The sequence below is a fragment of the Macaca fascicularis genome, chromosome X, assembly GCF_037993035.2.
Source record: "Macaca fascicularis isolate 582-1 chromosome X, T2T-MFA8v1.1".
Taxonomy (NCBI): Eukaryota; Metazoa; Chordata; class Mammalia; order Primates; family Cercopithecidae; genus Macaca; species Macaca fascicularis.
Genome location: NC_088395.1, coordinates 60362841 through 60507019, shown reverse-complemented (window position 1 = coordinate 60507019; position 144179 = coordinate 60362841).

Genomic DNA, 144179 nt, shown 5'->3' with positions numbered 1-144179 from the left:
TTTGCCAATTCCACAAGAACTATCTTAGCGAAAGGCTTCTTGAGGGGAAAGCTGTAACTCTGTGAGATGAATTCACAGAACACAAAGAAGTTTCTCAGTAAGCTTCTTTCTCTTTGTTATCGGAGGATATTTCCTTTGGCCCTATAGTCTTCAAAGGGATCCGAAATATCTGTTCTCAGATTCCCCAGATTTAAGGCTAGCAAAGAGATCCACGAAATACAGATGTAACTCTGTGAGATGAATTAACAGAACACTAAGCAGTTTCTCAGAAAGCTTCTTTCCAGATTTCATTTGAGGATATTTCCTTTTTCACCATATCCCTCTATGGGCTTCCAAATATCACTTTGCCAATACCACAGGAACTGTCTCATTGAAAGGCTTCTTGAGGGTAAATCTGTAACACTGTGAGATGATTTCACAGAACACAAAGGAGTTTCTCAGAAACCTTCTTTCTCTTTGTTATCGGAGGATATTTCCTTTGGCCTTGTAGTCTTCAATGGGATCCGAAATATCTGTTCTCAGATTCCAAAGAAATAAGGCTACCAAAGAGATCCACGAAATACAGATGTAACTCTGTGAGTGGAAGTCACACACCACAGAGCAGTTTCTCAGAAAGCTTCTTTCCAGATTTCATCTGAGGATATTTCCTTTTTCACCATAGCCCTCTATGGGGTTCCAAATATCACTTTGCCCATTCCACAAGAACTGTCTTAGCGAAAGGCTTCTTGAGGGGAAAGCTGTAACTCTGTGAGATGATTTCACAGAACACAAAGAAGTTTCTCAGTAAGCTTCTTTCTCTTTGTTAACGGTGGATATTTCCTTTGGCCCTATAATCTTCAAAGGGATCCGAAATATCTGTTCTCAGATTCCACAGAAATAAGGCTAGCAAAGAGATCCACGAAATACAGATGTAAGTCCGTGAGTGGAAGTCGCACATCACAGAGCAGGTTCTCAGAAAGCTTCTTTGCAGATTTCATCTGAGGATATTTCCTTTTTCATCATAGACCTCTATGGGATTCCAAATATCACTTTGCCAATTCCAAAAGAACTGTCTTAGCGAAAGGCTTCTTGAGGGGAAAGCTGTAACTCTGTGAGATGATTTCACAGAACACAAAGAATGTTCTCAGTAAGCTTCTTTCTCTTTTTTATCGGAGGATATTTCCTTTGGCCCTATAGTCTTCAAAGGGATCCGAAATATCTGTTCTCAGATTCTACAGAAATAAGGCTAGCAAAGAGATCCACGAAATACAGATGTAACTCTGTGAGATGAATTAACAGAACACTAAGCAGTTTCTCAGAAAGCTTCTTTCCAGATTTCATCGGAGGATATTTCCTTTTTCACCATAGCCCTCTATGGGCTTCCAAATATCACTTTGCCAATTCCACAAGAACTGTCTTAGCGAAAGGCTTCTTCAGGGGAAAGTTGTAACTCTGTGAGATGATTTCACAGAACACAAAGAAGTTTCTCAGAAAGCTTCTTTCTCTTTGTTATCGGAGGATATTTCCTTTGGCCCTATAATCTTCAAAGGGATCCGAAATATCTGTTCTCAGATTCCACAGAAATAAGGCTAGCAACGAGATCCACGAAATACAGATGTAACTCTGTGAGCGGAAGTCACACATCACAGAGCAGGTTCTCAGAAAGCTTCTTTCCAGATTTCATCTGAGGATATTTCCATTTTCACCATAGCCCTCTATGGGCTTCCAAATATCACTTTGCCAATTCCAGAAGAACTGTCTTAGCGAAAGGCTTCTTGAGGGGAAAGCTGTAACTCTGCGAGATGATTTCACAGAACACAAAGAAGTTTCTCAGTAACCTTCTTTCTCTTTGTTATCGGAGGATATTTCCTTTGGCCCTATATTCTTCAAAGGGATCCGAAATATCTGTTCTCAGATTCCACAGATATAAGGCTAGCAAAGAGATCCACGAAATACACATGTAACTCTGTGAGATGAATTAAAAGAACACTAAGCAGTTTCTCAGAAAGCTTCTTTCCAGATTTCATCTGTGGATATTTCCTTTTTCACCATATCCCTCTATGGGCTTCAAAATATCACTTTGCCAATACCACAAGCACTGTCTTATTGAAAGGCTTCTTGAGGGGAAAGCTGTAACTCTGTGAGATGATTTCACCGAACACAAAGAAGTTTCTCAGAAAGCTTCTTTCTCTTTGTTATCGGAGGATATTTCCTTTGGCCCTATAGTCTTCAAAGGGATCCGATATATCTGTTCTCAGATTCCACAGAAATAAGGCTAGCAAAGAGATCCACGAAATACAGATGTAACTCTGTGAGTGGAAGTTACACACCACAGAGCAGTTTCTCAGAGAGCTTCTTTCCAGATTTCATCTGAGGATATTTCCTTTTTCACCTTAGCCCTCTATGGGCTTCCAAATATCTCTTTGCCAATTCCACAAGAACTGTCTTAGCGAAAGGCTTCTTGAGGGGAAAGCTGTAACTCTGTGAGATGATTTCACAGAACACAAAGAAGTTTCTCAGAAAGCTTCTTTCTCTTTGTTATCGGAGGATATTTCCTTTGGCCCTATAGTCTTCAAAGGGATCCGAAATATCTGTTCTCATATTCCAAAGAAATAAGGCTAGGAAAGAGATCCACGAAATACAGAAGTGACTCTGTGAGATGAATTAACCGTACACTTAGAAGTTTCTCAGAAAGATTCTTTCCAGATTTCATCTGAGGATATTTCCTTTTTCACCATAGCCCTCTATGGGCCTCCAAATAACACTTTGCCAATTCCACAAGAACTGTCTTAGCGAAAGGCTTCTTGAGGGGAAAGCTGTAACTCTGTGAGATGATTTCGCAGAACACAAAGAAGTTTCTCAGAAAGCTTCTGTCTCTTTGTCATCGGAGGATATTTCCTTTGGCCCCATAGTCTTCAAAGGCATCCGAAATATCTGTTCTCAGATTCCACAGAAATAAGTCGAGCAAAGAGATCCACGAAATACAGATGTAACTCTGTGAGTGGAAGTCACACATCACAGAGCAGTTTCTCAGAAATCTTCTTTCCAGATTTCATCTGCGGATATTTCCTTTTTCACCATAGCCCTCTATGTGCTTCCGAATATCACTTTGCCAATTCCACAAGAACTGTCTTAGCGAAAGGCTTCTTGAGGGGAAAGCTGTAACGCTGTGAGATGATTTCACAGAAGACAAAGAAGTTTCTCAGTAAGCTTCTTTCTCTTTTTTATCGGAGGATATTTCCTTTGGCTCTATAGTCTTCAAAGGGATCCGAAATATCTGTTCTCAGATTCCACAGAAATAAGGCTAGCAAAGATATCCACGAAATACAGATGTAACTCTGTGAGGTGAATTAACAGAACACTAAGCAGTTTCTCAGAAAGCTTCTTTACAGATTTCATCTGAGGATATTTCCTTATTCACCATAGCCCTCTATGGGCCTCCAAATAACACTTTGCCAATTCCACAAGAACTGTCTTAGCGAAAGTCTTCTTGAGGGGAAAGCTGTAACTCTGTGAGATGATTTCGCAGAACACAAAGAAGTTTCTCAGAAAGCTTCTGTCTCTTTGTCATCGGAGGATATTTCCTTTGGCCCTATAGACTTCAAAGGGATCCGAAATATCTGTTCTCAGATTCCACAGAAATAAGGCTAGCAAAGAGATCCACGAAATACAGATGTAACTCTGTGAGTGGAAGTCACACATCACAGAGCAGTTTCTCAGAAATCTTCTTTCCAGATTTCATCTGAGGATATTTCCTTTTTCACCATAGCCCTCTATGGGCTTCCAAATATCAGTTTGCCAATTCCACAAGAACTGTCTTAGCGAAAGGCTTCTTGAGGGGAAAGCTGTAACTCTGTGAGATGATTTCACAGAACACAAAGAAATTTCTCAGTAAGCTTCTTTCTCTTTGTTATCAGAGGATATTTCTTTGGCCCTATAGTCTTCAAAGGGATCCGAAATATCTGTTCTCAGATTTCACAGAAATAAGGCTAGCAAAGAGATCCACGAAATACAGATGTAACTCTGTGAGATGAATTAACAGAACACTAAGCAGTTTCTCAGAAAGCTTCTTTCCAGATTTCATCTGAGGATATTTCCTTTTTCACCATATCCCCCTATGGGCTTCCAAATATCACTTTGCCAATTCCACAAGAACTGTCTTAGCGAAAGGCTTCTTGAGGGAAAAGCTGTAACTCTGTGAGATGATTTCGCAGAACACAAAGAAGTTTCTCAGTAAGCTTCTTTCTCTTTGATAGCGGAGGAGATTTCCTTTGGCCCTATAGTCTTCAAAGGGATCCAAAATATCTGTTCTCAGATTCCACAGAAATAAGGCTAGCAAAGAGATCCACGAAATAGAGATGTAACTCTGTGAGATGAATTAACAGAACACTAAGCAGTTTCTCAGAAAGCTTCTTTCCAGATTTCATCTGCGGATATTTCCTTTTTCACCATAGCCCTCTATGGGCTTCCAAATATCACTTTGCCAATTCCACAAGAACTGTCTTAGCGAAAGGCTTCTTGAGGGGAAAGCTGTAACTCTGTGAGATGATTTCACAGAACACAAAGAAGTTTCTCAGAAAGCTTCTTTCTCTTTGTTATCGGAGGATATTTCCTTTGACCCTATAGTCTTCAAAGGGATCCGAAATATCTATTCTCATATTCCACAGAAATAAGGCTAGCAAAGAGTTCCACGAAATACAGATGTAACGTTGTGATTGGAAGTCACACATCACAGAGAAGGTTCTCAGAAAGCTTCTTTCCAGATTTCATCTGCGAATATTTCCTTTTTCACCATAGCCCTCTATGTGCTTCCGAATATCACTTTACCAATTCCACAAGAACTGTCTTAGCGAAAGGCTTCTTGAGGGGAAAGCTGTAACTCTGTGAGATGATTTCACAGAAGACAAAGAAGTTTCTCAGTAAGCTTCTTTCTCTTTGTTATCGGAGGATATTTCCTTTCGCCGTATAGTCTTCAAAGGGATCCGAAATATCTGTTCTCAGATTCCACAGAAATAAGGCTAGCAAAGAGATACACGAAATACAGATGTAACTCTGTGAGATGAATTAACAGAACACTAAGCAGTTTCTCAGAAAGCTTCTTTCCAGATTTCATCTGAGGATATTTCCTTTTTCACCACAGCCCTCTATGCGCTTCCAAATAACACTTTGCCAATTCCAAAAGAACTGTCTTAGCGAAAGGCTTCCTGGGGGGAAAGCTGTAACTTTGTGAGATGATTTCACAGAACACAAAGAAGTTTCTCAGAAAGCTTCTTTCTCTTTGTTATCGGAGGATATTTCCTTTGGCCTTATAGTCTTCAAAGGGATCCGCAATATCTGTTCTCAGATTCCACAGAAATAAGGCTAGCAAAGAGATCCACGAAATACAGATGTAACTCTGTGAGTGGAAGTCACACATCACAGAGCAGTTTCTCAGAAAACTTCTTTGCAGATTTCATCTGAGGATATTTCCTTTTTCAAAATAGCCCTCTATGGGCTTCCAAATATCACTTTTCCAATTCCACAAGAACTGTCTTAGCGAAAGGCTTCCTGAGGGGAAAGCTGTAACTTTGTGTGATGATTTCACAGAACACAAAGAAGTTTCTCAGAAAGCTTCTGTCTCTTTGTCATCGGAGGATATTTCCTTTGGCCCCATAGTCTTCAAAGGCATCCGAAATATCTGTTCTCAGATTCCACAGAGATAAGTCTAGCAAAGAGATCCACGAAATACAGATGTAACTCTGTGAGCGGAAGTCACACATCACAGAGCAGTTTCTCAGAAATCTTCTTTCCAGATTTCATCTGAGGATATTTCCTTTTTCACCATAGCCCTCTATGGGCTTCCAAATATCACTTTGCCAATTCCACAAGAACTGTCTTAGCGAAAGGCTTCTTGAGGGGAAAGCTGTAACTCTGTGAGATGATTTCACAGAACACAAAGAAGTTTCTCAGAAAGCTTCTTTCTCTTTGTTATCGGAGGATATTTCCTTTAGCCCTATAGTCTTCAAAGGGATCCGAAATATCTGTTCTCAGATTCCACAGAAATAAGGCTAGCAAAGAGATCCACGAAATACAGATGTAACTCTGTGATTGGAAGTCACACATCACAGAGAAGGTTCTCAGAAAGCTTCTTTCCAGATTTCATCTGCGGATATTTCCTTTTTCACCATAGCCCTCTATGTGCTTCCGAATATCACTTTGCCAATTCCACAAGAACTGTCTTAGCGAAAGGCTTCTTGAGGGGAAAGCTGTAACTCTGTGAGATGATTTCACAGAAGACAAAGAAGTTTCTCAGTAAGCTTCTTTCTCTTTTTTATCGGAGGATATTTCCTTTGGCTCTATAGTCTTCAAAGGGATCCGAAATATCTGTTCTCAGATTCCACAGAAATAAGGCTAGCAAAGATATCCACGAAATACAGATGTAACTCTGTGAGATGAATTAACAGAACACTAAGCAGTTTCTCAGAAAGCTTCTTTCCAGATTTCATCTGCGGATATTTCCTTTTTCACCATAGCCCTCTATGGGCCTCCAAATAACACTTTGCCAATTCCACAAGAACTGTCTTAGCGAAAGTCTTCTTGAGGGGAAAGCTGTAACTCTGTGAGATGATTTCGCAGAACACAAAGAAGTTTCTCAGAAAGCTTCTGTCTCTTTGTCATCGGAGGATATTTCCTTTGGCCCTATAGACTTCAAAGGGATCCGAAATATCTGTTCTCAGATTCCACAGAAATAAGGCTAGCAAAGAGATCCACGAAATACAGATGTAACTCTGTGAGTGGAAGTCACACATCACAGAGCAGTTTCTCAGAAATCTTCTTTCCAGATTTCATCTGAGGATATTTCCTTTTTCACCATAGCCCTCTATGGGCTTCCAAATATCAGTTTGCCAATTCCACAAGAACTGTCTTAGCGAAAGGCTTCTTGAGGGGAAAGCTGTAACTCTGTGAGATGATTTCACAGAACACAAAGAAATTTCTCAGTAAGCTTCTTTCTCTTTGTTATCAGAGGATATTTCTTTGGCCCTATAGTCTTCAAAGGGATCCGAAATATCTGTTCTCAGATTCCACAGAAATAAGGCTAGCAAAGTGATCCACGAAATACAGATGTAACTCTGTGAGATGAATTAACAGAACACTAAGCAGTTTCTCAGAAAGCTTCTTTCCAGATTTCATCTGAGGATATTTCCTTTTTCACCATAGCCCTCTAAGGGCTTCCAAATATCACTTTGCCAATTCCACAAGAACTGTCTTAGCGAAAGGCTTCTTGAGGGAAAAGCTGTAACTCTGTGAGATGATTTCGCAGAACACAAAGAAGTTTCTCAATAAGCTTCTTTCTCTTTGATAGCGGAGGATATTTCCTTTGGCCCTATAGTCTTCAAAGGGATCCAAAATACCTGTTCTCAGATTCCACAGAAATAAGGCAAGCAAAGAGATCCACGAAATACAGATGTAACGTTGTGATTGGAAGTCACACATCACAGAGAAGGTTCTCAGAAAGCTTCTTTCCAGATTTCATCTGCGGATATTTCCTTTTTCACCGTAGCCCTCTATGTGCTTCCGAATATCACTTTACCAATTCCACAAGAACTGTCTTAGCGAAAGGCTTCTTGAGGGGAAAGCTGTAACTCTGTGAGATGATTTCACAGAAGACAAAGAAGTTTCTCAGTAAGCTTCTTTCTCTTTGTTATCGGAGGATATTTCCTTTCGCCCTATAGTCTTCAAGGGGATCCGAAATATCTGTTCTCAGATTCCACAGAAATAAGGCTAGCAAAGAGATACACGAAATACAGATGTAACTCTGTGAGATGAATTAACAGAACACTAAGCAGTTTCTCAGAAAGCTTCTTTACAGATTTCATCTGAGGATATTTCCTTTTTCACCACAACCCTCTATGCGCTTCCAAATAACACTTTGCCAATTCCAAAAGAACTGTCTTAGCGAAAGGCTTCCTGAGGGGAAAGCTGTAACTTTGTGAGATGATTTCACAGAACACAAAGAAGTTTATCAGAAAGCTTCTTTCTCTTTGTTATCGGAGGATATTTCCTTTGGCCTTATAGTCTTCAAAGGGATCCGCAATATCTGTTCCCAGATTCCACAGAAATAAGGCTAGCAAAGAGATCCACGAAATACAGATGTAACTCTGTGAGTGGAAGTCACACATCACAGAGCAGTTTCTCAGAAAACTTCTTTGCAGATTTCATCTGAGGATATTTCCTTTTTCAAAATAGCCCTCTATGGGCTTCCAAATACCACTTTTCCATTTCCACAAGAACTGTCACAGCGAAAGGCTTCTTGAGGGGAAAGATGTAACTCTGTGAGATGATTTCACAGAACACAAAGAAGTTTCTCAGAAAGCTTCTTTCTCTTTGTTATCGGAGGATATTTCCTTTGGCCCTATAGTCTTCAAAGGGATCTGAAATATCTGTTCTCAGATTCCACAGAAATAAGGCTAGCAAAGAGATCCACGAAATACAGATGTAACTCTGTGATTGGAAGTCACACATCACAGAGAAGGTTCTCAGAAAGCTTCTTTCCAGATTTCATCTGCGGATATTTCCTTTTTCACCATAGCCCTCTATGTGCTTCCGAATATCACTTTGCCAATTCCACAAGAACTGTCTTAACGAAAGGCTTCTTGAGGGGAAAGCTGTAACTCTGTGAGATGATTTCACAGAAGACAAAGAAGTTTCTCAGTAAGCTTCTTTCTCTTTGTTATCGGAGGATATTTCCTTTCGCCCTATAGTCTTCAAAGGGATCTGAAATATCTGTTCTCAGATTCCACAATAATAAGGCTAGCAAAGAGATCCACGAAATACAGATGTAACTCTGTGAGATGAATTAACAGAACAGTAAGCAGTTTCTCAGAAAGCTTCTTTACAGATTTCATCGGAGGATATTTCCTTTTTCACCATAGCCCTCTATGGGCTTCCAAATATCACTTTGCCAATTCCACAAGAACTGTCTTAGCGAAAGGCTTCTTGAGGGGAAAGCTGTAACTCTGTGAGATGATTTCACAGAACACAAAGAAGGTTCTCAGAAAGCTTCTGTCTCTTTGTCATCGGAGGATATTTCCTTTGGCCCTATAGTCTTCAAAGGGATGCGAAATATCTGTTCTCCGATTCCACAGAAATAAGGCTAGCAAAGAGATCCACGAAATACAGATGTAACTCTGTGAGTGGAAGTCACACATCACAGAGCAGTTTCTCAGAAATCTTCTTTCCAGATTTCATCTGAGGATATTTCCTTTTTCACCATAGCCCTCTATGGGCTTCCAAATATCACTTTGCCAATTCCACAAGAACTGTCTTAGCGAAAGGCTTCTTGAGGGGAAAGCTGTAACTCTGTGAGATGCGTTCACAGAACACAAAGAAGTTTCTCAGTAAGCTTCTTTCTCTTTGTTGTAGGAGGATATTTCCTTTGGCCCTATAGTCTTCAAAGGGATCCGAAATATCTGTTTTCAGATTCCACAGAAATAAGGCTAGCAAAGAGACCACGAAATACAGATGTAACTCTGTGCGATGAATTAACAGAACGCTAAGCAGTTTCTCAGAAAGCTTCTTTCCAGATTTCATCTGAGGATATTTCCTTTTTCACCATATCCCCTTATGGGCTTCCAAATATCACTTTGCCAATTCCACAAGAACTTTCTTAGCGAAAGCCTTCTTGAGGGGAAAGCTGTAACTCTGTGAGATGATTTCGCAGAACACAAAGAAGTTTCTCAGTAAGCTTCTTTCTCTTTGATAGCGGAGGATATTTCCTTTGGCCCTGAAGTCTTGAAAGGGATCCAAAATATCTGTTCTCAGATTCCACAGAAATAAGGCTAGCAAAGAGATCCACAAAATATAGATGTAACTCTGTGAGTGGAAGTCACACATCACAGAGCAGTTTCTCAGAAATCTTCTTTCCAGATTTCATCTGAGGATATTTCCTTTTTCACCATATCCCCCTATGGGCTTCCAAATATCACTTTGCCAATTCCACAAGAACTGTCTTAGCGAAAGGCTTCTTGAGGGGAAAGCTGTAACTCTGTGAGATGATTTCACAGAACACAAAGAAGTTTCTCAGAAAGCTTCTTTCTCTTTGTTATCGGAGGATATTTCCTTTGGCCCTATAGTCTTCAAAGGGATCCGAAATATCTGTTCTCAGATTCCACAGAAATAAGGCTAGCAAAGAGATCCACGAAATACAGATGTAACTCTGTGATTGGAAGTCACACATCACAGAGAAGGTGCTCAGAAAGCTTCTTTCCAGATTTCATCTGCGGATATTTCCTTTTTCACCATAGCCCTCTATGTGTTTCCGAATATCACTTTGCCAATTCCACAAGAACTGTCTTAGCGAAAGGCTTCTTGAGGGGAAAGCTGTAACTCTGTGAGATGATTTCACAGAAGACAAAGAAGATTCTCAGTAAGCTTCTTTCTCTTTGTTATCGGAGGATATTTCCTTTGGCCCTATAGTCTTCAAAGGGATCCGAAATATCTGTTCTCAGATTCCACAGAAATAAGGCTAGCAAAGATATCCAAGAAATACAGATGTAACTCTGTGAGATGAATTAACAGACACTAAGCAGTTTCTCAGAAAGCTTCTTTACAGATTTCATCTGAGGATATTTCCTTTTTCACCATAGCCCTCTATGGGCCTCCAAATAACACTTTGCCAATTCCACAAGAACTGTCTTAGCGAAAGGCTTCTTGAGGGGAAAGCTGTAACTCTGTGAGATGATTTCGCAGAACACAAAGAAGTTTCTCAGAAAGCTTCTGTCTCTTTGTCATCGGAGGATATTTCCTTTGGCCCTATAGTCTTCAAAGGGATCCGAAATATCTGTTCTCAGATTCCACAGAAATAAGGCTAGCAAAGAGATCCACGAAATACAGATGTAACTCTGTGAGTGGAAGTCACACATCACAGAGCAGTTTCTCAGAAATCTTCTTTCCAGATTTCATCTGAGGATATTTCCTTTTTCACCATAGCCCTCTATGTGCTTCCAAATATCACTTTGCCAATTCCACAAGAACTGTCTTAGCGAAAGGCTTCTTGAGGGGAAAGCTGTAACTCTGTGAGATGATTTCACAGAACACAAAGAAATTTCTCAGTAAGCTTCTTTCTCTTTGTTATCGGAGGATATTTCTTTGGCCCTATAGTCTTCAAAGGGATCCGAAATATCTGTTCTCAGATTCCACAGAAATAAGGCTAGCAAAGAGATCCACGAAATACAGATGTATCTCTGTGAGATGAATTAACAGAACACTAAGCAGTTTCTCACAAAGCTTCTTTCCAGATTTCATCTGAGGATATTTCCTTTTTCACCATAGCCCCCTATGGGCTTCCAAATATCACTTTGCCAATTCCACAAGAACTGTCTTAGCGAAAGGCTTCTTGAGGGAAAAGCTGTAACTCTGTGAGATGATTTCGCAGAACACAAAGAAGTTTCTCAGTAAGCTTCTTTCTCTTTGATAGCGGAGGATATTTCCTTTGGCCCTATAGTCTTCAAAGGGATCCAAAATATCTGTTCTCAGATTCCACAGAAATAAGACTAGCAAAGAGATCCACGAAATACAGATGTAACTCTGTGAGATGAATTAACAGAACACTAAGCAGTTTCTCAGAAAGCTTCTTTCCAGATTTCATCTGCGGATATTTCCTTTTTCACCATAGCCCTCTATGGGCTTCCAAATATCACTTTGCCAATTCCACAAGAACTGTCTTAGCGAAAGGCTTCTTGAGGGGAAAGCTGTAACTCTGTGAGATGATTTCACAGAACACAAAGAAGTTTCTCAGAAAGCTTCTTTCTCTTTGTTATCGGAGAATATTTCCTTTGACCCTATAGTCTTCAAAGAGATCCGAAATATCTATTCTCATATTCCACAGAAATAAGGCTAGAAAAGAGATCCACGAAATACAGATGTAACGCTGTGATTGGAAGTCACACATCACAGAGAAGGTTCTCAGAAAGCTTCTTTCCAGATTTCATCTGCGGATATTTCCTTTTTCACCATAGCCCTCTATGTGCTTCCGAATATCTCTTTACCAATTCCACAAGAACTGTCTTAGCGAAAGGCTTCTTGAGGGGAAAGCTGTAACTCTGTGAGATGATTTCACAGAAGACAAAGAAGTTTCTCAGTAAGCTTCTTTCTCTTTGTTATTGGAGGATGTTTCCTTTCGCCCTATAATCTTCAAAGGGATCCGAAATATCTGTTCTCAGATTCCACAGAAATAAGGCTAGCAAAGAGATACACGAAATACAGATGTAACTCTGTGAGATGAATTAACAGAACACTAAGCAGTTTCTCAGAAAGCATCTTTACAGATTTCATCTGAGGATATTTCCTTTTTCACCATAGCCCTCTATGGGCTTCCAAATATCACTTTGCCAATTCCACAAGAACTGTCTTAGCGAAAGGCTTCTTGAGGGGAAAGCTGTAACTCTGTGAGATGATTTCACAGAACACAAAGAAGGTTCTCAGAAAGCTTCTGTCTCTTTGTCATCGGAGGATATTTCCTTTGGCCCTATAGTCTTCAAAGGGATCCGAAATATCTGTTCTCCGATTCCACAGAAATAAGGCTAGCAAAGAGATCCACGAAATACAGATGTAACTCTGTGAGTGGAAGTCACACATCACAGAGCAGTTTCTCAGAAATCTTCTTTCCAGATTTCATCTGAGGATATTTCCTTTTTCACCATAGCCCTCTATGGGCTTCCAAATATCACTTTGCCAATTCCACAAGAACTGTCTTAGCGAAAGTCTTCTTGAGGGGAAAGCTGTAACTCTGTGAGATGCGTTCACAGAACACAAAGAAGTATCTCAGTAAGCTTCTTTCTCTTTGTTATAGGAGGATATTTCCTTTGGCCCTATAGTCTTCAAAGGGATCCGAAATATCTGTTCTCATATTCCACAGAAATAAGGCTAGCAAAGAGATCCACGAAATACAGATGTAACTTTGTGCGATGAATTAACAGAACACTAAGCAGTTTCGCAGAAAGCTTCTTTCCAGATTTCATCTGAGGATATTTCGTTTTTCACCATATCCCCCTATGGGCTTCCAAATATCACTTTGCCAATTCCACAAGAACTTTCTTAGCGAAAGGCTTCTTGAGGGGAAAGCTGTAACTCTGTGAGATGATTTCGCAGAACACAAAGAAGTTTCTCAGTAAGCTTCTTTCTCTTTGATGGCGGAGGATATTTCCTTTGGCCCTGAAGTCTTCAAAGGGATCCAAAATATCTGTTCTCAGATTCCACAGAAATAAGGCTAGCAAAGAGATCCACGAAATACAGATGTAACTCTGTGAGTGGAAGTCACACATCACAGAGCAGTTTCTCAGAAAGCTTCTTTCCAGATTTCATCTGAGGATATTTCCTTTTTCACCATAGCCCTCTATGGGCTTCCAAATATCACTTTGCCAATTCCACAAGAACTGTCTTAGCGAAAGGCTTCTTGAGGGGAAAGCTGTAACTCTGTGAGATGATTTCACAGAACACAAAGAAGTTTCTCAGAAAGCTTCTTTCTCTTTGTTATCGGAGGATATTTCCTTTGGCCCTATAGTCTTCAAAGGGATCCGAAATATCTGTTCTCATATTCCACAGAAATAAGGCTAGAAAAGAGATCCACGGAATACAGATGTAATTCTGTGAGATGAATTAACCGAACACTAAGCAGTTTCTCAGAAAGCTTCTTTCCAGATTTCATCGGAGGATATTTCCTTTTTCACCATAGCCCTCTACGGGCTTCCAAATAACACTTTGCCAATACGACAAGCACTGTCTTATTGAAAGGCTTCTTGAGGGGAAAGCTGTACCTCTGTGAGATGATTTCACAGAACACAAAGAAGTTTCTCAGAAAGCTTCTTTCTCTTTGTTATCGGAGGATATTTCCTTTGGCCCTATAGTCTTCAAAGGGATCCGAAATATCTGTTCTCAGATTCCACAGAAATAAGGCTAGCAAGGAGATCCACGAAATACAGATGTAACTCTGTGAGAGGAAGTCACACACCACAGAGTAGTTTCTCAGAAAGCTTCTTTCCAGATTTCATCTGAGGATATTTCCTTTTTCACCGTAGCCCTCTATGGGCTTCCAAATATCACTTTGCCCATTCCACAAGAACTGTCTTAGCGAAAGGTTTCTTGAGGGGAAAGCTGTAACTCTGTGAGATGATTTCACAGAACACAAAGAAGTTTCTCAGAAAGCTTCTTTCTCTTTGTTATCGGAGGATATTTCCTTTGGCCCTATAATCTTCAAAGGGATCCGAAATATCTGTTCTCAGATTCCACAGAAATAAGGCTAGCAAAGAGTTCCACGAAATACAGATGTAAGTCCGTGAGTGGAAGTCGCACATCACAGAGCAGGTACTCAGAAAGCTTCTTTCCAGATTTCATCTGCGGATATTTCCTTTTTCACCGTAGCCCTCTATGTGCTTCCGAATATCACTTTACCAATTCCACAAGAACTGTCTTAGCGAAAGGCTTCTTGAGGGGAAAGCTGTAACTCTGTGAGATGATTTCACAGAAGACAAAGAAGTTTCTCAGTAAGCTTCTTTCTCTTTGTTATCGGAGGATATTTCCTTTCGCCCTATAGTCTTCAAGGGGATCCGAAATATCTGTTCTCAGATTCCGCAGAAATAAGGCTAGCAAAGAGATACACGAAATACAGATGTAACTCTGTGAGATGAATTAACAGAACACTAAGCAGTTTCTCAGAAAGCTTCTTTACAGATTTCATCTGAGGATATTTCCTTTTTCACCACAACCCTCTATGCGCTTCCAAATAACACTTTGCCAATTCCAAAAGAACTGTCTTAGCGAAAGGCTTCCTGAGGGGAAAGCTGTAACTTTGTGAGATGATTTCACAGAACACAAAGAAGTTTCTCAGAAAGCTTCTTTCTCTTTGTTATCGGAGGATATTTCCTTTGGCCTTATAGTCTTCAAAGGGATCCGCAATATCTGTTCCCAGATTCCACAGAAATAAGGCTAGCAAAGAGATCCACGAAATACAGATGTAACTCTGTGAGTGGAAGTCACACATCACAGAGCAGTTTCTCAGAAAACTTCTTTGCAGATTTCATCTGAGGATATTTCCTTTTTCAAAATAGCCCTCTATGGGCTTCCAAATACCACTTTTCCATTTCCACAAGAACTGTCACAGCGAAAGGCTTCTTGAGGGGAAAGATGTAACTCTGTGAGATGATTTCACAGAACACAAAGAAGTTTCTCAGAAAGATTCTTTCTCTTTGTTATCGGAGGATATTTCCTTTGGCCCTATAGTCTTCAAAGGGATCTGAAATATCTGTTCTCAGATTCCACAGAAATAAGGCTAGCAAAGAGATCCACGAAATACAGATGTAACTCTGTGATTGGAAGTCACACATCACAGAGAAGGTTCTCAGAAAGCTTCTTTCCAGATTTCATCTGCGGATATTTCCTTTTTCACCATAGCCCTCTATGTGCTTCCGAATATCACTTTGCCAATTCCACAAGAACTGTCTTAACGAAAGGCTTCTTGAGGGGAAAGCTGTAACTCTGTGAGATGATTTCACAGAAGACAAAGAAGTTTCTCAGTAAGCTTCTTTCTCTTTGTTATCGGAGGATATTTCCTTTCGCCCTATAGTCTTCAAAGGGATCTGAAATATCTGTTCTCAGATTCCACAATAATAAGGCTAGCAAAGAGATCCACGAAATACAGATGTAACTCTGTGAGATGAATTAACAGAACAGTAAGCAGTTTCTCAGAAAGCTTCTTTACAGATTTCATCGGAGGATATTTCCTTTTTCACCATAGCCCTCTATGGGCTTCCAAATATCACTTTGCCAATTCCACAAGAACTGTCTTAGCGAAAGGCTTCTTGAGGGGAAAGCTGTAACTCTGTGAGATGATTTCACAGAACACAAAGAAGGTTCTCAGAAAGCTTCTGTCTCTTTGTCATCGGAGGATATTTCCTTTGGCCCTATAGTCTTCAAAGGGATGCGAAATATCTGTTCTCCGATTCCACAGAAATAAGGCTAGCAAAGAGATCCACGAAATACAGATGTAACTCTGTGAGTGGAAGTCACACATCACAGAGCAGTTTCTCAGAAATCTTCTTTCCAGATTTCATCTGAGGATATTTCCTTTTTCACCATAGCCCTCTATGGGCTTCCAAATATCACTTTGCCAATTCCACAAGAACTGTCTTAGCGAAAGGCTTCTTGAGGGGAAAGCTGTAACTCTGTGAGATGCGTTCACAGAACACAAAGAAGTTTCTCAGTAAGCTTCTTTCTCTTTGTTGTAGGAGGATATTTCCTTTGGCCCTATAGTCTTCAAAGGGATCCGAAATATCTGTTTTCAGATTCCACAGAAATAAGGCTAGCAAAGAGATCCACGAAATACAGATGTAACTCTGTGCGATGAATTAACAGAACGCTAAGCAGTTTCTCAGAAAGCTTCTTTCCAGATTTCATCTGAGGATATTTCCTTTTTCACCATATCCCCCTATGGGCTTCCAAATATCACTTTGCCAATTCCACAAGAACTTTCTTAGCGAAAGCCTTCTTGAGGGGAAAGCTGTAACTCTGTGAGATGATTTCGCAGAACACAAAGAAGTTTCTCAGTAAGCTTCTTTCTCTTTGATAGCGGAGGATATTTCCTTTGGCCCTGAAGTCTTCAAAGGGATCCAAAATATCTGTTCTCAGATTCCACAGAAATAAGGCGAGCAAAGAGATCCACAAAATATAGATGTAACTCTGTGAGTGGAAGTCACACATCACAGAGCAGTTTCTCAGAAATCTTCTTTCCAGATTTCATCTGAGGATATTTCCTTTTTCACCATATCCCCCTATGGGCTTCCAAATATCACTTTGCCAATTCCACAAGAACTGTCTTAGCGAAAGGCTTCTTGAGGGGAAAGCTGTAACTCTGTGAGATGATTTCACAGAACACAAAGAAGTTTCTCAGAAAGCTTCTTTCTCTTTGTTATCGGAGGATATTTCCTTTGGCCCTATAGTCTTCAAAGGGATCCGAAATATCTGTTCTCAGATTCCACAGAAATAAGGCTAGCAAAGAGATCCACGAAATACAGATGTAACTCTGTGATTGGAAGTCACACATCACAGAGAAGGTTCTCAGAAAGCTTCTTTCCAGATTTCATCTGCGGATATTTCCTTTTTCACCATAGCCCTCTATGAGTTTCCGAATATCACTTTGCCAATTCCACAAGAACTGTCTTAGCGAAAGGCTTCTTGAGGGGAAAGCTGTAACTCTGTGAGATGATTTCACAGAAGACAAAGAAGATTCTCAGTAAGCTTCTTTCTCTTTGTTATCGGAGGATATTTCCTTTGGCCCTATAGTCTTCAAAGGGATCCGAAATATCTGTTCTCAGATTCCACAGAAATAAGGCTAGCAAAGATATCCAAGAAATACAGATGTAACTCTGTGAGATGAATTAACAGACACTAAGCAGTTTCTCAGAAAGCTTCTTTACAGATTTCATCTGAGGATATTTCCTTTTTCACCATAGCCCTCTATGGGCCTCCAAATAACACTTTGCCAATTCCACAAGAACTGTCTTAGCGAAAGGCTTCTTGAGGGGAAAGCTGTAACTCTGTGAGATGATTTCGCAGAACACAAAGAAGTTTCTCAGAAAGCTTCTGTCTCTTTGTCATCGGAGGATATTTCCTTTGGCCCTATAGTCTTCAAAGGGATCCGAAATATCTGTTCTCAGATTCCACAGAAATAAGGCTAGCAAAGAGATCCACGAAATACAGATGTAACTCTGTGAGTGGAAGTCACACATCACAGAGCAGTTTCTCAGAAATCTTCTTTCCAGATTTCATCTGAGGATATTTCCTTTTTCACCATAGCCCTCTATGTGCTTCCAAATATCACTTTGCCAATTCCACAAGAACTGTCTTAGCGAAAGGCTTCTTGAGGGGAAAGCTGTAACTCTGTGAGATGATTTCACAGAACACAAAGAAATTTCTCAGTAAGCTTCTTTCTCTTTGTTATCGGAGGATATTTCTTTGGCCCTATAGTCTTCAAAGGGATCCGAAATATCTGTTCTCAGATTCCACAGAAATAAGGCTAGCAAAGAGATCCACGAAATACAGATGTATCTCTGTGAGATGAATTAACAGAACACTAAGCAGTTTCTCAGAAATCTTCTTTCCAGATTTCATCTGAGGATATTTCCTTTTTCACCATAGCCCCCTATGGGCTTCCAAATATCACTTTGCCAATTCCACAAGAACTGTCTTAGCGAAAGGCTTCTTGAGGGAAAAGCTGTAACTCTGTGAGATGATTTCGCAGAACACAAAGAAGTTTCTCAGTAAGCTTCTTTCTCTTTGATAGCGGAGGATATTTCCTTTGGCCCTATATTCTTCAAAGGGATCCAAAATATCTGTTCTCAGATTCCACAGAAATAAGACTAGCAAAGAGATCCACGAAATACAGATGTAACTCTGTGAGATGAATTAACAGAACACTAAGCAGTTTCTCAGAAAGCTTCTTTCCAGATTTCATCTGCGGATATTTCCTTTTTCACCATAGCCCTCTATGGGCTTCCAAATATCACTTTGCCAATTCCACAAGAACTGTCTTAGCGAAAGGCTTCTTGAGGGGAAAGCTGTAACTCTGTGAGATGATTTCACAGAACACAAAGAAGTTTCTCAGAAAGCTTCTTTCTCTTTGTTATCGGAGAATATTTCCTTTGACCCTATAGTCTTCAAAGAGATCCGAAATATCTATTCTCATATTCCACAGAAATAAGGCTAGCAAAGAGATCCACGAAATACAGATGTAACGCTGTGATTGGAAGTCACACATCACAGAGAAGGTTCTCAGAAAGCTTCTTTCCAGATTTCATCTGCGGATATTTCCTTTTTCACCATAGCCCTCTATGTGCTTCCGAATATCCCTTTACCAATTCCACAAGAACTGTCTTAGCGAAAGGCTTCTTGAGGGGAAAGCTGTAACTCTGTGAGATGATTTCACAGAAGACAAAGAAGTTTCTCAGTAAGCTTCTTTCTCTTTGTTATTGGAGGATGTTTCCTTTCGCCCTATAATCTTCAAAGGGATCCGAAATATCTGTTCTCAGATTCCACAGAAATAAGGCTAGCAAAGAGATACACGAAATACAGATGTAACTCTGTGAGATGAATTAACAGAACACTAAGCAGTTTCTCAGAAAGCTTCTTTGCAGATTTCATCTGAGGATATTTCCTTTTTCACCACAGCCCTCTATGGGCTTCCAAATAACACTTTGCCAATTCCAAAAGAACTGTCTTAGCGAAAGTCTTCCTGAGGGGAAATCTGTAACTTTGTGAGATGATTTCACAGAACACAAAGAAGTTTCTCAGAAAGCTTCTTTCTCTTTGTTATCGGAGGATATTTCCTTTGGCCTTATAGTCTTCAAAGGGATCCGCAATATCTGTTCTCAGATTCCACAGAAATAAGGCTAGCAAAGAGATCCACGAAATACAGATGTAACTCTGTGAGTGGAAGTCACACATCACAGAGCAGTTTCTCAGAAAACTTCTTTGCAGATTTCATCTGAGGATATTTCCTTTTTCAAAATAGCCCTCTATGGGCTTCCAAATATCACTTTGCCAATTCCACAAGAACTGTCTTAAAGAAAGGCTTCTTGAAGGGAAAGCTGTAACTCTGTGAGATGATTTCACAGAAGACAAAGAAGTTTCTCAGTAAGCTTCTTTCTCTTTGTTATCGGAGGATATTTCCTTTCGCCCTATAGTCTTCAAAGGGATCCGAAATATCTGTTCTCAGATTCCACAAAAATAAGGCTAGCAAAGAGATCCACGAAATACAGATGTAACTCTGTGAGATGAATTAACAGAACACTAAGCAGTTTCTCAGAAAGCATCTTTACAGATTTCATCTGAGGATATTTCCTTTTTCACCATAGCCCTCTATGGGCTTCCAAATATCACTTTGCCAATTCCACAAGAACTGTCTTAGCGAAAGGCTTCTTGAGGGGAAAGCTGTAACTCTGTGAGATGATTTCACAGAACACAAAGAAGGTTCTCAGAAAGCTTCTGTCTCTTTGTCATCGGAGGATATTTCCTTTGGCCCTATAGTCTTCAAAGGGATCCGAAATATCTGTTCTCCGATTCCACAGAAATAAGGCTAGCAAAGAGATCCACGAAATACAGATGTAACTCTGTGAGTGGAAGTCACACATCACAGAGCAGTTTCTCAGAAATCTTCTTTCCAGATTTCATCTGAGGATATTTCCTTTTTCACCATAGCCCTCTATGGGCTTCCAAATATCACTTTGCCAATTCCACAAGAACTGTCTTAGCGAAAGTCTTCTTGAGGGGAAAGCTGTAACTCTGTGAGATGCGTTCACAGAACACAAAGAAGTATCTCAGTAAGCTTCTTTCTCTTTGTTATAGGAGGATATTTCCTTTGGCCCTATAGTCTTCAAAGGGATCCGAAATATCTGTTCTCATATTCCACAGAAATAAGGCTAGCAAAGAGATCCACGAAATACAGATGTAACTTTGTGCGATGAATTAACAGAACACTAAGCAGTTTCGCAGAAAGCTTCTTTCCAGATTTCATCTGAGGATATTTCGTTTTTCACCATATCCCCCTATGGGCTTCCAAATATCACTTTGCCAATTCCACAAGAACTTTCTTAGCGAAAGGCTTCTTGAGGGGAAAGCTGTAACTCTGTGAGATGATTTCGCAGAACACAAAGAAGTTTCTCAGTAAGCTTCTTTCTCTTTGATGGCGGAGGATATTTCCTTTGGCCCTGAAGTCTTCAAAGGGATCCAAAATATCTGTTCTCAGATTCCACAGAAATAAGGCTAGCAAAGAGATCCACGAAATACAGATGTAACTCTGTGAGTGGAAGTCACACATCACAGAGCAGTTTCTCAGAAAGCTTCTTTCCAGATTTCATCTGAGGATATTTCCTTTTTCACCATAGCCCTCTATGGGCTTCCAAATATCACTTTGCCAATTCCACAAGAACTGTCTTAGCGAAAGGCTTCTTGAGGGGAAAGCTGTAACTCTGTGAGATGATTTCACAGAACACAAAGAAGTTTCTCAGAAAGCTTCTTTCTCTTTGTTATCGGAGGATATTTCCTTTGGCCCTATAGTCTTCAAAGGGATCCGAAATATCTGTTCTCATATTCCACAGAAATAAGGCTAGAAAAGAGATCCACGGAATACAGATGTAATTCTGTGAGATGAATTAACCGAACACTAAGCAGTTTCTCAGAAAGCTTCTTTCCAGATTTCATCGGAGGATATTTCCTTTTTCACCATAGCCCTCTACGGGCTTCCAAATAACACTTTGCCAATACGACAAGCACTGTCTTATTGAAAGGCTTCTTGAGGGGAAAGCTGTACCTCTGTGAGATGATTTCAGAGAACACAAAGAAGTTTCTCAGAAAGCTTCTTTCTCTTTGTTATCGGAGGATATTTCCTTTGGCCCTATAGTCTTCAAAGGGATCCGAAATATCTGTTCTCAGATTCCACAGAAATAAGGCTAGCAAGGAGATCCACGAAATACAGATGTAACTCTGTGAGTGGAAGTCACACACCACAGAGTAGTTTCTCAGAAAGCTTCTTTCCAGATTTCATCTGAGGATATTTCCTTTTTCACCGTAGCCCTCTATGGGCTTCCAAATATCACTTTGCCCATTCCACAAGAACTGTCTTAGCGAAAGGTTTCTTGAGGGGAAAGCTGTAACTCTGTGAGATGATTTCACAGAACACAAAGAAGTTTCTCAGAAAGCTTCTTTCTCTTTGTTATCGGAGGATATTTCCTTTGGCCCTATAATCTTCAAAGGGATCCGAAATATCTGTTCTCAGATTCCACAGAAATAAGGCTAGCAAAGAGTTCCACGAAATACAGATGTAAGTCCGTGAGTGGAAGTCGCACATCACAGAGCAGGTACTCAGAAAGCTTCTTTCCAGATTTCATCTGCGGATATTTCCTTTTTCACCATAGCCCTCTATGGGCTTCCAAATATCACTTTGGCAATTCCACAAGAACTGTCTTAGCGAAAGGCTTCTTGAGGGGAAAGCTGTAACTCTGTGAGATGATTTCACAGAACACAAAGAAGATTCTCAGTAAGCTTCTTTCTCTTTGTTATCGGAGGATATTTCCTTTGGCCCTATAGTCTTCAAAGGGATCCGAAATATCTGTTCTCAGATTCCACAGAAATAAGGCTAGCAAAGAGATCCACGAAATACAGATTTAACTCTGTGAGTGGAAGTCACACATCACAGAGCAGTTTCTCAGAAATCTTCTTTCCAGATTTCATCTGAGGATATTTCCTTTTTCACCATAGCCCTCTATGGGCTTCCAAATATCACTTTGCCAATTCCACAAGAACTGTCTTAGCGAAAGTCTTCTTGAGGGGAAAGCTGTAACTCTGTGAGATGCGTTCACAGAACACAAAGAAGTATCTCAGTAAGCTTCTTTCTCTTTGTTATAGGAGGATATTTCCTTTGGCCCTATAGTCTTCAAAGGGATCCGAAATATCTGTTCTCATATTCCACAGAAATAAGGCTAGCAAAGAGATCCACGAAATACAGATGTAACTTTGTGCGATGAATTAACAGAACACTAAGCAGTTTCGCAGAAAGCTTCTTTCCAGATTTCATCTGAGGATATTTCCTTTTTCACCATATCCCCCTATGGGCTTCCAAATATCACTTTGCCAATTCCACAAGAACTTTCTTAGCGAAAGGCTTCTTGAGGGGAAAGCTGTAACTCTGTGAGATGATTTCGCAGAACACAAAGAAGTTTCTCAGTAAGCTTCTTTCTCTTTGATGGCGGAGGATATTTCCTTTGGCCCTGAAGTCTTCAAAGGGATCCAAAATATCTGTTCTCAGATTCCACAGAAATAAGGCTAGCAAAGATATCCACGAAATACAGATGTAACTCTGTGAGTGGAAGTCACACATCACAGAGCAGTTTCTCAGAAAGCTTCTTTCCAGATTTCATCTGAGGATATTTCCTTTTTCACCATAGCCCTCTATGGGCTTCCAAATATCACTTTGCCAATTCCACAAGAACTGTCTTAGCGAAAGGCTTCTTGAGGGGAAAGCTGTAACTCTGTGAGATGATTTCACAGAACACAAAGAAGTTTCTCAGAAAGCTTCTTTCTCTTTGTTATCGGAGGATATTTCCTTTGGCCCTATAGTCTTCAAAGGGATCCGAAATATCTGTTCTCATATTCCACAGAAATAAGGCTAGAAAAGAGATCCACGGATTACAGATGTAATTCTGTGAGATGAATTAACCGAACACTAAGCAGTTTCTCAGAAAGCTTCTTTCCGGATTTCATCGGAGGATATTTCCTTTTTCACCATAGCCCTCTACGGGCTTCCAAATAACACTTTGCCAATACGACAAGCACTGTCTTATTGAAAGGCTTCTTGAGGGGAAAGCTGTACCTCTGTGAGATGATTTCACAGAACACAAAGAAGTTTCTCAGAAAGCTTCTTTCTCTTTGTTATCGGAGGATATTTCCTTTGGCCCTATAGTCTTCAAAGGGATCCGAAATATCTGTTCTCAGATTCCACAGAAATAAGGCTAGCAAGGAGATCCACGAAATACAGATGTAACTCTGTGAGTGGAAGTCACACACCACAGAGTAGTTTCTCAGAAAGCTTCTTTCCAGATTTCATCTGAGGATATTTCCTTTTTCACCGTAGCCCTCTATGGGCTTCCAAATATCACTTTGCCCATTCCACAAGAACTGTCTTAGCAAAAGGTTTCTTGAGGGGAAAGCTGTAACTCTGTGAGATGATTTCACAGAACACAAAGAAGTTTCTCAGAAAGCTTCTTTCTCTTTGTTATCGGAGGATATTTCCTTTGGCCCTATAATCTTCAAAGGGATCCGAAATATCTGTTCTCAGATTCCACAGAAATAAGGCTAGCAAAGAGTTCCACGAAATACAGATGTAAGTCCGTGAGTGGAAGTCGCACATCACAGAGCAGGTACTCAGAAAGCTTCTTTCCAGATTTCATCTGCGGATATTTCCTTTTTCACCATAGCCGTCTATGGGCTTCCAAATATCACTTTGCCAATTCCACAAGAACTGTCTTAGCGAAAGGCTTCTTGAGGGGAAAGCTGTAACTCTGTGAGATGATTTCACAGAACACAAAGAAGATTCTCAGTAAGCTTCTTTCTCTTTGTTATCGGAGGATATTTCCTTTGGCCCTATAGTCTTCAAAGGGATCCGAAATATCTGTTCTCAGATTCCACAGAAATAAGGCTAGCAAAGAGATCCACGAAATACAGATGTAACTCTGTGAGTGGAAGTCACACACCACAGAGCAGTTTCTCAGAGGATTCTTTCCAGATTTCATCTGAGGATATATCCTTTTTCACCATAGCCCTATATGGGGTTCCAAATATCACTTTGCCAATTCCACAAGAACTGTCTTAGCGAAAGGCTTATTGACGGGAAAGCTGTAACTCTGTGAGATGATTTCACAGAACACAAAGAAGTTTCCTAGAAAGCTTCTTTCTCTTTGTTATCGGAGAATATTTCCTTTCGCCCTATAGTCTTCAAAGGGATCCGAAATATCTGTTCTCATATTCCACAGAAATAAGGCTAGCAAAGAGATCCACGAAATAGAGATGTAACTCTGTGATTGGAAGTCACACATCACAGAGAAGGTTCTCAGAAAGCTTCTTTCCAGATTTCATCTGCGGATATTTCCTTTTTCACCATAGCCCTCTATGTGCTTCCGAATATCACTTTGGCAATTCCACAAGAACTGTCTTAGCGAAAGGCTTCTTGAGGGGAAAGCTGTAACTCTGTGAGATGATTTCACAGAACACAAAGAAGTTTCTCAGAAAGCTTCTTTCTCTTTGTTATCGGAGGATATTTCCTTTCGCCCTATAGTCTTCAAAGGGATCCGAAATATCTGTTCTCAGATTCCACAGAAATAAGGCTAGCAAAGAGATGCACGAAATACAGATGCAACTCTGTGAGATGAGTTAACAGAATACTAAGCAGATTCTCAGAAAGCTTCTTTCCGTATTTCATCGGAGGATATTTCCTTTTTCACCATAGCCCTCTATGGGCTTCCAAATATCACTTTGCCAATTCCACAAGAACTGTCTTAGCGAAAGGCTTCTTGAGGGGAAAGCTGTAACTGTGTGAGATGATTTCACGGAACACAAAGAAGTTTCTCAGAAAGCTTCTTTCTCTTTGTTATCGGAGGATATTTCCATTGACCCTATAGTCTTTAAAGGGGTCCGAAATATCTGTTCTCATATTCCACAGAAATAAGGCTAGCAAAGAGAACCACGAAATACAGATGTAACTCTGTGAGATGAATTAACAGAACACTAAGCAGTTTCTCAGAAAGCTTCTTTCCAGATTTCATCGGAGGATATTTCCTTTTTCACGTAGCCCTCTAAGGGATTACAAATATCACTTTGCCAATACCACAAGCACTGTCTTATTGAAAGGCTTCTTGAGGGGAAAGCTGTAACTCTGTGAGATGATTTCACAGAACACAAAGAAGTTTCTCAGAAAGCTTCTTTCTCTTTGTTATCGGAGGATATTTCCTTTGGCCCTATAGTCTTCAAAGGGATCCGAAATATCTGTTCTCAGATTCCACAGAAATAAGGCTAGCAAAGAGATCCACGAAATACAGATGTAACTCTGTGAGTGGAAGTCACACACCACGGAGCAGTTTCTCAGAGAGCTTCTTTCCAGATTTCATCTGAGGATATTTCCTTTTTCACCGTAGCCCTCTATGGGCTTCCAAATATCACTTTTCCAATTCCACAAGAACTGTCTTATCGAAAGGCTTCTTGAAGGGAAAGCTGTAACTCTGTGAGATGATTTCACAGAACACAAAGAAGTTTCTCAGTAAGCTTCTTTCTCTTTGTTATCGGAGGATATTTCCTTTGGCCCTATAGTCTTCAAAGGGATCCGAAATATCTGTTCTCAGACTCCACAGAAATAAGGCTAGCAAAGAGATCCACGAAATACAGATGTAACTCTGTGATTGGAAGTCACACATCACAGAGAAGGTTCTCAGAAAGCTTCTTTCCAGATTTCATCTGCGGATATTTCCTTTTTCACCATAGCCCTCTATGTGCTTCCGAATATCACTTTGCCAATTCCACAAAAACTGTCTTAGAGAAAGGCTTCTTGAGGGGAAAGCTGTAACTCTGTGAGATGATTTCACAGAACACAAAGAAGTTTCTCAGTAAGCTTCTTTCTCTTTGTTATCGGAGGATATTTCCTTTCGCCCTATACTCTTCAAAGGGATCCGAAATATCTGTTATCAGATTCCACAGAAATAAGGCTAGCAAAGATATCCACGAAATACAGATGTAACTCTGTGAGATGAATTAAGAGAACACTAAGCAGTTTCTCAGAAAGCTTCTTTCCAGATTTCATCTGAGGATATTTCCTTTTTCACCATATCCCCCTATGGGCTTCCAAATATCACTTTGCCAATTCCACAAGAACTGTCTTAGCGAAAGGCTTCTTGAGGGAAAAGCTGTAACTCTGTGAGATGATTTCACAGAACACAAAGAAGTTTCTCAGAAAGCTTCTTTCTCTTTGTTATCGGAGGATATTTCCTTTGGCCCTATAATCTTCAAAGGGATCCGAAATATCTGTTCTCAGATTCCACAGAAATAAGGCTAGCAAAGAGTTCCACGAAATACAGATGTAAGTCCGTGAGTGGAAGTCGCACATCACAGAGCAGGTACTCAGAAAGCTTCTTTCCAGATTTCATCTGCGGATATTTCCTTTTTCACCATAGCCCTCTATGGGCTTCCAAATATCACTTTGCCAATTCCACAAGAACTGTCTTAGCGAAAGGCTTCTTGAGGGGAAAGCTGTAACTCTGTGAGATGATTTCACAGAACACAAAGAAGATTCTCAGTAAGCTTCTTTCTCTTTGTTATCGGAGGATATTTCCTTTGGCCCTATAGTCTTCAAAGGGATCCGAAATATCTGTTCTCAGATTCCGCAGAAATAAGGCTAGCAAAGAGATCCACGAAATACAGATGTAACTCTGTGAGTGGAAGTCACACACCACAGAGCAGTTTCTCAGAGGATTCTTTCCAGATTTCATCTGAGGATATATCCTTTTTCACCATAGCCCTATATGGGGTTCCAAATATCACTTTGCCAATTCCACAAGAACTGTCTTAGCGAAAGGCTTATTGACGGGAAAGCTGTAACTCTGTGAGATGATTTCACAGAACACAAAGAAGTTTCCTAGAAAGCTTCTTTCTCTTTGTTATCGGAGAATATTTCCTTTCGCCCTATAGTCTTCAAAGGGATCCGAAATATCTGTTCTCATATTCCACAGAAATAAGGCTAGCAAAGAGATCCACGAAATAGAGATGTAACTCTGTGATTGGAAGTCACACATCACAGAGAAGGTTCTCAGAAAGCTTCTTTCCAGATTTCATCTGCGGATATTTCCTTTTTCACCATAGCCCTCTATGTGCTTCCGAATATCACTTTGGCAATTCCACAAGAACTGTCTTAGCGAAAGGCTTCTTGAGGGGAAAGCTGTAACTCTGTGAGATGATTTCACAGAACACAAAGAAGTTTCTCAGAAAGCTTCTTTCTCTTTGTTATCGGAGGATATTTCCTTTCGCCCTATAGTCTTCAAAGGGATCCGAAATATCTGTTCTCAGATTCCACAGAAATAAGGCTAGCAAAGAGATGCACGAAATACAGATGCAACTCTGTGAGATGAGTTAACAGAATACTAAGCAGATTCTCAGAAAGCTTCTTTCCGTATTTCATCGGAGGATATTTCCTTTTTCACCATAGCCCTCTATGGGCTTCCAAATATCACTTTGCCAATTCCACAAGAACTGTCTTAGCGAAAGGCTTCTTGAGGGGAAAGCTGTAACTGTGTGAGATGATTTCACGGAACACAAAGAAGTTTCTCAGAAAGCTTCTTTCTCTTTGTTATCGGAGGATATTTCCATTGACCCTATAGTCTTTAAAGGGATCCGAAATATCTGTTCTCATATTCCACAGAAATAAGGCTAGCAAAGAGAACCACGAAATACAGATGTAACTCTGTGAGATGAATTAACAGAACACTAAGCAGTTTCTCAGAAAGCTTCTTTCCAGATTTCATCGGAGGATATTTCCTTTTTCACCTAGCCCTCTAAGGGATTACAAATATCACTTTGCCAATACCACAAGCACTGTCTTATTGAAAGGCTTCTTGAGGGGAAAGCTGTAACTCTGTGAGATGATTTCACAGAACACAAAGAAGTTTCTCAGAAAGCTTCTTTCTCTTTGTTATCGGAGGATATTTCCTTTGGCCCTATAGTCTTCAAAGGGATCCGAAATATCTGTTCTCAGATTCCACAGAAATAAGGCTAGCAAAGAGATCCACGAAATACAGATGTAACTCTGTGAGTGGAAGTCACACACCACGGAGCAGTTTCTCAGAGAGCTTCTTTCCAGATTTCATCTGAGGATATTTCCTTTTTCACCGTAGCCCTCTATGGGCTTCCAAATATCACTTTTCCAATTCCACAAGAACTGTCTTATCGAAAGGCTTCTTGAAGGGAAAGCTGTAACTCTGTGAGATGATTTCACAGAACACAAAGAAGTTTCTCAGTAAGCTTTTTTCTCTTTGTTATCGGAGGATATTTCCTTTGGCCCTATAGTCTTCAAAGGGATCCGAAATATCTGTTCTCAGACTCCACAGAAATAAGGCTAGCAAAGAGATCCACGAAATACAGATGTAACTCTGTGATTGGAAGTCACACATCACAGAGAAGGTTCTCAGAAAGCTTCTTTCCAGATTTCATCTGCGGATATTTCCTTTTTCACCATAGCCCTCTATGTGCTTCCGAATATCACTTTGCCAATTCCACAAAAACTGTCTTAGAGAAAGGCTTCTTGAGGGGAAAGCTGTAACTCTGTGAGATGATTTCACAGAACACAAAGAAGTTTCTCAGTAAGCTTCTTTCTCTTTGTTATCGGAGGATATTTCCTTTCGCCCTATACTCTTCAAAGGGATCCGAAATATCTGTTATCAGATTCCACAGAAATAAGGCTAGCAAAGATATCCACGAAATACAGATGTAACTCTGTGAGATGAATTAAGAGAACACTAAGCAGTTTCTCAGAAAGCTTCTTTCCAGATTTCATCTGAGGATATTTCCTTTTTCACCATATCCCCCTATGGGCTTCCAAATATCACTTTGCCAATTCCACAAGAACTGTCTTAGCGAAAGGCTTCTTGAGGGAAAAGCTGTAACTCTGTGAGATGATTTCGCAGAACACAAAGAAGTTTCTCAGTAAGCTTCTTTCTCTTTGATAGCGGAGGATATTTCCTTTGGCCCTATAGTCTTCAAAGGGATCCAAAATATCTGTTCTCAGATTCCACAGAAATAAGGCTAGCAAAGAGATCCACGAAATACAGATGTAACTCTGTGAGATGAATTAACAGAACACTAAGCAGTTTCTCAGAAAGCTTCTTTCCAGATTTCATCTGAGGATATTTCCTTTTTCAGCATAGCCCTCTATGGGCTTCCAAATATCACTTTGCCAATTCCACAAGAACTGTCTTAGCGAAAGGCTTCTTGAGGGGAAAGCTGTAACTCTGTGAGATGATTTCACAGAACACCAAGAAGTTTCTCAGAAAGCTTCTTTCTCTTTGTTATCGGAGGATATTTCCTTTGGCCCTATACTCTTCAAAGGGATCGGAAGTATCTGTTCTCAGATTCCACAGAAATAAGGCTAGCAAAGAGATCCACGAAATACAGATGTAACTCTGTGAGTGGAAGTCACACACCACGGAGCAGTTTCTCAGAGAGCTTCTTTCCAGATTTCATCTGAGGATATTTCCTTTTTCACCATAGCCCTCTATGGGCTTCCAAATATCACTTTTCCAATTCCACAAGAACTGTCTTAGCGAAAGGCTTCTTGAGGGGAAAGCTGTAACTCTGTGAGATGATTTCACAGAACACAAAGAAGTTTCTCAGAAAGCTTCTTTCTCTTTGTTATCGTGGGATATTTCCTTTGGCCCTATAGTCTTCAAAGTGATCTGAAATATCTGGTCTCAGATTCCACAGAAATAAGGCTAGCAAAGAGATCCACGAAATACAGATGTAACTCTGTGATTAGAAATCACACATCACAGAGAAGGTTCTCAGAAAGCTTCTTTCCAGATTTCATCTGCGGATATTTCCTTTTTCACCATAGCCCTCTATTTGCTTCCGAATATCACTTTTCCAATTCCACAAGAACTGTCTTAGCGAAAGGCTTCTTGAGGGGAAAGCTGTAACTCTGTGAGATAATTTCACAGAAGACAAAGAAGTTTCTCAGTAAGCTTCTTTCTCTTTGTTATCGGAGGATATTTCCTTTGGCCCTATAGTCTTCAAAGGGATCCGAAATATCTGTTCTCAGATTCCACAGAAATAAGGCTAGCAAAGAGATCCACGAAATACAGATGTAACTCTGTGAGATGAATTAACAGAACACTAAGCAGTTTCTCAGAAAGCTTCTTTCCAGATTTCATCTGAGGATATTTCCTTTTTCACCGTAGCCCTCTATGGGCTTCCAAATATCACTTTGCCGATTCCACAAGAACTGTCTTAGCGAAAGGCTTCCTGAGGGGATAGCTGTAACCTGTGAGATGATTTCACAGAACACAAAGAAGTTTCTCAGAAAGCTTCTTTCTCTTTGTTATCGGAGAATATTTCCTTTGACCCTATAGTCTTCAAAGAGATCCGAAATATCTATTCTCATATTCCACAGAAATAAGGCTAGCAAAGAGATCCACGAAATACAGATGTAACGCTGTGATTGGAAGTCACACATCACAGAGAAGGTTCTCAGAAAGCTTCTTTCCAGATTTCATCTGCGGATATTTCCTTTTTCACCATAGCCCTCTATGTGCTTCCGAATATCCCTTTACCAATTCCACAAGAACTGTCTTAGCGAAAGGCTTCTTGAGGGGAAAGCTGTAACTCTGTGAGATGATTTCACAGAAGACAAAGAAGTTTCTCAGTAAGCTTCTTTCTCTTTGTTATTGGAGGATGTTTCCTTTCGCCCTATAATCTTCAAAGGGATCCGAAATATCTGTTCTCAGATTCCACAGAAATAAGGCTAGCAAAGAGATACACGAAATACAGATGTAACTCTGTGAGATGAATTAACAGAACACTAAGCAGTTTCTCAGAAAGCTTCTTTGCAGATTTCATCTGAGGATATTTCCTTTTTCACCACAGCCCTCTATGGGCTTCCAAATAACACTTTGCCAATTCCAAAAGAACTGTCTTAGCGAAAGTCTTCCTGAGGGGAAATCTGTAACTTTGTGAGATGATTTCACAGAACACAAAGAAGTTTCTCAGAAAGCTTCTTTCTCTTTGTTATCGGAGGATATTTCCTTTGGCCTTATAGTCTTCAAAGGGATCCGCAATATCTGTTCTCAGATTCCACAGAAATAAGGCTAGCAAAGAGATCCACGAAATACAGATGTAACTCTGTGAGTGGAAGTCACACATCACAGAGCAGTTTCTCAGAAAACTTCTTTGCAGATTTCATCTGAGGATATTTCCTTTTTCAAAATAGCCCTCTATGGGCTTCCAAATATCACTTTGCCAATTCCACAAGAACTGTCTTAAAGAAAGGCTTCTTGAAGGGAAAGCTGTAACTCTGTGAGATGATTTCACAGAAGACAAAGAAGTTTCTCAGTAAGCTTCTTTCTCTTTGTTATCGGAGGATATTTCCTTTCGCCCTATAGTCTTCAAAGGGATCCGAAATATCTGTTCTCAGATTCCACAAAAATAAGGCTAGCAAAGAGATCCACGAAATACAGATGTAACTCTGTGAGATGAATTAACAGAACACTAAGCAGTTTCTCAGAAAGCATGTTTACAGATTTCATCTGAGGATATTTCCTTTTTCACCATAGCCCTCTATGGGCTTCCAAATATCACTTTGCCAATTCCACAAGAACTGTCTTAGCGAAAGCCTTCTTGAGGGGAAAGCTGTAACTCTGTGAGATGATTTCACAGAACACAAAGAAGGTTCTCAGAAAGCTTCTGTCTCTTTGTCATCGGATGATATTTCCTTTGGCCCTATAGTCTTCAAAGGGATCCGAAATATCTGTTCTCCGATTCCACAGAAATAAGGCTAGCAAAGAGATCCACGAAATACAGATGTAACTCTGTGAGTGGAAGTCACACATCACAGAGCAGTTTCTCAGAAATCTTCTTTCCAGATTTCATCTGAGGATATTTCCTTTTTCACCATAGCCCTCTATGGGCTTCCAAATATCACTTTGCCAATTCCACAAGAACTGTCTTAGCGAAAGTCTTCTTGAGGGGAAAGCTGTAACTCTGTGAGATGATTTCACAGAACACAAAGAAGTATCTCAGTAAGCTTCTTTCTCTTTGTTATAGGAGGATATTTCCTTTGGCCCTATAGTCTTCAAAGGGATCCGAAATATCTGTTCTCATATTCCACAGAAATAAGGCTAGCAAAGAGATCCACGAAATACAGATGTAACTTTGTGCGATGAATTAACAGAACACTAAGCAGTTTCGCAGAAAGCTTCTTTCCAGATTTCATCTGAGGATATTTCCTTTTTCACCATATCCCCCTATGGGCTTCCAAATATCACTTTGCCAATTCCACAAGAACTTTCTTAGCGAAAGGCTTCTTGAGGGGAAAGCTGTAACTCTGGGAGATGATTTCGCAGAACACAAAGAAGTTTCTCAGTAAGCTTCTTTCTCTTTGATGGCGGAGGATATTTCCTTTGGCCCTGAAGTCTTCAAAGGGATCCAAAATATCTGTTCTCAGATTCCACAGAAATAAGGCTAGCAAAGAGATCCACGAAATACAGATGTAACTCTGTGAGTGGAAGTCACACATCACAGAGCAGTTTCTCAGAAAGCTTCTTTCCAGATTTCATCTGAGGATATTTCCTTTTTCACCATAGCCCTCTATGGGCTTCCAAATATCACTTTGCCAATTCCACAAGAACTGTCTTAGCGAAAGGCTTCTTGAGGGGAAAGCTGTAACTCTGTGAGATGATTTCACAGAACACAAAGAAGTTTCTCAGAAAGCTTCTTTCTCTTTGTTATCGGAGGATATTTCCTTTGGCCCTATAGTCTTCAAAGGGATTCGAAATATCTGTTCTCATTTTCCACAGAAATAAGGCTAGAAAAGAGATCCACGGAATACAGATGTAATTCTGTGAGATGAATTAACCGAACACTAAGCAGTTTCTCAGAAAGCTTCTTTCCAGATTTCATCGGAGGATATTTCCTTTTTCACCATAGCCCTCTACGGGCTTCCAAATAACACTTTGCCAATACGACAAGCACTGTCTTATTGAAAGGCTTCTTGAGGGGAAAGCTGTACCTCTGTGAGATGATTTCAGAGAACACAAAGAAGTTTCTCAGAAAGCTTCTTTCTCTTTGTTATCGGAGGATATTTCCTTTGGCCCTATAGTCTTCAAAGGGATCCGAAATATCAGTTCTCAGATTCCACAGAAATAAGGCTAGCAAGGAGATCCACGAAATACAGATGTAACTCTGTGAGTGGAAGTCACACACCACAGAGTAGTTTCTCAGAAAGCTTCTTTCCAGATTTCATCTGAGGATATTTCCTTTTTCACCGTAGCCCTCTATGGGCTTCCAAATATCACTTTGCCCATTCCACAAGAACTGTCTTAGCGAAAGGTTTCTTGAGGGGAAAGCTGTAACTCTGTGAGATGATTTCACAGAACACAAAGAAGTTTCTCAGAAAGCTTCTTTCTCTTTGTTATCGGAGGATATTTCCTTTGGCCCTATAATCTTCAAAGGGATCCGAAATATCTGTTCTCAGATTCCACAGAAATAAGGCTAGCAAAGAGTTCCACGAAATACAGATGTAAGTCCGTGAGTGGAAGTCGCACATCACAGAGCAGGTACTCAGAAAGCTTCTTTCCAGATTTCATCTGCGGATATTTCCTTTTTCACCATAGCCCTCTATGGGCTTCCAAATATCACTTTGGCAATTCCACAAGAACTGTCTTAGCGAAAGGCTTCTTGAGGGGAAAGCTGTAACTCTGTGAGATGATTTCACAGAACACAAAGAAGATTCTCAGTAAGCTTCTTTCTCTTTGTTATCGGAGGATATTTCCTTTGGCCCTATAGTCTTCAAAGGGATCCGAAATATCTGTTCTCAGATTCCACAGAAATAAGGCTAGCAAAGAGATCCACGAAATACAGATTTAACTCTGTGAGTGGAAGTCACACATCACAGAGCAGTTTCTCAGAAATCTTCTTTCCAGATTTCATCTGAGGATATTTCCTTTTTCACCATAGCCCTCTATGGGCTTCCAAATATCACTTTGCCAATTCCACAAGAACTGTCTTAGCGAAAGTCTTCTTGAGGGGAAAGCTGTAACTCTGTGAGATGCGTTCACAGAACACAAAGAAGTATCTCAGTAAGCTTCTTTCTCTTTGTTATAGGAGGATATTTCCTTTGGCCCTATAGTCTTCAAAGGGATCCGAAATATCTGTTCTCATATTCCACAGAAATAAGGCTAGCAAAGAGATCCACGAAATACAGATGTAACTTTGTGCGATGAATTAACAGAACACTAAGCAGTTTCGCAGAAAGCTTCTTTCCAGATTTCATCTGAGGATATTTCCTTTTTCACCATATCCCCCTATGGGCTTCCAAATATCACTTTGCCAATTCCACAAGAACTTTCTTAGCGAAAGGCTTCTTGAGGGGAAAGCTGTAACTCTGGGAGATGATTTCGCAGAACACAAAGAAGTTTCTCAGTAAGCTTCTTTCTCTTTGATGGCGGAGGATATTTCCTTTGGCCCTGAAGTCTTCAAAGGGATCCAAAATATCTGTTCTCAGATTCCACAGAAATAAGGCTAGCAAAGATATCCACGAAATACAGATGTAACTCTGTGAGTGGAAGTCACACATCACAGAGCAGTTTCTCAGAAAGCTTCTTTCCAGATTTCATCTGAGGATATTTCCTTTTTCACCATAGCCCTCTATGGGCTTCCAAATATCACTTTGCCAATTCCACAAGAACTGTCTTAGCGAAAGGCTTCTTGAGGGGAAAGCTGTAACTCTGTGAGATGATTTCACAGAACACAAAGAAGTTTCTCAGAAAGCTTCTTTCTCTTTGTTATCGGAGGATATTTCCTTTGGCCCTATAGTCTTCAAAGGGATCCGAAATATCTGTTCTCATATTCCACAGAAATAAGGCTAGAAAAGAGATCCACGGATTACAGATGTAATTCTGTGAGATGAATTAACCGAACACTAAGCAGTTTCTCAGAAAGCTTCTTTCCGGATTTCATCGGAGGATATTTCCTTTTTCACCATAGCCCTCTACGGGCTTCCAAATAACACTTTGCCAATACGACAAGCACTGTCTTATTGAAAGGCTTCTTGAGGGGAAAGCTGTACCTCTGTGAGATGATTTCACAGAACACAAAGAAGTTTCTCAGAAAGCTTCTTTCTCTTTGTTATCGGAGGATATTTCCTTTGGCCCTATAGTCTTCAAAGGGATCCGAAATATCTGTTCTCAGATTCCACAGAAATAAGGCTAGCAAGGAGATCCACGAAATACAGATGTAACTCTGTGAGTGGAAGTCACACACCACAGAGTAGTTTCTCAGAAAGCTTCTTTCCAGATTTCATCTGAGGATATTTCCTTTTTCACCGTAGCCCTCTATGGGCTTCCAAATATCACTTTGCCCATTCCACAAGAACTGTCTTAGCAAAAGGTTTCTTGAGGGGAAAGCTGTAACTCTGTGAGATGATTTCACAGAACACAAAGAAGTTTCTCAGAAAGCTTCTTTCTCTTTGTTATCGGAGGATATTTCCTTTGGCCCTATAATCTTCAAAGGGATCCGAAATATCTGTTCTCAGATTCCACAGAAATAAGGCTAGCAAAGAGTTCCACGAAATACAGATGTAAGTCCGTGAGTGGAAGTCGCACATCACAGAGCAGGTACTCAGAAAGCTTCTTTCCAGATTTCATCTGCGGATATTTCCTTTTTCACCATAGCCGTCTATGGGCTTCCAAATATCACTTTGCCAATTCCACAAGAACTGTCTTAGCGAAAGGCTTCTTGAGGGGAAAGCTGTAACTCTGTGAGATGATTTCACAGAACACAAAGAAGATTCTCAGTAAGCTTCTTTCTCTTTGTTATCGGAGGATATTTCCTTTGGCCCTATAGTCTTCAAAGGGATCCGAAATATCTGTTCTCAGATTCCACAGAAATAAGGCTAGCAAAGAGATCCACGAAATACAGATGTAACTCTGTGAGTGGAAGTCACACACCACAGAGCAGTTTCTCAGAGGATTCTTTCCAGATTTCATCTGAGGATATATCCTTTTTCACCATAGCCCTATATGGGGTTCCAAATATCACTTTGCCAATTCCACAAGAACTGTCTTAGCGAAAGTCTTATTGACGGGAAAGCTGTAACTCTGTGAGATGATTTCACAGAACACAAAGAAGTTTCCTAGAAAGCTTCTTTCTCTTTGTTATCGGAGAATATTTCCTTTCGCCCTATAGTCTTCAAAGGGATCCGAAATATCTGTTCTCATATTCCACAGAAATAAGGCTAGCAAAGAGATCCACGAAATAGAGATGTAACTCTGTGATTGGAAGTCACACATCACAGAGAAGGTTCTCAGAAAGCTTCTTTCCAGATTTCATCTGCGGATATTTCCTTTTTCACCATAGCCCTCTATGTGCTTCCGAATATCACTTTGGCAATTCCACAAGAACTGTCTTAGCGAAAGGCTTCTTGAGGGGAAAGCTGTAACTCTGTGAGATGATTTCACAGAACACAAAGAAGTTTCTCAGAAAGCTTCTTTCTCTTTGTTATCGGAGGATATTTCCTTTCGCCCTATAGTCTTCAAAGGGATCCGAAATATCTGTTCTCAGATTCCACAGAAATAAGGCTAGCAAAGAGATGCACGAAATACAGATGCAACTCTGTGAGATGAGTTAACAGAATACTAAGCAGATTCTCAGAAAGCTTCTTTCCGTATTTCATCGGAGGATATTTCCTTTTTCACCATAGCCCTCTATGGGCTTCCAAATATCACTTTGCCAATTCCACAAGAACTGTCTTAGCGAAAGGCTTCTTGAGGGGAAAGCTGTAACTGTGTGAGATGATTTCACGGAACACAAAGAAGTTTCTCAGAAAGCTTCTTTCTCTTTGTTATCGGAGGATATTTCCATTGACCCTATAGTCTTTAAAGGGGTCCGAAATATCTGTTCTCATATTCCACAGAAATAAGGCTAGCAAAGAGAACCACGAAATACAGATGTAACTCTGTGAGATGAATTAACAGAACACTAAGCAGTTTCTCAGAAAGCTTCTTTCCAGATTTCATCGGAGGATATTTCCTTTTTCACGTAGCCCTCTAAGGGATTACAAATATCACTTTGCCAATACCACAAGCACTGTCTTATTGAAAGGCTTCTTGAGGGGAAAGCTGTAACTCTGTGAGATGATTTCACAGAACACAAAGAAGTTTCTCAGAAAGCTTCTTTCTCTTTGTTATCGGAGGATATTTCCTTTGGCCCTATAGTCTTCAAAGGGATCCGAAATATCTGTTCTCAGATTCCACAGAAATAAGGCTAGCAAAGAGATCCACGAAATACAGATGTAACTCTGTGAGTGGAAGTCACACACCACGGAGCAGTTTCTCAGAGAGCTTCTTTCCAGATTTCATCTGAGGATATTTCCTTTTTCACCGTAGCCCTCTATGGGCTTCCAAATATCACTTTTCCAATTCCACAAGAACTGTCTTATCGAAAGGCTTCTTGAAGGGAAAGCTGTAACTCTGTGAGATGATTTCACAGAACACAAAGAAGTTTCTCAGTAAGCTTCTTTCTCTTTGTTATCGGAGGATATTTCCTTTGGCCCTATAGTCTTCAAAGGGATCCGAAATATCTGTTCTCAGACTCCACAGAAATAAGGCTAGCAAAGAGATCCACGAAATACAGATGTAACTCTGTGATTGGAAGTCACACATCACAGAGAAGGTTCTCAGAAAGCTTCTTTCCAGATTTCATCTGCGGATATTTCCTTTTTCACCATAGCCCTCTATGTGCTTCCGAATATCACTTTGCCAATTCCACAAAAACTGTCTTAGAGAAAGGCTTCTTGAGGGGAAAGCTGTAACTCTGTGAGATGATTTCACAGAACACAAAGAAGTTTCTCAGTAAGCTTCTTTCTCTTTGTTATCGGAGGATATTTCCTTTCGCCCTATACTCTTCAAAGGGATCCGAAATATCTGTTATCAGATTCCACAGAAATAAGGCTAGCAAAGATATCCACGAAATACAGATGTAACTCTGTGAGATGAATTAAGAGAACACTAAGCAGTTTCTCAGAAAGCTTCTTTCCAGATTTCATCTGAGGATATTTCCTTTTTCACCATATCCCCCTATGGGCTTCCAAATATCACTTTGCCAATTCCACAAGAACTGTCTTAGCGAAAGGCTTCTTGAGGGAAAAGCTGTAACTCTGTGAGATGATTTCACAGAACACAAAGAAGTTTCTCAGAAAGCTTCTTTCTCTTTGTTATCGGAGGATATTTCCTTTGGCCCTATAATCTTCAAAGGGATCCGAAATATCTGTTCTCAGATTCCACAGAAATAAGGCTAGCAAAGAGTTCCACGAAATACAGATGTAAGTCCGTGAGTGGAAGTCGCACATCACAGAGCAGGTACTCAGAAAGCTTCTTTCCAGATTTCATCTGCGGATATTTCCTTTTTCACCATAGCCCTCTATGGGCTTCCAAATATCACTTTGCCAATTCCACAAGAACTGTCTTAGCGAAAGGCTTCTTGAGGGGAAAGCTGTAACTCTGTGAGATGATTTCACAGAACACAAAGAAGATTCTCAGTAAGCTTCTTTCTCTTTGTTATCGGAGGATATTTCCTTTGGCCCTATAGTCTTCAAAGGGATCCGAAATATCTGTTCTCAGATTCCGCAGAAATAAGGCTAGCAAAGAGATCCACGAAATACAGATGTAACTCTGTGAGTGGAAGTCACACACCACAGAGCAGTTTCTCAGAGGATTCTTTCCAGATTTCATCTGAGGATATATCCTTTTTCACCATAGCCCTATATGGGGTTCCAAATATCACTTTGCCAATTCCACAAGAACTGTCTTAGCGAAAGGCTTATTGACGGGAAAGCTGTAACTCTGTGAGATGATTTCACAGAACACAAAGAAGTTTCCTAGAAAGCTTCTTTCTCTTTGTTATCGGAGAATATTTCCTTTCGCCCTATAGTCTTCAAAGGGATCCGAAATATCTGTTCTCATATTCCACAGAAATAAGGCTAGCAAAGAGATCCACGAAATAGAGATGTAACTCTGTGATTGGAAGTCACACATCACAGAGAAGGTTCTCAGAAAGCTTCTTTCCAGATTTCATCTGCGGATATTTCCTTTTTCACCATAGCCCTCTATGTGCTTCCGAATATCACTTTGGCAATTCCACAAGAACTGTCTTAGCGAAAGGCTTCTTGAGGGGAAAGCTGTAACTCTGTGAGATGATTTCACAGAACACAAAGAAGTTTCTCAGAAAGCTTCTTTCTCTTTGTTATCGGAGGATATTTCCTTTCGCCCTATAGTCTTCAAAGGGATCCGAAATATCTGTTCTCAGATTCCACAGAAATAAGGCTAGCAAAGAGATGCACGAAATACAGATGCAACTCTGTGAGATGAGTTAACAGAATACTAAGCAGATTCTCAGAAAGCTTCTTTCCGTATTTCATCGGAGGATATTTCCTTTTTCACCATAGCCCTCTATGGGCTTCCAAATATCACTTTGCCAATTCCACAAGAACTGTCTTAGCGAAAGGCTTCTTGAGGGGAAAGCTGTAACTGTGTGAGATGATTTCACGGAACACAAAGAAGTTTCTCAGAAAGCTTCTTTCTCTTTGTTATCGGAGGATATTTCCATTGACCCTATAGTCTTTAAAGGGATCCGAAATATCTGTTCTCATATTCCACAGAAATAAGGCTAGCAAAGAGAACCACGAAATACAGATGTAACTCTGTGAGATGAATTAACAGAACACTAAGCAGTTTCTCAGAAAGCTTCTTTCCAGATTTCATCGGAGGATATTTCCTTTTTCACCTAGCCCTCTAAGGGATTACAAATATCACTTTGCCAATACCACAAGCACTGTCTTATTGAAAGGCTTCTTGAGGGGAAAGCTGTAACTCTGTGAGATGATTTCACAGAACACAAAGAAGTTTCTCAGAAAGCTTCTTTCTCTTTGTTATCGGAGGATATTTCCTTTGGCCCTATAGTCTTCAAAGGGATCCGAAATATCTGTTCTCAGATTCCACAGAAATAAGGCTAGCAAAGAGATCCACGAAATACAGATGTAACTCTGTGAGTGGAAGTCACACACCACGGAGCAGTTTCTCAGAGAGCTTCTTTCCAGATTTCATCTGAGGATATTTCCTTTTTCACCGTAGCCCTCTATGGGCTTCCAAATATCACTTTTCCAATTCCACAAGAACTGTCTTATCGAAAGGCTTCTTGAAGGGAAAGCTGTAACTCTGTGAGATGATTTCACAGAACACAAAGAAGTTTCTCAGTAAGCTTTTTTCTCTTTGTTATCGGAGGATATTTCCTTTGGCCCTATAGTCTTCAAAGGGATCCGAAATATCTGTTCTCAGACTCCACAGAAATAAGGCTAGCAAAGAGATCCACGAAATACAGATGTAACTCTGTGATTGGAAGTCACACATCACAGAGAAGGTTCTCAGAAAGCTTCTTTCCAGATTTCATCTGCGGATATTTCCTTTTTCACCATAGCCCTCTATGTGCTTCCGAATATCACTTTGCCAATTCCACAAAAACTGTCTTAGAGAAAGGCTTCTTGAGGGGAAAGCTGTAACTCTGTGAGATGATTTCACAGAACACAAAGAAGTTTCTCAGTAAGCTTCTTTCTCTTTGTTATCGGAGGATATTTCCTTTCGCCCTATACTCTTCAAAGGGATCCGAAATATCTGTTATCAGATTCCACAGAAATAAGGCTAGCAAAGATATCCACGAAATACAGATGTAACTCTGTGAGATGAATTAAGAGAACACTAAGCAGTTTCTCAGAAAGCTTCTTTCCAGATTTCATCTGAGGATATTTCCTTTTTCACCATATCCCCCTATGGGCTTCCAAATATCACTTTGCCAATTCCACAAGAACTGTCTTAGCGAAAGGCTTCTTGAGGGAAAAGCTGTAACTCTGTGAGATGATTTCGCAGAACACAAAGAAGTTTCTCAGTAAGCTTCTTTCTCTTTGATAGCGGAGGATATTTCCTTTGGCCCTATAGTCTTCAAAGGGATCCAAAATATCTGTTCTCAGATTCCACAGAAATAAGGCTAGCAAAGAGATCCACGAAATACAGATGTAACTCTGTGAGATGAATTAACAGAACACTAAGCAGTTTCTCAGAAAGCTTCTTTCCAGATTTCATCTGAGGATATTTCCTTTTTCAGCATAGCCCTCTATGGGCTTCCAAATATCACTTTGCCAATTCCACAAGAACTGTCTTAGCGAAAGGCTTCTTGAGGGGAAAGCTGTAACTCTGTGAGATGATTTCACAGAACACCAAGAAGTTTCTCAGAAAGCTTCTTTCTCTTTGTTATCGGAGGATATTTCCTTTGGCCCTATACTCTTCAAAGGGATCGGAAGTATCTGTTCTCAGATTCCACAGAAATAAGGCTAGCAAAGAGATCCACGAAATACAGATGTAACTCTGTGAGTGGAAGTCACACACCACGGAGCAGTTTCTCAGAGAGCTTCTTTCCAGATTTCATCTGAGGATATTTCCTTTTTCACCATAGCCCTCTATGGGCTTCCAAATATCACTTTTCCAATTCCACAAGAACTGTCTTAGCGAAAGGCTTCTTGAGGGGAAAGCTGTAACTCTGTGAGATGATTTCACAGAACACAAAGAAGTTTCTCAGAAAGCTTCTTTCTCTTTGTTATCGTGGGATATTTCCTTTGGCCCTATAGTCTTCAAAGTGATCTGAAATATCTGGTCTCAGATTCCACAGAAATAAGGCTAGCAAAGAGATCCACGAAATACAGATGTAACTCTGTGATTAGAAATCACACATCACAGAGAAGGTTCTCAGAAAGCTTCTTTCCAGATTTCATCTGCGGATATTTCCTTTTTCACCATAGCCCTCTATTTGCTTCCGAATATCACTTTTCCAATTCCACAAGAACTGTCTTAGCGAAAGGCTTCTTGAGGGGAAAGCTGTAACTCTGTGAGATGATTTCACAGAAGACAAAGAAGTTTCTCAGTAAGCTTCTTTCTCTTTGTTATCGGAGGATATTTCCTTTGGCCCTATAGTCTTCAAAGGGATCCGAAATATCTGTTCTCAGATTCCACAGAAATAAGGCTAGCAAAGAGATCCACGAAATACAGATGTAACTCTGTGAGATGAATTAACAGAACACTAAGCAGTTTCTCAGAAAGCTTCTTTCCAGATTTCATCTGAGGATATTTCCTTTTTCACCGTAGCCCTCTATGGGCTTCCAAATATCACTTTGCCGATTCCACAAGAACTGTCTTAGCGAAAGGCTTCCTGAGGGGATAGCTGTAACCTGTGAGATGATTTCACAGAACACAAAGAAGTTTCTCAGAAAGCTTCTTTCTCTTTGTTATCGGAGAATATTTCCTTTGACCCTATAGTCTTCAAAGAGATCCGAAATATCTATTCTCATATTCCACAGAAATAAGGCTAGCAAAGAGATCCACGAAATACAGATGTAACGCTGTGATTGGAAGTCACACATCACAGAGAAGGTTCTCAGAAAGCTTCTTTCCAGATTTCATCTGCGGATATTTCCTTTTTCACCATAGCCCTCTATGTGCTTCCGAATATCCCTTTACCAATTCCACAAGAACTGTCTTAGCGAAAGGCTTCTTGAGGGGAAAGCTGTAACTCTGTGAGATGATTTCACAGAAGACAAAGAAGTTTCTCAGTAAGCTTCTTTCTCTTTGTTATTGGAGGATGTTTCCTTTCGCCCTATAATCTTCAAAGGGATCCGAAATATCTGTTCTCAGATTCCACAGAAATAAGGCTAGCAAAGAGATACACGAAATACAGATGTAACTCTGTGAGATGAATTAACAGAACACTAAGCAGTTTCTCAGAAAGCTTCTTTGCAGATTTCATCTGAGGATATTTCCTTTTTCACCACAGCCCTCTATGGGCTTCCAAATAACACTTTGCCAATTCCAAAAGAACTGTCTTAGCGAAAGTCTTCCTGAGGGGAAATCTGTAACTTTGTGAGATGATTTCACAGAACACAAAGAAGTTTCTCAGAAAGCTTCTTTCTCTTTGTTATCGGAGGATATTTCCTTTGGCCTTATAGTCTTCAAAGGGATCCGCAATATCTGTTCTCAGATTCCACAGAAATAAGGCTAGCAAAGAGATCCACGAAATACAGATGTAACTCTGTGAGTGGAAGTCACACATCACAGAGCAGTTTCTCAGAAAACTTCTTTGCAGATTTCATCTGAGGATATTTCCTTTTTCAAAATAGCCCTCTATGGGCTTCCAAATATCACTTTGCCAATTCCACAAGAACTGTCTTAAAGAAAGGCTTCTTGAAGGGAAAGCTGTAACTCTGTGAGATGATTTCACAGAAGACAAAGAAGTTTCTCAGTAAGCTTCTTTCTCTTTGTTATCGGAGGATATTTCCTTTCGCCCTATAGTCTTCAAAGGGATCCGAAATATCTGTTCTCAGATTCCACAAAAATAAGGCTAGCAAAGAGATCCACGAAATACAGATGTAACTCTGTGAGATGAATTAACAGAACACTAAGCAGTTTCTCAGAAAGCATGTTTACAGATTTCATCTGAGGATATTTCCTTTTTCACCATAGCCCTCTATGGGCTTCCAAATATCACTTTGCCAATTCCACAAGAACTGTCTTAGCGAAAGCCTTCTTGAGGGGAAAGCTGTAACTCTGTGAGATGATTTCACAGAACACAAAGAAGGTTCTCAGAAAGCTTCTGTCTCTTTGTCATCGGATGATATTTCCTTTGGCCCTATAGTCTTCAAAGGGATCCGAAATATCTGTTCTCCGATTCCACAGAAATAAGGCTAGCAAAGAGATCCACGAAATACAGATGTAACTCTGTGAGTGGAAGTCACACATCACAGAGCAGTTTCTCAGAAATCTTCTTTCCAGATTTCATCTGAGGATATTTCCTTTTTCACCATAGCCCTCTATGGGCTTCCAAATATCACTTTGCCAATTCCACAAGAACTGTCTTAGCGAAAGTCTTCTTGAGGGGAAAGCTGTAACTCTGTGAGATGCGTTCACAGAACACAAAGAAGTATCTCAGTAAGCTTCTTTCTCTTTGTTATAGGAGGATATTTCCTTTGGCCCTATAGTCTTCAAAGGGATCCGAAATATCTGTTCTCATATTCCACAGAAATAAGGCTAGCAAAGAGATCCACGAAATACAGATGTAACTTTGTGCGATGAATTAACAGAACACTAAGCAGTTTCGCAGAAAGCTTCTTTCCAGATTTCATCTGAGGATATTTCCTTTTTCACCATATCCCCCTATGGGCTTCCAAATATCACTTTGCCAATTCCACAAGAACTTTCTTAGCGAAAGGCTTCTTGAGGGGAAAGCTGTAACTCTGGGAGATGATTTCGCAGAACACAAAGAAGTTTCTCAGTAAGCTTCTTTCTCTTTGATGGCGGAGGATATTTCCTTTGGCCCTGAAGTCTTCAAAGGGATCCAAAATATCTGTTCTCAGATTCCACAGAAATAAGGCTAGCAAAGAGATCCACGAAATACAGATGTAACTCTGTGAGTGGAAGTCACACATCACAGAGCAGTTTCTCAGAAAGCTTCTTTCCAGATTTCATCTGAGGATATTTCCTTTTTCACCATAGCCCTCTATGGGCTTCCAAATATCACTTTGCCAATTCCACAAGAACTGTCTTAGCGAAAGGCTTCTTGAGGGGAAAGCTGTAACTCTGTGAGATGATTTCACAGAACACAAAGAAGTTTCTCAGAAAGCTTCTTTCTCTTTGTTATCGGAGGATATTTCCTTTGGCCCTATAGTCTTCAAAGGGATTCGAAATATCTGTTCTCATTTTCCACAGAAATAAGGCTAGAAAAGAGATCCACGGAATACAGATGTAATTCTGTGAGATGAATTAACCGAACACTAAGCAGTTTCTCAGAAAGCTTCTTTCCAGATTTCATCGGAGGATATTTCCTTTTTCACCATAGCCCTCTACGGGCTTCCAAATAACACTTTGCCAATACGACAAGCACTGTCTTATTGAAAGGCTTCTTGAGGGGAAAGCTGTACCTCTGTGAGATGATTTCACAGAACACAAAGAAGTTTCTCAGAAAGCTTCTTTCTCTTTGTTATCGGAGGATATTTCCTTTGGCCCTATAGTCTTCAAAGGGATCCGAAATATCAGTTCTCAGATTCCACAGAAATAAGGCTAGCAAGGAGATCCACGAAATACAGATGTAACTCTGTGAGTGGAAGTCACACACCACAGAGTAGTTTCTCAGAAAGCTTCTTTCCAGATTTCATCTGAGGATATTTCCTTTTTCACCGTAGCCCTCTATGGGCTTCCAAATATCACTTTGCCCATTCCACAAGAACTGTCTTAGCGAAAGGTTTCTTGAGGGGAAAGCTGTAACTCTGTGAGATGATTTCACAGAACACAAAGAAGTTTCTCAGAAAGCTTCTTTCTCTTTGTTATCGGAGGATATTTCCTTTGGCCCTATAATCTTCAAAGGGATCCGAAATATCTGTTCTCAGATTCCACAGAAATAAGGCTAGCAAAGAGTTCCACGAAATACAGATGTAAGTCCGTGAGTGGAAGTCGCACATCACAGAGCAGGTACTCAGAAAGCTTCTTTCCAGATTTCATCTGCGGATATTTCCTTTTTCACCATAGCCCTCTATGGGCTTCCAAATATCACTTTGCCAATTCCACAAGAACTGTCTTAGCGAAAGGCTTCTTGAGGGGAAAGCTGTAACTCTGTGAGATGATTTCACAGAACACAAAGAAGATTCTCAGTAAGCTTCTTTCTCTTTGTTATCGGAGGATATTTCCTTTGGCCCTATAGTCTTCAAAGGGATCCGAAATATCTGTTCTCAGATTCCACAGAAATAAGGCTAGCAAAGAGATCCACGAAATACAGATGTAACTCTGTGAGTGGAAGTCACACATCACAGAGCAGTTTCTCAGAAATCTTCTTTCCAGATTTCATCTGAGGATATTTCCTTTTTCACCATAGCCCTCTATGGGCTTCCAAATATCACTTTGCCAATTCCACAAGAACTGTCTTAGCGAAAGTCTTCTTGAGGGGAAAGCTGTAACTCTGTGAGATGCGTTCACAGAACACAAAGAAGTATCTCAGTAAGCTTCTTTCTCTTTGTTATAGGAGGATATTTCCTTTGGCCCTATAGTCTTCAAAGGGATCCGAAATATCTGTTCTCATATTCCACAGAAATAAGGCTAGCAAAGAGATCCACGAAATACAGATGTAACTTTGTGCGATGAATTAACAGAACACTAAGCAGTTTCGCAGAAAGCTTCTTTCCAGATTTCATCTGAGGATATTTCCTTTTTCACCATATCCCCCTATGGGCTTCCAAATATCACTTTGCCAATTCCACAAGAACTTTCTTAGCGAAAGGCTTCTTGAGGGGAAAGCTGTAACTCTGTGAGATGATTTCGCAGAACACAAAGAAGTTTCTCAGTAAGCTTCTTTCTCTTTGATGGCGGAGGATATTTCCTTTGGCCCTGAAGTCTTCAAAGGGATCCAAAATATCTGTTCTCAGATTCCACAGAAATAAGGCTAGCAAAGAGATCCACGAAATACAGATGTAACTCTGTGAGTGGAAGTCACACATCACAGAGCAGTTTCTCAGAAAGCTTCTTTCCAGATTTCATCTGAGGATATTTCCTTTTTCACCATAGCCCTCTATGGGCTTCCAAATATCACTTTGCCAATTCCACAAGAACTGTCTTAGCGAAAGGCTTCTTGAGGGGAAAGCTGTAACTCTGTGAGATGATTTCACAGAACACAAAGAAGTTTCTCAGAAAGCTTCTTTCTCTTTGTTATCGGAGGATATTTCCTTTGGCCCTATAGTCTTCAAAGGGATCCGAAATATCTGTTCTCATATTCCACAGAAATAAGGCTAGAAAAAAGATCCACGGAATACAGATGTAATTCTGTGAGATGAATTAACCGAACACTAAGCAGTTTCTCAGAAAGCTTCTTTCCAGATTTCATCGGAGGATATTTCCTTTTTCACCATAGCCCTCTACGGGCTTCCAAATAACACTTTGCCAATACGACAAGCACTGTCTTATTGAAAGGCTTCTTGAGGGGAAAGCTGTACCTCTGTGAGATGATTTCACAGAACACAAAGAAGTTTCTCAGAAAGCTTCTTTCTCTTTGTTATCGGAGGATATTTCCTTTGGCCCTATAGTCTTCAAAGGGATCCGAAATATCTGTTCTCAGATTCCACAGAAATAAGGCTAGCAAGGAGATCCACGAAATACAGATGTAACTCTGTGAGTGGAAGTCACACACCACAGAGTAGTTTCTCAGAAAGCTTCTTTCCAGATTTCATCTGAGGATATTTCCTTTTTCACCGTAGCCCTCTATGGGCTTCCAAATATCACTTTGCCCATTCCACAAGAACTGTCTTAGCGAAAGGTTTCTTGAGGGGAAAGCTGTAACTCTGTGAGATGATTTCACAGAACACAAAGAAGTCTCTCAGAAAGCTTCTTTCTCTTTGTTATCGGAGGATATTTCCTTTGGCCCTATAATCTTCAAAGGGATCCGAAATATCTGTTCTCAGATTCCACAGAAATAAGGCTAGCAAAGAGTTCCACGAAATACAGATGTAAGTCCGTGAGTGGAAGTCGCACATCACAGAGCAGGTACTCAGAAAGCTTCTTTCCAGATTTCATCTGCGGATATTTCCTTTTTCACCATAGCCCTCTATGGGCTTCCAAATATCACTTTGCCAATTCCACAAGAACTGTCTTAGCGAAAGGCTTCTTGAGGGGAAAGCTGTAACTCTGTGAGATGATTTCACAGAACACAAAGAAGATTCTCAGTAAGCTTCTTTCTCTTTGTTATCGGAGGATATTTCCTTTGGCCCTATAGTCTTCAAAGGGATCCGAAATATCTGTTCTCAGATTCCACAGAAATAAGGCTAGCAAAGAGATCCACGAAATACAGATGTAACTCTGTGAGTGGAAGTCACACACCACAGAGCAGTTTCTCAGAGGATTCTTTCCAGATTTCATCTGAGGATATATCCTTTTTCACCATAGCCCTATATGGGGTTCCAAATATCACTTTGCCAATTCCACAAGAACTGTCTTAGCGAAAGGCTTATTGACGGGAAAGCTGTAACTCTGTGAGATGATTTCACAGAACACAAAGAAGTTTCCTAGAAAGCTTCTTTCTCTTTGTTATCGGAGAATATTTCCTTTCGCCCTATAGTCTTCAAAGGGATCCGAAATATCTGTTCTCATATTCCACAGAAATAAGGCTAGCAAAGAGATCCACGAAATAGAGATGTAACTCTGTGATTGGAAGTCACACATCACAGAGAAGGTTCTCAGAAAGCTTCTTTCCAGATTTCATCTGCGGATATTTCCTTTTTCACCATAGCCCTCTATGTGCTTCCGAATATCACTTTGGCAATTCCACAAGAACTGTCTTAGCGAAAGGCTTCTTGAGGGGAAAGCTGTAACTCTGTGAGATGATTTCACAGAACACAAAGAAGTTTCTCAGAAAGCTTCTTTCTCTTTGTTATCGGAGGATATTTCCTTTCGCCCTATAGTCTTCAAAGGGATCCGAAATATCTGTTCTCAGATTCCACAGAAATAAGGCTAGCAAAGAGATGCACGAAATACAGATGCAACTCTGTGAGATGAGTTAACAGAATACTAAGCAGATTCTCAGAAAGCTTCTTTCCGTATTTCATCGGAGGATATTTCCTTTTTCACCATAGCCCTCTATGGGCTTCCAAATATCACTTTGCCAATTCCACAAGAACTGTCTTAGCGAAAGGCTTCTTGAGGGGAAAGCTGTAACTGTGTGAGATGATTTCACGGAACACAAAGAAGTTTCTCAGAAAGCTTCTTTCTCTTTGTTATCGGAGGATATTTCCATTGACCCTATAGTCTTTAAAGGGATCCGAAATATCTGTTCTCATATTCCACAGAAATAAGGCTAGCAAAGAGAACCACGAAATACAGATGTAACTCTGTGAGATGAATTAACAGAACACTAAGCAGTTTCTCAGAAAGCTTCTTTCCAGATTTCATCGGAGGATATTTCCTTTTTCACCATAGCCCTCTAAGGGATTACAAATATCACTTTGCCAATACCACAAGCACTGTCTTATTGAAAGGCTTCTTGAGGGGAAAGCTGTAACTCTGTGAGATGATTTCACAGAACACAAAGAAGTTTCTCAGAAAGCTTCTTTCTCTTTGTTATCGGAGGATATTTCCTTTGGCCCTATAGTCTTCAAAGGGATCCGAAATATGTGTTCTCAGATTCCACAGAAATAAGGCTAGCAAAGAGATCCACGAAATACAGATGTAACTCTGTGAGTGGAAGTCACACACCACGGAGCAGTTTCTCAGAGAGCTTCTTTCCAGATTTCATCTGAGGATATTTCCTTTTTCACCATAGCCCTCTATGGGCTTCCAAATATCACTTTTCCAATTCCACAAGAACTGTCTTAGCGAAAGGCTTCTTGAAGGGAAAGCTGTAACTCTGTGAGATGATTTCACAGAACACAAAGAAGTTTCTCAGTAAGCTTCTTTCTCTTTGTTATCGGAGGATATTTCCTTTGGCCCTATAGTCTTCAAAGGGATCCGAAATATCTGTTCTCAGATTCCACAGAAATAAGGCTAGCAAAGAGATCCACGAAATACAGATGTAACTCTGTGATTGGAAGTCACACATCACAGAGAAGGTTCTCAGAAAGCTTCTTTCCAGATTTCATCTGCGGATATTTCCTTTTTCACCATAGCCCTCTATGTGCTTCCGAATATCACTTTGCCAATTCCACAAGAACTGTCTTAGCGAAAGGCTTCTTGAGGGGAAATCTGTAACTCTGTGAGATGATTTCACAGAACACAAAGAAGTTTCTCAGTAAGCTTCTTTCTCTTTGTTATCGGAGGATATTTCCTTTGGCCCTATAGTCTTCAAAGGGATCCGAAATATCTGTTCTCAGATTCCACAGAAATAAGGCTAGCAAAGAGATCCACGAAATACAGATGTAACTCTGTGAGTGGAAGTCACACATCACAGAGCAGTTTCTCAGAAAGCTTCTTTCCAGATTTCATCTGAGGATATTTCCTTTTTCACCATAGCCCTCTATGGGCTTCCAAATATCACTTTGCCAATTCCACAAGAACTGTCTTAGCGAAAGGCTTCTTGAGGGGAAAGCTGTAACTCTGTGAGATGATTTCACAGAACACAAAGAAGTTTCTCAGAAAGCTTCTTTCTCTTTGTTATCGGAGGATATTTCCTTTGGCCCTATAGTCTTCAAAGGGATCCGAAATATCTGTTCTCATATTCCACAGAAATAAGGCTAGAAAAGAGATCCACGGAATACAGATGTAATTCTGTGAGATGAATTAACCGAACACTAAGCAGTTTCTCAGAAAGCTTCTTTCCAGATTTCATCGGAGGATATTTCCTTTTTCACCATAGCCCTCTACGGGCTTCCAAATAACACTTTGCCAATACGACAAGCACTGTCTTATTGAAAGGCTTCTTGAGGGGAAAGCTGTACCTCTGTGAGATGATTTCACAGAACACAAAGAAGTTTCTCAGAAAGCTTCTTTCTCTTTGTTATCGGAGGATATTTCCTTTGGCCCTATAGTCTTCAAAGGGATCCGAAATATCTGTTCTCAGATTCCACAGAAATAAGGCTAGCAAGGAGATCCACGAAATACAGATGTAACTCTGTGAGTGGAAGTCACACACCACAGAGTAGTTTCTCAGAAAGCTTCTTTCCAGATTTCATCTGAGGATATTTCCTTTTTCACCGTAGCCCTCTATGGGCTTCCAAATATCACTTTGCCCATTCCACAAGAACTGTCTTAGCGAAAGGTTTCTTGAGGGGAAAGCTGTAACTCTGTGAGATGATTTCACAGAACACAAAGAAGTCTCTCAGAAAGCTTCTTTCTCTTTGTTATCGGAGGATATTTCCTTTGGCCCTATAATCTTCAAAGGGATCCGAAATATCTGTTCTCAGATTCCACAGAAATAAGGCTAGCAAAGAGTTCCACGAAATACAGATGTAAGTCCGTGAGTGGAAGTCGCACATCACAGAGCAGGTACTCAGAAAGCTTCTTTCCAGATTTCATCTGCGGATATTTCCTTTTTCACCATAGCCCTCTATGGGCTTCCAAATATCACTTTGCCAATTCCACAAGAACTGTCTTAGCGAAAGGCTTCTTGAGGGGAAAGCTGTAACTCTGTGAGATGATTTCACAGAACACAAAGAAGATTCTCAGTAAGCTTCTTTCTCTTTGTTATCGGAGGATATTTCCTTTGGCCCTATAGTCTTCAAAGGGATCCGAAATATCTGTTCTCAGATTCCACAGAAATAAGGCTAGCAAAGAGATCCACGAAATACAGATGTAACTCTGTGAGTGGAAGTCACACACCACAGAGCAGTTTCTCAGAGGATTCTTTCCAGATTTCATCTGAGGATATATCCTTTTTCACCATAGCCCTATATGGGGTTCCAAATATCACTTTGCCAATTCCACAAGAACTGTCTTAGCGAAAGGCTTATTGACGGGAAAGCTGTAACTCTGTGAGATGATTTCACAGAACACAAAGAAGTTTCCTAGAAAGCTTCTTTCTCTTTGTTATCGGAGAATATTTCCTTTCGCCCTATAGTCTTCAAAGGGATCCGAAATATCTGTTCTCATATTCCACAGAAATAAGGCTAGCAAAGAGATCCACGAAATAGAGATGTAACTCTGTGATTGGAAGTCACACATCACAGAGAAGGTTCTCAGAAAGCTTCTTTCCAGATTTCATCTGCGGATATTTCCTTTTTCACCATAGCCCTCTATGTGCTTCCGAATATCACTTTGGCAATTCCACAAGAACTGTCTTAGCGAAAGGCTTCTTGAGGGGAAAGCTGTAACTCTGTGAGATGATTTCACAGAACACAAAGAAGTTTCTCAGAAAGCTTCTTTCTCTTTGTTATCGGAGGATATTTCCTTTCGCCCTATAGTCTTCAAAGGGATCCGAAATATCTGTTCTCAGATTCCACAGAAATAAGGCTAGCAAAGAGATGCACGAAATACAGATGCAACTCTGTGAGATGAGTTAACAGAATACTAAGCAGATTCTCAGAAAGCTTCTTTCCGTATTTCATCGGAGGATATTTCCTTTTTCACCATAGCCCTCTATGGGCTTCCAAATATCACTTTGCCAATTCCACAAGAACTGTCTTAGCGAAAGGCTTCTTGAGGGGAAAGCTGTAACTGTGTGAGATGATTTCACGGAACACAAAGAAGTTTCTCAGAAAGCTTCTTTCTCTTTGTTATCGGAGGATATTTCCATTGACCCTATAGTCTTTAAAGGGATCCGAAATATCTGTTCTCATATTCCACAGAAATAAGGCTAGCAAAGAGAACCACGAAATACAGATGTAACTCTGTGAGATGAATTAACAGAACACTAAGCAGTTTCTCAGAAAGCTTCTTTCCAGATTTCATCGGAGGATATTTCCTTTTTCACCATAGCCCTCTAAGGGATTACAAATATCACTTTGCCAATACCACAAGCACTGTCTTATTGAAAGGCTTCTTGAGGGGAAAGCTGTAACTCTGTGAGATGATTTCACAGAACACCAAGAAGTTTCTCAGAAAGCTTCTTTCTCTTTGTTATCGGAGGATATTTCCTTTGGCCCTATAGTCTTCAAAGGGATCCGAAATATCTGTTCTCAGATTCCACAGAAATAAGGCTAGCAAAGAGATCCACGAAATACAGATGTAACTCTGTGAGTGGAAGTCACACACCACGGAGCAGTTTCTCAGAGAGCTTCTTTCCAGATTTCATCTGAGGATATTTCCTTTTTCACCATAGCCCTCTATGGGCTTCCAAATATCACTTTTCCAATTCCACAAGAACTGTCTTAGCGAAAGGCTTCTTGAAGGGAAAGCTGTAACTCTGTGAGATGATTTCACAGAACACAAAGAAGTTTCTCAGTAAGCTTCTTTCTCTTTGTTATCGGAGGATATTTCCTTTGGCCCTATAGTCTTCAAAGGGATCCGAAATATCTGTTCTCAGATTCCACAGAAATAAGGCTAGCAAAGAGATCCACGAAATACAGATGTAACTCTGTGATTGGAAGTCACACATCACAGAGAAGGTTCTCAGAAAGCTTCTTTCCAGATTTCATCTGCGGATATTTCCTTTTTCACCATAGCCCTCTATGTGCTTCCGAATATCACTTTGCCAATTCCACAAGAACTGTCTTAGCGAAAGGCTTCTTGAGGGGAAATCTGTAACTCTGTGAGATGATTTCACAGAACACAAAGAAGTTTCTCCGTAAGCTTCTTTCTCTTTGTTATCGGAGGATATTTCCTTTCGCCCTATACTCTTCAAAGGGATCCGAAATATCTGTTATCAGATTCCACAGAAATAAGGCTAGCAAAGATATCCACGAAATACAGATGTAACTCTGTGAGATGAATTAAGAGAACACTAAGCAGTTTCTCAGAAAGCTTCTTTCCAGATTTCATCTGAGGATATTTCCTTTTTCACCATATCCCCCTATGGGCTTCCAAATATCACTTTGCCAATTCCACAAGAACTGTCTTAGCGAAAGGCTTCTTGAGGGAAAAGCTGTAACTCTGTGAGATGATTTCGCAGAACACAAAGAAGTTTCTCAGTAAGCTTCTTTCTCTTTGATAGCGGAGGATATTTCCTTTGGCCCTATAGTCTTCAAAGGGATCCAAAATATCTGTTCTCAGATTCCACAGAAATAAGGCTAGCAAAGAGATCCACGAAATACAGATGTAACTCTGTGAGATGAATTAACAGAACACTAAGCAGTTTCTCAGAAAGCTTCTTTCCAGATTTCATCTGAGGATATTTCCTTTTTCACCATAGCCCTCTATGGGCTTCCAAATATCACTTTGCCAATTCCACAAGAACTGTCTTAGCGAAAGGCTTCTTGAGGGGAAAGCTGTAACTCTGTGAGATGATTTCACAGAACACCAAGAAGTTTCTCAGAAAGCTTCTTTCTCTTTGTTATCGGAGGATATTTCCTTTGGCCCTATACTCTTCAAAGGGATCGGAAATATCTGTTCTCAGATTCCACAGAAATAAGGCTAGCAAAGAGATCCACGAAATACAGATGTAACTCTGTGAGTGGAAGTCACACACCACGGAGCAGTTTCTCAGAGAGCTTCTTTCCAGATTTCATCTGAGGATATTTCCTTTTTCACCATAGCCCTCTATGGGCTTCCAAATATCACTTTTCCAATTCCACAAGAACTGTCTTAGCGAAAGGCTTCTTGAGGGGAAAGCTGTAACTCTGTGAGATGATTTCACAGAACACAAAGAGGTTTCTCAGAAAGCTTCTTTCTCTTTGTTATCGTGGGATATTTCCTTTGGCCCTATAGTCTTCAAAGTGATCTGAAATATCTGTTCTCAGATTCCACAGAAATAAGGCTAGCAAAGAGATCCACGAAATACAGATGTAACTCTGTGATTAGAAATCACACATCACAGAGAAGGTTCTCAGAAAGCTTCTTTCCAGATTTCATCTGCGGATATTTCCTTTTTCACCATAGCCCTCTATTTGCTTCCGAATATCACTTTTCCAACTCCACAAGAACTGTCTTAGCGAAAGGCTTCTTGAGGGGAAAGCTGTAACTCTGTGAGATGATTTCACAGAAGACAAAGAAGTTTCTCAGTAAGCTTCTTTCTCTTTGTTATCGGAGGATATTTCCTTTGGCCCTATAGTCTTCAAAGGGATCCGAAATATCTGTTCTCAGATTCCACAGAAATAAGGCTAGCAAAGAGATCCACGAAATACAGATGTAACTGTGTGAGATGAATTAACAGAACACTAAGCAGTTTCTCAGAAAGCTTCTGTCCGGATTTCATCTGAGGATATTTCCTTTTTCACCATAGCCCTCTATGGGCTTCCAAATATCACTTTGCCGATTCCACAAGAACTGTCTTAGCGAAAGGCTTCCTGAGGGGATAGCTGTAACCTGTGAGATGATTTCACAGAACACAAAGAAGTTTCTCAGAAAGCTTCTTTCTCTTTGTTATCGGAGGATATTTCCTTTGGCCCTATAGTCTTCAAAGCGATCTGAAATATCTGTTCTCAGATTCCACAGAAATAAGGCTAGCAAAGAGATGCACGAAATACAGATGTAACTCTGTGAGATGAATTAACAGAACACTTAGCCGTTTCTCAGAAAGCTTCTTTCCAGATTTCATCTGAGAACATTTCCTTTTTCACCATAGCCCTCTATGGGCTTCCAAATATCACTTTGCCAATTCCACAAGAACTGTCTTAGCGAAAGGCTTCTTGAGGGGAAAGCTGTAACTGTGTGAGATGATTTCACGGAACACAAAGAAGTTTCTCAGAAAGCTTCTTTCTCTTTGTTATCGGAGGATATTTCCATTGACCCTATAGTCTTTAAAGGGATCCGAAATATCTGTTCTCATATTCCACAGAAATAAGGCTAGCAAAGAGAACCACGAAATACAGATGTAACTCTGTGAGATGAATTAACAGAACACTAAGCAGTTTCTCAGAAAGCTTCTTTCCAGATTTCATCGGAGGATATTTCCTTTTTCACCATAGCCCTCTAAGGGATTACAAATATCACTTTGCCAATACCACAAGCACTGTCTTATTGAAAGGCTTCTTGAGGGGAAAGCTGTAACTCTGTGAGATGATTTCACAGAACACAAAGAAGTTTCTCAGAAAGCTTCTTTCTCTTTGTTATCGGAGGATATTTCCTTTGGCCCTATAGTCTTCAAAGGGATCCGAAATATCTGTTCTCAGATTCCACAGAAATAAGGCTAGCAAAGAGATCCACGAAATACAGATGTAACTCTGTGAGTGGAAGTCACACACCACGGAGCAGTTTCTCAGAGAGCTTCTTTCCAGATTTCATCTGAGGATATTTCCTTTTTCACCATAGCCCTCTATGGGCTTCCAAATATCACTTTTCCAATTCCACAAGAACTGTCTTAGCGAAAGGCTTCTTGAAGGGAAAGCTGTAACTCTGTGAGATGATTTCACAGAACACAAAGAAGTTTCTCAGTAAGCTTCTTTCTCTTTGTTATCGGAGGATATTTCCTTTGGCCCTATAGTCTTCAAAGGGATCCGAAATATCTGTTCTCAGATTCCACAGAAATAAGGCTAGCAAAGAGATCCACGAAATACAGATGTAACTCTGTGATTGGAAGTCACACATCACAGAGAAGGTTCTCAGAAAGCTTCTTTCCAGATTTCATCTGCGGATATTTCCTTTTTCACCATAGCCCTCCATGTGCTTCCGAATATCACTTTGCCAATTCCACAAGAACTGTCTTAGCGAAAGGCTTCTTGAGGGGAAATCTATAACTCTGTGAGATGATTTCACAGAACACAAAGAAGTTTCTCAGTAAGCTTCTTTCTCTTTGTTATCGGAGGATATTTCCTTTGGCCCTATAGTCTTCAAAGGGATCCGAAATATCTGTTCTCAGATTCCACAGAAATAAGGCTAGCAAAGAGATCCACGAAATACAGATGTAACTCTGTGATTGGAAATCACACATCACAGAGAAGGTTCTCAGAAAGCTTCTTTCCAGATTTCATCTGCGGATATTTCCTTTTTCACCATAGCCCTCTATGTGCTTCCGAATATCACTTTGCCAATTCCACAAGAACTGTCTTAGCGAAAGGCTTCTTGAGGGGAAAGCTGTAACTCTGTGAGATGATTTCACAGAACACAAAGAAGTTTCTCAGTAAGCTTCTTTCTCTTTGTTATCGGAGGATATTTCCTTTGGCCCTATAGTCTTCAAAGGGATCCGAAATATCTGTTCTCAGATTCCACAGAAATAAGGCTAGCAAAGAGATCCACGAAATGCAGATGTAACTCTGTGAGATGAATTAACAGAACAATAAGCAGTTTCTCAGAAAGCTTCTTTCCAGATTTCATCTGAGGATATTTCCTTTTTCACCATAGCCCTCTATGGGCCTCCAAATAACACTTTTCCAATTCCACAAGAACTGTCTTAGCGAAAGGCTTCTTGACGGGAAAGCTGTAACTCTGTGAGATGATTTCACAGAACACAAAGAAGTTTCTCAGAAAGCTTCTGTCTCTTTCTCATCGGAGGATATTTCCTTTGGCCCTATAGTCTTCAAAGACATCCGAAATATCTGTTCTCAGATTCCACAGAAATAAGTCTAGCAAAGAGATCCACGAAATACAGAAGTAACTCTGTGAGTGGAAGTCACACATCACAGAGCAGTTTCTCAGAAATCTTCTTTCCAGATTTCATCTGAGGATATTTCCTTTTTCACCATAGCCCTCTATGGGCTTCCAAATATCCCTTTGCCAATTCCACAAGAACTGTCTTAGCGAAAGGCTTCTTGAGGGGAAAGCTGTAACTCTGTGAGATGATTTCACAGAACACAAAGAAGTTTCTCAGAAAGCTTCTTTCTCTTTGTTATCGGAGGATATTTCCTTTGGCCCTATAGTCTCAAAGGGATCCGAAATATCTGTTCTCAGACTCCACAGAAATAAGGCTAGCAAAGAGATCCACGAAATACAGATGTAACTCTGTGATTGGAAGTCACACATCACAGAGAAGGTTCTCAGAAAGCTTCTTTCCAGATTTCATCTGCGGATATTTCCTTTTTCACCATAGCCCTCTATGTGCTTCCGAATATCACTTTGCCAATTCCACAAAAACTGTCTTAGAGAAAGGCTTCTTGAGGGGAAAGCTGTAACTCTGTGAGATGATTTCACAGAACACAAAGAAGTTTCTCCGTAAGCTTCTTTCTCTTTGTTATCGGAGGATATTTCTTTCGCCCTATACTCTTCAAAGGGATCCGAAATATCTGTTATCAGATTCCACAGAAATAAGGCTAGCAAAGATATCCACGAAATACAGATGTAACTCTGTGAGATGAATTAAGAGAACACTAAGCAGTTTCTCAGAAAGCTTCTTTCCAGATTTCATCTGAGGATATTTCCTTTTTCACCATATCCCCCTATGGGCTTCCAAATATCACTTTGCCAATTCCACAAGAACTGTCTTAGCGAAAGGCTTCTTGAGGGAAAAGCTGTAACTCTGTGAGATGATTTCGCAGAACACAAAGAAGTTTCTCAGTAAGCTTCTTTCTCTTTGATAGCGGAGGATATTTCCTTTGGCCCTATAGTCTTCAAAGGGATCCAAAATATCTGTTCTCAGATTCCACAGAAATAAGGCTAGCAAAGAGATCCACGAAATACAGATGTAACTCTGTGAGATGAATTAACAGAACACTAAGCAGTTTCTCAGAAAGCTTCTTTCCAGATTTCATCTGAGAACATTTCCTTTTTCACCATAGCCCTCTATGGGCTTCCAAATATCACTTTGCCAATTCCACAAGAACTGTCTTAGCGAAAGACTTCTTGAGGTGGAAGCTGTAACTCTGTGAGATGATTTCACAGAACACAAAGAAGTTTCTCAGAAAGCTTCTTTCTCTTTGTTATCGGAGGATATTTCCTTTGGCCCTATAGTCTTCAAAGGGATCCGAAATATCTGTTCTCAGATTCCACAGAAATAAGGCTAGGAAAGAGATCCACGAAATACAGATGTAACTCTGTCAGTGGAAGTCACACATCACAGAACAGGTTCTCAGAAAGCTTCTTTGCAGATTTCATCTGAGGATATTTCCTTTTTCATCACAGTCCTCTATGGGCTTCCAAATATCACTTTGCCAATTCCACAAGAACTGTCTTAGCGGAAGGCTTCTTGAGGGGAAAGCTGTAACTCTGTGAGATGATTTCACAGAACACAAAGAAGTTTCTCAGTAAGCTTCTTTCTCTTTGTTATCGGAGGATATTTCCTTTGGCCCTATAGTCTTCAAAGGGATCCAAAATATCTGTTCTCCGATTCCACAGAAATAAAGCTAGCAAAGAGATGCACGAAATACAGATGTAACTCTGTGAGATGAATTAACAGAATACTAAGCAGATTCTCAGAAAGCTTCTTTCCAGATTTCATCTGAGGATATTTCCTTTTTCACCATAGCCCTCTATGGGCTTCCAAATATCACTTTGCCAATTCCAGAAGAACTGTCTTAGCGAAAGGCTTCTTGAGGGGAAAGCTGTAACTCTGTGAGATGATTTCACAGAACACAAAGAAGTTTCTCAGAAAGCTTCTTTCTCTTTGTTATCGGAGGATATTTCCTTTGACCCTATAGTCTTTAAAGGGATCCGAAATATCTGTTCTCATATTCCACAGAAATAAGGCTAGCAAAGAGATCCACGAAATACAGATGTAACTCTGTGAGATGAATTAAGAGAACACTAAGCAGTTTCTCAGAAAGCTTCTTTCCAGATTTCATCGGAGGATAATTCCTTTCTCACCATAGCCCTCTAAGGGATTCCAAATATCACTTTGCCAATACCACAAGAACTGTCTTATTGAAAGGCTTCTTGAGGGGAAAGCTGTAACTCTGTGAGATGATTTCACAGAACACAAAGAAGTTTCTCAGAAAGCTTCTTTCTCTTTGTTATCGGAGGATATTTCCTTTGGCCCTATAGTCTTCAAAGTGATCTGAAATATCTGTTCTCAGATTCCACAGAAATAAGGCTAGCAAAGAGATCCACGAAACACAGATGTAACTCTGTGACTGGAAATCACACATCACAGAGAAGGTTCTCAGAAAGCTTCTTTCCAGATTTCATCTGCGGATATTTCCTTTTTCACCATAGCCCTCTATTTGCTTCCGAATATCACTTTTCCAATTCCACAAGAACTGTCTTAGCGAAAGGCTTCTTGAGGGGAAAGCTGTAACTCTGTGAGATGATTTCACAGAAGACAAAGAAGTTTCTCAGTAAGCTTCTTTCTCTTTGTTATCGGAGGATATTTCCTTTGGCCCTATAGTCTTCAAAGGGATCCGAAATATCTGTTCTCAGATTCCACAGAAATAAGGCTAGCAAAGAGATCCACGAAATGCAGATGTAACTCTGTGAGATGAATTAACAGAACACTAAGCAGTTTCTCAGAAAGCTTCTTTCCAGATTTCATCTGAGGATATTTCCTTTTACACCATAGCCCTCTATGGGCTTCCAAATATCACTTTGCCAATTCCACAAGAACTGTCTTAGCGAAAGGCTTCTTGAGGGGAAAGCTGTAACTCTGTGAGATGATTTCACAGAACACAAAGAAGTTTCTCAGAAAGCTTGTTTCTCTTTGTTATCGGAGGATATTTCCTTTGGCCCTGTAGTCTTCAAAGGGATCCGCAATATCTGTTCTAAGATTCCACAGAAATAAGGCTAGCAAAGAGATTCACGAAATACAGATGTAACTCTGTGAGTGGAAGTCACACATCACAGAGCGGTTTCTCAGAAAGCTTCTTTGCAGATTTCATCGGAGGATATTTCCTTTTTCACCATAGCCCTCTATGGGCTTCCAAATATCACTTTGCCAATTCCACAAGAACTGTCTTAGCGAAAGGCTTCTTGAGGGGAAAGCTGTAACTCTGTGAGATGATTTCACAGAACACAAAGAAGTTTCTCATAAAGCTTCTTTCTCTTTGTTATCGGAGGATATTTCCTTTGGCCCTATAGTCTTCAAAGGGATCCGAAATATCTGTTCTCAGATTCCACAGAAATAAGGCTAGCAAAGAGATGCACGAAATACAGATGTAACTCTGTGAGATGAATTAACAGAACACTTAGCAGTTTCTCAGAAACCTTCTTTCCAGATTTCATCTGAGAATATTTCCTTTTTCACCATAGCCCTCTATGGGCTTCCAAATATCACCTTGCCAATTCCACAAGAACTGTCTTAGCGAAAGAATTCTTGAGGGGGAAGCTGTAACTCTGTGAGATGATTTCACAGAACACAAAGAAGTTTCTCAGAAAGCTTCTTTCTCTATGTTATCGGAGGATATTTCCTTTGGCCCTATAGTCTTCAAAGGGATCCGAAATATCTGTTCTCAGATTCCACAGATATAAGGCTAGCAAAGAGATCCACGAAATACAGATGTAACTCTGTGAGCGGAAGTCACACATCACAGAGCAGGTTCTCAAAAAGCTTCTTTCCAGTTTTCTTCTGAGGATATTTCCTTTTTCACCATAGCCCTCTATGTGCTTCCAAATATCACTTTGCCAATTCCACAAGAACTGTCTTAGCGAAAGGCTACTTGAGGGGAAAGCTGTAACTCTGTGAGATGATTTCACAGAACACAAAGAAGATTCTCAGAAAGCTTCTTTCTCTTTGTTATCGGAGGATATTTCCTTTGGCCCTATAGTCTTCAAAGGGATCCGAAATATCTGTTCTCAGATTCCACACATATAAGGCTAGCAAAGAGATCCACGAAATACAGATGTAACTCTGTGAGATGAATTAACAGAACAGTAAGCAGTTTCTCAGAAAGCTTCTTTCCAGATTTCATCTGAGGATATTTCCTTTTTCACCATATCCCTCTATGGGCTTCCAAATATCACTTTGCCAATACCACAAGAACTGTCTTATTGAAAGGCTTCTTGAGGGGAAATCTGTAACACTGTGAGATGATTTCACAGAACACAAAGGAGTTTCTCAGAAAGCTTCTTTCTCTTTGTTATCGGAGGATATTTCCTTTGGCCCTGTAGTCTTCAAAGGGATCCGCAATATCTGTTCTCAGATTCCACAGAAATAAGGCTAGCAAAGAGATCCACGAAATACAGATGTAACTCTGGGAGTGGAAGTCACACATCACAGAGCAGTTTCTCAGAAAGCTTCTTTCCAGATTTCATCTGAGGATATTTCCTTTTTCATCATAGCCATCTATGGCCTTCCAAAAATCACTTTTCCAATTTCACAAGAACTGTCTTAGCGAAAGGCTTCTTGAGGGGAAAGCTGTAACTCTGTGAGATGATTTCAGAGAACACAAAGAAGTTTCTCAGTAACCTTCTTTCTCTTTGTTATCGGAGGATATTTCCTTTGGCCCTATACTCTTCAAAGGGATCCAAATTATCTGTTCTCAGATTCCACAGAAATCAGGCTAGCAAAGATATCCAGGAAATACAGATGTAACTCTGTGAGATGAATTAACAGAACACTAAGCAGTTTCTCAGAAAGCTTCTTTCCAGATTTCATCGGAGGATATTTCCTTTTTCACCATAGCCCTCTATGGGTTTCCACATATCACTTTGCCAATTCCAGAAGAACTGTCTTAGCGAAAGGCTATTTGAGGGAAAAGCTGTAACTCTGTGAGATTATTTCACAGAACACAAAGCAGTTTCTCAGAAAGCTTCTTTCTCTTTGTTATCGGAGGATATTTCCTTTGACCCTATAGTCTTCAAAGGGATCCGAAATATCTGTTCCCATATTCCACAGAAATAAGGCTAGCAAAGAGATCCACGAAATACAGATGTAACTATGTGAGATGAATTAACAGAACACTAAGCAGTTTCTCAGAAAGCTTCTTTCCAGATTTCATCGGAGGATATTTCCTTTTTCACCATAGCCCTCTATGGGCTTCCAAATATCACTTTGCCATTACCACAAGCACTGTCTTATTGAAAGGCTTCTTGAGGGGAAAGGTGTACCTCTGTGAGATGATTTCACAGAACACAAAGAAGCTTCTCAGAAAGCTTCTTTCTCTTTGTTATCGGAGGATATTTCCTTTGGCCCTATAGTCTTCAAAGGGATCCGAAATATCTGTTCTCAGATTCCACAGAAATAAGGCTAGCAAAGAGATCCACGAAATACAGATGTAACTCTGTGAGTGGACGTCACACACCACAGAGCAGTTTCTCAGTAAGCTTCTTTCCAGATTTCATCTGAGGATATTTCTTTTTTCACCATAGCCCTCTATGGGCTTCCAAATATCACTTTGCCCATTCCACAAGAACTGTCTTATCGAAAGGCTTCTTGAGGGGAAAGCTGTAACTCTGTGAGATGTTTTCACAGAACACAAAGAAGTTTCTCAGAAAGCTTCTTTCTCTTTGTTATCGGAGGATATTTCCTTTGGCCCTATAATCATCAAAGGGATCCGAAATATATGTTCTCAGATTCCACAGAAATAAGGCTAGCAAAGAGATCCACGAAATACAGATGTAAGTCCGTGAGTGGAAGTCGCACATCACAGAGCAGGTTCTCAGAAAGCTTCTTTCCAGATTTCATCTGAGGATATTTCCTTTTTCACCATAGCCCTCTATGGGCTTCCAAATATCACTTTGCCAATTCCACAAGAACTGTCTTAGCGAAAGGCTTCTTGAGGGGAAAGCTGTAACTCTGTGGGATGATTTCACAGAACACAAAGTAGATTCTCAGTAAGATTCTTTCTCTTTGTTATCGGAGGATATTTCCTTTGGCCCTATAGTCTTCAAAGTGATCGGAAATATCTGTTCTCAGATTCCACAGAAATAATGCTAGCAAAGAGATCCACGAAATACAGATGTAACTCTGTGAGATGAATTAACAGAACACTAAGCAGTTTCTCAGAAAGCTTCTTTCCAGATTTCATCGGACGATATTTCCTTTTTCACCGTAGCCCTCTATGGGCTTCCAAATATCACTTTGCCAATTCCACAAGAACTGTCTTAGCGAATTGCTTCTTGAGGAGAAAGCTGTAACTCTGTGAGATGATTTCACAGAACACAAAGAAGTTTCTCAGAAAGCTTCTTTCTCTTTGATATCAGAGGATATTTCCTTTGGCCCTATAGTCTTCAAAGGGATCCGAAATATCTGTTCTCATACTCCAGAGAAATAAGGCTAGCAAAGAGATCCACGAAATACAGATGTAACTCTGTGAGATGAATTAACAGAACACTAAGCAGTTTCTCAGAAAGCTTCTTTCCAGATTTCATCTGAGGATATTTCCTTTTTCACCATAGCCCTCTATGGGCTTCCAAATATCACTTTGCCCATTCCACAAGAACTGTCTTAGCGAAAGGCTTCTTGAGTGGAAAGCTGTAACTCTGTGAGATGATTTCACAGAACACAAAGAAGTTTCTCAGAAAGCTTCTTTCTCTTTGTTATCGGAGGATAATTCCTTTGGCCCTATAGTCTTCAAAGGGATCCGAAATATCTGTTCTCAGATTCCACAGAAATAAGGCTAGCAAAGAGATCCACGAAATACAGATGTAACTCTGAGAGTGGAAGTCACACATCACAGAGCAGGTTCTCAGAAAGCTTCTTTCCAGATTTCATCTGCGGATATTTCCTTTTTCACCATAGCCCTCTATGTGCTTCCGAATATCACTTTGCCAATTCCACAAGAACTGTCTTAGCGAAAGGCTTCTTGAGGGGAAAGCTATAACTCTGTGAGATGATTTCACAGAACACAAAGAAGTTTCTCAGTAAGCTTCTTTCTCTTTGTTATCGGAGGATATTTCCTTTGGCCCTATAGTCTTCAAAGGGATCCGAAATATCTGTTCTCAGATTCCACAGAAATAAGGCTAGCAAAGAGATCCACGAAATACAGATGTAACTCCGTGAGATGAATTAACAGAACACTAAGCAGTTTCTCAGAAAGCTTCTTTCCAGATTTCATCTGAGGATATTTCCTTTTTCACCATAGCCCTCTATGGGCTTCCAAATATCACTTTGCCAATTTCACAAGAACTGTCTTAGCGAAAGGCTTCTTGAGGGGAAAGCTGTAACTCTGTGAGATGATTTCACAGAACACAAAGAAGTTTCTCAGAAAGCTTCTTTCTCTTTGTTATCGGAGGATATTTCCTTTGGCCCTATAGTCTTCAAAGGGATCCGAAATATCTGTTCTCAGATTCCACAGAAATAAGGCTAGCAAAGAGATCCACGAAAAAAAGATGTAACTCTGTGAGATGAATTAACAGAACACTAAGCAGTTTCTCAGAAATCTTCTTTCCAGATTTCATCTGAGGATATTTCCTTTTTCACCATATCCCCCTATGGGCTTCCAAATATCACTTTGCCAATTCCACAAGAACTGTCTTAGCGAAAGGCTTTTTGAGGGGAAAGCTGTAACTCTGTGAGATGATTTCGCAGAACACAAAGAAGTTTCTCAGTAAGCTTCTTTCTCTTTGATAGCGGAGGATATTTCCTTTGGCCCTATAGTCTTCAAAGGGATCCAAAATATCTGTTCTCAGATTCCACAGAAATAAGGCTAGCAAAGAGATCCACGAAATACAGATGTAACTCTGTGAGATGAATTAACAGAACACTAAGCCGTTTCTCAGAAAGCTTCTTTCCAGATTTCATCTGCGGATATTTCCTTTTTCACCATAGCCCTCTGTGGGCTTCCAAATATCACTTTGCCAATTCCACAAGAACTGTCTTATTGAAAGGCTTCTTGAGGGGAAAGCTGTAACTCTGTGAGATGATTTCACAGAACACAAAGAGGTTTCTCAGAAAGCTTCTTTCTCTTTGTTATCGGAGGATATTTCCTTTGGCCCTATAGTCTTCAAAGGGATACGAAATATCTGTTCTCAGATTCCACAGAAATAAGGCTAGCAAAGAGATCCACGAAATAAAGATGTAACTCTGTGAGATGAATTAACCGAACACTAAGCAGTTTCTCAGAAAGCTTCTTTCCAGATTTCATCGGAGGATATTTCCTTTTTCACCATAGCCCTCTAAGGGCTTCCAAATATCACTTTGCCAATTCCACAAGAACTGTCTTAGCGAAAGGCTTCTAGAGGGGAAAGCTGTAACTCTGTGAGATGATTTCACAGAACACAAAGAAGTTTCTCAGAAAGCTTCTTTCTCTTTGTTATCGGAGGATATTTACTTTGGCCCTATAGTCTTCAAAGGGATCCGAAATATCTGTTCTCAGATTACACAGAAATAAGGCTAGCAAAGAGATCCACGAAATACAGATGTAACTCTGTGAGTGGAAGTCAAACACCACAGAGCAGTTTCTCAGAAAGCTTCTTTCCAGATTTCATCTGAGGATATTTCCTTTTTCACCATAGCCCTGTATGGGCTTCCAAATATCACTTTGCCAATTCCACAAGAACTGTCTTAGCGAAAGGCTTCTTGAGGGGAAAGCTGTAACTCTGTGAGATGATTTCACAGAACACAAAGAAGTTTCTCAGAAAGCTTCTTTCTCTTTGTTATCGGGGGATATTTCCTTTGGCCCTATAGTCTTCAAAGGGATCCGAAATATCTGTTCTCAGATTCCACAGAAATAAGGCTAGCAAAGAGATCCACGAAATACAGATGTAACTCTGTGATTGGAAGTCACACATCACAGAGAAGGTTCTCAGAAAGCTTCTTTCCAGATTTCATCTGCGGATATTTCCTTTTTCACCGTAGCCCTCGATGTGCTTCCGAATATCACTTTGCCAATTCCACAAGAACTGTCTTATCGAAAGGCTTCTTGAGGGGAAATCTGTAACTCTGTGAGATGATTTCACAGAACACAAAGAAGTTTCTCAGTAAGCTGCTTTCTCTTTGTTATCGGAGGATATTTCCTTTGGCCCTATAGTCTTCAAAGGGATCCGAAATATCTGTTCTCAGATTCCACAGAAATAAGGGTAGCAAAGAGATCCACGAAATACAGATGTAACTCTGTGAGATGAATTAACAGAACACTAAGCAGTTTCTCAGAAAGCTTCTTTACAGATTTCATCTGAGGATAATTCCTTTTTCACCATAGCCCTCTATGGGCTTCCAAATATCACTTTGCCAATTCCACAAGAACTGTCTTAGCGAAAGGCTTCTTGAGGGGAAAGCTGTAACTCTGTGAGATGATTTCACAGAACACAAAGAAGTTTCTCAGAAAGCTTCTGTCTCTTTGTCATCGAAGGATATTTCCTTTGGCCCTATAGTCTTCAAAGGGATCCGAAATATCTGTTCTCAGATTACACAGAAATAAGGCTAGCAAAGAGATCCACGAAATACAGATGTAACTCTGTGAGATGAATTAACCGAACACTAAGCAGTTTCTCAGAAAGCTTCTTTCCAGATTTCATCGGAGGATATTTCCTTTTTCACCATAGCCCTCCATGGGCTTCCAAATATCACTTTGCCAATACCACAAGCACTGTCTTATTGAAAGGCTTCTAGAGGGGAAAGCTGTAACTCTGTGAGATGATTTCACAGAACACAAAGAAGTTTCTCAGAACGCTTCTTTCTCTTTGTTGTCGGAGGATATTTCCTTTGGCCCTGTAGTCTTCAAAGGGATCCGAAATATCTGTTCTCAGTTTCCACAGAAATAAGGCTATCAAAGAGATCCACGAAATACAGATGTAACTCCGTTAGTGGAAGTCACACATCACAGAGTAGTTTCTCAGAAAGCTTCTTTCCAGAATTCATCTGAGGATATTTCCTTTTTCACCATAGCCCTCTATGGGCTTCCAAATATCACTTTGCCAATTCCACAACAACTGCCTTAGCGAAAGGCTTCTTGAGAGGAAAGCTGTAACTCTGTGAGATGACTTCACAGAACACAATGAAGTTTCTCAGTAAGCTTCTTTCTCTTTGTTATCGAAGGATATTTCCTTTGGCCCTATAATCTTCAAAGGATCCGAAATATCTGTTCTCAGATTCCACAGAAATAAGGCTAGCAAAGAGATCCACGAAATACAGATGAAAGTCCGTGAGTGGAAGTCGCACATCACAGAGCAGGTTCTCAGAAAGCTTCTTTCTGATTTCATCTGCGGATATTTCCTTTTTCACCATAGCCCTCAATGGGCTTCCAAATATCACTTTGCCAATTCCACAAGAACTGTCTTAGCGAAAGTCTTCTTGAGGGGAAAGCTGTAACTCTGTGAGATGATTTCACAGAACACAAAGAAGATTCTCAGTAAGCTTCTTTCTCTTTGTTATCGGAGGATATTTCCTTTGGCCCTATAGTCTTCAAAGGGATCGGAAATATCTGTTCTCAGATTCCACAGAAATAAGGCTAGCAAAGAGATCCACGAAATACAGATGTAACTCTGTGAGATGAATTAACAGAACACTAAGCAGTTTCTCAGAAAGCTTCTTTCCAGTTTTCATCTGAGTATATTTCCTTTTTCACCATAGCCCTTTAGGGCTTCCAAGTATCACTTTGCCCATTCCACAAGAACTGTCTTAGCGAAAGGCTTCTTGAGTGGAAAGCTGTAACTCTTTGAGATGATTTCACAAAACACAAAGAAGTTTCTCAGAAAGCTTCTTTCTCTTTGTTATCGGAGGATAATTACTTTGGCCCTATAGTCTTCAAAGGGATCCGAAATATCTGTTCTCAGGTTCCACAGAAATAAGGCTAGCAAAGAGATCCACGAAATACAGATGTAACTCTGTGAGTGGACGTCACACACCACAGAGCAGTTTCTCAGAAAGCTTCTTTCCAGATTTCATCTGAGGATATTTCTTTTTTCACCATAGCCCTCTATGGGCTTCCAAATATCACTTTGCCCATTCCACAAGAACTGTCTTATCGAAAGGCTTCTTGAGGGGAAAGCTGTAACTCTGTGAGATGTTTTCACAGAACACAAAGAAGTTTCTCAGAAAGCTTCTTTCTCTTTGTTATCGGAGGATATTTCCTTTGGCCCTATCATCATCAAAGGGATCCGAAATATATGTTCTCAGATTCCACAGAAATAAGGCTAGCAAAGAGATCCACGAAATACAGATGTAAGTCCGTGAGTGGAAGTCGCACATCACAGAGCAGGTTCTCAGAAAGCTTCTTTCCAGATTTCATCTGAGGATATTTCCTTTTTCACCATAGCCCTCTATGGGCTTCCAAATATCACTTTGCCAATTCCACAAGAACTGTCTTAGCGAAAGGCTTCTTGAGGGGAAAGCTGTAACTCTGTGAGATGATTTCACAGAACACAAAGTAGATTCTCAGTAAGCTTCTTTCTCTTTGTTATCGGAGGATATTTCCTTTGGCCCTATAGTCTTCAAAGGGATCGGAAATATCTGTTCTCAGATTCCACAGAAATAATGCTAGCAAAGAGATCCACGAAATACAGATGTAACTCTGTGAGATGAATTAACAGAACACTAAGCAGTTTCTCAGAAAGCTTCTTTCCAGATTTCATCGGACGATATTTCCTTTTTCACCATAGCCCTCTATGGGCTTCCAAATATCACTTTGCCAATTCCACAAGAACTGTCTTAGCGAATTGCTTCTTGAGGGGAAAGCTGTAACTCTGTGAGATGATTTCACAGAACACAAAGAAGTTTCTCAGAAAGCTTCTTTCTCTTTGTTATCAGAGGATATTTCCTTTGGCCCTATAGTCTTCAAAGGGATCCGAAATATCTGTTCTCATATTCCAGAGAAATAAGGCTAGCAAAGAGATCCACGAAATACAGATGTAACTCTGTGAGATGAATCAACCGAACACTAAGCAGTTTCTCAGAAAGCTCTTTTCCAGATTTCATCGGAGGATATTTCCTTTTTCACCAGAGCCCTCTATGGGCTTCCAAATATCACTTTGCCAATTCCACAAGAACTGTCTTAGCGAAAGGCTTCTTGAGGGGAAAGCTGTACCTCTGTGAGATGATTTCACAGAACACAAAGAAGTTTTTCAGAAAGCTTCTTTCTATTTTTTATCAGAGGATATTTCCTTGGCCCTGTAGTCTTCAAAGAGATCGGAAATATCTGTTCTCAGATTCCACAGAAATAAGGCTAGCAAAGAGATCCACGAAATACAGATGTAACTCTGAGAGTGGAAGTCACACATCACAGAGCAGGTTCTCCGAAAGCCTCTTTCCAGATTTCATCTGCGGATATTTCCTTTTTCACCATAGCCCTCTAAGTGATTCCGAATATCACTTTGCCAATTCCACAAGAACTGTCTTAGCGAAAGGCTTCTTGAGGGGAAAGCTATAACTCTGTGAGATGATTTCACAGAACACAAAGAAGTTTCTCACTAAGCTTCTTTCTCTCTGTTATCGGAGTATATTTCCTTTGGCCCTATAGTCTTCAAAGGGATCCGAAATATCTGTTCTCAGATTCCACAGAAATAAGGCAAGCAAAGAGATCCACGAAATACAGATGTAACTCTGTGAGATGAATTAACAGAACACTAAGCAGTTTCTCAGAAAGCTTCTTTCCAGATTTCATCTGAGGATATTTCCTTTTTCACCATAGCCCTCTATGGGCTTCCAAATATCACTTTGCCCATTCCACAAGAACTGTCTTAGCGAAAGGCTTCTTGAGTGGAAAGCTGTAACTCTGTGAGATGATTTCACAAAACACAAAGAAGTTTCTCAGAAAGCTTCTTTCTCTTTGTTATCGGAGGATAATTCCTTTGGCCCTATAGTCTTCAAAGGGATCCGAAATATCTGTTCTCAGATTCCACAGAAATAAGGCTAGCAAAGAGATCCACGAAATACAGATGTAACTCTGAGAGTGGAAGTCACACATCACAGAGCAGGTTCTCAGAAAGCTTCTTTCCAGATTTCATCTGCGGATATTTCCTTTTTCACCATAGCCCTCTATGTGCTTCCGAATATCACTTTGCCAATTCCACAAGAACTGTCTTAGCGAAAGGCTTCTTGAGGGGAAAGCTATAACTCTGTGAGATGATTTCACAGAACACAAAGAAGTTTCTCAGTAAGCTTCTTTCTCTTTGTTATCGGAGGATATTTCCTTTGGCCCTATAGTCTTCAAAGGGATCCGAAATATCTGTTCTCAGATTCCACAGAAATAAGGCTAGCAAAGAGATCCACGAAATACAGATGTAACTCTGTGAGTGGAAGTCACACACCACAGAGCAGTTTCTCAGAAAGCTTCTTTCCAGATTTCATTTGAGGACATTTGCTTTTAAACCATAGCCCTCTATGGGCTTCCAAATATCACTTTGCCCGTTCCACAGAAACTGTCTTAGCGAAAGGCTTCTTGAGGGGAAAGCTGTAACTCTGTGAGATGATTTTCACAGAACACAAAGAAGTTTCTCAGAAATCTTCTTTCTCTTTGTTATCAGAGGATATTTCCTTTGGCCCTATAATCTTCGAAGGGATCCGAAATATCTGTTCTGAGATTCCACAGAAATAGGGCTAGCAAAGAGATCCACGAAATACAGATGTAACTCTGTGAGTGGAAGTCACACATCACAGAGCATTTTCTCAGAAAGCTTCTTTCCAGATTTCATCTGAGGATATTTCCCTTTTCACCATAGCCGTCTATGGGCTTCCAAATATCACTTTGACAATTCCACAAGAACTGTCTTAGCGAAAGCCTTCTTGAGGGGAAAGCAGTAACTCTGTGAGATGATTTCACAGAACACAAAGAAGTTTCTCAGGAAGCTTCTTTCTCTTTGTTATCGGAGGACATTTCCTTTGGCCCTGTTGTCTTCAAAGGCATCCGAAATATCTGTTCTCAGATTCCAAAGAAATAAGGATAGCAAAGAGATCCACGAAATACAGATGTAACCCTGTGAGATGAATGAACAGAACACTAAGCAGTTTCTCAGAAAGCTTCTTTCCAGATTTCATCTGAGGATATTTCCTTTTTCACCATAGCCCTCTATGGGCTTCCAAATATCACTTTGCCAATTCCACAAGAACTGCCTTAGCGAAAGGCTTCTTGAGGGGAATGCTCTAACTGTGTGAGATGATTTCACCGAAAACAAAGAAGTTTCTCAGAAAGCTTGTTTCTCTTTGTTATCGGAGGATATTTCCTTTGGCCCTATAGTATTAAAAGGGATCCGAAATATCTGTTCTCAGATTCCACAGAAATAAGGCTAGCAAAGAGATCCATGAAATACAGATATAACTCTGTGAGTGGAAGTCACACATCACAGAGCAGTTCCTCAGAAAGCTTCTTTCCAGATTTCATCTGAGGATATTTCCCTTTTCACCATAGCCCTCTATGGGCTTCCAAATATCACTTTGCCAATTCCACAAGAACTGTCTTAGCGAAAGGCTTCTTGAGGGGAAAGCTGTAACTCTGTGAGATGATTTCATAGAACACAAAGACGTTTCTCAGTAAGCTTCTTTCTCTTTGTTATTGGAGGATATTTCCTTTGGCCCTATAGTCTTCAAAGGGATCCGAAATATCTGTTCTCAGATTCCACAGAAATAAGGCTAGCAAAGAGATCCACGAAATACAGATATAACTCTGTGATTGGAAGTCACACATCACAGAGAAGGTTCTCAGAAAGCTTCTTTCCAGATTTCATCTGCGGATATTTCCTTTTTCACCATAGACCTCTATGTGCTTCCGAATATCACTTTGCCAATTCCACAAGAACTGTCTTATCGAAAGGCTTCTTGAGGGGAAAGCTGTAACTCTGTGAGATGATTTCACAGAACACAAAGAAGTTTCTCAGTAAGCTGCTTTCTCTTTGTTATCGGAGGATATTTCCTTTGGCCCTATAGTCTTCAAAGGGATCCGAAATATCTGTTCTCAGATTCCACAGAAATAAGGCTAGCAAAGAGATCCACGAAATACAGATGTAACTCTGTGAGATGAATTAACAGAACACTAAGCAGTTTCTCAGAAAGCTTCTTTACAGATTTCATCTGAGGATATTTCCTTTTTCACCATAGCCCTCTATGGGCTTCCAAATATCACTTTGCCAATTCCACAAGAACTGTCTTAGCGAAAGGCTTCTTGAGGGGAAAGCTGTAACTCTGTGAGATGATTAAACAGAACACAAAGAAGTTTCTCAGAAAGCTTCTGTCTCTTTGTCATCGAAGGATATTTCCTTTGGCCCTATAGTCTTCAAAGGGATCCGAAATATCTGTTCTCAGATTCCACAGAAATAAGGCTAGCAAAGAGATCCACGAAATACAGATGTAACTCTGTGAGATGAATTAACAGAACACTAAGCAGTTTCTCAGAAAGCTTCTTTCCAGATTTCATCTGAGGATATTTCCTTTTTCACCATATCCCCCTATGGGCTTCCAAATATCACTTTGCCAATTCCACAAGAACTGTCTTAGCGAAAGGCTTTTTGAGGGGAAAGCTGTAACTCTGTGAGATGATTTCGCAGAACACAAAGAAGTTTCTCAGTAAGCTTCTTTCTCTTTGATAGCGGAGGATATTTCCTTTGGCCCTATAGTCTTCAAAGGGATCCAAAATATCTGTTCTCAGATTCCACAGAAATAAGGCTAGCAAAGAGGTCCACGAAATACAGATGTAACTCTGTGAGATGAATTAACAGAACACTAAGCCGTTTCTCAGAAAGCTTCTTTCCAGATTTCATCTGCGGATATTTCCTTTTTCACCATAGCCCTCTGTGGGCTTCCAAATATCACTTTGCCAATTCCACAAGAACTGTCTTATTGAAAGGCTTCTTGAGGGGAAAGCTGTAACTCTGTGAGATGATTTCACAGAACACAAAGAAGTTTCTCAGAAAGCTTCTTTCTCTTTGTTATCGGAGGATATTTCCTTTGGCCCTATAGTCTTCCAAGGGATACGAAATATCTGTTCTCAGATTCCACAGAAATAAGGCTAGCAAAGAGATCCACGAAATAAAGATGTAACTCTGTGAGATGAATTAACCGAACACTAAGCAGTTTCTCAGAAAGCTTCTTTCCAGATTTCATCGGAGGATATTTCCTTTTTCACCATAGCCCTCTAAGGGCTTCCAAATATCACTTTGCCAATTCCACAAGAACTGTCTTAGCGAAAGGCTTCTAGAGGGGAAAGCTGTAACTCTGTGAGATGATTTCACAGAACACAAAGAAGTTTCTCAGAAAGCTTCTTTCTCTTTGTTATCGGAGGATATTTACTTTGGCCCTATAGTCTTCAAAGGGATCCGAAATATCTGTTCTCAGATTACACAGAAATAAGGCTAGCAAAGAGATCCACGAAATACAGATGTAACTCTGTGAGTGGAAGTCAAACACCACAGAGCAGTTTCTCAGAAAGCTTCTTTCCAGATTTCATCTGAGGATATTTCCTTTTTCACCATAGCCCTGTATGGGCTTCCAAATATCACTTTGCCAATTCCACAAGAACTGTCTTAGCGAAAGGCTTCTTGAGGGGAAAGCTGTAACTCTGTGAGATGATTTCACAGAACACAAAGAAGTTTCTCAGAAAGCTTCTTTCTCTTTGTTATCGGGGGATATTTCCTTTGGCCCTATAGTCTTCAAAGGGATCCGAAATATCTGTTCTCAGATTCCACAGAAATAAGGCTAGCAAAGAGATCCACGAAATACAGATGTAACTCTGTGATTGGAAGTCACACATCACAGAGAAGGTTCTCAGAAAGCTTCTTTCCAGATTTCATCTGCGGATATTTCCTTTTTCACCTTAGCCCTCGATGTGCTTCCGAATATCACTTTGCCAATTCCACAAGAACTGTCTTATCGAAAGGCTTCTTGAGGGGAAATCTGTAACTCTGTGAGATGATTTCACAGAACACAAAGAAGTTTCTCAGTAAGCTGCTTTCTCTTTGTTATCGGAGGATATTTCCTTTGGCCCTGTAGTCTTCAAAGGGATCCGAAATATCTGTTCTCAGATTCCACAGAAATAAAGGTAGCAAAGAGATCCACGAAATACAGATGTAACTCTGTGAGATGAATTAACAGAACACTAAGCAGTTTCTCAGAAAGCTTCTTTACAGATTTCATCTGAGGATATTTCCTTTTTCACCATAGCCCTCTATGGGCTTCCAAATATCACTTTGCCAATTCCACAAGAACTGTCTTAGCGAAAGGCTTCTTGAGGGGAAAGCTGTAACTCTGTGAGATGATTTCACAGAACACAAAGAAGTTTCTCAGAAAGCTTCTGTCTCTTTGTCATCGAAGGATATTTCCTTTGGCCCTATAGTCTTCAAAGGGATCCGAAATATCTGTTCTCAGATTACACAGAAATAAGGCTAGCAAAGAGATCCACGAAATACAGATGTAACTCTGTGAGATGAATTAACCGAACACTAAGCAGTTTCTCAGAAAGCCTCTTTCCAGATTTCATCGGAGGATATTTCCTTTTTCACCATAGCCCTCTATGGGCTTCCAAATATCACTTTGCCAATACCACAAGCACTGTCTTATTGAAAGGCTTCTAGAGGGGAAAGCTGTAACTCTGTGAGATGATTTCACAGAACACAAAGAAGTTTCTCAGTAAGCTGCTTTCTCTTTGTTATCGGAGGATATTTCCTTTGGCCCTGTAGTCTTCAAAGGGATCCGAAATATCTGTTCTCAGTTTCCACAGAAATAAGGCTAGCAAAGAGATCCATGAAATACAGATGTAACTCCGTTAGTGGAAGTCACACATCACAGAGTAGTTTCTCAGAAAGCTTCTTTCCAGAATTCATCTGAGGATATTTCCTTTTTCACCATAGCCCTCTATGGGCTTCCAAATATCACTTTGCCAATTCCACAACAACTGCCTTAGCGAAAGGCTTCTTGAGAGGAAAGCTGTAACTCTGTGAGATGACTTCACAGAACACAATGAAGTTTCTCAGTAAGCTTCTTTCTCTTTGTTATCGAAGGATATTTCCTTTGGCCCTATAATCTTCAAAGGATCCGAAATATCTGTTCTCAGTTTCCACAGAAATAAGGCTAGCAAAGAGATCCATGAAATACAGATGTAACTCCGTTAGTGGAAGTCACACATCACAGAGTAGTTTCTCAGAAAGCTTCTTTCCAGTTTTCATCTGAGTATATTTCCTTTTTCACCATAGCCCTTTAGGGCTTCCAAGTATCACTTTGCCCATTCCACAAGAAGTGTCTTAGCGAAAGGCTTCTTGAGTGGAAAGCTGTAACTCTTTGAGATGATTTCACAAAACACAAAGAAGTTTCTCAGAAAGCTTCTTTCTCTTTGTTATCGGAGGATAATTACTTTGGCCCTATAGTCTTCAAAGGGATCCGAAATATCTGTTCTCAGATTCCACAGAAATAAGGCTAGCAAAGAGATCCACGAAATACAGAAGTAACTCTGAGAGTGGAAGTCACACATCACAGAGCAGGTTCTCAGAAAGCTTCTTTCCAGATTTCATCTGCGGATATTTCCTTTTTCACCATAGCCCTCTATGTGCTTCTGAATATCACTTTGCCAATTCCACAAGAACTGTCTTAGTGAAAGGCTTCTTGAGGAGAAAGCTGTAACTCTGTGAGATGATTTCACAGAACATATAGAAGTTTGTCAGAAAGCTTCTTTCTCTTTGTTATCGGAGGATATTTCCTTTGGCCCTGTAGTCTTTAAAGGGATCGGAAATATCTGTTCTTAGATTCCACAGAAATAAGGCTAGCAAAGAGATGCACGAAATACAGATGGAACTCTGTGAGATGAATTAACAGAACACTAAGCAGTTTCTCAGAAAGCTTCTTTCCAGATTTCATCTGAGGATATTTCCTTTTTCACCATAGCCCTCTATGGGCTTCCAAATATCACTTTACCAATACCACAAGAACTGTCTTATTGAAAGGCTTCTTTAGGGGAAAGCTGTAACTCTGTGAGATGATTTCACCGAACACAAAGAAGTTTCTCAGAAAGCTTTTTTCTCTTTGTTATCGGAGGATATTTCCTTTGGCCCTATAGTCTTCAAAGGGATCTGAAATATCTGTTCTCAGATTCCACAGAAATAAGGCTAGCAAAGAGATCCACGAAATACAGATATAACTCTGTGAGTGGAAGTCACACACCACAGAGCAGTTTCTCAGAAAGCTTTTTTCCAGATTTCATCTGAGGATATTTCCTTTTTCACCATAGCCCTCTATGGGCTTCCAAATATCACTTTGCCCATTCCACAAGAACTGTCTTAGCGAAACGCTTCTTGATGGGAAAGCTGTAACTGTGTGACATGATTTCACAGAACACAAAGAAGTTTCTCAGAAAGCTTCTTTCTCTTTGTTATCAGAGGATATTTCCTTTGGCCCTATAGTCTTCAAAGGGATCCGAAATATCTGTTCTCAGATTCCACAGAAATAAGGCTAGCAAAGAGATCCACGAAATACAGATGTAACTCTGTGAGTGGAAGTCACACATCACAGAGCAGTTTCTCAGAAAGCTTCTTTCCAGATTTCATCTGAGGATATTTCCTTTTTCACCATAGCCCTCTATGGGCTTCCAAATATCACTTTGCCCATTCCACAAGAACTGTCTTAGCGAAAGGCTTCTTGTGGGGAAAGCTGTAACTCTGTGAGATGGTTTCACAGAACACAAAGAAGTCTCTCAGAAAGCTTCTTTCTCTTTGTTATCGGAGGATATTTCCTGTGGCCCTATAGTCTTCAAAGGGATCCGAAATATCTGTTCCTAGATTCCACAGAAATAAGGCTAGCAAAGAGATCCAAGAAATACACATGTAACTCTGTAATATGAATTACCAGAGCAATAAGCAGTTTCTCAGAAAGCTTCTTTCCAGATTTCATCTGAGGATATTTCCTTTTTCACCATAGCCCTCTATGGGCTTCCAAATATCACTTTGCCCATTCCACAAGAACTGTCTTAGCGAAAGGCTTCTTGAGGGGAAAGCTGTTACTCTGTGAGATGATTTCACAGAACAAAGAAGTTTCCAGAAAGCTTCTTTCTCTTTGTCATCGGAGGATATTTCCTTTGGCCCTACAGTCTTCAAGGGGATCCGAAATATCTGTTCTCAGATTCCACAGAAATAAGGCTAGCAAAGAGATCCACGAAATACAGATGTAACTCTGTGAGATGAATTAACAGAACACTAAGCAGTTTCTCAGAAAGCTTCTTTCCAGATTTCATCTGAGGATATTTCCTTTTTCACCATAGCCCTCTATGGGCTTCCAAATATCACTTTGCCAATTCCACAAGAACTGTCTTAGCGACAGGCTTCTTGAGGGGAAAGCTGTAACTCTGTGAGATGATTTCACAGAATACAAAGAAATTTCTCAGAAAGCTTCTTTCTCTTTGTTATCGGAAGATATTTCCTTTGGCCCTACAGTCTTCAAAGGGATCCGAAATATCTGTTCTCAGATTCCACAGAAATAAGGCTAGCAAAGAGATCCACGAAATACAGATGTAACTCTGTGAGATGAATTAACAGAACACTAAGCAGTTTCTCAGAAAGCTTCTATCCAGATCTCATCTGAGGATATTTCCTTTTTCACCATAGACCACTAGGGGCTTCCAAATATCACTTTGCCAATACCACAAGAACTGCCTTAGTGAAAGACTTCTTGAGGTGAAAGCTGTAACTCTGTGAGATGATTTCACAGAACACAAAGAAGTTTCTCAGAAAGCTTCTTTCTCTTTGTTATCGGAGGATATTTCCTTTGGCCCTATAGTCTTCAAAGGGATCCGAAGTATCTGTTCTCCGATTCCACAGAAATTTGGCTGGCAAAGAGATGCACGCAATACAGATGTAACTCTGTGAGATGAATTAACAGAACACTAAACAGTTTCTCAGAAAGCTTCTTTCCAGATTTCATCTAAGGATATTTCCTTTTTCACCATAGCCCTCTATGGGCTTCCAACTGTCACTTTGCCAATTCCACAAGAACTGTCTTAGCGAAAGGCTTCCTGAGGGGAAAGCTGTAACTCTGTGAGATGATTTCACAGAACACAAAGAAGTTTCTCATAAAGCTTCTTTCTCTTTGTTATCGGAGGATATTTCCTTTGGCCCTATGGTCTTCAAAGGGTTCCGAAATATCTGTTCTCAGATTCCACAGAAATAAGGCTAGCAAAGAGATCCACGAACTACAGATGCAACTCTGTGAGTGGAAGTAACATATCGCAGAGAAGTTTCTCAGAAATCTTCTTTCCAGATTTCATCTGAGGATATTTCCTTTTTCACCATAGCCCACTATGAGCTTCCAAATATCACTTTGCCAATTCCACAAGAACTGTCTTAGCGAAAGGCTTCTTGAGGGAAAGCTGTAACTCTGTGAGATGATTTCACAGAACCCAAAGAAGTTTCTCAGAAAGCTTCTTTCTCTTTGTTATCGAAGGATATTTCCTTTGGCCCTATAGTCTTCAAAGATATCCGAAATATCTGTTCTCAAATTTCACAGAAATAAGGCTAGCAAAGAGATCCACGAAATACAGATGTAACTCTGTGAGATGAATTAACAGAACAATAAGCAGTTTCTCAGAAAGCTTCTTTCCAGATTTCATCTGAGGATATTTCCTTTTTCACCATAGCCCTCTATCGGCTTCCAAATGTCACTTTGCCAATTCCAAAAGAACTGTCTTAGCGAAAGGCTTCTTGAGAGGAAAGCTGTAACTCTGTGAGATGATTTCACAGAACACAAAGAAGTTTCTCAGAAAGCTTCTTTCTCTCTGTTATCGGAGGATATTTCCTTTGGCCCTACAGTCTTCAAAGGGAACCGAAATATCTGTTCTCAGATTCCACTGAAATAAGTCTAGGAAAGAGAGCCACGAAATACAGATGTAACTCTGTGAGATGAATTAACAGAACACTAAGCAGTTTCCCAGAAAGCTTCTTTCCAGATTTCATTGGAGGATATTTCCTTTTTCACCATAGCTATCTATGGGCTTCCAAATATCACTTTTCCAATTCCACAAGAACTGTCTTAGCGAAAGGCTTCTTGAGGGGAAAGCTGTAACTCTGTGAGATGATTTCACAGAACACAAAGAAATTTCTCAGAAAGCTTCTTTCTCTTTGTTATCGGAAGATATTTCCTTTGGCCCTATAGTCTTCAAAGGGATCCGAAATATCTGTTCTCAGATTCCACGGAAATAAGGCTACCAAAGAGATCCACGAAATACTGATGTAACTCTGTCAGTGGAGGTGAAACATCACAGAGCAGTTTCTCAGAAAGCTTCTTTCCAGATTTCATCTGAGGATATTTCCTTTTTCACCATAGCCCTCTATGGGCTTCCGAATATCACCTTGCCAATTCCACAACAACTGTCTTAGCGAAAGGCTTCTTGAGGGGAAAGCTGTAACTCTGTGAGATGATTTCACAGAACACAAAGAAGTTTCTCAGAAAGCTTCTTTCTCTTTGTTAATGGAGGATATTTCCTTTGGCCCTATAGTCTTCAAATGGTTCCGAAATATCTGTTCTCATATTCCACAGAAATAAGGCTAGCAAAGAGATCCACGAATTAAAGATGCAACTCTGTGAGTGGAAGTAACACATCCCACAGCAGTTTCTCAGAAATCTTCTTTCCAGATTTCATCTGAGGATATTTCCTTTTTCACCATAGCCCTCTATGGGCTTCCAAATATCACTTTGCCGATTCCACAAGAACTGTCTTAGCGAAAGTCTTCTTGAGGGGAAAGCTGTAACTCTGTGAGATGATTTCACAGAACACAAAGAAGTTTATCAGAAATCTTCATTCTCTTTGTTATCGGAGGATATTTCCTCTGGCCCTATAGTCTTCAAAGGGATCCGAGATATCTGTTCTCAGATTCCACAGAAATAAGGCTAGCAAAGAGATCCACGAAATACAGATGTAACTCTGTGAGATGAATTAACAGAACACTAAGCAGTTTCTCAGAAAGCTTCTATCCAGATCTCATCTGAGGATATTTCCTTTTTCACCATAGACCACTAGGGGCTTCCAAATATCACTTTGCCAATACCACAAGAACTGCCTTAGTGAAAGACTTCTTGAGGTGAAAGCTGTAACTCTGTGAGATGATTTCACAGAACACAAAGAAGTTTCTCAGAAAGCTTCTTTCTCTTTGTTATCGGAGGATATTTCCTTTGGCCCTATAGTCTTCAAAGGGATACGAAATCTCTGTTCTCAGATTCCACAGAAATAAGGCTAGCAAAGAGATCCACGAAATACAGATGTAACTCTTTGAGTGGAAGTCACACATCACAGAGCAGTTTCTCTGAAAGCTTCTTTCCAGATTTCATCTGAGGATATTTCCTTTTTCACCATAGCCCTCTATGGGCTTCCGAATATCACCTTGCCAATTCCACAAGAACTGTCTTAGCGAAAGGCTTCTTGAGGGGAAAGCTGTAACTCTGTGAGATGATTTCACAGAACACAAAGAAGTTTCTCATAAAGCTTCTTTCTCTTTGTTATCGGAGGATATTTCCTTTGGCCCTATAGTCTTCAAAGGGTTCCGAAATATCTGTTCTCAGATTCCACAGAAATAAGGCTAGCAAAGAGATCCACGAACTACAGATGCAACTCTGTGAGTGGAAGTAACATATCACAGAGAAGTTTCTCAGAAATCTTCTTTCCAGATTTCATCTGAGGATATTTCCTTTTTCACCATAGCCCTCTATGGGCTTCCAAATATCACTTTGCCAATTCCACAAGAACTGTCTTAGCGAAAGGCTTCTTGAGGGAAAGCTGTAACTCTGTGAGATGATTTCACAGAACCCAAAGAAGTTTCTCAGAAAGCTTCTTTCTCTTTGTTATCGGAGGATATTTCCTTTGGCCCTATAGTCTTCAAAGATATCCGAAATATCTGTTCTCAAATTTCACAGAAATAAGGCTAGCAAAGAGATCCACGAAATACAGATGTAACTCTGTGAGATGAATTAACAGAACAATAAGCAGTTTCTCAGAAAGCTTCTTTCCAGATTTCATCTGAGGATATTTTCATTTTCACCATAGCCCTCTATGGGCTTCCAAATGTCACTTTGCCCATTCCACAAGAACTGTCTTAGCGAAAGGTTTCTTGAGGGGAAAGCTGTAACTCTGTGACATGATTTCACAGAACACAAAGTAGTTTCTCAGAAAGCTTCTTTCTCTTTGTTATTGGAGGATATTTCCTTTGGCCCTATTGTCTCCAAAGGGATCCGAAATATCTGTTCTCAGATTCCACAGAAATAAGGCTAGAAAAGAGATCCACGAAATACAGATGTAACTCTGTGAGATGAATTAACAGAACACTAAGCAGTTTCTCAGAAAGCTTCTTTCCAGATTTCATCTGAGGATATTTCCTTTTTCACCATAGCCCTCTATGGGCTTCCAAATATCACTTTGCCAATTCCACAAGAACTGTCTTAGCGAACGGCTTCTTGAGGGAAAAGCTGTAACTCTGTGAGATGATTTCACAGAACACAAAGAAGTTTCTCAGAAAGCTTCTTTCTCTTTGTTATCGGAGGATATTTCCTTTGGCCCTATAGTCTTCAAAGGGATCCGAAATATCTGTTCTCAGATTCCACAGAAATAAGGCTAGCAAAGAGATCCATGAAATACAGATGTAACTCTTCGAGTGGAAGTCACACATCACAGAGCAGTTTCTCAGAAAGCTTCTTTCCAGATTTCATCTGAGGATATTTCCTTTTTCACCATAGCCCTCTATGGGCTTCCAAATATCACTTTGCCAATTCCACAAGAACTGTCTTAGCGATAGGCTTCTTGAGGGGAAAGCTGTAACTCTGTGAGATGATTTCACAGAACACAAAGAAGTTTCTCTGAAAGCTTCTTTCTCTTTGTTATCGGAGGATATTTCCTTTGGCCCTATACTCTTCAAAGGTTCCGAAATATCTGTTCTCAGATTCCACAGAAAAAAGGATAGCAAAGAGATCCACGAAATGCAGATGTAACTCTGTGAGTGGAAGTCACACATCACAGAGCAGTTTCTCAGAAAGTTTCTTTCCAGATTTCATCTGAGGATATTTCCTTTTTCACCGTAGCCCTCTATGGGCTTCCAAATATCACTTTTCCAATTCCACAAGAACTGTCTTAGCGAACGGCTTCTTGAGGGGAAAGCTGTAACTCTATGACATGATTTCACGGAAGACAAAGAAGTTTCTCAGTAAGCTTCTTTCTCTTTGTTATCGGAGGATATTTCCTTTGGCCCTATAGTCTTCAAAGGGATCCGAAATATCTGTTCTCCGATTCCACAGAAATAAGGCTAGCAAAGAGATCCACGAAATACAGATGTAACTCTCTGAGATGAATTAGCTCTACACTAAGCAGTTTCTCAGAAAGATTCTTTCCAGATTTCTTCTGAGGATATTTCCTTTTTCACCAAAGCCCTCTATGGGCTTCCAAATATCACTTTGCCAATTCCACAAGAGCTGTCTTAGCGAAAGGCTTCTTGAGGGGAAAGCTGTAACTCTCTGAGATGATTTCACAGAACACAAAGAAGTTTCTCACAAAGCTTCTTTCTCTTTGTTATCGGAGGATATTTCCTTTGGCCCTATAGTCTTCAAAGGGATCCGAAATATCTGTTCTCAGATTCCACAGAAATAAGGCTAGCAAAGAGATCCACGAAATACAGATGTAACTCTGTGAGATGCATTAACAGAACACTAAGCAGTTTCTCAGAGAGCTTCTTTCCAGATTTCATCTGTGGATATTTCCTTTTTCACCATAGCCTCTATGGGCTTCCAACTGTCACTTTGCCAATTCCACAAGAACTGTCTTAGCGAAAGGTTTCCTGAGGGGAAAGCTGTAACTCTGTGAGATGATTTCACAGAACACAAAGAAGTTTCTCAGAAAGCTTCTTTCTCTTTGTTATCGGAGGATATTTCCTTTGGCCCTATAGTCTTCAAAGGGATCCGAAATATCTGTTCTCAGATTCCACAGAAATAAGGCTAGCAAAGAGATCCACGAAATACAGAGGTAAATCTGTGAGTGAAGTCACACATCACAGAGCAGTTTCTCAGAAAGCTTCTTTCCAGATTTCATCTGAGGATATTTCCTTTTTCACCAAAGCCCTCTATGGGCTTCCAAATATCACTTTGCCAATTCAACAAGAACTGTCTTAGCGAAAGGCTTCTTGAGGGGAAAGCTGTAAATCTGTAAGATGATTTCACAGTACACAAAGAAGTTTCTCAGAAAGCTTCTTTCTCTTTGTTATCGGAGGATATTTCCTTTGGCCCTATAGTCCTGAAAGGGATCCGAAATATCTGGTCTCAGATTCCACAGAAAAAAGGCTAGCAAAGAGATCCACGAAAAACAGATGTAATTCTGTGAGTGGAAGTCACATATCAAAGAGCAGTTTCTCAGAAACTTCTTTCCAGATTTCATCTGAGGATATTTCCTTTTTCATCGTAGCCCTCTATGGGCTTCCAAATACCACTTTGCCAATTCCACAAGAACTGTCTTAGCGAAAGGCTTCTTGAGGGGAAAGCTGTAACTCTGTGAGATGATTTCACAGAACACAAAGAAGTTTCTCAGAAAGCTTCTTTCTCTTTGTTGTCGGAGGATATTTCCTTTGGCCCTATAGTCTTCAAAGGGATCCGAAATATGTGTTCTCAGATTCCACAGAAATAAGGCTAGCAAAGAGATCCACGAAATACAGATGTAACTCTGTGAGATGAATTAACAGAACACTAAGCAGTTTCTCAGAGAGCTTCTTTCCAGATTTCATCTGAGGATATTTCCTTTTTCAACATAGCCCTCTATGGGCTTCAAACTGTCACTTTGCCAATTCCACAAGAACTGTCTTAGCGAAAGGTTTCCTGAGGAGAAAGCTGTAACTCTGTGAGATGATTTCACAGAACACAAAGAAGTTTCTCAGAAAGCTTCTTTCTCTTTGTTATCGGAGGATATTTCCTTTGGCCCTATAGTCTTCAAAGGCATCCCAAATATCTGTTCTCATATTCCACAGAAATAAGGCTAGCGAAGAGATCCACGAAATACAGATGTAACTCTGTGAGATGATTTAACACAACACAAAGTAGTTTCTCCGAAACCTTCTTTCCAGACTTCATCTGAGGATATTTCCTTTTACACCATCGCCCTCTAGGGGTTTCCAAATATCACTTTGCAAATTCCACAAGAACTGTCTTAGCGAAAGGCTTCTTGAGGGGAAAGCTGTAACTCTGTGAGATGATTTCACAGAACACAAAGAAGTTTCTCAGAAAGCTTCTTTCCCTTTGTTATCGGAGGATATTTCCTTTGGCCCTATAGTCTTCAAAGGGATCCGAAATATCTGTTCTCAGATTACACAGAAATAAGGCTAGCAAAGAGATCCACCAAATACAGATGTAACTCTGTGATTGGAAGTCACACATCACAGAGCAGTTTCTCAGAAAGCTTCTTTCCAGATTTCATCTGAGGATATTTCCTTTTTCACCATAGCCCTCTATGGACTTCCAAATATCACTTTGCCAATTCCACAAGAACTGTCTTAGTGAAAGGCTTCTTGAGGGGAAAGCTGTAACTCTGTGAGATGATTTCACAGAACACAAAGAAGTTTCTCAGAAAGCTTCTTTCTCTTTGTTATCGGAGGATATTTCCTTTGGCCCTATAGTCTTCAAAGGGATCCGAAATATCTGTTCTCAGATTCCACAGAAAAAAGGATAGCAAAGAGATCCACGAAATACAGATGTAACTCTGTTAGTGGAAGTCACACATCACAGACCAGTTTCTCAGAAAGTTTCTTTACAGATTTCATCTGAGGATATTTCCTTTTTCACCATAGCCCTCTATGGGCTTCCAAATATCACTTTGCCAATTCCACAAGAACTGTCTTAGCGAAAGGCTTCTTGAGGGGAAAGCTGTAACTCTATGACATGATTTCACAGAAGACAAAGATGTTTCTCAGTAAGCTTCTTTCTCTTTGTTATCGGAGGATATTTCTTTGGCCCTATAGTCTTCAAAGGGATCCGAAATATCTGTTCTCAGATTCCACAGAAATAAGGCTAGCAAAGAGACCCACGAAACGCAGATGTAACACTCTGAGATGAATTAACAGAACACTAAGCAGTTTCTCAGAAAGCTTCTTTCCAGATTTCATCTGAGCATATTTCCTTTGTCACCATAGCCCTCTATGGGCTTCCAAATATCACTTTGCCAATACCACAAGCACTGTCTTAGTGAAAGGCTTCTTGAGGGGAAAGCGGTAACTCTGTGAGATGATTTCACAGAACACATAGAAGTTTCTCAGAAAGCTTCTTTCTCTTTGTTGTCGGAGGATATATCCTCTGTCCCTATAGTCTTCAAAGGGATCCGAAATATCTGTTCTCAGATTCCACAGAAATAAGGCTAGCAAAGAGATCCACGAAATACAGATGTAACTCTGTGAGTGGAAGTCACACATCACAGAGCAGTTTCTCAGAAAGCTTCTTTCCAGATTTCATCTGAGGATATTTCCTTTTTCACCATAGCCCTCTATGTGCTTCCAAATATCACTTTGCCAATTCCACAAGAACTGTCTTAGCGAAAGGCTTCTTGAGGGGAAAGCTGTAACTCTGTGAGATGATTTCACAGAACACAAAGAAGTTTCTCAGAAAGCTTCTTTCTCTTTGTTATCGGAGGATATTTCCTTTGGCCCTGTAGTCTTCAAAGGGATCAGAAATATCTGTTCTCAGATTCCGCAGAAATTAGGCTAGCAAAGAGATCCACGAAATACAGATGTAACTCTGTGAGATGAATTAACAGAACACTAAGCAGTTTCTCAGAAAGCTTCTTTCCAGATTTCATCTGAGGATATTTCCTTTTTCACCATAGCCCTCTATGGGCTTACAACTGTCACTTTGCCAATACCACAAGAAGTGTCTGAGCGAAAGGCTTCTTGAGGGGAAAGCTGTAACTCTGTGAGATGATTTCAAGAAGTTTCTCAGAAAGCTTCTTTCTCTTTGTTATTGGAGGTTATTTCCTTTGGCCCCATAGTCTTCAAAGGGATCCGAAATATCTGTTCTCAGATTCCAGAGAAATAAGGCTAGCAAAGAGATCCACGAAATACAGTTGTAACTGTGTGAGTGCAAGTCACACATCACAGAGCAGTTTCTCAGAAAGCTTCTTTCCAAATTTCATCTGAGGATATTTCCTTTTTCACCATAGCCCTCTATGGGCTTCCAAATATCACTTTGCCAATTCCACAAGAACTGTCTTAGCGAAAGGCTTCTTGAGGGGAAAGCTGTAACTCTGTGAGATGATTTCACAGAACACAAAGAAGTTTCTCAGAAAGCTTCTTTCTCTTTGTTATCGGAGGATGTTTCCTTTGGCCCTATAGGCTTCAAAGGGATCCGAAATATCTGTTCTCATATTCCATAGAAAAAAGGCTAGCAAAGAGATCCACGAAATACAGATGTAACTCTATGAGTGGAAGTCACACATCACAGAGCAGTTTCTCAGAAAGCTTCTTTCCAGATTTCTCTGAGGATATTTCCTTTTTCACAATAGCCCTCTATGGGCTTCCAAATATCACTTTTCCAATTACACAAGAAGTGTCTGAGCAAAAGGCTTCTTGAGGGGAAAGCTGTAACTCTGTGAGATGATTTCACAGAACACAAAGAAGTTTCTCAGAAAGCTTCTTTCTCTTTGTTATCGGAGGATATTTCCTTTGGCCCTAGAGTCTTCAAAGGGATCCGAAATATCTGTTCTCACATTCCACAGAAACAAGGCTAGCAAAGAGATCCAGGAAATACAGATGTAACTCTGTGAGATGAATTAACAGAACACTAAGCTGTTTCTCAGAAAGCTTCTTTCCAGACTTCATCGGAGGATATTTCCTTTTTCTCCATAGCCCTCTAGGGGCTTCCAAATATCACTTGGCCAATTCCACAAGAACTGTCTTAGCGAAAGGCTTCTTGAGAGGAAAGCTGTAACTCTGTGAGATGATTTCACAGAACACAAAGAAGTTTCTCAGAAAGCTTCTTTCTCTTTTTTATCGGGGGATATTTCCTTTGGCCCTATAGTCTTCTAAGGGATCCGAAATATCTGTTCTCAGATTCCACAGAAATAAGGCTAGCAAGGAGATCCACGAAATACAGATGTAACTCTGTGAGTGGAAGTCACACATCACAGAGCAGATTCTCAGAAAGCTTCTTTCCAGATTTCATTGGAGGATATTTCCTTTTTTCACCATAGCAATTTAAGGGCTTCCAAATATCACTTTGCAAATTCCACAAAAACTCTCTTAGCGAAAGGCTTCTTGAGGGGAAAGCTGTAACTCTGTGAGATGATTTCACAGAACACAAAGAAGTTTCTCAGTAAGCTTCTTTCCCTTTGTTATCGGAGGATATTTCCTTTGGCCCTATAGTCGTCAAAGGGATCCGAAATATCTGTTCTCAGATTCCACAGAAATAAGGCTAGCAAAGAGAGCCACGAAATGCTGATGTAACTCTGTGAGATGAATTAACAGAACACTAAGCAGTTTCTCAGAAAGCTTCTTTCCAGATTTCATCTGAGGATATTTCCTTTTTCACCATAGACCACTATGGGCTTCCAAATGTCACTTGGCCAATTCAAAAAGAACTGTCTTAGCGAAAGGCTTCTTGAGGGGAAAGCTGTAACTCTGTGAGATGATTTCACAGAACACAAAGTAATTTCTCAGAAAGCTTCTTTGTCTTTGTTATCGGAGGATATTTTCTTTAGCCCTATAGTCTTCAAAGGGATCCGAAGTATCTGTTCTCCGATTCCACAGAAATATGGCTGGCAAAGAGATGAACGCAAAACAGATGTAACTCTGTGAGATGAATTAACAAAACACTAAACAGTTTCTCAGAAAGCTTCTTTCTAGATTTCATCTGAGGATATTTCCTTTTTCACCATAGCCCTCTATGGGCTTCCAATTGTCACTTTGCCAATTCCACAAGAACTGTCTTAGCGAAAGGCTTCCTGAGGGGAAAGCTGTAAATCTGTGAGATGATTTCACAGAACACAAAGAAGTTTCTCAGAAAGCTTCTTTCTCATTGTTATCGGAGGATATTTCCTTTGGCCGTATATTCTTCAGAGGGATCCGAAATATCTGTTCTCAGATTCCACAGGAATAAGGCTAGCAAAGAGATCCACGATATAGAGATGTAACTCTGTGAGTGGAAGTCACACATCACAGAGCAGTTTCTCAGAAAGCTTCTTTCCAGATTTCATCTGAGGATATTTCCTTTTTCACCATAGCCCTCTATTGGCTTCCAAATATCACTTTGCCAATTCCACAAGAACTGTCTTAGCGAAAGGCTTCTTGAAGGGAAAGCTGTAACTCTGTGAGATGATTTCACGGAACACAAAGAAGTTTCTCAGAAAGCTTCTTTCTCTTTGTTATCGGAGGATATTTCCTTTGGCCCTACAGTCTTCAAAGGCAACCGATATATCTGTTCTCAGATTCCACAGAAAGAAGGCTAGCCAAGAGATCCGTGAAATGCAGATATAACTCTGTGAGATGAGTTAACAAAACACTAAGCAGTTTCTCAGAAAGCTTCTTTACAGATTTCATCTGAGGATATTTCCTTTTTCACCATAGCCCTTTATGGGCTTCCAAATATCACTTTGCCAATTCCACAACAACTGTCTTAGCGAAAGGCTTCTTGAGGGGAAAGCTGTAACTCTGTGAGATGATTTCACAGAACACAAAAAGTTTCTCAGAAAGCTTCTTTCTCTTTGTTATGAGAGGATATTTCCTTTGGCCCTAGAGTCTTCGAAGGGATCCGAAATATCTGTTCTCAGATTCCACAGAAATAAGGCTAGCAAAGTGATCCACGCAGTACAGATGTAACTCTGTGAGTGGAAGTCACGCATCACAGAGCAGTTTCTCAGAAAGCTTCTTTCCAGATTTCATCTGAGGATATTTCCTTTTTCACCGTAGCCCTCTATGGGCTTCCAAATATCACTTTGCCAATTCCACAAGCACTGTCTCAGCGAAAGGCTTCTTGAGGGGAAAGCTGTAACTCTGTGAGATGATTTCACAGAACACAAAGAAGTTTCTCAGAAAGCTTCTTTCTCTTTGTTATCAGAGGATATTTCCATTGGCCCTAGAGTCTTTAAATGGAGCGAAATATCTGTTCTCAGATTCCACAGAAAAAAGGCTAGCAAAGAGATCCACGAAATACAGATGTACCTCTGTGAGTGGAAGTCGCACATCAAAGATCAGTTTCTCAGAAAGCATCTTTCCATATTTCAACTGAGTATATTTCCTTTTTCATCATAGCCCTCTATGGGCTACCAAATATCACTTTGCCAATTCCACAAGAACTGTCTAAGCGAAAGGCTTCTTGAGGGGAAAGCTGTAACTCTGTGAGATGATTTCACAGTACACAAAGAAGTTTCTCAGTAAGCTTCTTTCTCTTTGTTATCGGAGGATATTTCCTTTGGCCCTATAGTCTTCTAAGGGATCCGAAATATCTGTTCTCAGATTCCACAGAAATAAGGCTAGCAAAGAGATCCACGAAATACAGATGTAACTCTGTGAGATGAATTAACACAACACTAAGCAGTTTCTCAGAAAGCTTCTTTCCAGATTTCATCTGAGGATATTTCCTTTTTCACCATAGCCTTCTATGGGCTTCCAAATGTCACTTTGTCAATTCCACAAGAACTGTCTTAGTGAAAGGTTTCCTGAGGGGAAAGCTGTAACTCTGTGAGATGATTTCACAGAACACAAAGAAGTTTCTCAGAAAGCTTCTTTATCTTTGTTATCGGAGGATATTTCCTTTGGCCCTATACTCTTCAAAGGATCCGAAATATCTGTTCTCAGATTACACAGAAATAAGGCTAGCAAAGAGATCCACCAAATACAGATGTAACTCTGTGATTGGAAGTCACACATCACAGAGCATTTTCTCAGAAAGCTTCTTTCCAGATTTCATCTGAGGATATTTCCTTTTTCACCATAGCCCTCTACGGGCTTCCAAATATCACTTTGCCAATTCCACAAGAACTGTCTTAGCGAACGGCTGCTTGAGGGGAAAGCTGTAACTCTATGACAAGATTTCACGGAAGACAAAGAAGTTTCTCAGTAAGCTTCTTTCTCTTTGTTATCGGAGGATATTTCCTTTGGCCCTATAGTCTTCAAAGGGATCCGAAATATCTGTTCTCAGATTCCACAGAAATAAGGCTAGCAAAGAGATCCACGAAATACAGATGTAACTCTCTGAGATGAATTAACACTACACTAAGCAGTTTCTCAGAAAGCTTCTTTCCAGGTTTCTTCTGAGGATATTTCCTTTTTCACCATAGCCCTCTATGGTCTTCCAAATATCACTTTGCCAATTCCACAAGAGCTGACTTAGCGAAAGGCTTCTTGAGGGGAAAGCTGTAACTCTTTGAGATGATTTCACAGAACACAAAGAAGTTTCTCAGAAAGCTTCTTTCTCTTTGTTATCGGAGGATATTTCCTTTGGCCCTATAGTCTTCAAAGGCATCCCAAATATCTGTTCTCATATTCCACAGAAATAAGGCTAGCGAAGAGATCCACGAAATACAGATGTAACTCTGTGAGATGATTTAACACAACACAAAGTAGTTTCTCCGAAACCTTCTTTCCAGACTTCATCTGAGGATATTTCCTTTTACACCATAGCCCTCTAGGGGTTTCCAAATATCACTTTGCAAATTCCACAATAACTGTCTTAGCGAAAGGCTTCTTGAGGGGAAAGCTGTAACTCTGTGAGATGATTTCACAGAACACAAAGAAGTTTCTCAGAAAGCTTCTTTCCCTTTGTTATCGGAGGATATTTCCTTTGGCCCTATAGTCTTCAAAGGGATCCGAAATATCTGTTCTCAGATTACACAGAAATAAGGCTAGCAAAGAGATCCACCAAATACAGATGTAACTCTGTGATTGGAAGTCACACATCACAGAGCATTTTCTCAGAAAGCTTCTTTCCAGATTTCATCTGAGGATATTTCCTTTTTCACCATAGCCCTCTATGGACTTCCAAATATCACTTTGCCAATTCCACAAGAACTGTCTTAGTGAAAGGCTTCTTGAGGGGAAAGCTGTAACTCTGTGAGATGATTTCACAGAACACAAAGAAGTTTCTCAGAAAGCTTCTTTCTCTTTGTTATCGGAGGATATTTCCTTTGGCCCTATAGTCTTCAAAGGGATCCGAAATATCTGTTCTCAGATTCCACAGAAAAAAGGATAGCAAAGAGATCCACGAAATACAGATGTAACTCTGTTAGTGGAAGTCACACTTCACAGACCAGTTTCTCAGGAATTTTCTTTACAGATTTCATCTGAGGATATTTCCTTTTTCACCATAGCCCTCTTTGGGCTTCCAAATATCACTTTGCCAATTCCACAAGAACTGTCTTAGCGAAAGGCTTCTTGAGGGGAAAGCTGTAACTCTATGACATGATTTCACAGAAGACAAAGATGTTTCTCAGTAAGCTTCTTTCTCTTTGTTATCGGAGGATATTTCTTTGGCCCTATAGTCTTCAAAGGGATCCGAAATATCTGTTCTCAGATTCCACAGAAATAAGGCTAGCAAAGAGACCCACGAAACACAGATGTAACACTCTGAGATGAATTAACAGAATACTAAGCAGTTTCTCAGAAAGCTTCTTTCCAGATTTCATCTGAGCATATTTCCTTTGTCACCATAGCCCTCTATGGGCTTTCAAATATCACTTTGCCAATACCACAAGCACTGTCTTAGTGAAAGGCTTCTTGAGGGGAAAGCGGTAACTCTGTAAGATGATTTCACAGAACACATAGAAGTTTCTCAGAAAGCTTCTTTCTCTTTGTGGTCGGAGGATATATCCTCTGTCCCTATAGTCTTCAAAGGGATCCGAAATATCTGTTCTCAGATTCCACAGAAATAAGGCTAGCAAAGAGATCCACGAAATACAGATGTAACTCTGTGAGTGGAAGTCACACATCACAGAGCAGTTTCTCAGAAAGCTTCTTTCCAGATTTCATCTGACGATATTTCCTTTTTCACCATAGCCCTCTATGTGCTTCCAAATATCACTTTGCCAATTCCAAAAGAACTGTCTTAGCGAAAGGCTTCTTGAGGGGAAAGCTGTAACTCTGTGAGATGATTTCACAGAACACAAAGAAGTTTCTCAGAAAGCTTCTTTCTCTTTGTTATCGGAGGATATTTCCTTTGGCCCTGTAGTCTTCAAAGGGATCAGAAATATCTGTTCTCAGATTCCGCAGAAATTAGGCTAGCAAAGAGATCCACGAAATACAGATGTAACTCTGTGAGATGAATTAACAGAACACTAAGCAGTTTCTCAGAAAGCTTCTTTCCAGATTTCATCTGAGGATATTTCCTTTTTCACCATAGCCCTCTATGGGCTTACAACTGTCACTTTGCCAATACCACAAGAAGTGTCTGAGCGAAAGGCTTCTTGAGGGGAAAGCTGTAACTCTGTGAGATGATTTCAAGAAGTTTCTCAGAAAGCTTCTTTCTCTTTGTTATTGGAGGATATTTCCTTTGGCCCCATAGTCTTCAAAGGGATCCGAAATATCTGTTCTCAGATTCCAGAGAAATAAGGCTAGCAAAGACATCCACGAAATACAGTTGTAACTGTGTGAGTGCAAGTCACACATCACAGAGCAGTTTCTCAGAAAGCTTCTTTCCAAATTTCATCTGAGGATATTTCCTTTTTCACCGTAGCCCTCTATGGGCTTCAAATATCACTTTGCCAATTCCACAAGAACACTCTTAGCGAAAGGCTTCTTGAGGGGAAAGCTGTAACTCTGTGAGATGATTTCACAGAACACAAAGAAGTTTCTCTAAAGCTTCTTTGTCTTTGTTATCGGAGGATAATTCCTTTGGCCCTATAGTCTTCAAAGGGATCCGAAATATCTGTTCTCAGATTCCACAGAAATAAGGCTAGCAAAGAGATCCATGAAATACAGATGTAGCTCTTCGAGTGGAAGTCACACATCACAGAGCAGTTTCTCAGAAAGCTTCTTTCCAGATTTCATCTGAGGATATTTCCTTTTTCACCATAGCCCTCTATGGGCTTCCTAATATCACTTTGCCAATTCCACAAGAACTGTCTTAGCGATAGGCTTCTTGAGGGGAAAGCTGTAACTCTGTGAGATGATTTCACAGAACACAAAGAAGTTTCTCGGAAAGCTTCTTTCTCTTTGTTATCGGAGGATATTTCCTTTGGCCCTATACACTTCAAAAGGATCCGAAATATCTGTCCTCAGATTCCACAGAAAAAAGGATAGCAAAGAGATCCACGAAATACAGTTATAACTCTGTGAGTGGAAGTCACACATCACAGAGCAGTTTCTCAGAAAGCTTCTTTCCAGATTTCATCTGAGGATATTTCCTTTTTCACCATAGTCCTCTATGGGCTTCCAAATATCACTTTGCCAATTCCACAAGAACTGTCTTAGCGAAAGGCTTCTTGAGGGGAAAGCTGTAAATCTGTAAGATGATTTCACAGTACACAAAGAAGTTTCTCAGTAAGCTTCTTTCTCTTTGTTATCGGAGGATATTTCCTTTGGCCCTATAGTCTTCAAAGGGATCCGAAATATCTGTTCTCAGATTCCACAGAAATAAGGCTAGCAAAGAGATCCACGAAATACAGATGTAACTCTGTGAGATGAATTAACAGAACACTAAGCAGTTTCTCAGAGAGCTTCTTTCCAGATTTCATCTGAGGATATTTCCTTTTTCACCATAGCCCACTATGGGCTTCCAACTGTCACTTTGCCAATTCCACAAGAACTGTCTTAGCGAAAGTTTTCTTGAGGGGAATGCTGTAACTCTGTGAGATGATTTCACAAAACACAAAGAAGTTTCTCAAAAGCTTCTTTCTCTTTGTTATCGGAGGATATTTCCTTTGGCCCTATAGTCTTCAAAGGGATCCGAAATATCTGTTCTCAGATTCCACAGAAATAAGGCTAGCAAAGAGATCCATGAAATACAGATGTAACTCTTCGAGTGGAAGTCACACATCACAGAGCAGTTTCTCAGAAAGCTTCTTTCCAGATTTCATCTGAGGATATTTCCTTTTTCACCATAGCCCTCTATGGGCTTCCAAATATCACTTTGCCAATTCCACAAGAACTGTCTTAGCGATAGGCTTCTTGAGGGGAAAGCTGTAACTCTGTGAGATGATTTCACAGAACACAAAGAAGTTTCTCAGAAAGCTTCTTTCTCTTTGTTATCGGAGGATATTTCCTTTGGCCCTATACTCTTCAAAGGATCCGAAATATCTGTTCTCAGATTCCACAGAAAAAAGGATAGCAAAGAGATCCACGAACTGCAGATGTAACTCTGTGAGTGGAAGTCACACATCACAGAGCAGTTTCTCAGAAAGTTTCTTTCCAGATTTCATCTGAGGATATTTCCTTTTTCACCATAGCCCTCTATGGGCTTCCAAATATCACTTTTCCAATTCCACAAGAACTGTCTTAGCGATCGGCTTCTTGAGGGGAAAGCTGTAACTCTATGACATGATTTCACGGAAGACAAAGAAGTTTCTCAGTAAGCTTCTTTCTCTTTGTTATCGGAGGATATTTCCTTTGGCCCTATAGTCTTCAAAGGGATCCGAAATATCTGTTCTCAGATTCCACAGAAATAAGGCTAGCAAAGAGATCCACGAAATACAGATGTAACTCTCTGAGATGAATTAACACTACACTAAGCAGTTTCTCAGAAAGCTTCTTTCCAGATTTCTTCTGAGGATATTTCCTTTTTCACCATAGCCCTCTATGGGCTTCCAAATATCACTTTGCCAATTCCACAAGAACTGTCTTAGCGAAAGGCTTCTTGAGGGGAAAGCTGTAACTCTTTGAGATGATTTCACAGAACACAAAAAGTTTCTCAGAAAGCTTCTTTCTCTTTGTTATGAGAGTATATTTCCTTTGGCCCAATAGTCTTCAAAGGGATCTGAAATATCTGTTCTCAGAATCCACAGAAATAAGGCTAGCAAAGAGATCCACGAAATACAGATGTAACTCTGTGAGATGAATTAACAGAAAAGTAAGCAGTTTCTCAGAAAGCTTCTTTCCAGATTTCATCTGAGGATATTTCCTTTTTCACCGTAGTCCTCTATGGGCTTCCAAATATCACTTTGCCAATTCCACAAGCACTGTCTTAGCGAAAGGCTTCTTGAGGTGAAAGCTGTAACTCTGTGAGAAGATTTCACAGAACACAAAGAAGTTTCTCAGAAAGCTTCTTTCTCTTTGTTATCGGAGGATATTTCCATTGGCCCTAGAGTCTTCAAATGGAGCGAAATATCTGTTCTCAGATTCCACAGAAAAAAGGCTAGCAAAGAGATCCACGAAATACAGATGTACCTCTGTGAGTGGAAGTCGCACATCAAAGATCAGTTTCTCAGAAAGCATCTTGCCATATTTCATCTGAGTATATTTCCTTTTTCATCATAGCCCTCTATGGGATTCCAAATATCACTTTGCCAATTCCACAAGAACTGTCTAAGCGAAAGGCTTCTTGAGGGGAAAGCTGTAAATCTGTGAGATGATTTCACAGAACACAAAGAAGTTTCTCAGTAAGCTTCTTTCTCTTTGTTATCGGAGGATATTTCCTTTGGCCCTATAGTCTTCAAAGGGATCCGAAATATCTGTTCTCAGATTCCAAAGAAATAAGGCTAGCAAAGAGATCCACGAAATACAGATGTAACTCTGTGAGATGAATTAACACAACACTAAGCAGTTTCTCAGAAACTTCTTTCCAGATTTCATCTGAGGATATTTTCTTTTTCATCGTAGCCCTCTATGGGCTTCCAAATACCACTTTGCCAATTCCACAAGAACTGTCTTTGCGAAAGGCTTCTTGAGGGGAAAGGTGTAACTCTGTGAGATGATTTCACAGAACACAAAAAGTTTCTCAGAAAGCTTCTTTCTCTTTGTTATGAGAGTATATTTCCTTTGGCCCAATAGTCTTCAAAGGGATCTGAAATATCTGTTCTCAGAATCCACAGAAATAAGGCTAGCAAAGAGATCCACGAAATACAGATGTTACTCTGTGAGATGAATTAACAGAAAAGTAAGCATTTTCTCAGAAAGCTTCTTTCCAGATTTCATCTGAGGATATTTCCTTTTTCACCGTAGCCCTCTATGGGCTTCCAAATATCACTTTGCCAATTCCACAAGCACTGTCTTAGCGAAAGGCTTCTTGAGGGGAAAGCTGTAACAGTGTGAGATGATTTCACAGAACACAAAGAAGTTTCTCAGAAAGCTTCTTTCTCTTTGTTATCGGAGGATATTTCCATTGGCCCTAGAGTCTTCAAATGGAGCGAAATATCTGTTCTCAGATTCCACAGAAAAAAGGCTAGCAAAGAGATCCACGAAATACAGATGTACCTCTGTGAGTGGAAGTCGCACATCAAAGATCAGTTTCTCAGAAAGCATCTTGCCATATTTCATCTGAGTATATTTCCTTTTTCATCATAGCCCTCTATGGGATTCCAAATATCACTTTGCCAATTCCACAAGAACTGTCTAAGCGAAAGGCTTCTTGAGGGGAAAGCTGTAAATCTGTGAGATGATTTCACAGAACACAAAGAAGTTTCTCAGTAAGCTTCTTTCTCTTTGTTATCGGAGGATATTTCCTTTGGCCCTATAGTCTTCAAAGGGATCCGAAATATCTGTTCTCAGATTCCAAAGAAATAAGGCTAGCAAAGAGATCCACGAAATACAGATGTAACTCTGTGAGATGAATTAACACAACACTAAGCAGTTTCTCAGAAAGCTTCTTTCCAGATTTCATCTGAGGATATTTCCTTTTTCACCATAGCCTTCTATGGGCTTCCAAATGTCACTTTGTCAATTCCACAAGAACTGTCTTAGCGAAAGGTTTCCTGAGGGGAAAGCTGTAACTCTGTGAGATGATTTCACAGAACACAAAGAAGTTTCTCAGAAAGCTTCTTTCTCTTTGTTATCGGAGGATATTTCCTTTGGCCCTATAGTCTTCAAAGGGATCCGAAATATCTGTTCTGAGATTCCACAGAAAAAAGGCTAGCAAAGAGATCCACGAAGTGCAGATGTAACTCTGTTAGTGGAAGACACACATCACAGAGCATTTTCTCAGAAATCTTCTTTCCAGATTTCATCTGAGGATATTTCCTTTTTCACCGTAGCCCTCTATGGGCTTCAAATATCACTTTGCCAATTCCACAAGAACTGTCTTAGCGAAAGGCTTCTTGAGGGGAAAGCTGTAACTCTGTGAGATGATTTCACGGAACACAAAGAAGTTTCTCAAAAGCTTCTTTCTCTTTGTTATCGGAGGATATTTCCTTTGGCCCTATAGTCTTCAAAGGGATCCGAAATATCTGTTCTCAGATTCCACAGAAATAAGGCTAGCAAAGAGATCCAAGAAATACAGATGTAACTCTTCGAGTGGAAGTCACACATCACAGAGCAGTTTCTCAGAAAGCTTCTTTCCAGATTTCATCTGAGGATATTTCCTTTTTCACCATAGCCCTCTATGGGCTTCCAAATATCACTTTGCCAATTCCACAAGAACTGTCTTAGCGATAGGCTTCTTGAGGGGAAAGCTGTAACTCTGTGGGATGATTTCACAGAACACAAAGAAGTTTCTCGGAAAGCTTCTTTCTCTTTGTTATCGGAGGATATTTCCTTTGGCCCTATACTCTTCAAAAGGATCCGAAATATCTGTCCTCAGATTCCACAGAAAAAAGGATAGCAAAGAGATCCACGAAATACAGTTATAACTCTGTGAGTGGAAGTCACACATCACAGAGCAGTTTCTCAGAAAGTTTCTTTCCAGATTTCATCTGAGGATATTTCCTTTTTCACCATAGCCCTCTATGGGCTTCCAAATGTCACTTTGCCAATTCCACAAGAACTGTCTTAGCGAAAGGCTTCTTGAGGGGAAACCTGTAACTCTGTGAGATGACTTCACAGAACACAAAGAAGTTTCTCAGAAAACTTCTTTCTATCTGTTATTGGAGGATAATTCCTTTGGCCCTATAGCCTTCAAAGGGAACCGAAATATCTGTTCTCAGATTCCACAGAAATAAGGCTAGCAAAGAGATCCACGAAATACAGATGTTACTCTGTGAGTGGAAGTTACACATCACAGAGCAGTTTCTCACAAAGCTTCTTTCCAGATTTCATCTGAGCATATTTCCTTTTTCACCATAGCCCTCTAGGGGCTTCCAAATATCACTTTGCCAATTCCACAAGAAGTGTCTTAGCGAAAGGCTTCTTGAGGAGAAAGCTGTAACTCTGTGAGATGATTTCACAGAACACAAAGAAGTTTCTCAGAAAGCTTCTTTCTCTTTTTTATCGGGGGATATTTCCTTTGGCCCTAGAGTCTTCAAAGGGATCCGAAATATCTGTTCTCAGATTCCACAGAAATAAGGCCAGCAAGGAGATCCACGAAATACAGATGTAACACTGTGAGATGAATTAACAGAACACTAAGCAGTTTCTCAGAATCTTGTTTCCAGATTTCATCTGAGGATATTTCCTTTTTCACCATAGCCCTCTATGGGCTTCCAAATGTCACTTTGCCAATTCCACAAGAACTGTCTTAGCGAAAGGCTTCTTGAGGGGAAACCTGTAACTCTGTGAGATGACTTCACAGAACACAAAGAAGTTTCTCAGAAAACTTCTTTCTATCTGTTATTGGAGGATAATTCCTTTGGCCCTATAGCCTTCAAAGGGAACCGAAATATCTGTTCTCAGATTCCACAGAAATAAGGCTAGCAAAGAGATCCACGAAATACAGATGTTACTCTGTGAGTGGAAGTTACACATCACAGAGCAGTTTCTCACAAAGCTTCTTTCCAGATTTCATCTGAGGATATTTCCTTTTTCACCATAGCCCTCTAGGGGCTTCCAAATATCACTTTGCCAATTCCACAAGAAGTGTCTTAGCGAAAGGCTTCTTGAGGGGAAAGCTGTAACTCTGTGAGATGATTTCACAGAACACAAAGAAGTTTCTCAGAAAGCTTCTTTCTCTTTGTTATCAGAGGAAATTTCCTTTGGCCCTATAGTCTTCAAAGGGATCCGAAATATCTGTTCTCAGATTCCACAGAAATAAGGCTAGCAAAGAGATCCACGAAATACAGATGTAACTCTGTGAGTGGAAGTCACACATCACAGAGCAGTTTCTCAGAAAGCTTCTTTCCAGATTTCATCTGAGGATATTTCCTTTTTCACCATAGCCCTCTACGGGGTTCCAAATATCATTTTGCGAATTCCACAAGAACTGTCTTAGCGAAAGGCTTCTTCAGCGAAAAGCTATAACTCTGTGAGATGATTTCACAGAACACAAAGTAGTTTCTCAGTGAGCTTCCTTCTCTTTGTTATCGGAGGATATTTCCTTTGACCCTACAGTCTTCAAAGGGATCCGAAATATCTGTTCTCAGATTCTCCAGAAATAAGGCTAGCAAAGAGATCCACGAAATACAGATGTAACTCTGTGAGATGAATTAACAGAACACTAAGCAGTTTCTCAGAAAGCTTCTTTCCAGATTTCATCTGAGGATATTTCCATTTTCACCATAGCCCTCTATGCGCTTCCAAATATCACTTTGCCAATTCCACAAGAACTGTCTTAGCGAAAGGCTTCTTGAGGGGAAAGCTGTAACTCTGTGAGATGATTTCACAGAACACAAAGTAGTTTCTCAGTAAGCTTCTTTCTCTTTGTTATCGGAGGATATTTCCTTGGGCCCTATAGTCTTCAAAGGGATCCGAAATATCTCTTCTCAGATTCCACAGAGAAGGCTAGCAAAGAGATCCACGAAATACAGATGTAACTCTGTGAGTGGAAGTCACACATCACAGAGCAGTTTCTCAGAAAGCTTCTTTCCAGATTTCATCTGAGGATATTTCCATTTTCACCATAGCCCTCTATGGGCTTCCAAATATCACTTTGCCAATTACACAAGAAGTGTCTTAGCGAAAGGCTTTTTGAGGGGAAAGCTGTAACTCTGTGAGATGATTTCACAGAACACAAAGAAGTTTCTCAAAAACTTCTTTCTCTTTGTTATCGGAGCATATTTCCTTTGGCCCTATAGTCTTCAAAGGGATCAGAAATATCTGTTCTCAGATTCCACAGATAAGGCTAGCAAAGAGATCCACGAAATACAGATGTAACTCTGTGAGTGGAAGTCACAGATCACAGAGCAGTTTCTCAGAAAGCTTCTTTCCAGATTTCATCTGAGGATATTTCCTTTTTCACCATAGCCCTCTAGGGGCTTCCAAATATCACTTTGCCAATTCCACAAGAACTGTCTTAGCGAAAGGCTTCTTGAGGGGAAAGCTGTAACTCTGTGAGATGATTTCACAGAACACAAAGAAGTTTCTCAGAAAGCTTCTTTCTCTTTTTTATCGGGGGATATTTCCTTTGGCCCTATAGTCTTCAAAGGGATCCGAAATATCTGTTCTCAGATTCCACAGAAATAAGGCTAGCAAGGAGATCCACGAAATCCAGATGTAACTCTGTGAGTGGAAGTCACTTATCACAGAGCAGATTCTCAGAAATCTTCTTTCCAGATTTCATCTGAGGATATTTCCTTTTTCACTTTAGCCCTCTATTGGCTTCCAAATATCACTTTGCCAAATCCATAAGAACTGTCTTAGCGAAAGGCTTCTTCAGGGGAAAGCTGTAACTCTGTGAGATGATTTCACAGAACACAAAGAAGTTTCTCAATAAGCTTCTTTCTCTTTGTTATCCGAGGATATTTCCTTTGGCCCTATAGTCTTCAAAGGGATACGAAATATCTGTTCTCACATTCCACAGAAATAAGGCTGGCAAGGAGATCCACGAAATACAGATGTAACTCTGTGAGTGGAAGTCACACATCACAGAGCAGATTCTCAGAAAGCTTCTATCCAGATTTCATCTGAGGATATTTCCTTTTTCACATTAGCCCTCTATTGACTTCCAAATATCACTTTGCCAATTCCACAAGAACTGTCTTAGCGAAAGGCTTCTTGAGGGGAAAGCTGAAACTCTGTGAGATGATTTCACAGAACACAAAGAAGTTTCTCAGAAAGCTTCTTTCTGTCTGTTATCGGAGGATATTTCCTTTGGCCCTATAGTCTTCAAAGGGATCCGAAATATCTGTTCTCAGCTTCCACAGAAAGAAGCCTAGCAAAGAGATCCACGAAATACAGATGTAACTCTGTGAGTGGAAGTCACACATCACAGAGCAGTTTCTCAGAAAGCTTCTTTCCAGATTTGGTCTGAGGATATTTCTTTTTTCACCATAGCCCTCTAGGGGTTCCAAATATCACTTTGCCAATTCCACAAGAACTGTCTTAGCGAAAGGCTTCTTGATGGGAAAGCTGTAACTCTGTGAGATGATTTCACAGAACACAAAGAAGTTTCTCAGAAAGCTTCTTGCCCTTTGTTATCCGAGGATATTTCCTTTGGCCCTATAGTCTTCAAAGGGATCCGAAATATCTGTTCTCAGATTCCACAGAAATAAGGCTAGCGATGAGATCCACGAAATAGAGATGTAACTCTGTGAGATGAATTAACAGAACACTAAGCAGTTTCTCAGAAAGCTTCTTTCCAGATTTCATCTGAGGATATTTCCTTTTTCATCATAGCCCTCTATGGGCTTCCAAATATCGCTTTGCCAATACCACAAGAACTGTCTTAGTGAAAGGCTTCTTGAGGGGAAAGCTGTAACTCTGTGAGATGATTTCACAGAACACAAAGAAGTTTCTCAGAAAGCATCTTTCTCTTTGTTATCGGAGGATATTTCCTTTGGACCTATAGTCTTCAAAGGGATCCGAAATATCTGTTCTCAGATTCCACAGAAATAAGGCTAGCAAAGAGATCCACGAAATACAGATGTAACTCTGTGATATGAATTAACAGAACACCAAGCAGTTTTTCAGAAATCTTCTTTCCAGATTTCATCTGAGGATATTTCCTTTTTCATCATAGCCCTCTATGGGCTTCCAAATATCGCTTTGCCAATACCACAAGAACTGTCTTAGTGAAAGGCTTCTTGAGGGGAAAGCTGTAACTCTGTGAGATGATTTCACAGAACACAAAGAAGTTTCTCAGAAAGCTTCTTTCTCTTAGTTATCGGAGGATATTTCCTTTGGCTCTATAGTCTTCAAAGTGATCCGAAATATCTGTTCTCAGATTCTACAGAAATAAGGCTAGCAAAGAGATCCACGAAATACAGATGTAACTCTGTGAGTGGAAGTCACACATCACAGAGCAGTTTCTCAGAAAGCTTCTTTCCAGATTTCATCTGAGGATATTTCCTTTTTCAACAAAGCCCTCTATGGGCTTCCAAATATCACTTTGCCAATTCCACAAGAACTGACTTAGCGAAAGGCTTCTTGAGTGGAAAGCTGTAACTCTGTGAGATTATTTCACAGAACACAAAGAAGTTTCTCAGAAAGCTTCTTTCTCTTTGTTACGGGAGGATATTTCCTTTGTCCCTACAGTCTTCAAATTGATCCGAAATATCTGTTCTCAGATTCCACAGAAATAAGGCTAGCAAAGAGATCCACGAAACACAGATGTAACTCTGTGAGTTGAAGTCACACATCAGAGAGTAGTTTCTCAGAAAGCTTCTTTCCAGATTTCATCTGAGGATATTTCCTTTTTCACCATAGCCCTCTATTGGCTTCCGAATATCACTTTGCCAATTCCACAAGAACTGTCTTAGCGAAAGGCTTCTTCAGGGGAAAGCTGTAACTCTGTGAGATGATTTCACAGAACACAAAGAAGTTTCTCAGTAAGCTTCTTTCTCTTTGTTATCGGAGGATATTTCCTTTGGCCGTATAGTCTTCAAAGGGATCCGAAATATCTGTTCTCAGATTCCACAGAAATAAGGCTAGCAAAGAGATCCACGAAACACAGAAGTAACTCTGTGAGATGAATTAACAGAACACTAAGCAGTTTCTCAGAAAGCTTCTTTCCAGATTTCATCTGAGGATATTTCCTTTTTCACCATAGCACTCTATGGGCTTCCAAATATCACTTAGCCAATTCCACAAGAAGTGTCTTAGCGAAAGGCTTCTTGAGGGGAAAGCTGTAACTCTGTGAGATTATTTCACAGAACACAAATAAGTTTCTCAGTAAGCTTCTTTCTCTTTGTTATCGGAGGATATTTCCTTTGGCCCTATAGTCTTCAAAGGGATCCGAAATATCTGTTCTAAGATTCCACAGATAAGGCTAGCAAAGAGATCCACGAAATACAGATGTAACTCTGTGAGTGGAAGTCACACATCACAGAGCAGTTTCTCAGAAAGCTTCTTTCCAGATTTGGTCTGAGGATAATTCTTTTTTCACCATAGCCCTCTAGGGGTTCCAAATATCACTTTTCCAATTACACAAGAACTGTCTTAGCGAAAGTCTTCTTGATGGGAAAGCTGTAACTCTGTGAGATGATTTCAGAGAACACAAAGAAGTTTCTCAGAAAGCTTCTTGCCCTTTGTTATCCGAGGATATTTCCTTTGGCCCTATAGTCTTCAAAGGGATCCGAAATATCTGTTCTCAGATTCCACAGAAATAAGGCTAGCGATGAGATCCACGAAATAGAGATGTAACTCTGTGAGATGAATTAACAGAACACTAAGCAGTTTCTCAGAAAGCTTCTTTCCAGATTTCATCTGAGGATATTTCCTTTTTCATCATAGCCCTATATGGGCTTCCAAATATCGCTTTGCCAATACCACAAGAACTGTCTTAGTGAAAGGCTTCTTGAGGGGAAAGCTGTAACTCTGTGAGATGATTTCACAGAACACAAAGAAGTTTCTCAGAAAGCATCTTTCTCTTTGTTATCGGAGGATATTTCCTTTGGCCCTATAGTCTTCAAAGGGATCCGAAATATCTGTTCTCAGATTCCACAGAAATAAGGCTAGCAAAGAGATCCACGAAATACAGATGTAACTCTGTGATATGAATTAACAGAACACTAAGCAGTTTTTCAGAAATCTTCTTTCCAGTTTTCATCTGAGGATATTTCCTTTTTCTTCATAGCCCTCTAAGGGCTTCCAAATATCGCTTTGCCAATACCACAAGAACTGTCTTAGTGAAAGGCTTCTTGAGGGGAAAGCTGAGACTCTGTGAGATGATTTCACAGAACACAAAGAAGTTTCTCAGAAAGCTTCTTTCTCTTAGTTATCGGAGGATATTTCCTTTGGCTCTATAGTCTTCAAAGTGATCCGAAATATCTGTTCTCAGATTCTACAGAAATAAGGCTAGCAAAGAGATCCACGAAATACAGATGTAACTCTGTGAGTGGAAGTCACACATCACAGAGCAGTTTCTCAGAAAGCTTCTTTCCAGATTTCATCTGAGGATATTTCCTTTTTCAACAAAGCCCTCTATGGGCTTCCAAATATCACTTTGCCAATTCCACAAGAACTGACTTAGCGAAGGGCTTCTTGAGTGGAAAGCTGTAACTCTGTGAGATTATTTCACAGAACACAGAGAAGTTTCTCAGAAAGCTTCTTTCTCTTTGTTACGGGAGGATATTTCCTTTGTCCCTACAGTCTTCAAATTGATCCGAAATATCTGTTCTCAGATTCCACAGAAATAAGGCTAGCAAAGAGATCCACGAAATACAGATGTAACTCTGTGAGTTGAAGTCACACATCAGACAGTAGTTTCTCAGAAAGCTTCTTTCCAGATTTCATCTGAGGATATTTCCTTTTTCACCATAGCCCTCTATTGTCTTCCGAATATCACTTTGCCAATTCCACAAGAACTGTCTTAGCGAAAGGCTTCTTGAGGGGAAAGCTGTAACTCTGTGAGATGATTTCACAGAACACAAAGAAGTTTCTCAGTAAGCTTCTTTCTCTTTGTTATCGGAGGATATTTCCTTTGGCCGTATAGTCTTCAAAGGGATCCGAAATATCTGTTCTCAGATTCCACAGAAATAAGGCTAGCAAAGAGATCCACGAAACACAGAAGTAACTCTGTGAGATGAATTAACAGAACACTAAGCAGTTTCTCACAAAGCTTCTTTCCAGATTTCATCTGAGGATATTTCCTTTTTCACCATAGCCCTCTATGGGCTTCCAAATATCACTTAGCCAGTTCCACAAGAAGTGTCTTAGCGAAAGGCTTCTTGAGGGGAAAGCTGTAACTCTGTGAGATGATTTCACAGAACACAAAGAAGTTTCTCAGTAAGCTTCTTTCTCCTTGTTATCGGAGGATATTTCCTTTGGCCCTATAGTCTTCAAAGGGATCCGAAATATCTGTTCTCAGATTCCACAAAAAGAAGCCTAGCAAAGATCCACGAAATACAGATGTAACTCTGTGAGTGGAAGTCACACATCACAGAGCAGTTTCTCAGAAAGATTCTTTCCAGATTTGATCTGAGGATATTTCCTTTTTCACCACAGCCCTCTAGGGGTTCCAAATATCACTTTGCCAATTCCACAAGAACTGTCTTAGCGAAAGGCTTCTTGAGGGGAAAGCTGTAACTCTGTGAGATGATTTCACAGAACACAAAGAAGTTTCTCAGAAAGCTTCTTGCCCTTTGTTATCCGAGGATATTTCCTTTGGCCCTATAGTCTTCAAAGGGATCCGAAATATCTGTTCTCAGATTTCACAGAAATAAGGCTAGCGATGAGATCCACGAAATAGAGATGTAACTCTGTGAGATGAATTAACAGAACACTAAGCAGTTTCTCAGAAAGCTTCTTGCCAGATTTCATCTGAGGATATTTCCTTTTTCATCATAGACTCTATGGGCTTCCAAATATCGCTTTGCCAATACCACAAGAACTGTCTTAGTGAAAGGCTTCTTGAGGGGAAAGCTGTAACTCTGTGAGATGATTTCACAGAACACAAAGAAGTTTCTCAGAAAGCATCTTTCTCTTTGTTATCGGAGGATATTTCCTTTGGACCTATAGTCTTCAAATGGATCCGAAATATCTGTTCTCAGATTCCACAGAAATAAGGCTAGCAAAGAGATCCACAAAATACAGATGTAACTCTGTGATATGAATTAACAGAACACTAAGCAGTTTTTCAGAAATCTTCTTTCCAGATTTCATCTGAGGATATTTCCTTTTTCACCATAGCCCTCTATGGGCTTTCAAATATCACTTTGCCAATTCCACAAGAACTGTCTTGGCGAAAGGCTTCTTGAGGGGAATGCTGTAACTCTGTGAGATGATTTCACAGAACTCAAAGAAGTTTCTCAGTAAGCTTCTTTCTCTTTGTTATCAGAGGATATTTCCTTTGGCCCTATAATCTTCAAAGGGATCCGAAATATCTGTTCTCAGATTCCACTGAAATAAGGCTAGCAAAGAGATCCAAGAAATACAGATGTAACTCTGTGAGATGAATTAACAGAACACTAAGCGGTTTCTCAGAAAGCTTCTTTCCAGATTTCATCTGAGGATATTTCCTTTTTCACCTTAGCCCTCTATGGGCTTCCAAATATCACTTTGCCAATTCCACAAGAACTGTCTTAGAGAAAGGCTTCTTGAGAGGAAATCTGTAACTCTGTGAGATGATTTCACAGAACACAAAGAAGTTTCTCAGAAAGCTTCTTTCTCTTTGTTATCGGAGGATATTTCCTTTGTCCCTATAGTCTTCAAAGGGATCCGAAATATCTGTTCTCAGATTCCACAGAAATAAGGCTAGCAAAGAGATCCACGTAATACAGATGTAACTCTGTGAGATGAATTACAGAACACTAAGCAGTTTTTCAGGAAGCTACTTTACAGATTTCATCTGAGGATATTTCCATTTTCAGAATAGCCCTCTATTGGCTTCCAAATGTCACTTTGCCAATTCCACAAGAACTGTCTTAGCGAAAGGCTTCTTGAGGGGAAAGCTGTAACTCTGTGAGATGATTTCACAGAACACAAAGTAGTTTCTCAGAAAGCTTCTTTCTCTTTGTTATCGGAGGATATTTTCTTTGTCCCTATAGTCTTCAAAGGGATCCGAAATATCTGTTCTCAGATTCCACAGAAATAAGGCTAGATAAGAGATCCATGAAATACAGATGTAACTCTCTGAGATGAATTAACAGAACACTAAGCAGTTTCTCAGAAAGCTTCTTTCCAGATTTCATCTGAGGATATTTCCTTTTTCACCTTAGCCCTCTATGGGCTTCCAAATTTCACTTTGCCAATTCCGCAAGAACTGTCTTAGCGAAAGGCTTCTTGAGGGGAAAGCTGTAACTCTGTGAGATGATTTCACAGAACACAAAGAAGTTTCTCAGAAAACTTCTTTCTCTCTGTTATCGGAGGATAATTCCTTTGGCCCTATAGTCTTCAAAGGTAACCGAAATATCTGTTCTCAGATTCCACAGAAATAAAGGTAGCAAAGAGATCCACGAAATACAGATGTAACTCTGTGAGATGAATTAACAGAACACTAAGCAGTTTCTCAGAAAACTTCTTTCCAGATTTCATCTGAGGATATTTCCTTTTTCACCATAGCACTCTATGGGCTTCCAAATATCACTTAGCCAATTCCACAAGAAGTGTCTTAGCGAAAGGCTTCTTGAGGGGAAAGCTGTAACTCTGTGAGATGAAATCACAGAACACAAAGAAGTTTCTCAGTAAGCTTCTTTCTCCTTGTTATCTGAGGATATTTCCTTTGGCCCTATAGTCTTCAAAGGGATCCGAAATATCTGTTCTCAGATTCCACAGAAAGAAGCCTAGCAAAGATCCACGAAATACAGATGTAACTCTGTGAGTGGAAGTCACACATCACAGAGCAGTTTCTCAGAAAGCTTCTTTCCAGATTTGATCTGAGGATATTTCCTTTTTCACCACAGCCCTCTAGGGGTTCCAAATATCACTTTGCCAATTCCACAAGAACTGTCTTAGCGAAAGGCTTCTTGAGGGGAAAGCTGTAACTCTGTGAGATGATTTCACAGAACACAAAGAAGTTTCTCAGAAAGCTTCTTGCCCTTTGTTATCCGATGATATTTCCTTTGGCCCTATAGTCTTCAAAGGGATCCGAAATATCTGTTCTCAGATTTCACAGAAATAAGGCTAGCGATGAGATCCACGAAATAGAGATGTAACTCTGTGATATGAATTAACAGAACACTAAGCAGTTTTTCAGAAATCTTCTTTCCAGATTTGATCTGAGGATATTTCCTTTTTCACCACAGCCCTCTAGGGGTTCCAAATATCACTTTGCCAATTCCGCAAGAACTGTCTTAGCGAAAGGCTTCTTGAGGGGAAAGCTGTAACTCTGTGAGATGATTTCACAGAACACAAAGAAGTTTCTCAGAAAACTTCTTTCTCTCTGTTATCGGAGGATAATTCCTTTGGCCCTATAGTCTTCAAAGGTAACCGAAATATCTGTTCTCAGATTCCACAGAAATAAAGGTAGCAAAGAGATCCACGAAATACAGATGTAACTCTCTGAGATGAATTAACAGAACACTAAGCAGTTTCTCAGAAAACTTCTTTCCAGATTTCATCTGAGGATATTTCCTTTTTCACCATAGCCCTCTATGGGCTTCCAAATATCACTTTGCCAATTCCACAAGAACTGTCTTAGCGAAAGGCTTCTTGAGGGGAAAGCTGTAACTCTGTGAGATGATTTCACAGAACACAAAGAAGTTTCTCAGAAAGCTTCTTTCTCTTTGTTATCGGAGGATATTTCCTTTGGCCCTATAGTCTTCAAAGGGATCCGAAATATCTGTTCTCAGATTGCACAGAAATAAGGCTACCAAAGAGATCCAGGAAATACAGATGTAACTCTGTGAGTGGAAGTCACACATCACAGAGCAGTTTCTCAGAAAGCTTCTTTCCAGATTTCATCTGAGGATATTTCCTTTTTCACCATAGCCCTCTATGGGATTCCAAATATCACTTTGCCAATTCCACAAGAACTGTCTTAGCGAAAGGCTTCTTGAGGGGAAAGCTGTAACTCTGTGAGTTGATTTCACAGAACACAAAGAAGTTTCTCAGAAAGCTTCTTTCTCTTTGTTATCGGAGGATATTTCCTTTGGCCCTATAGTCTTAAAGCGATCCGCAATATCTGTTCTCAGATTCCACAGAAATAAGGCTAGCAAAGAGATCCACGAAATACAGATGTAACTCTGTGAGATGAATTAACCGAACACTAAGCAGTTTCTCAAAAATCTTCTTTCCAGATTTCATCTGAGGATATTTCCTTTTTCAGCATAGCCCTCTATGGGCTTCCAAATAATACTTTGCCAATTCCACAAGAACTGTCTTAGCGAAAGTCTTCTTGAGGGGAAAGCTGTAACTCTGTGAGATGATTTCACAGAACACAAAGAAGTTTCTCAGAAAGCTTCTTTCTCTTTGTTATCGGAGGATATTTCCTTTGGCCCTATAGTCTTCAAAGTTATCCGAAATATCTGTTCTCAGATTCCACAGAAATAAGGCTAGCAAAGAGATCCAAGAAATACAGATGTAACTCTGTGAGATGAATTAACAGAACACTAAGAAGTTTCTCAGAAAGCCTCTTTGCAGATTTCATCTGAGGATATTTCCTTTTTCACCATAGCCCTCTATGGGCTTCCAAATATCACTTTGACAATTCCCCAAGAACTGTCTTAGCGAAAGGCTTCTTGAGGGGAAAGCTGTAACTCTGTGAGATGATTTCACAGAACACAAAGAAGTTTCTCAGAAAGCTTCTTTCTCTTTGTTATTGGAGGATATTTCCTTTGGCCCTATAGTCTTCAAAGGAATCCGAAATATCTGTTCTCAGATTCCAGAGAAATAAGGCTAGCAAAGAGATCCACGAAATACAGATGTAACTCTGTGAGTGGAAGTCACACATCACAAAGCAGTTTCTCAGAAAGTTTCTTTCCAGATTTCATCTGAGGATATTTCCTTTTTCACCATAGCCCTCTATGGGCTTCTAAATATCACTTTGCCAATTCCACAAGAACTATCTTAGCGAAAGGCTTCTTGAGGGGAAAGCTGTAACTCTGTGAGATGATTTCACAGAACACAAAGAAGTTTCTCAGTAAGCTTCTTTCTCTTTGTTATCGGAGATATTTCCTTTGGCCCAATAGTCTTCAAAGGGATCCGAAATATTTGTTCTCAGATTCCACAGAAATAAGGGTAGCAAAGAGATCCACGAAATACAGATGTAACTCTGTGAGATGAATTCACAGATCACTAAGCAGTTTCTCAGAAAGTTTCTTTCCAGATTTCAACTGAGGATATTTCCTTTTTCACCATAGCCCTCTATGGGCTTCCAAATATCACTTTGACAATTCCACAAGAACTGTCTTATCGAAAAGCTTCTTGAGGGGAAAGCTGTAACTCTGTGAGATGATTTCACAGAACACAAAGTAGTTTCTCAGAAAGCTTCTTTCTCTTTGTTATCGGAGGATATTTCCTTTGGCCCTATAGTCTTCAAAGAGATCCGAAATATCTGTTCTCAGATTCCACAGAAATGAGGCTAGCAAAGAGATCCACGAAACACAGAAGTAACTCTGTGAGATGAATTAACAGAACACTAAGCAGTTTTTCAGAAAGATTCTTTCCAGATTTCATCTGAGGATATTTCCTTTTTCACCATAGCCCTCTATGGGCTTCCAAATGTCACTTTGCCAATTCCACAAGAACTGTCGTAGCGAAAGGCTTCTTGAGGCGAAAGCTGTAACTATGTGAGATGATTTCACAGAACAGAAATAAGTTTCTCAGTAAGCTTCTTTCTCCTTGTTATCGGAGGATATTTCCTTTGGCTCTATAGTCTTCAAAGTGATCCGAAATATCTGTTCTCAGATTCTACAGAAATAAGGCTAGCAAAGAGATCCACGAAATACAGATGTAACTCTGTGAGTGGAAGTCACACATCACAGAGCAGTTTCTCAGAAAGCTTCTTTCCAGATTTCATCTGAGGATATTTCCTTTTTCAACATAGCCCTCTATGGGCTTCCAAATATCACTTTTCCAATTCCACAAGAACTGTCTTAGCGAAAGGCTTCTTGAGGGGAAAGCTGTAACTCTGTGAGATGATTTCACAGAACACAAAGAAGTTTCTCAGAAAGCTTCTTTCTCTTTGTTACGGGAGGATATTTCCTTTGTCCCTACAGTCTTCAAAGGGATCCGAAATATCTGTTCTCAGATTCCACAGAAATAAGGCTAGCAAAGAGATCCACGAAATACAGATGTAACTCTGTGAGATGAATTAACAGAACACTAAGCAGTTTCTCACAAAGTTTCTTTTCAGATTTCAACTGAGGATATTTCCTTTTTCACCATAGCCCTCTATGGGCTTCCAAATATCACTTTGCCAATTCCACAATAAGTGTCTTAACGAAAGGCTTCTTGAGGGGAAAGCTGTAACTCTGTGAGATGATTTCACAGAACACAAAGAAGTTTCTCAGAAAGCTTCTTTCTCTTTTTATCGGAGGATAATTCCTTTGGCCCTATATTCTTCAAAGGGATCCGAAATATCTGTTCTCAGATTCCACAGAAATAAGGCTATCAAAGAGATCCACGAAATACAGATGTAACTCTGTGAGTGGAAGTCACACATCACAGAGCAGTTTCTCAGAAAGCTTCTTTATAGATTACATCTGATGATATTTCCTTTTGCACCATAGCCCTCTATGGGCTTCCAAATATCACTTTGCCAATTCCACAAGAACTGTCTTAGCGAAAGGCTTCTTGAGGGGAAAGCTATAACTCTGTGAGATGATTTCACAAAACACAAAGTAGTTTCTCAGTAAGCTTCTTTCTCTTTGTTATTGGAGGATATTTCCTTTGGCCCTAAAGTCTTCAAAGGGATCCGAAATATCTGTTCTCAGATTCCACAGAAATAAGGCTACCAAATAGATCCACGAAATACAGATGTAACTCTGTGAGTGGAAGTCACACATCACAGAGCAGTTTCTCAGAGAACTTCTTTCCAGATTTCATCTGAGGATATTTCCTTTTTCACCATAGCCCTCTATCGGATTCCAAATATCACTTTGCCAATTCCACAAGAACACTCTTAGCGAAAGGCTTCTTGAAGGGAAAGCTGTAACTCTGTGAGATGATTTCACAGAACACAAAGAAGTTTCTCAGTAAGCTTCTTTCTCTTTGTTATCGGAGGATATTTCCTTTGGCCCTATAGTCTTCAAAGGGATCCGAAATATCTGTTCTCAGATTTCACAGAAATAAGGCTAGCAAAGAGATCCACGAAATACAGATGTAACTCTGTGAGATGAATTAACAGAACACTAAGCAGTTTCTCAGAAATCTTCTTTCCAGATTTCATCTGGGGATATTTCCTTTTTCACCATAGCCCTCTATGGGCTTCCAAATATCACTTTGCCAATTCCACAAGAACTATCTTGGCGAAAGTCTTCTTGAGGGGACAGCTGTAACTCTGTGAGATGATTTCACAGAACACAAAGAAGTTTCTCAGAAAGCTTCTTTCTCTTTGTTATCGGAGGATATTTCCTTTGGCCCTATAGTCTTCAAAGGGATCCGAAATATCTGTTCTCAGATTCCGCAGAAATAAGGCTAGCAAAGAGATCCACGAAATACAGATGTAACTCTGTGAGATGAATTAACAGAACACTAAGCAGTTTCTCAGAAAGCTTCTTTCCAGATTTCATCTGAGGATATTTCCTGTTTCACCATAGCCCTCTATGGGCTTCAAAATATCACTTTGCCAATTCCACAAGAAGAGTCTTAGCGAAAGGCTTCTTGAGGGGAAAGCTGTAACTCTGTGAGATGATTTCACAGAACACAAAGAAGTTTCTCAGAAAGCTTCTTTCTCTTTTTATCGGAGGATAATTCCTTTGGCCCTATATTCTTCAAAGGGATCCGAAATATCTGTTCTCAGATTCCACAGAAATAAGGCTAGCAAAGAGATCCACGAAATACAGATGTAACTCTTTGAGATGAATTACAGAACACTAAGCAGTTTCTCAGAAAGCTACTTTTCAGATTTCATCTGAGGATATTTCCATTTTCAGAATAGCCCTCTATGGGCTTCCAAATGTCACTTTGGCAATTCCACAAGAACTGTCTTAGTGAAAGGCTTCTTGAGGGGAAAGGTGTAACTCTGTGAGGGGATTTCACAGAACAAAAAGTAGTTTCTCAGAAAACTTCTTTCTCTTTGTTATAGGAGGATATTTTCTTTGGCCCTATAGTCTTCAAAGGGATCCGAAATATCTGTTCTCAGATTCCACAGAAATAAGGCTAGCAAAGAGATCCACGAAATACAGATGTAATTCTCTGAGATGAATTAACAGTACACTAAGCAGTTTTTCAGAAAGCTTCTTTCCAGATTTCATCTGAGGATATTTCCTTTTTCACCATAGCCCTCTATGGGCTTCCAAATATCACTTTGCCAATTCCACAAGAACTGTCTTAGCGAAAGGCTTCTTGAGGGGAAAGCTATAACTCTGTGAGGTGATTTCACAGAACACAAAGTAGTTTCTCAGTAAGCTTCTTTCTCTTCGTTATCGGAGGATATTTCCTTTGGCCCTATATTCTTCAAAGGGATCCGAAATATCTGTTCTCAGATTCCACAGAAGTAAGGCCAGCAAAGAGATCCACGAAATACAGATGTAACTCTGTGAGATGAATTAACAGAATACTAAGCAGTTTCTCAGAAAGCTTCTTTCCAGACTTCATCTGAGGATATTTCCTTTTTCACCATAGCCCTCTAGGGGCTTCCAAATATCACTTTGCCAATTCCACAAGAACTGTCTTAGCGCAAGGCTTCTTGAGGGGAAAGCTGTAACTCTGTGAGATGATTTCACAGAACACAAAGAAGTTTCTCAGAAAGTTTCTTTCTCTTTGTTATAGGGGGATATTTCCTTTGGCCCTATAGTCTTCAAAGGGATCCGAAATATCTGTTCTCAGATTCCACCTAAATAAGGCTAGTAAGGAGATCCACGAAATACAGATGTAACTCTGTGAGATTAATTATCAGAACACTAAGCAGTTTCTCAGAAAGTTTCTTTCCAGATTTCATCTGAGGATATTTCCTTTTTCACCATAGCCCTCTATGGACTTCCAAATATCACTTTGCCAATTCCACAAGAACTGTCTTAGCGAAAGGCTTCTTGAGGGAAAAGCTGTAACTCTGTGAGATGATTTCACAGAACACAAAGAAGTTTCTCAGAAAGCTTCTTTCTCTTTGTTATCGGAGGATATTTCCTTTGGCCCTATAGTCTTCAAAGGGATCCGAAATATCTGTTCTCAGATTCCACAGAAATAAGGCTAGCAAAGAGATCCACGAAATACACGTGTAACTCTGTGAGATGAATTAACAGAACACTAAGCAGTTTTTCAGAAAGCTTCTTTCCAGATTTCATCTGAGGATATTTCCTTTTTCACCGTAGCCCACTATGGGCTTCCAAATATCACTTTGCCAATTCCACAAGAACTGTCTTAGCGAAAGGCTTCTTGAGGGGAAAGCTGTAACTCTGTGAGATGATTTCACAGAACACAAAGTAGTTTCTCAGAAAGCTTCTTTCTCTTTGTTATTGGATGGTATTTTCTTTGGCACTATAGTCTTCAAAGGGATCAGAAATATCTGTTCTAGATTCCACAGAAATAAGGCTAGCAAAGAGATCCACGAAATACAGATGTAACTCTGTGAGATGAATTAACAGAACACTAAGCAGTTTCTCAGAAAGATTCTTTCCAGATTTCATCTGAGGATATTTCCTTTTTCACCATAGCCCTCTATGGGCTTCCAAATGTCACTTTGCCAATTCCGCAAGAACTGTATTAGCGAAAGGCTTCTTGAGGGGAAACCTGTAAATCTGTGAGATGATTTCACAGAAAACAAAGAAGTTTCTCAGAAAACTTCTTTCTCTCTGTTATTGGAGGATAATTCCTTTGGCCCTATAGTCTTCAAAGGGAACAGAAATATCTGTTCTCAGATTCCAAGAAATAAGGCTAGCAAAGAGATCCACGAAATACAGATGTAACTCTGTGAGATGAATTAACCGATCACTAAGCAGTTTCTCAGAAAGCTTCTATCCAGATTTCATCTGAGGATATTTCCTTTTTCACCATAGCCCTCTATGGGCTTCCAAATATCACTTTGCCAATTCCGCAAGAATTGTCTTAGCGAAAGGCTTCTTGAGGGGAAAGCTGTAACTCTGTGAGATGATTTCACGGACCTCAAAGAAGTTTCTCAGAAAGCTTCTTTCTCTTTGTTATCGGAGGAAATTTCATTTGGCCCTATAGTCTTCAAAGGGATCCGAAATATCTGTTCTCAGATTCCACAGAAAGAAGGCTAGCAAAGAGATCCAGGAAATACAGATGTAACTCTGTGAGTGGAAGTCACACATCACAGAACAGTTTCTCAGAAAACTTCTTTCCAGATTTCATCTGAGGATATTTCCTTTTTCACCATAGCCCTCTATGGGCTTCCAAATATCACTTTGCCAATTCCACAAGAACTGTCTTAGCGAAAGGCTTCTTGAGGGGAAAGCTATAACTCTGTGCGGTGATTTCACAGAACACAAAGTTGTTTCTCAGTAAGCTTCTTTCTCTTCGTTATCGGAGGATATTTCCTTTGGCCCTATATTCTTCAAAGGGATCCGAAATATCTGTTCTCAGATTCCACAGAAGTAAGGCCAGCAAAGAGATCCACGAAATACAGATGTAACTCTGTGAGATGAATTAACAGAACACTAAGCAGTTTCTCAGAAAGCTTCTTTCCAGACTTCATCTGAGGATACTTCCTTTTTCACCATAGCCCTCTAGGGCCTTCCAAATATCACTTTGCCAATTCCACAAGAACTGTCTTAGCGAAAGGCTTCTTGAGGGGAAAGCTGTAACTCTGTGAGATGATTTCACAGAACACAAAGAAGTTTCTCAGAAAGTTTCTTTCTCTTTGTTATAGGGGGATATTTCCTTTGGCCCTATAGTCTTCAAAGGGATCCGAAATATCTGTTCTCAGATTCCACCTAAATAAGGCTAGCAAGGAGATCCACGAAATACAGATGAAACTCTGTGAGATAAATTAACAGAACACTAAGCAGTTTCTCAGAAAGCTTCTTTCCAGATTTCATCTGAAGATATTTCCTTTGTCACCATAGCCCCCTCTGGGCTTCCAAATATCACTTTGCCAATACCAGAAGAACTGTCTTAGTGAAAGGCTTCTTGAGGGGAAAGCTGTAACTCTGTGAGATGATTTCAAAGAACACAAAGAAGTTTCTCAGAAAGCTTCTTTCTCTTTGTTATCGGAGGATATATCCTTTGTCCCTTTAGTGTTCAAAGGGATCCGAAATATCTGTTCTCAGATTCCACAGAAATAAGGCTAGCAAAGGGATCCAAGAAATACAGATGTAACTCTCTGAGATGAATTAACAGAACACTAAGCAGTTTCTCAGAATGCTTCTTTCCAGATTTCATCTGAGGATATTTCCTTTTTCACCATAGCCCTCTATGGGCTTCCTAATATCACTTTGCCAATTCCACAAGAACTGTCTTAGCGAAAGGCTTCCTGAGGGTAAAGCTGTAACTCTGTGAGATGATTTCACAGAACACAAAGAAGTTTCTCAGAAACCTTCTTTCTCTTTGTTATCGGAGGATATTTCCTTTAGCCCTATAGTCTTCAAAGGGATCTGAAATATCTGTTCTCAGATTCCACAGAAATAAGGCTAGCAAAGAGATCCAGGAAATACAGATGTAACTCTGTGAGTGGAAGTCACACATCATGGAGCAGTTTCTCAGAAAGCTTCTTTCCAGATTTCATCTGAGGATATTTCCTTTTTCACCATAGCCCTCTATGGGCTTCCAAATATCACTTTGCCAATTCCACAAGAACTGTCTTATCGAAAGGCTTCTTTAGGGGAAAGCTGTAACTCTTTGAGTTGATTTCACAGAACACAAAGAAGTTTCTCAGAAAGCTTCTTTCTCTTTGTTATAGGGGGATATTTCCTTTGACCCTATAGTCTTCAAAGGGATCCGAAATATCTGTTCTCAGATTCCACCTAAATAAGGCTAGTAAGGAGATCCACGAAATACAGATGTAACTCTGTGAGATGAATTATCAGAACACTAAGCAGTTTCTCAGAAAGTTTCTTTCCAGATTTCATCTGAGGATATTTCCTTTTTCACCATAGCCCTCTATGGACTTCCAAATATCACTTTGCCAATTCCACAAGAACTGTCTTAGCGAAAGGCTTCTTGAGGGAAAAGCTGTAACTCTGTGAGATGATTTCACAGAACACAAAGAAGTTTCTCAGAAAGCTTCTTTCTCTTTGTTATCGGAGGATATTTCCTTTGGCCCTATAGTCTTCAAAGGGATCCGAAATATCTGTTCTCAGATTCCACAGAAATAAGGCTAGCAAAGAGATCCACGAAATACACATGTAACTCTGTGAGATGAATTAACAGAACACTAAGCAGTTTTTCAGAAAGCTTCTTTCCAGATTTCATCTGAGGATATTTCCTTTTTCACCGTAGCCCACTATGGGCTTCCAAATATCACTTTGCCAATTCCACAAGAACTGTCTTAGCGAAAGGCTTCTTGAGGGGAAAGCTGTAACTCTGTGAGATGATTTCACAGAACACAAAGTAGTTCCTCAGAAAGCTTCTTTCTCTTTGTTATTGGATGGTATTTTCTTTGGCACTATAGTCTTCAAAGGGATCAGAAATATCTGTTCTAGATTCCACAGAAATAAGGCTAGCAAAGAGATCCACGAAATACAGATGTAACTCTGTGAGATGAATTAACAGAACACTAAGCAGTTTCTCAGAAAGCTTCTTTCCAGATTTCATCTGAGGATATTTCCTTTTTCACCATAGCCCTCTAAGGGCTTCGAAATATCACTTTGTCAATTCCACAAAAACTGTCTTAGCGATAGGCTTCTTGAGGTGAAAGCTGTAACTCTGTGAGATGATTTCACAGAACACAAGGAAGTTTCTCAGAAAGCTTCTTTCTCTTTGTTATCGGAGGATATTTCCTTTGGCCCTATAGTCTTCAAAGGGATCCGAAATATCTGTACTCAGATTCCACAGAAATAAGGCTAGCAAAGAGATCCACGAAATACAGATATAACTCTGTGAGATGAATTAACACAACACTAAGCAGTTTCTCAGAAAGCTTCTTTCCAGATTTCATCTGAGGAGATTTCCTTTTTCACCATAGCCCTCTATGGGCTTCCAAATATCACTTTGCCAATTCCACAAGAACTGTCTTAGCGAAAGGCTTCTTGAGGGGAAAGCTGTAACTCTGTGAGATGATTTCACAGAACACAAAGAAGTTTCTCAGAAAGCTTTTTACTCTTTGTTATCGGAGGATATTTCCTTTGGCCCTATAGTCTTCAAAGGGATCCGAAATATCTGTTCTCAGATTCCACAGAAATAAGGGTAGCTAAGAGATCCACGAAATGCAGATGTAACTCTGTGAGTGGAAGTCACACATCACAGAGCAGTTTCTCAGAAAGCTTCTTTCCAGATTTCATCTGAGGATATTTCCTTTTTCACCATAGCCCTCTATGGGCTTCCAAATATCACTTTGCCAATTCCACAAGAACTGTCTTAGGAAAGGCTTCTTGAGGGGAAAGCTGTAACTCTGTGAGATGATTTCACAGAAAATAAAGAAGTTTCTCAGAAAGCTTCTTTCTCTTTTTTTATCGGAGGATATTTCCTTTGGCCCTATAGTCTTCAAAGGGATCCGAAATATCTGTTCTTAGATTCCAGAGAAATAAGGTTAGTAAAGAGATCCACGACATACAGATGTAGCTCTGTGAGTGGAAGTCACACATCACAGAGCAGTTTCTCAGAAAGCTTCTTTCCAGATTTCATCTGAGGATATTTCCTTTTTCACCATAGACCTCTATGGGCTTTCAAATATCACCTTTCCAATTCCACAAGAACTGTCTTAGCTAAAGGCTTCTTGAGGGGAAAGCTGTAACTCTGTGAGGTGATTTCACAGAACACAAAGAACTTTCTCAGTAAGCTTCTTTCTCTTTGTTATCGGAGGATATTTCCCTTGGCCCTATAGTCTTCTAAGGGATCCGAAATATCTGTTCTCAGATTCCACAGAAATAAGGCTAGCAAAGAGATCCACGAAATACAGATGTAACTCTGTGAGATGAATTAACAAAACACTAAGCAGTTTCTCAGAAAGCTTCTTTCCAGATTTCATCTGAGGATATTTCCTTTTTCACCATAGCCATCTATGGGCTTCCAAATATCACTTTGCCAATTCCACAAGAAGTGTCTTAGCGAAAGGCCTCTTGAGGGGAAAGCTGTAATTCTGTTAGATGATTTCACGGAACACAAAGAAGTTTCTCAGAAAGCTTCTTTCTGTTTGTTATCGGAGGATATTTCCTTTGTCCCTATAGTCTCCAAAGGGATCCGAAATATCTGTTCTCTGATTTCACAGAAATAAGGCTAGCAAAGAGATCCACGAAATACAGATGTAACTCTTCGAGTGGAAGTCCCACATCACAGAACAGTTTCTCAGAAAACTTCTTTCCAGATTTCATCTGAGGATATTTCCTTTTCCACCATAGCCCTCTATGGGCTCCCAAATATCACTTTGCCAATTCCACAAGAACTGTCTTAGCGAAAGGCTTCTTGAGGTGAAAGCTGTAACTCTGTGAGATGATTTCACAGAACACAAAGAAGTTTCTCAGTAAGCTTCTTTCTCTTTGTTATCGGAGGATATTTCCTTTGGCCCTATAGTCTTCAAAGGGATCCGAAATATCTGTTCTCAGATTCCACAGAAATAAGGCTAGCAAAGAGATCCACGAAATACAGATGTAACTCTGTGAGATGAATTAACAGAACACTAAGCAGTTTCTCAGAAAGCTTCTTTCCAGATTTCATCTGAGGATACTTCCTTTTTCACCATAGCCCTCTATGTGCTTCCAAATATCATTTTGCCAATTCCACAAGAACTCTCTTAGCGAAAGGCTTCTTGAGAGGAAAGCTGTAACTCTGTGAGATGATTTCACAGAATACAAAGAAGTTTCTCAGAAAGCTTCTTTCTCTTTGTTATCGGAGGATATTTCCTTTGGCCCTATATTCTTCAAAGGGATCCGAAATATCTGTTCTCAGACTCCACAGAAATAAGGCTAGCAAAGAGATCCACGAAATACAGATGTAACTCTGTGAGATGAATTAACACAACACTAAGCAGTTTCTCAGAAAGCTTCTTTCCAGATTTCATCTGAGGATATTTCCTTTTTCACCATAGCCCTCTATGGGCTTCCAAATATCACTTTGCCAATTCCACAAGAACTGTCTTAGCGAAAGTCTTCTTGAGGGGAAAGCTGTAACTCTGTGAGATGATTTCACAGAACACAAAGATATTTCTCAGAAAGCTTCTTACTCTTTGTTATCGGAGGATATTTCCTTTGGCCCTATAGTCTTCAAAGGGATCCGAAATATCTGTTCTCAGATTCCACAGAAATAAGGCTAGCCAAGAGATCCACGAAATACAGATGTAACTCTGTGAGTGGAAGTCACACATCACAGAGCAGTTTCTCAGAAAGCTTCTTTCCAGATTTCATCTGAGGATATTTCCTTTTTCACCATAGTCCTCTATGGGCTTCCAAATATCATTTTGCCAATTCCACAAGAACTGTCTTAGCGAAAGGCTTCTTGAGAGGAAAGCTGTAACTCTGTGAGATGATTTCACAGAACACAAAGAAGTCTCTCAGAACGGTTCATTCTCTTTGTTATCGGAGGATATTTCCTTTGGCCCTATATTCTTCAAAGGGATCCGAAATATCTGTTCTCAGATTCCACAGAAATAAGGCTAGCAAAGAGATCCATGAAATGGAGATGTAATTCTGTGAGATGAATTAACAGAACACTACTCAGTTTCTCAGAAAGCTTCTTTCCAGATTTCATTTGAGGATATTTCCTTTTTCACCATAGCCCTCTATGGGCTTCCAAATATCACTTTGCCAATTCCATAAGAACTGTCTTAGCGAAAGTCTTCTTGAGGGGAAAGCTGTAACTCTGTGAGATGATTTTACAGAACACAAAGAAGTTTCTCAGAAAGCTTCTTTCTCTATGTTATCGGAGGATATTTCCTTTGTCCCTATAGTCTTCAAAGGGATCCGAAATATCTGTTCTCCGATTTCACAGAAATAAGGCTAGCAAAGACATCCACGAAATACAGATGTAACTCTTCGAGTGGAAGTCCCACATCACAGAACAGTTCCTCAGAAAACTTCTTTCCAGATTTCATCTGAGGATATTCCCTTTTTCACCATAGCCCTCCATGGGCTCCCAAATATCACTTTGCCAATTCCACAAGAACTGTCTTAGCGAAAGGCTTCTTGAGGTGAAAGCAGTAACTCTGTGAGATGATTTCACAGAACACAAAGAAGTTTCTCAGTAAGCTTCTTTCTCTTTGTTATCGGAGGATATTTCCTTTGGCCCTATAGTCTTCAAAGGGATCCGAAATATCTGTTCTCAGATTCCACAGAAATAAGGCTAGCAAAGAGATCCACGAAATACAGATGTAACTCTGTGAGATGAATTAACAGAACACTAAGCAGTTTCTCAGAAAGCTTCTTTCCAGATTTCATCTGAGGATATTTCCTTTTTCACCATGGCCCCCTAAGGGCTTCCAAATATCACTTTGCCAATTCCACAAGAACTGTCTTAGCGAAAGTCTTCTTTAGGGGAAAGCTGTAACTCTGTGAGATGATTTCCCAGAACACAAAGATGTTTCTCAGAAAGCTTCTTACTCTTTGTTATCGGAGGATATTTCCTTTGGCCCTATAGTCTTCAAAGGGATCCGAAATATCTGTTCTCAGATTCCACAGAAATAAGGCTAGCAAAGAGATCCACGAAATACACATGTAACTCTGTGAGATGAATTAACAGAACACTAAGCAGTTTCTCAGAAAGCCTCTTTCCAGATTTCATCTGAGGATATTTCCTTTTTCACCATAGCCCTCTATGGGCTTCCAAATATCATTTTGCCAATTCCACAAGAACTGTTCTAGCGAAAGGCATCTTGAGAGGAAAGCTGTAACTCTGTGAGACGATTTCACAGAACACAAAGAAGTCTCTCAGAACACTTCTTTCTCTTTGTTATCGGAGGATATTTCCTTTGACCCTATATTCTTCAAAGGGATCCGAAATATCTGTTCTCACATTCCACAGAAATAAGGCTAGCAAAGAGATCCACGAAATAGAGATGTAACACTGTGAGATGAATTAACACAACACTAAGCAGTTTCTCAGAAAGCTTCTTTCCAGATTTCATCTGAGGATATTTCCTTTTTCACCATAGCCCTCTATGGGCTTCCAAATATAACTTTACCAATTTCACAAGAACTGTCTTAGCGAAAGGGTTCTTGAGGGGAAATCTGTAACTCTGTGATATCATTTCACAGAACACAAAGAAGTTTCTCAGAAATCTTCTTTCTCTTTGTTATCAGAGGATATTTACTTTGTCCCTATAGTCTTCAAAGGGATCCCAAATATCTGTTCTCCGATTCCACAGAAATAAGGCTAGCAAAGAGATCCACGAAATACAGATGTAATTCTGTGAGTGGAAGTCACACATCACAGAGCAGTTTCTCAGAAAGCTTCTATCCAGATTTCATCTGAGGATATTTCCTTTTTCACCATAGCCCTCTATGGGCTTCCAAATATTACTTTGCCAGTTCCACAAGAACTGTCTTAGCGAAAGGCTTCTTGAGGGGAAAGCTGTAACTCTGTGAGATGATTTCACAGAACACAAAGAAGTTTCTCAGAAAGCTTCTTTCTCTTTGTTATCGGAGGATATTTCCTTTGGCCCTATAGTCTTCAAAGGGATCCGAAATATCTGTTCTCAGATTCCACAGAAATAAGGCTAGCAATGAGATCCACGAAACTCAGATATAACTCTGTGAGATGAATTAACAGAACACTAAGCAGTTGCTCAGAAAGCTTCTTTCCAGATTTCATCTGAGGATATTTCCTTTTTCACCATAGCCCTCTATGGGCTTCCAAATGTCACTTTGCCAATTCCACAAGAACTGTCTTAGTGAAAGGCTTCTTGCGGGGAAAGCTGTAACTCTGTGAGATGATTTCACAGAACACAAAGTAGTTTCTCAGAAAACTTCTTTCTCTTTGTTATCGGAGGATATTTCCTTTGGCCCTATATTCTTCAAAGGGATCCGAAATATCTGTTCTCACATTCCACAGAAATAAGGCTAGCAAAGAGATCCACGAAATAGAGATGTAACTCTGTGAGATGAATTAACACAACACTAAGCAGTTTCTCATAAAGCTTCTTTCCAGATTTCATCTGGGGATATTTCCTTTTTTACCATAGCCCTCTATGGGCTTCCAAATATAACTTTACCAATTTCACAAGAACTGTCTTAGCGAAAGGCTTCTTGAGGGGAAATCTGTAACTCTGTGAGATCATTTCACAAAACACAAAGAAGTTTCTCAGAAATCTTCTTTCTGTTTGTTATCAGAGGATATTTCCTTTGGCCCTATAGTCTTCAAAGGGATCCGAAATATCTGTTCTCCGATTCCACAGAAATAAGGCTAGCAAAGAGATCCGCGAAATACAGATGTAATTCTGTGAGATGAATTAACACAACACTATGCACTTTCTCAGAAAGCTTCTTTCCAGATTTCATCTGAGGATATTTCCTTTTTCACCATAGCCCTCTATGGGCTTCCAAATATCACTTTGCCAATTCCACAAGAACTGTGTTAGCGAAAGGCTTCTTGAGGGGAAAGCTGTAACTCTGTGAGATGATTTCACAGAACACAAAGAAGTTTCTCAGAAAGAGTCTTACTCTTTGTTATCGGAGGATATTTCCTTTGCCCCTATAGTCTTCAAAGGGATCCGAAATATCTGTTCTCCGATTCCACAGAAATAAGTCTAGCAAAGAGATCCGCGAAATACAGATGTACCTCTGTGAGATGAATTAACAGAACACTAAGCAGTTTCTCAGAAAGCTTCTTTCCAGATTTCATCTGAGGATATTTCCTTTTTCACCATAGACCTCTATGGGCTTCCAAATATCACTTTTCCAATTCCACAAGAACTGTCTTAGCGAAAATCTTCTTGAGGGGAAAGCTGTAACTCTGTGAGATGATTTCGCAGAACACAAAGAAGTTTCTCAGAAAGCGTCTTACTCTTTGTTATCGGAGGATATTTCCTTTGGCCCTATAGTCTTCAAAGGGATCCGAAATATCTGTTCTCAGATTCCACAGAAATAAGGCTAGCCAAGAGATCCACGAAATAACAGATGTAACTCTGTGAGTGGAAGTCACACATCACAGAGCAGTTTCGCAGAAAGCTTCTTTCCAGATTTCATCTGAGGATATTTCCTTTTTCACCATAGCCCTCTAGGGGCTTCCAAATATCACTTTGCCAATTCCAGAATAACTGTCTTAGTGAAAGGCTTCTTGAGGGGAAAGCTGTAACTCTGTGAGATGATTTCACAGAACGCAAAGAAGTTTCTCAGAAAGCTTCTTCCTCTTTGTTATCGCAGGATATTTCCTTTGGCCCTATAGTCTTCAAATGGATATGAAATATCTGTTCTCAGATTCCACAGAAATAAGGCTAGCAAAGAGATACACGAAACACAGATGTAACTCTGTGAGATGAATTAACAGAACGCTAAGCAGTTTTTCAGAAAGCTTCTTTCCAAATTTCATCTGAGGATATTTCCTTTTTCACCATAGCCCTCTATGGGCTTCCAAATATCACTTTGCCAATTCCACAAGAACTGTCTTAGCGAAAGGCTTCTTGAGGGGAAAGCTGTAACTCCGTGAGATGATTTCACAGAACCCAAAGAAGTTTCTCAGAAAGCTTCTTACTCTTTGTTATCGGAGGATTTTCCTTTGGCCCTATAGTCTTCAAGGGGATCCGAAATATCTGTTCTCATATTCCACAGAAAGAAGGCTAGCCAAGAGATCCACGAAATAACAGATGTAACTCTGTGAGTGGAAGTCACACATCACAGAGCAGTTTCTCAGAAAGCTTCTATCCAGATTTCATCTGAGGATATTTCCTTTTTCACCATAGCCCTCTATGGGCTTCCAAATATCACTTTGCCAATTCCACAAGAACTGTCTTAGCGAAAGGCTTCTTGAGGGGAAAGCTGTAACTCTGTGAGATGATTTCACAGAACACAAAGAAGTTTCTCAGAAAGCTTCTTTCTCTTTGTTATCGGAGGATATTTCCTTTGGCCCTATAGTCTTCAAAGGGATCCGAAATATCTGTTCTCAGATTCCACAGAAATAAGGCTAGCAATGAGATCCACGAAACACAGATATAACTCTGTGAGATGAATTAACAGAACACTAAGCAGTTGCTCAGAAGGCTTCTTTCCAGATTTCATCTGAGGATATTTCCTTTTTCACCATTGCCCTCTATGGGCTTCCAAATGTCACTTTGCCAATTCCACAGGAACTGTCTTAGTGAAAGGCTTCTTGCGGGGAAAGCTGTAACTCTGTGAGATGATTTCACAGAACACAAAGAAGTTTCTCAGAAAACTTCTTTCTCTTTGTTATCGGAGGATATTTCCTTTGGCCCTATATTCTTCAAAGGGATCCGAAATATCTGTTCTCACATTCCACAGAAATAAGGCTAGCAAAGAGATCCACGAAATAGAGATGTAACTCTGTGAGATGAATTAACACAACACTAAGCAGTTTCTCAGAAAGCTTCTTTCCAGATTTCATCTGAGGATATTTCCTTTTTTACCATAGCCCTCTATGGGCTTCCAAATATAACTTTACCAATTTCACAAGAACTGTCTTAGCGAAAGGCTTCTTGAGTGGAAATCTGTAACTCTGTGAGATCATTTCACAAAACACAAAGAAGTTTCTCAGAAATCTTCTTTCTGTTTGTTATCAGAGGATATTTCCTTTGGCCCTACAGTCTTCAAAGGGATCCGAAATATCTGTTCTCCGATTCCACAGAAATAAGGCTAGCAAAGAGATCCGCGAAATACAGATGTAATTCTGTGAGATGAATTAACACAACACTATGCACTTTCTCAGAAAGCTTCTTTCCAGATTTCATCTGAGGATATTTCCTTTTTCACCATAGCCCTCTATGGGCTTCCAAATATCACTTTGCCAATTCCACAAGAACTGTCTTAGCGAAAGGCTTCTTGAGGGGAAAGCTGTAACTCTGTGAGATGATTTCACAGAACACAAAGAAGTTTCTCAGAAAGACTCTTACTCTTTGTTATCGGAGGATATTTCCTTTGCCCCTATAGTCTTCAAAGGGATCCGAAATATCTGTTCTCCGATTCCACAGAAATAAGGCTAGCAAAGAGATGCGCGAAATAAAGATGTACCTCTGTGAGATGAATTAACAGAACACTAAGCAGTTTCTCAGAAAGCTTCTTTCCAGATTTCATCTGAGGATATTTCCTTTTTCACCATAGACCTCTATGGGCTTCCAAATATCACTTTTCCAATTCCACAAGAACTGTCTTAGCGAAAATCTTCTTGAGGGGAAAGCTGTAACTCTGTGAGATGATTTCGCAGAACACAAAGAAGTTTCTCAGAAAGCGTCTTACTCTTTGTTATCGGAGGATATTTCCTTTGGCCCTATAGTCTTCAAAGGGATCCGAAATATCTGTTCTCAGATTCCACAGAAATAAGGCTAGCCAAGAAATCCACGAAATAACAGATGTAACTCTGTGAGTGGAAGTCACACATCACAGAGCAGTTTCGCAGAAAGCTTCTTTCCAGATTTCATCTGATGATATTTCCTTTTTCACCATAGCCCTCTATGGGCTTCCAAATATCACTTTGCCAATTCCAGAATAACTGTCTTAGTGAAAGGCTTCTTGAGGGGAAAGCTGTAACTCTGTGAGATGATTTCACAGAACGCAAAGAAGTTTCTCAGAAAGCTTCTTTCTCTTTGTTATCGCAGGATATTTCCTTTGGCCCTATAGTCTTCAAATGGATATGAAATATCTGTTCTCAGATTCCACAGAAATAAGGCTAGCAAAGAGATACACGAAACACAGATGTAACTCTGTGAGATGAATTAACAGAACGCTAAGCAGTTTTTCAGAAAGCTTCTTTCCAAATTTCATCTGAGGATATTTCCTTTTTCACCATAGCCCTCTATGGGCTTCCAAATATCACTTTGCCAATTCCACAAGAACTGTCTTAGCGAAAGGCTTCTTGAGGGGAAAGCTGTAACTCCGTGAGATGATTTCACAGAACACAAAGAAGTTTCTCAGAAAGCTTCTTACTCTTTGTTATCGGAGGATTTTCCTATGGCCCTATAGTCTTCAAAGGGATCCGAAATATCTGTTCTCAGATTCCACAGAAAGAAGGCTAGCCAAGAGATCCACGAAATAACAGATGTAACTCTGTGAGTCGAAGTCACACATCACAGAGCAGTTTCTCAGAAAGGTTCTATCCAGATTTCATCTGAGGATATTTCCTTTTTCAACATAGCCCTCTATGGGCTTCCAAATATCACTTTGCCAATTCCACAAGAACTGTCTTAGCGAGAGGCTTCTTGAGGGGAAAGCTGTAACTCTGTGAGATGATTTCACAGAACACAAAGAAGTTTCTCAGAAAGCTTCTTTCTCTTTGTTATCGGAGGATATTTCCTTTGGCCCTATAGTCTTCAAAGGGATCCGAAATATCTGTTCTCAGATTCCACATAATAAGGCTAGCAATGAGATCCACGAAACACAGATATAACTCTGTGAGATGAATTAACAGAACACTAAGCAGTTGCTCAGAAGGCTTCTTTCCAGATTTCATCTGAGGATATTTCCTTTTTCACCATTGCCCTCTATGGGCTTCCAAATGTCACTTTGCCAATTCCACAAGAACTGTCTTAGTGAAAGGCTTCTTGCGGGGAAAGCTGTAACTATGTGAGATGATTTCACAGAACACAAAGAAGTTTCTCAGAAAGCTTCTTTCTCTTTGTTATCGGAAGATGTTTCCTTTGGCCCTATAGTCTTCAAAGGGATCCGAAATATCTGTTCTTAGATTCCAGAGAAATAAGGTTAGTAAAGAGATCCACGACATACAGATGTAACTCTGTGAGTGGAAGTCACACATCACAGAACAGTTTCTCAGAAAACTTCTTTCCAGATTTCATCTGAGGATATTTCCTTTTCCACCATAGCCCTCTATGGGCTCCCAAATATCACTTTGCCAATTCCACAAGAACTGTCTTAGCGAAAGGCTTCTTGAGGTGAAAGCTGTAACTCTGTGAGATGATTTCACAGAACACAAAGAAGTTTCTCAGTAAGCTTCTTTCTCTTTGTTATCGGAGGATATTTCCTTTGGCCCTATAGTCTTCTAAGGGATCCGAAATATCTGTTCTCAGATTCCACAGAAATAAGGCTAGCAAAGAGATCCACGAAATACAGATGTAACTCTGTGAGATGAATTAACAGAACACTAAGCAGTTTCTCAGAAAGCTTCTTTCCAGATTTCATCTGAGGATACTTCCTTTTTCACCATAGCCCTCTATGTGCTTCCAAATATCATTTTGCCAATTCCACAAGAACTCTCTTAGCGAAAGGCTTCTTGAGAGGAAAGCTGTAACTCTGTGAGATGATTTCACAGAATACAAAGAAGTTTCTCAGAAAGCTTCTTTCTCTTTGTTATCGGAGGATATTTCCTTTGGCCCTATATTCTTCAAAGGGATCCGAAATATCTGTTCTCAGATTCCACAGAAATAAGGCTAGCAAAGAGATCCACGAAATACAGATGTAACTCTGTGAGTGGAAGTCACACATCACAGAGCAGTTTCTCAGAAGGATTCTTTCCAGATTTCATCTGAGGATATTTCCTTTTTCACCATAGCCCTCTATGGGCTTCCAAATATCACTTTGCCAATTCCACAAGAAGTGTCTTAGCGAAAGGCTTCTTGAGGGGAAAGCTGTAACTCTGTGAGATGATTTCACAGAACACAAAGAAGTTTCTCAGAAAGCTTCTTTCTCTTTGTTATCGGAGGATATTTCCTTTGGCCCTATAGTCTTCAAAGGGATCCGAAATATCTGTTCTCAGATTCCACAGAAATAAGGCTAGCAAAGAGATCCACGAAATACAGATGTAACTCTGTGAGATGAATTAACAGAACACTAAGCAGTTTCTCAGAAAGCCTCTTTCCAGATTTCATCTGAGGATATTTCCTTTTTCACCATAGCCCTCTATGGGCTTCCAAATATCATTTTGCCAATTCCACAAGAACTGTCTTAGCGAAAGGCTTCTTGAGAGGAAAGCTGTAACTCTGTGAGACGATTTCACAGAACACAAAGAAGTCTCTCAGAACGCTTCTTTCTCTTTGTTATCGGAGGATATTTCCTTTGGCCCTATATTCTTCAAAGGGATCCGAAATATCTGTTCTCACATTCCACAGAAATAAGGATAGCAAAGAGATCCACGAAATAGAGATGTAACTCTGTGAGATGAATTAACACAACACTAAGCAGTTTCTCAGAAAGCTTCTTTCCAGATTTCATCTGAGGATATTTCCTTTTTTACCATAGCCCTCTATGGGCTTCCAAATATAACTTTACCAATTTCACAAGAACTGTCTTAGCGAAAGGCTTCTTGAGGGGAAATCTGTAACTCTGTGAGATCATTTCACAAAACACAAAGAAGTTTCTCAGAAATCTTCTTTCTCTTTGTTATCAGAGGATATTTCCTTTGGCCCTATAGTCTTCAAAGGGATCCGAAATATCTGTTCTCCGATTCCACAGAAATAAGGCTAGCAAAGAGATCCGCGAAATACAGATGTAATTCTGTGAGATGAATTAACACAACACTATGCACTTTCTCAGAAAGCTTCTTTCCAGATTTCATCTGAGGATATTTCCTTTTTCACCATAGCCCTCTATGGGCTTCCAAATATCACTTTGCCAATTCCACAAGAACTGTCTTAGCGAAAGGCTTCTTGAGGGGAAAGCTGTAACTCTGTGAGATGATTTCACAGAACACAAAGAAGTTTCTCAGAAAGCTTCTTACTCTTTGTTATCGGAGGATATTTCCTTTGCCCCTATAGTCTTCAAAGGGATCCGAAATATCTGTTCTCCGATTCCACAGAAATAAGACTAGCAAAGAGATCCGCGAAATACAGATGTACCTCTGTGAGATGAATTAACAGAACACTAAGCAGTTTCTCAGAAAGCTTCTTTCCAGATTTCATCTGAGGATATTTCCTTTTTCACCATAGACCTCTATGGGCTTCCAAATATCACTTTTCCAATTCCACAAGAACTGTCTTAGCGAAAATCTTCTTGAGGGGAAAGCTGTAACTCTGTGAGATGATTTCGAAGAACACAAAGAAGTTTCTCAGAAAGCGTCTTACTCTTTGTTATCGGAGGATATTTCCTTTGGCCCTATAGTCTTCAAAGGGATCCGAAATATCTGTTCTCAGTTTCCACAGAAATAAGGCTAGCCAAGAGATCCACGAAATAACAGATGTAACTCTGTGAGTGGAAGTCACACATCACAGAGCAGTTTCGCAGAAAGCTTCTTTCCAGATTTCATCTGAGGATATTTCCTTTTTCACCATAGCCCTCTATGGGCTTCCAAATATCACTTTGCCAATTCCACAATAACTGTCTTAGTGAAAGGCTTCTTGAGGGGAAAGCTGTAACTCTGTGAGATGATTTCACAGAACGCAAAGAAGTTTCTCAGAAAGCTTCTTTCTCTTTGTTATCGCAGGATATTTCCTTTGGCCCTATAGTCTTCAAATGGATCCGAAATATCTGTTCTCAGATTCCACAGAAATAAGGCTAGCAAAGAGATACACGAAATACAGATGTAACTCTGTGAGATGAATTAACATAACGCTAAGCAGTTTTTCGGAAAGCTTCTTTCCAAATTTCATCTGAGGATATTTCCTTTTTCACCATAGCCCTCTATGGGCTTCCAAATATCACTTTGCCAATTCCACAAGAACTGTCTTAGCGAAAGGCTTCTTGAGGGGAAATCTGTAACTCCGTGAGATGATTTCACAGAACACAAAGAAGTTACTCAGAAAGCGTCTTACTCTTTGTTATCGGAGGATATTTCCTTTGGTCCTATAGTCTTCAAAGGGATCCGAAATATCTGTTCTCAGATTCCACAGAAATAAGGCTAGCCAAGAGATCCACGAAATAACAGATGTAACTCTGTGAGTGGAAGTCACACATCACAGAGCAGTTTCGCAGAAAGCTTCTTTCCAGATTTCATCTGAGGATATTTCCTTTTTCACCATAGCCCTCTATGGGCTTCCAAATGTCACTTTGACAATTCCACAAGAACTGTCTTAGTGAAAGGCTTCTTGCGGGGAAAGCTGTAACTCTGTGAGATGATTTCACAGAACACAAAGAAGTTTCTCAGAAAGCTTCTTTCTCTTTGTTATCGGAAGATGTTTCCTTTGGCCCTATAGTCTTCAAATGGATCCGAAATATCTGTTCTCAGATTCCACAGAAATAAGGCTACCAAAGAGATTCACGAAATACAGATGTAACTCTGTGAGATGAATTAACAGAACGCTAAGTAGTTTTTCAGAAAGCTTCTTTCCAGATTTCATCTGAGGATATTTCCTTTTTCACCATAGCCCTCTATCGCATCCAAATATCACTTTGCCAATTCCACAAGAACTGTCTTAGCGAAAGTCTTCTTGAGGGGAAAGCTGTAACTCTGTGAGATGATTTCAAAGAACACAAAGAAGTTTCTCAGAAAGATTCTTTCTCTTTGTTATCGGAGGATATTTCCTTTGGCCCTATAGTCTTCAAAGGGATCCGAAATATCTGTTCTCAGATTCCACAGACATAAGGCTAGCAAAGAGATCCACGAAACACAGATGTAACTCTATGAGTGGAAGTCACACATCACAGAGCAGTTTCTCAGAAAGCTTCTTTCCAGATTTCATCTGAGGATATTTCCTTTTTCACCATAGCCCTCTATGGGCTTCCAAATATCACTTTGCCAATTCCACAAGATCTGTCTTAGTGAAAGGCTTCTTGAGGGGAAAGCTGTAACTCTTTGAGATGATTTCACAGAACACAAAGAGGTTTCTCAGAAAGCTTCTTTCTCTTTGTTATCGGAGGATATTTCCTTTGGCCCTATAGTCTTCAAATGGATCCGAAATATCTGTTCTCAGATTCCACAGAAATAAGGCTGGCGAAGAGATCCACGAAATACAGATGTAACTCTGTGAGTGGAAGTCACACATCACAGAGTAGTTTTTCTGAAAGCTTCTTTCCAGATTTCATCTGAGGATATTTCTTTTTTCACCATAGCCCTCTATGGGCTTCCAAATATCACTTTGCCAATTCCACAAGAACTGTCTTAGCGAAAGTCTTCTTGAGGGGAAAGCTGTAACTCTTTGAGATGATTTCACAGAACACAAAGAAGTTTCTCAGAAAGCTTCTTTCTCTTTGTTATCGGAGGATATTTCCTTTGGCCCTATAGTCTTCAAATGGATCCGAAATATGTGCTCTCAGATTCCACAGAAATAAGGCTAGGAAAGAGATTCACGAAATACAGATGTAACTCTGTGAGATGAATTAACAGAACACTAAGCAGTTTTTCAGAAAGCTTCTTTCCAGATTTCATCTGAGGATATTTCTTTTTTCACCATAGCCCTCTAGGGGCTTCCAAATATCACTTTGCCAATTCCACAAGAACTGTCTTAGCGAAAGTCTTCTTGAGGGGAAAGCTGTAACTCTTTGAGATGATTTCACAGAACACAAAGAAGTTTCTCAGAAAGCTTCTTTCTCTTTGTTATCGGAGGATATTTCCTTTGTCCCTATAGTCTTCAAAGGGATCCGAAATATCTGTTCTCCGATTCCAGAGAAATAAGGCTAGCAAAGAGATCCACGAAATACAGGTGTAACTCATCGAGTGGAAGTCACACATCACAGAGCAGTTTCTCAGAAAGCTTCTTTCCAGATTTCATCTGAGGATATTTCCTTTTTCACCATAGCCCTCTATGGGCTTCCAAATATCACTTTGCCAATTCCACAAGAACTGTCTTAGCGAAAGGCTTCTTGAGGGGAAATCTGTAACTCTGTGAGATCATTTCACAGAACACAAAGAAGTTTCTCAGAAATCTTCTTTCTCTTTGTTATCTGAGGATATTTCCTTTGGCCCTATAGTCTTCAAAGGGATCCGAAATATCTGTTCTCCGATTACACAGAAATAAGGCCAGCAAAGAGATCCACGAAATACAGATGTAACTCTGTGAGTGGAAGTCACACATCACAGAGCAGTTTCTCAGAAAGCTTCTTTCCAGATTTCATCTGAGCATATTTCCTTTTTCACCATAGCCCTCTATGGGCTTCCAAATATCACTTTGCCAATTCCACAAGAACTGTCTTAGTGAAAGGCTTCATGAGGAGAAAGCTGTAACTCTGTGAGATGATTTCACGGAACACAAAGAAGTTTCTCAGGAAGCTTCTTTCTCTTTGTTATCGGAGGATATTTCCTTTGGCCCTATAGTCTTCAAAGGGATCCGAAATATCTGTTCTCAGATTCCACAGAAATAAGGCTAGCAAAGAGATCAAGGAAATACAGATGTAACTCTGTGAGATGAATTAACAGAACACTAAGCAGTTTCCAAGAAAGCTTCTTTCCAGATTTCATCTGAGGATATTTCCTTTTTCACCATTGCCCTCTATGGGCTTCCAAATATCACTTTGCCAATTCCACAAGAACTGTCTTAGTGAAAGGCTTCATGAGGAGAAAGCTGTAACTCTGTGAGATGATTTCACGGAACACAAAGAAGTTTCTCAGAAAGCTTCTTTCTCTTTGTTATCGGAGGATATTTCCTTTGGCGCTATAGTCATCAAAGGGATCCGAAATATCTGTTCTCAGAATCCACAGAAATAAGGCTAGCAAAGAGATCCACGAAATACAGATATAACTCTGTGAGATGAATTAACAGATCACTGGGCAGTTTCTCAGAAAGCTTCTTTCCAGATTTCATCTGAGGATATTTCCTTTTTCACCATAGCCCTCTATGGGCTTCCAAATATCACTTTGCCAATTCCACAAGATCTGTCTTAGTGAAAGGCTTCTTGAGGGGAAAGCTGTAACTCTTTGAGATGATTTCACAGAACACAAAGAGGTTTCTCAGAAAGCTTCTTTCTCTTTGTTATCGGAGGATATTTCCTTTGGCCCTATAGTCTTCAAATGGATCCGAAATATCTGTTCTCAGATTCCACAGAAATAAGGCTGGCAAAGAGATCCACGAAATACAGATGTAACTCTGTGAGTGGAAGTCACACATCACAGAGTAGTTTTTCTGAAAGCTTCTTTCCAGATTTCATCTGAGGATATTTCTTTTTTCACCATAGCCCTGTATGGGCTTCCAAATATCACTTTGCCAATTCCACAAGAACTGTCTTAGCGAAAGTCTTCTTGAGGGGAAAGCTGTAACTCTTTGAGATGATTTCACAGAACACAAAGAAGTTTCTCAGAAAGCTTCTTTCTCTTTGTTATCGGAGGATATTTCCTTTGGCCCTATAGTCTTCAAATGGATCCGAAATATCTGCTCTCAGATTCCACAGAAATAAGGCTAGCAAAGAGATTCACGAAATACAGATGTAACTCTGTGAGATGAATTAACAGAACACTAAGCAGTTTTTCAGAAAGCTTCTTTCCAGATTTCATCTGAGGATATTTCCTTTTTCACCATAGCCCTCTATGGGCTTCCAAATATCACTTTGCCAATTCCACAAGAACTGTCTTAGTGAAAGGCTTCATGAGGAGAAAGCTGTAACTCTGTGAGATGATTTCACGGAACACAAAGAAGTTACTCAGGAAGCTTCTTTCTCTTTGTTATCGGAGGATATTTCCTTTGGCCCTATAGTCTTCAAAGGGATCCGAAATATCTGTTCTCAGATTCCACAGAAATAAGGCTAGCAAAGAGATCAAGGAAATACAGATGTAACTCTGTGAGATGAATTAATAGAACACTAAGCAGTTTCTCAGAAAGCTTCTTTCCAGATTTCATCTGAGGATATTTCCTTTTTCACCATTGCCCTCTATGGGCTTCCAAATATCACTTTGCCAATTCCACAAGAACTGTCTTAGTGAAAGGCTTCATGAGGAGAAAGCTGTAACTCTGTGAGATGATTTCACGGAACACAAAGAAGTTACTCAGGAAGCTTCTTTCTCTTTGTTATCGGAGGATATTTCCTTTGGCCCTATAGTCTTCAAAGGGATCCGAAATATCTGTTCTCAGATTCCACAGAAATAAGGCTAGCAAAGAGATCAAGGAAATACAGATGTAACTCTGTGAGATGAATTAATAGAACACTAAGCAGTTTCTCAGAAAGCTTCTTTCCAGATTTCATCTGAGGATATTTCCTTTTTCACCATTGCCCTCTATGGGCTTCCAAATATCACTTTGCCAATTCCACAAGAACTGTCTTAGTGAAAGGCTTCATGAGGAGAAAGCTGTAACTCTGTGAGATGATTTCACGGAACACAAAGAAGTTTCTCAGAAAGCTTCTATCTCTTTGTTATCGGAGGATATTTCCTTTGGCGCTATAGACTTCAAAGGGATCCGAAATATCTGTTCTCAGAATCCACAGAAATAAGGCTAGCAAAGAGATCCACGAAGTACAGATATAACTCTGTGAGATGAATTAACAGATCACTAAGCAGTTTCTCAGAAAGCTTCTTTCCAGATTTCATCTGAGGATATTTCCTTTTTCACCATAGCCCTCTATGGGCTTCCAAATATCACTTTGCCAATTCCACAAGATCTGTCTTAGTGAAAGGCTTCTTGAGGGGAAAGCTGTAACTCTTTGAGATGATTTCACAGAACACAAAGAGGTTTCTCAGAAAGCTTCTTTCTCTTTGTTATCGGAGGATATTTCCTTTGTCCCTATAGTCTTCAAAGGGATCCGAAATATCTGTTCTCCGATTCCAGAGAAATAAGGCTAGCAAAGAGATCCACGAAATACAGGTGTAACTCATCGAGTGGAAGTCACACATCACAGAGCAGTTTCTCAGAAAGCTTCTTTCCAGATTTCATCTGAGGATATTTCCTTTTTCACCATAGCCCTCTATGGGCTTCCAAATATCACTTTGCCAATTCCACAAGAACTGTCTTAGCGAAAGGCTTCTTGAGGGGAAATCTGTAACTCTGTGAGATCATTTCACAGAACACAAAGAAGTTTCTCAGAAATCTTCTTTCTCTTTGTTATCTGAGGATATTTCCTTTGGCCCTATAGTCTTCAAAGGGATCCGAAATATCTGTTCTCCGATTACACAGAAATAAGGCCAGCAAAGAGATCCACGAAATACAGATGTAACTCTGTGAGTGGAAGTCACACATCACAGAGCAGTTTCTCAGAAAGCTTCTTTCCAGATTTCATCTGAGCATATTTCCTTTTTCACCATAGCCCTCTATGGGCTTCCAAATATCACTTTGCCAATTCCACAAGAACTGTCTTAGTGAAAGGCTTCATGAGGAGAAAGCTGTAACTCTGTGAGATGATTTCACGGAACACAAAGAAGTTTCTCAGGAAGCTTCTTTCTCTTTGTTATCGGAGGATATTTCCTTTGGCCCTATAGTCTTCAAAGGGATCCGAAATATCTGTTCTCAGATTCCACAGAAATAAGGCTAGCAAAGAGATCAAGGAAATACAGATGTAACTCTGTGAGATGAATTAACAGAACACTAAGCAGTTTCCAAGAAAGCTTCTTTCCAGATTTCATCTGAGGATATTTCCTTTTTCACCATTGCCCTCTATGGGCTTCCAAATATCACTTTGCCAATTCCACAAGAACTGTCTTAGTGAAAGGCTTCATGAGGAGAAAGCTGTAACTCTGTGAGATGATTTCACGGAACACAAAGAAGTTTCTCAGAAAGCTTCTTTCTCTTTGTTATCGGAGGATATTTCCTTTGGCGCTATAGTCATCAAAGGGATCCGAAATATCTGTTCTCAGAATCCACAGAAATAAGGCTAGCAAAGAGATCCACGAAATACAGATACAACTCTGTGAGATGAATTAACAGATCACTGGGCAGTTTCTCAGAAAGCTTCTTTCCAGATTTCATCTGAGGATATTTCCTTTTTCACCATAGCCCTCTATGGGCTTCCAAATATCACTTTGCCAATTCCACAAGATCTGTCTTAGTGAAAGGCTTCTTGAGGGGAAAGCTGTAACTCTTTGAGATGATTTCACAGAACACAAAGAGGTTTCTCAGAAAGCTTCTTTCTCTTTGTTATCGGAGGATATTTCCTTTGGCCCTATAGTCTTCAAAGGGATCCGAAATATCTGTTCTCAGATTCCACAGAAATAAGGCTGGCAAAGAGATCCACGAAATACAGATGTAACTCTGTGAGTGGAAGTCACACATCACAGAGTAGTTTTTCTGAAAGCTTCTTTCCAGATTTCATCTGAGGATATTTCTTTTTTCACCATAGCCCTGTATGGGCTTCCAAATATCACTTTGCCAATTCCACAAGAACTGTCTTAGCGAAAGTCTTCTTGAGGGGAAAGCTGTAACTCTTTGAGATGATTTCACAGAACACAAAGAAGTTTCTCAGAAAGCTTCTTTCTCTTTGTTATCGGAGGATATTTCCTTTGGCCCTATAGTCTTCAAATGGATCCGAAATATCTGCTCTCAGATTCCACAGAAATAAGGCTAGCAAAGAGATTCACGAAATACAGATGTAACTCTGTGAGATGAATTAACAGAACACTAAGCAGTTTTTCAGAAAGCTTCTTTCCAGATTTCATCTGAGGATATTTCTTTTTTCACCATAGCCCTCTAGGGGCTTCCAAATATCACTTTGCCAATTCCACAAGAACTGTCTTAGCGAAAGTCTTCTTGAGGGGAAAGTTGTAACTCCTTGAGATGATTTCACAGAACACAAAGAAGTTTCTCAGAAAGCTTCTTTCTCTTTGTTATCGGAGGATATTTCCTTTGTCCCTATAGTCTTCAAAGGGATCCGAAATATCTGTTCTCCGATTCCAGAGAAATAAGGCTAGCAAAGAGATCCACGAAATACAGGTGTAACTCATCGAGTGGAAGTCACACATCACAGAGCAGTTTCTCAGAAAGCTTCTTTCCAGATTTCATCTGAGGATACTACCTTTCTCACCATAGCCCTCTACGGGCTTCCAAATATCACTTTGCCAATTCCACAAGAACTGTCTTAGCGAAAGGCTTCTTGAGGTGAAAGCTGTAACTCTGTGAGATGATATCACAGAACACAAAGAAGTTTCTCAGTAAGCTTCTTTCTCTTTGTTATCGGAGGATATTTCCTTTGGCCCTATAGTCTTCAAAGGGATCCGAAATATCTGTTCTCAGATTCCACAGAAATAAGGCTAGCAAAGAGATCCACGAAATACAGATGTAACTCTGTGAGATGAATTAACAGAACACTAAGCAGTTTCTCAGAAAGATTCTTTCCAGATTTCATCTGAGGACATTTCCTTTTTCAAGATAGCCCTCTATGGGCTTCCAAATATCATTTTGCCAATTCCACAAGAACTGTCTTAGCGAAAGGCTTCTTGAGGGGAAAGCTGTTACTCTGTGAGATGATTTGACAGAACACAAAATAGTTTCTCAGAAAGCTTCTTTCTCTTTGTTATCGGAGGATATTTCCTTTGGCCCTAGAGTCTTCAAAGGGATCCGAAATATCTGTTCTCAGATTCCACAGAAATAAGGCTAGCAAAGAGATCCACGAAATACAGATGTAACTCTGTGAGTGGAAGTCACACATCACAGAGCAGTTTTTCAGAAAGCTTCTTTCCAGATTTCATCTGAGGATATTTCCTTTTTCACCATAGCCCTCTATGGGCTTCCAAATATCACTTTGCCAATTCCACAAGAACTGTCTTAGCGAAAGGCTTCTTGAGGGACATCTGTAACTCTGTGAGATCATTTCACAGAACACAAAGAAGTTTCTCAGAAATCTTCTTTCTCTTTGTTATCTTAGGATATTTCCTTTGGCCCTATAGTCTTCAAAGGGATCCGAAATATCTGTTCTCCGATTACACAGAAATAAGGCTAGCAAAGAGATCCACGAAATACAGATGTAACTCTGTGAGTGGAAGTCACACATCACAGAGCAGTTTCTCAGAAAGCTTCTTTCCAGATTTCATCTGAGGATATTTCCTTTTTCACCATAGCCCTCTATGGGCTTCCAAATATCACTTTGCCAATTCCACAAGAACTGTCTTAGCGAAAGGCTTCTTGAGGGGAAAGCTCTAACTCTGTGAGATGATTTCACGGACACAAAGAAGTTCCTCAGAAAGCTTCTTTCTCGTTGTTATCGGAGGATATTTCCTTTGGCCCTATAGTCTTCAAAGGGATCCGAAATATCTGTTCTCAGATTCCACAGAAATAAGGCTAGTAAAGAGATCCACGACATACAGATGTAACTCTGTGAGTGGAAGTCACACATCACAGAACAGTTACTCAGAAAGCTTCTTTCCAGATTTCATCTGAGGATATTTCCTTTTTCACCATAGCCCTCTAAGGGCTTCCAAATATCACTTTGCCAAATCCACAAGAACTGTCTTAGCGAAAGTCTTCATGAGGAGAAAGCTGTAACTCTCTGAGATGATTTCACGGAACACAAAGAAGTTTCTCAGAAAGCTTCTTTCTCTTTGTTATCGGAGGATATTTCCTTTGGCCCTATAGTCTTCAAAGGGATCCGAAATATCTGTTCTCTGAATCCACAGAAATAAGGCTAGCAAAGAGATCCACGAAATACAGATACAACACTGTGAGATGAATTAACAGAACACTAAGCAGTTTCTCAGAAAGCTTCTTTCCAGATTTCATCTGAGGATATTTCCTTTTTCACCATAGCCCTCTATGGGCTTCGAAATGTCACTTTGCGAATTCCACAAGAACCGTCTTAGCGAAAGGTTTCCTGAGGGGAAAGCTGTAACTCTTTGAGATGATTTCACAGAACACAAAGAACTTTCTCAGAAAGCTTCTTTCTCTTTGTTATCGGAGGATATTTCCTTTGTCCCTATAGTCTTCAAAGGGATCCGAAATATCTGTTCTCCGATTGCACAGAAATAAGGCTAGCAAAGAGATCCACGAAATACAGATGTATCTCATCGAGTGGAAGTCACACATCACAGAGCAGTTTCTCAGAAAGCTTCTTTCCAGATTTCATCAGAGGATATTTCCTTTTTCACCATAGCCCTCTATGGGCTTTCAAATATCACTTTGCCAATTCCACAAGAACTGTCTTAGTGAAAGGCTTCATGAGGAGAAAGCTGTAACTCTGTGAGATGATTTCACGGAACACAAAGAAGTTTCTCAGAAAGCTTCTTTCTCTTTGTTATCGGAGGATATTTCCTTTGGCCCTATAGTCTTCAAAGGGATCCGAAATATCTGTTCTCAGAATCCACAGAAATAAGGCTAGCAAAGAGATCCACGAAATACAGATATAACTCTGTGAGATGAATTAACAGAACACTAAGCAGTTTCTCAGAAAGCTTCTTTCCAGATTTCATCTGAGGATATTTCCTTTTTCACCATAGCCCTCTATGGGCTTCCAAATATCACTTTGCCAATTCCACAAGATCTGTCTTAGTGAAAGGCTTCTTGAGGGGAAAGCTGTAACTCTTTGAGATGATTTCACAGAACACAAAGAGTTTTCTCAGAAAGCTTCTTTCTCTTTGTTATCGGAGGTTATTTCCTTTGGCCCTATAGTCTTCAAATGGATCCGAAATATCTGTTCTCTGATTCCACAGAAATAAGGCTAGCAAAGAGATCCACGAAATACAGATGTAACTCTGTGAGTTGAATGAACAGAACACTAAGCAGTTTCTCAGAAAGCTTCTTTCCAGATTTCATCTGAGGATATTTCCTTTTTTACCATAGCTCTCTATGGGCTTCCAAATATCACTTTGCCAATTCCACAAGAACTATCTTAGCGAAAGTCTCCTTGAGGGGAAAGCTGTAACTCTGTGAGATGATTTCACAGAACACAAAGAAGTTTCTCAGAAAGCTTCTTTCTCTTTGTTATCGGAGGATATTTCCTTTGGCCCTATAGTCTTCAAAGGGATCCGAAATATCTGTTCTCCGATTCCACAGAAATAAGGCTAGCAAAGAGATCCACGAAATACAGGTGTAACTCATCGAGTGGAAGTCACACATCACAGAGCCGTTTCTCAGAAAGCTTCTTTCCAGATTTCATCTGAGGATATTTCCTTTTTTACCATAGCTCTCTATGGGCTTCCAAATATCACTTTGCCAATTCCACAAGAACTGTCTTAGCGAAAGGTTCTTGAGGTGAAAGCTGTAACTCTGTGAGATGATTTCACAGAACAGAAAGAAGTTTCTCAGTAAGCTTCTTTCTCTTTGTTATCGGAGGATATTTCCTTTGGCCCTATAGTCTTCAAAGGGATCCGAAATATCTGTTCTCAGATTCCACAGAAATAAGGCTAGCAAAGAGATCCACGGAATACAGATGTAAGTCTGTGAGATGAATTAACAGAACACTAAGCAGTTTCTCAGAAATCTTCTTTCCAGATTTCATCTGAGGATATTTCCTTTTTCACCATAGCCCTCTATGTGCTTCGAAATGTCACTTTGCCAATTCCTCAAGAACTGCCTTAGCGAAAGGCTTCTTGAGGGGAAAGCTGTATCTCTGTGAGATGATTTCACAGAACACAAAGAAGTTTCTCAGAAAGCTTCTTTCTCTTTGTTATCGGAGGATATTTCCTTTGGCCCTATAGTCTTCAAAGGGATCCGAAATATCTATTCTCAGATTCCACAGAAATAAGGCTAGCAAAGAGATCCACGAAATACAGATGTAACTCTGTGAGTGGAAGTCACACATCACAGAACAGTTTCTCAGAAACCTTCTTTCCAGATTTCATCTGAGGATATTTCCTTTTTCACCATAGCCCTCTATGGGCTTTCAAATATCACTTTGCCAATTCCACAAGAACTGTCTTAGCGAAAGGCTTCATGAGGAGAAAGCTGTAACTCTGTGAGATGATTTCACGGAACACAAAGAAGTTTCTCAGGAAGCTTCTTTCTCTTTGTTATCGGAGGATATTTCCTTTGGCACTATAGTCTTCAAAGGGATCCGAAATATCTGTTCTCAGATTCCACAGAAATAAGGCGAGCAAAGAGATCCACGAAATACAGATGTAACTCTTCAAGTGGAAGTCACACATCACAGAGCACTTTCTCAGAAAGCTTCCTTCCAGATTTTATCTGAGGATATTTCCTTTTTCACCGTAGCCCTCTAGGGGCTTCCAAATATCACTTTGCCAATTCCACAAGAACTGTCTTAACGCAAGGCTTCTTGAGGGGAAAGCTGTAACTCTGTGAGATGATTTCACAGAACACAAAGAAGTTTCTCAGAGAGTTTCTTTCTCTTTGTTATCGGAGGATATTCCCTTTGGGCCTATAGTCTTCAAAGGGATCCGAAATATCTGTTCTCAGATTCCACAGAAATAAGGCTAGCAAAGAGATCCACGAAATACAGATAAAACTCTGTGAGATGAATGAACAGAACACTAAGCAGTTTCTCAGAAAGCTTCTTTCCAGATTTTATCTGAGGATATTTCCTTTTACTCCATAGCCCTCTATGGGTTTCCAAATATCACTTTGCCAATTCCACAAGAACTGTCTTAGCGAAAGGCTTCTTAAAGGGAAAGCTGTAACACTGTGAGATGATTTCACAGAACACAAAGAAGATTCTCAGTAAGCTTCTTTCTCTTTGTTATCGGAGGATATTTCCTTTGGCCCTATAGTCTTCAAAGGGATCCGAAATATCTGTTCTCAGATTCCACAGAAATAAGGCTAGCAAAGAGATCCACGAAATACAGATGTAACTCTGTGAGTGGATGTCACACATCACAGAGCAGTTTCTCAGAAAGCTTCTTTCCAGATTTCATCTAAGGATATTTCCTTTTTCACCATAGCCCTCTATGGGCTTCCAAATATCACTTTGCCAATTCCACAAGAACTGTCTTAGCGAAAGGCTTCTTGAGGGGAAAGCTGTAACTCTGTGAGATGATTTCACAGAACACAAAGAAGTTTCTCAGAAAGCTTCTTTCGCTTTGTTATCGGAGGATATTTCCTTTGGCCCTATAGTCTTCAAAGGGATCCGAAATATCTGTTCTCAGATTCCACAGAAATAAGGCTAGCAAAGAGATCCACGAAATACAGATGTAACTCTGTGAGATTAATTAACAGAACACTGAGCAGTTTCTCAGGAAGCTTCTTTCCAGATTTCATCTGAGGATATTTCCTTTTTCACCATAGCCCTCTATGGGCTTCCAAATATCACTTTGCCAATTCCACAAGAACTGTCTTAGCGCAAGGCTTCTTGAGGGGAAAGCTGTAACTCTGTGAGATGATTTCACAGAACACAAAGAAGTTTCTCAGAAAGCTTCTTTCTCTTTGTTATCGGAGGATATTCCCTTTGGCCCTATAGTCTTCAAAGGGATCCGAAATATCTGTTCTCAGATTCCACAGAAATAAGGCTAGCAAAGAGATCCACGAAATACAGATGTAACTCTTCAAGTGGAAGTCACACATCACAGAGCACTTTCTCAGAAAGCTTCTTTCCAGATTTCATCTGAGGATATTTCCTTTTTCACCGTAGCCCTCTATGGGCTTCCAAATATCACTTTGCCAATTCCACAAGAACTCTCTTAGGGAAAGTCTTGTTGAGGTGAAAGCTGTAACTCTATGAGATGATTTCACAGCACACAAAGAAGTTTCTCAGTAAGCTTCTTTCTCTTTTTTATCGGAGGATATTTCCTTTGGCCCTATAGTCTTCAAAGGGATGCGAAATATCTGTTCTCAGATTCCATAGAAATAAGGCTAGCAAAGAGATCCACGAAATA